The sequence below is a fragment of the Arachis ipaensis genome, chromosome B10 (genome assembly GCF_059453495.1).
Source record: "Arachis ipaensis isolate K30076 ecotype BB chromosome B10, ASM5945349v1, whole genome shotgun sequence".
NCBI classification, from domain to species: Eukaryota; Viridiplantae; Streptophyta; class Magnoliopsida; order Fabales; family Fabaceae; genus Arachis; species Arachis ipaensis.
The window spans coordinates 98419354-98563532 of NC_142435.1; the positions used below are offsets into that span (position 1 = coordinate 98419354).

The 144179-nt window shown below is 38.2% G+C and overlaps 4 protein-coding genes across 4 annotated transcripts; 2 read left to right on the forward strand and 2 right to left on the reverse strand.

The window, feature by feature from the left end:
- Positions 1–2083: 2083 nt before the first annotated feature.
- On the reverse strand, positions 2084–8279 carry LOC148581022 (uncharacterized). The gene is made up of 6 exons (XM_088492292.1): positions 8108–8279; positions 6254–6290; positions 5457–6148; positions 3607–4103; positions 2261–3081; positions 2084–2090 (listed from the first exon to the last, which is right to left on the reverse strand). Exons 1-6 carry the CDS (start codon positions 8277–8279, stop codon positions 2084–2086), a joined length of 2226 nt encoding a protein of 741 aa, XP_088348418.1.
- Positions 8280–11258: 2979 nt separating this feature from the next.
- Positions 11259–12312, forward strand: HSP21 (heat shock protein 21). Its single transcript, XM_016323760.3, has 2 exons — positions 11259–11589; positions 11780–12312. Exons 1-2 carry the CDS (start codon positions 11310–11312, stop codon positions 12214–12216), a joined length of 717 nt encoding a protein of 238 aa, XP_016179246.1. The 5' UTR covers positions 11259–11309; the 3' UTR covers positions 12217–12312.
- Positions 12313–12972: 660 nt separating this feature from the next.
- Positions 12973–13949, reverse strand: LOC107621634 (uncharacterized). The gene has a single exon (XM_016323666.3). The coding sequence runs from the start codon at positions 13656–13658 to the stop codon at positions 13203–13205; it is 456 nt and encodes a 151-aa protein (XP_016179152.1). The 5' UTR covers positions 13659–13949; the 3' UTR covers positions 12973–13202.
- A 32577-nt stretch (positions 13950–46526) lies between these two features.
- LOC148581023 (uncharacterized) lies at positions 46527–116758 on the forward strand. The gene is made up of 2 exons (XM_088492293.1): positions 46527–47477; positions 116753–116758. Exons 1-2 carry the CDS (start codon positions 46527–46529, stop codon positions 116756–116758), a joined length of 957 nt encoding a protein of 318 aa, XP_088348419.1.
- Positions 116759–144179: the final 27421 nt, after the last annotated feature.

Genomic DNA, 144179 nt, shown 5'->3' on the forward strand with positions numbered 1-144179 from the left:
GTGCTTAAAAGCAACTGAAATTTATTCATCAAAAGTTTTTCTAAATGATCTCACCAAAGGTGTTTAAATAGGTCCCTAACAAACTAACTAAAAGATAAGATAAGACTTTTTTAAAATTTAAATCTTGAATCAGATTTGATCTTAATGGATTAGATCAGATTTGATTTTAAATTTAAAATTCCTAAAAATACTACTAAACAAATCAAATTTAAAATAAATCTTCTAACAAACTTTAACCGCATAACAAACTAAAACAAAATTCTAAAATTTCAAAATTTAGTGATAAATTATGTCTCCCACTGAATTCGAAAAGCATTATTGGGCTTTTTGCTATCCTGACTTAGCCCAATGGGCCTTACCCATTCTTCCTTGGTTAGAACTTGATGTAACTCCATATGCATAAGTGCTGCCAAGTTTCCAAAGCTCTCCTTGAGCTTCTTTGCACGTGCTCTAGTGATGGGGCCCTTTGGAAGTGTGAAATTTCTATTCTGCCCTTTTGCCTTAGAATGCCCCAATTGTCTTTCCGAGCATGTATCATTCCCTCATTCCTAAAAAAGATTCGTCCTCGAATCTATGTCCATATCAAAAGGAGAGAGATCAGAAACATTGAAAGTAGCAGAGACAATATACTCACCTGATAGGTCAATCTTGTAGGCGTTGTCATTGATCTTCTCAAGAACTTGGAACGGGCCATCCCCTCTAGCAACAAGTTTAGACTTCCTCTGAGTATAAAATCTCTCCTTCCTCAAATGTACCCAAACCCAATCTCCTGGTTTGAAGACTATATGCTTTCGGCTCTTGTTAATCCTTTCAGCTGTGGCTTTGTTCTTCCTCTCAATTCGGTCACGAGCCTTTGCATGTATTGCTTTAACCTTCTCAGCCTTGCTTGCTCCATCTAAGCTAATAAGATCACTCAAAGGTAAAGGCATTAAATCCAAGACAGTTAGAGGATTAAAACCATTGACAAGTTTAAAGGGCGAAAAACCAGGGGAAGAATGGAGTGTCCTGTTATAAGCAAACTCAATAAAAGGTAAACAATCTTCCCAGGTTTTCAAATTCTTACCAAAAACAGCACGCAACAAGGTTCCCAATGTCTTATTTACCACTTCAGTTTGGCCATCAGTTTGAGGGTGAAAAGTAGTTGAGTATAACAATTTTGTTCCCAAAAGTGACTTAAGAATTTGACATCACGATTAGAAACAACTTCTCTAAAGAATAGGTCAGCAATATTTGTGGCATCATCAGTTTTATGGCAAGCAATGAAATGAGCCATTTTACTAAATTTATCTACCACAATAAAAATGCTATCTTGACCTCTCCTAGTTCTAGGCAAACCAAGAACAAAATCCATAGAAATATCAACCCATGGATGTACAGAAACAGGTAAAGGAGTATACAAACCATGTGGTAATGACTTAGATTTAGTTTGTTTATATGCAATGCATTTAGCACAAAATTTTTTAATATTTTTACGCATGTAAGGCCAGTAAAAATGCTCAGATAAAACATCCAAAGTCTTATGCACACCAAAATGACCTATCAAACCCCCACTATGTGATTCTAGAACAAGTAGCTCCCTAATAGAACAAGTAGGTACACAAATTCTATTACCCCGAAAAAGAAAACCATCATGCTTATAGAATTTGTTATGTGCACCATGTTCACATGCAGCATATATTGAGGCAAAATCAGAATCAGTTGCATACACTCAAAACCTAACAACTTAGAAGTAAGGGTTGTGATTAAGGAATACCTTCTAGATAATGCATCAGCAACCACATTCTCTTTACCTTGCTTATAGGCGATTACATATGGAAAGGATTCAAGGAATTCTATCCATTTTGCATGTCTCTTGTTTAGCTTCCCTTGGCCCTTCTAGTGTTTGAGGGATTCATGGTTAGTATGCACCACAAATTCCTTAGGTAGCAAATAATGCTACCACACTTCCAAAGCTCGCACCAAGGCATAAAGCTCCTTATCATAAGTTGAGTAGTTGAGACGGACTCCATTCAACTTCTCACTGAAATAGAAGATTGCGCACTTTTCCTGCATCAAAATAGCACCTATACCAATTCTGGAAGCATCACATTCTATTTCAAAAGTTTTAGAAAAATCCGGTAAAATAAAAATGGGGGAAGAACACAATAATTCTTTTAAGGTGTTAAAGGCAAGTTCTTGTTCTTGATTCCATTTAAAGTTGACATGTTTCTTGATGATTTCAGTTAAAGGTGCGGCAATAGTGAAAAAATCTTTAACAAACCTCCGATGAAAACCCGCAAGACCTTGAAAACTTCTAACATCAGAGACACTTTGAGGTGTGGGCCATTCTCTAATAGCCTTCACCTTCTCGTCATCTACCTCAATCCCTGCAGAACTTATCACAAAACCTAGGAATACGACTTTACTCAGACAGTACAAGCACTTTTGGAGATTAGCATATAATTGTTCCTTTCTAAGTACCTCTAAAACAGATTGAACATACAAAATATGATCATCAAGACATTTACTGTAGATAAGGATATCATCAAAATAAACAACCACAAATTTACCTAAAAACTCTCGCAAAACATGATTCATTAATCTCATGAACGTACTAGGTGCATTAGTCAAACCAAATGGCATAACTAACCACTCATACAAACCATATCTAATTTCGAAAGTTGTTTTCCATTCATCACGAAGTTTCATTCGTATTTGATGATAACCACTCTTTAAATCTATTTTAGTAAAAATAACAGAACCAAGCAATTCATCAAGCATATCGTCATGTCTAGGAATAGGATGGCGATACTTTACCGTAATCTTGTTTACAGCTCTGCAGTCAACACACATCCTCCATGAGCCATCCTTCTTGGGCACCAAAAGTACCAGAACAACACAAGGAATCAAGCTTTCTCTCACAAAACCTTTAGCCAAAATGTCCTCGACTTGCCATTGCAGTTCCTTCGTCTCTTCAGGATTAGTCCGGTAAGCTGGCCGGTTAGGAATGTTTGATTCCGGGACAAAGTCAATTTGATGCTCAATGCCTCGTAACAGAGGTAAACCTGGGGGTATCTCATCCGGAAAGACATCTCCAAATTCCTGCAAGAGTGAAATAAAAGCACCAGGCAGGTCATGGTTAGTTTCAATGGTAGAAATTAAAGACTCTCTAAATCGTACTAACACCAATGCTTTTTTTCCTAAACTAGCATGCTTCAGATCCCTCTCTTTTGCATAAAAACACATTTTGTGAGCACTCTCACTCTCCACAGATTTTTCTCTTTTAGAACTCTCTTTTTCATTCAGACCCTGACCCTTTTTTGCACACGTTTAGTCTCTCAGAGCCCTCTCGTTAACCTCTTATTTTTCAATTTTCTCACATCCTAAAGACTCTTTAGTGGATTTGCGCATACTCAATTTCTCCAGGTACACTTATTTAGGGGACAAAGGTGCAAGGGTAATCTTCTTTCCAAGGTAAGTGAAGGAGTATCGGTTTGTGAAACCATCATGGACCACCCTCCTATCATACTGCCATGGACGGCCTAGGAGTAGATGACAAGCCTGCATGGGAACCATGTCACAAAGTACCTCATCACTATATCTCCCAATAGAGAACTATACGCAGACTTGCTTCATAACCTTCAGCTCACCAACATCACTTAGCCACTCCAGTTTGTAAGGGTCAGGGTGTTTGGTGCATTTCAACTCCAATTTTGTTATCAAAGTAGAGCTAGCAAAGTTTGTATGACTTCCAGCATCAATGATTATGAGTCCAACCTTACCTCCCAATAAAACTTTTGTATGAAAGATGTTCTCTTGCTGTTCTAGATGATCGTCTTTGGCTTGTACATTTAAGATTTGCCTAGTAACAAGGGCCTCGCCACTAACAGCATACTCAACTATATCTTCATTATTTGTGGCATCATCCGCATGTGGCATGTCCTCATACCCATCTGAGTTATCAGATTCTGAGAAAATATCATTTGCTTTAATGACCATGGTCCTTTTATTTGGACACTCAGAAGCATAATGGCCTAATCCGCGGCACTTAAAGCAGGTAATATCATGATGTCGTGCAGGAGGTTTAGAAGTGGAATTAGGCATGTGCGTCTTCCTATGCTGCTCTGTAGGCTTCTCCTTCGATTCGGTAGGTTTAGATCCAGTTGACGGGTGAAAAAATGCCGGTTAAGAATTTCTATTAAAATCAGCATTGTAAGTACAGTTCTTAACCGACGAAAAGAGATGTTGTGTATTTGAAATAAAAGGCCTTGGCTAGGAGAAGATCAATTGGAGTTTCTATCCTTGTTGGTTTTCCCAAGTATAATAGTAAAAGTTTATTGCTTCCACTCAGTTATCCTCTTGCAGTTGCAAAGGAAGGTTAAGTGGGTAGCACTAACTCTGACTCACAAGTCCTAATCACTTCACAGGGAAGGATTAGAGTTAGTGAAAATTGAGATAGTCAGCAATTTCCAATCACAGATTAATACTTGAGTTTTCCAACTCAAGGGTTTTCAATTAATCAACTCCAAAGCCAAGTTGGGAGTTTTAAGTCATTAACATGAATGCCATTTTCAACAACATGGAGTAAGAAGAAATAGTGGACATGATAATTAAAATAAATTTATAAAAGCAAAATTGGGACTGATAATTAATTAAAAGAAATTAACAAGCAATGGAAGTAAATATAAAAATAGTTTATTGTATTAATAAATTCAACTTAACAAAATCCGAACATGAATTGAAGCAACTAAATGAAAAACACAAGAGTAAAGTGATAGAAAAGCAAACTATAACGATGAAGACTTCAATCGCAGGTAGTAGCAACTCTCTCAAGATCCAATCCAAGCAAAACTAAGAAAAATGCTAAGAACCCTAAGAGAACTAGTGTTTTTCTCTCTAGAATTCAAAACTAAAACTAAAACTAAATGGGAATGAATGTATCTCAGTCTCAGCTACACCCCTGCCTCTAGTCTGCATTTTTGGGCTTGAAACTGGGTCCAAATTGGACCAGAAATTGCCCCCCGCGACTTTTGATATCTGCAGCACGTGACGCTCTATCACGCGTACGCGTCGGTCACGCGTACGCGTTGCTGGACTTCTGCGCAAGTCACGCGTACGCATCGATGTGGAATGCACCATTTCACGCGCACGCATCAGCCATGTGTGCGCGTCGCTCCTCGCTTCTAATCTCTTTGGTTTCTTGTGTTCTTTCTACTTTGACATGCCTCCTCTTCATCCTTTCAGCCATTCATGCCCTGTAAACCTGAAAACAGTTCACAAACACATCACGGCATCGAATGGTAACAAGGGAGAATTAAGAATTAACAATTTAGGGGCTTAGGAAGCAAGTTTTCAATCATAACACAAAAATTGGGAAGGAAGTGAAAAACATGCAATTTGCATGAAAAAGTGTATGAATGATTCATAAAATCCACTCAATTAAGTACAAGATAAACCATAAAATAGTGGTTTATCACCAGTCTTCTCCCCGAAATTAGCACCTCTAGAATCCCATCTTGAAGTAGGATTGTAAGAATTACGCAACCCTCTCGCCTTTTGCTGTGTTTCCACCTTGATAGCTAGATTCACTAGGTCTTCCATAGTCACAAATGGGTGACACTCAATAATATTTGTAATGTCTCGGTTCAGCCCACTCAAAAAATGTGCCATAGTAGCCTCAGAATCCTCCTCAATATTTGTTTGGATTAGCAGCATCTCCATCTCCTTATGATACTCATCCACAGACTTAGAACCTTGGTATAACCGTTGGAGCCGTTGATGTAGCTCCCTGTAGTAGTAAGAAGGGACAAATCGTTGTCGCATGACCTTCTTCATCTTCTCCCAAGATTGAATTGGTGGTTTTTCATTCCGTCTTCTCTTTTTGTCCAGCTCGGCCCACCAGACAAGGGCATAATCTGAGAATTCCACAGCCACTAGTCTTACCTTTTTCACATCAGAGCAGTTGTGACACTGAAATAAGAGCTCCACCTTTCCTTCCCATTCCAGGTAAGCTTCAGGATCACTTTTGCCTTTAAATTCTGGGATGCGCATTTTGATAGCATTGAGTTTACTATCAACATCTTCCCGTTGTCCATGACATCGAGATCTGAGCGAAGTCTCCTCCTCAGACTCCACAAAATGATTACGAATAGATTCTCGGGACCGTGCTCTTCGACCATGGGAAAAAGAATTGATTCAGGAATCCATATCATCAAGACGATGTTCAATCCTCGTAAGCATGCTAGCGAGTGCATCGATGCAAAAAGTTAGTTGCTGGTCAGGGTTTCCTTCGTTGTTAGCCATCAATGAACCTGTGAAAGAAAACACCTCACAACACTCTTTTCACTGTATCACTCGGAGTAGGGCACTCGTGTTTTCACTCAATACGTGACTTTTACCCTTTGTTGAGCTCACCACTCTTGGATTGCTTTAACAACTTGCACTTCAGAAGATGAGGAATTGAGACACCAAACTAAGATAATCTGAATGATAGAGACGTTCAACTTGACAAGAAGACAATTAAAGTATGTGACAAAGGAAGAAAAAACAAGAAGTGATACTAAGATGACAGAAACTAGCAAAATTCAATCCTAATTAGAACCCAAAGAAAATTTGAAAGGATAAAATAGAGGGAAAAATTCAAATTTCTTTTTTTTTTACGGTTTTTTTTTGTTAACTTGAATAAACAGAAATTGCAGTAGTAGAATTTAAAGAAGAAAATTTCGTTTTTTTTTTTTGGAACTCTAAAGTAAATTTGCAAAAATTGAAGAGAAAAAATAAAGAGACTAAACAAAAATCCTGAAACGTGCAGATAAATAAGAATTTACCTACGACTTGTAATTGATACCAGACGATAAGAAATAGATTGGGAGTTAGGGGTTATATCACAATAGATAAGGATTATTCAGTAAAGGGCATACCCAAAGACACAGCGGAAACATAAAAGATAGATAAAGGTTTTCCTACTAGACCTCTAAGATACCTGTTCTTAGCAACCTAGGTCACCGAAAAGGATTTCCTACTAGACCTTCAAAGAACTTGTCCTTAACAACCTAGATCAGAGGGACAAAAGCTGAAAGAACCACCACGCAGATCACCTTAGTGTTGGATCCTTCAATCTTCCTCATGCAACAAGCGAAGCAAATCACTCACCTCACTTCTCACACAATAAAACGTGCTTAAAAGCAACTGAAATTTATTCATCAAAAGTTGTTCCAAGTGATCTCACCAAAGGTGTTTAAAGAGGCCCCTAACAAACTAACTAAAAGATAAGATAAGACTTTTTTAAAATTTAAATCAGATTTGATCTTAATGGATTAGATCAGATTTTATTTTAAATTTTAAATTCCTAAAAATACTACTAAACAAATCAAATTTAAAACAAATCTTCTAACAAACTTTAACCACATAATAAACTAAAACAAAATTCTAAAATTTTCGAATTTAATGATAAATTATGTCTCCAACTGAATTCGGAAAGCATTATTGGACTTTTTGCTGTCCTAACTTAGCCCAATGGGCCTTGCCCATTCTTTCTTAGTTAGAACTTGATGTAACTCTATATGCATAAGCGCTGCCAAGTTTCCAAAGCTCTCCTTGATCTTCTTTTCACGTGCTCTAGTGATGGGGCCCTTTGGAAGTGTGAAATTTTCATTCTGCCCTTTTGCCTTAGAATGCCCCAATTGTCTTTTCGAGCATGTATCACTTCATTTGAGATTTGTTTTCAAATTTAGACTTTTGTCCTGAATTTTCAGCCTCTAGCTCCATAAAGACAAAGTTATCCATTACAAAATTCATCTTCCAAATTTTTAGAACAAACATCACAGATTCAGGCTTTCACAAATTGTTAACAGAAACTTTCACAAATTTAATCATTCACACCAATATTTTAATTCAAATTCACTAACACAATTTAACACAAATTATTCAAACATTCACAAATTATTGATGGAACTATTCAAATATTCACAAATTCATAATACATATTTAACACAAATTGTTCAAACATTCAAAAATTACATAGCACAAATTTAACACAAATTATTCAAATATTCACAAATGTCACATATTCAAATTTCTAATGTGCAACAAATTACAAGATAATCAAATTATTTAAAAATTTACTTACTTGTAGAGGGAGTAAGAGCCGAGGAGAAGGAGCTCAGCGATGAGGCAAATCCGGAGATGGCTGATGAGATAGAAGCAGTGGCGATTGGCGAGTTGGAGGCAACGACAAGCTTGATAGAGACGCATTGGAGGCAATGACAAGATGGAGGTGGCGACAACCTGGACAGAGACATGCTGGATGTGACGACGACCTAGACAGAAACGAGTTAGAGGCGACGAGGCTGGATGCGAGCCCAATTTAGAGGCTAAAGGAGAGAGAGAGAGAGAGAGAGAGAGAGAGAGAGAGAGAGAGAGAGAGAGAGAGTCGTCGATACGACGTTGATGTGAGGAGGCGATGTCGTCGTTTCCAGTGCCGGCAATGGCAAGAGAGAAAGTGATAGTCACTGAATGAAAAGAGAGTGCCTGTGATGGTGGTTCAAAATCTCAGCTTGGCCCACCTTTTTTGGTGGTTTTGGCTGGTTTGCCTAACTAGTAATTGTTTAATCTCCTGGTGACGGAATTATTGATTTGCAAACGGCAATGATAATATAGATTGAAATAAATTGTTCTAAAATTGTTGATTGAAAGAAAAAGACTCTTTATTTATTTTTTTATTAGGCATTAAATTATTTTATAACAGTTTTTATGGTTTAATTACTCTATCGATCTCTTTAATATCACTAAATTTGTAATTAAGTCTCGATACTTTTTTTTTTCAATTAGATCCTTATACCATATTACATTTTGTAATTAAGTCCTTATTAACTGTAAATCTTAAAAAAAATGTTTATGCAATATAAATTTATTGATTTATCCATATTCTTCACCCATGAGAACCATCTTCCTAGGCAGGATTCACTTTCTTTGCCACCCCCTCCCCTACTTTCTTTACCAACAAGCTCTCCTTTTCTTGTTCACCTATAAAGCACCGACATTTCGCTGAGTTGTCGTGTCTGCGTGTTGGACACATTTCGGATACGATACTCACTGATACTCGTCCGACATGCGTGTCTCCTGTGTCTAATCGTGTCTTAATAAAAAATAAAAAATTCTTCTCCGGACACGTTTGGACACACCTAAATACCATCACGTGTCAGCGTGTCCAATCTTATTCTTAACATATATTCTTAAAAGAAATTTATAAATAGTATGTATTATTATTTATTAAAATAAAAAAATTTAAATATTTTATATAATTAAAATAAGACATTAAAAATAATTAAAGAATTAATTTATATTTTAATATTAATAAAATATCAAAATATTATTACGATTTATCTAAAAAATACTTTATATTTTATATGTATGCGTGTTCCCATATCTTATAAGATTTTAAAATTTGCATGTCGGCATGTCCCGTGTCGTGTTATGTACCGTATCTGTGCATCATAGTTGCTCACCATATACGAAATAATTTTTTTTCAAAACCAACATAAATCCAAAACTAAAATTTGTAGCATAACCAAATATTAGAATAATCAAAAATAAAATTTTTACCATAACATAATCAGTTAATTACAAACAGAGCACATAATCAGAACTCATAATAAGAATTTGTTAGCACAATTAATTTTTTTTTAGTATAACTAGTGAACAAAAACAGAATCAATTCAGAAGAAGAAGCAGAAGCATAACAGTAAAGAAGCAAAATAAAACAGATGCAAAAGTAGAATTAAAACAAAGTAAAAACAGAACACACTAGAAGCAAGAAGCCAAGAAAAATCAGTCCAAAATCCAAAGACAACGAGCAATAGATCGAGTCAGGAGAGGAGGCAGCGAGCTAGAGCGAGACGAGGATGGAGGCAACACGATTTGAACGCAGGCAAAGGGAACTAGACGCACAGCGAGCTAGAGCGAGACGAGGCTGGAGGTGAGGGGAACTAGACGCAAGGCTAGGGGAGATGAAAAAGAGCTAGATGCTGGAGGCGAGAAGGAAAAAGGTTGACACTAAGACAATATTGAGGGCATTTTTGAAATTTAAAAAATAAGGGTGTTGTCAATTTTTTTGGCTTTATATGTGGTATACTCGGTTTGTTTAACGGAATATTTCGTTAGTTTTAACATTTTTGTTATGGTGGAGACTTAATTACAAAATTTAATATAATATAAAGATTTAATTAAAATAAAAAAATATAAAGACCCAATTGAAAATTTGATAAAATTATAGATCAAAATAATTAAATTTTTTTTATTTATAATATTTAAATTGGCAGCAGAACAATTTATTTTTAATTGAACTTGTATATAAAATAAACTTAATTACATAAATTTTAAATCCAAACAAACTGAAATTTTTTATCTAGTCATGAATCCTTTGTTGGTTTGAGGTGAAGTGAGAAGAATATTAGTGGAATTGTAGAAAATCAAAGAAAAATTAAAAAAATAGTGAAATTCACTTAAATTTTTTTTTTAATAGAGAGAAATGAGAAAGAAATTTATTGAATACATTTCTTTTCATCCAAACAACTAAAGAGAAATTAAATTTTCACTACATTTTTTTTTATTTTTTTCATCTTTCCACGTACTTTTACTTCACTTATTTTTTTCTATTCAAATAAAGTGGAATTTTTTTATGTCTCTTGTTTGGGAAGAAAATTTTTAAATAATTTTTTTTAGATAGAGTAATATGATAAAATAATGAGAACATAGCATATAAATTCTTTTTTTTAAAACTTGTTTTTTCTCTTTTGTTAAACTGGAAATAAATGAATTGAAATATTTAAATTATAAAATAAATAAAATAATTTTAAAAATCCTTAATTATAATTAACTATTTATTTGATTTTAAAAATCTTAGTTGGTCAGTTGGTTTTGTTATTCTTAATTCAACCATTTTCATTTTGAAAAAAAGAAAATTGACTAACAACAAAAGAAAAAACATATCATATTCTCATCACTTAATCATAATTAATCATTCAAAAATAATTTTCATTCCATTGGTGCTAGTATCCATCAAGTGAAAATAGTGAAGATTGGAAGAGGGTTCCGGAAAGCATGAGATTAATCCGAGATGAAGACAAATTAAAAAGGAACGGCGAGGATTGAACGCACATTCCGGAACTTTCACACTTGCTCTCAAACTCTCACGAGCCTTCTCCATTTTTCACTTCCTTGTCACAAAACCCCCCTCACTCTATATATTCACCACCCATCTCTGCTTCTCAATCAGTGCATTTATTATTGGGTCTATTACTCTTCTTCTTGTTCTCCAATATCCACGCACAATGGCTATGGCTCAAGCAATGGCAGTGTCGTTGTCAACTACTACTTCTTCTTCTTCTCCCCTGCTGTCCCAAAAAGCAGGGCACTCTGCTTCAACTTCTTCCATGGCCTTCTTTCCGCAGAGGAAACCATTGTCAAGGTTGGGAAGGGTGAGAGCTCAGGCTAATGCCGACAACAAAGACAACTCTGTCGACGTTCATGTTACCAAAGGTAATAGTAACGACCAAGGCACGGCGGTGGAAAGGAAGCCTCGCAGGCCTGTTATGGACATTTCACCATTCGGTAACTAAACTCAACAATTCTTGCGTAGCGTGCGTGTCTCAAATTTATCTGCAAATTAAAACGATCATATTTATAAAAAGTTTTCGTACCAGAACGAATTGCGTTCCATAAAGCAACTATGGATTAACCATTATAACGATTTTTGTTAATGAAAATTCACTGATCAATAATAATGTATTTTTATTTGTAGGTCTGTTGGATCCATGGTCACCAATGAGGAGCATGCGGCAAATGCTGGACACAATGGACCGAATTTTCGAAGACACCATGTCAATGTCATTCCCCGGAAGAGCCGCGGGAGGAGCAGGCGAAATTCGAGCCCCGTGGGACATCAAAGATGAAGAGCATGCGATAAAGATGCGGTTCGACATGCCGGGACTATCGAAGGAAGATGTGAAGGTGTCTGTGGAGGATGACATGCTTGTTATCAAAGGTGGTCACAAGATGGAAGAAGGTGGCGATGATTCTTGGTCTGCAAAGAGCTATAGTTCCTACGATACCCGTTTGATGCTCCCTGATAACTGCGAGAAGGACAAAGTCAAAGGGGAGTTGAAGAATGGTGTGCTTTACATTACAATTCCTAAGACTAAGGTTGAACGCAAGGTCATTGATGTTGATATTCAGTGACATTAAGAATTTAAGATATCAAAAATTTCATAAAGCTTTTGTACGTTACTTTTTGTGGAAGCCTATGTGATATATATAAAGGTTACCGTTTGTTAATAATAATGTTATACGCGTTTAGGGTTTAGGTTAATCTCAAAATTACTATTATCATGTTAGATACGAAATTAGTGGTGCTTAATTCTAAATTTTAAAATTTTAAAATTTGATAATATCTAATCAATTAAAAATTTGAATTTAAAATTTAATTTTACATTTTTTTTTAATTTGTTGTTAGTGTTGTTTAATATATGTATTGTTCTCCTATATTTTTTTTTATTTAAAATATCAGATTTATTAAAAATTTTGAAGGGCATGCCGGAATTGAATAAAATAATACTCTAAATCTTAATTAATAAGCACAATTACGTAGCCTCTATTCTAATTTAAGAAACATACATATGAAATCACTCAAATCAGTGAGCCCAACAACGGAATTACCTAACCTCCTATACAAATAAGAAAATAAGAGTTCATTGGTAGATCGACCGTGCATTTGGAGCATCAAATTTATGATGAAGCACAAAGCAGATGCCAAAATTAAGGTTCTAGCCTAAACTCTCAAAGTCTAAATATGTCTATTTGAGTGAGCACAATACTGAATTACCTAACCTCCATTCCGAGTTAAAAACAAATACAAAACCTAACATAACTGATACGTGAAAATAAGATTAACATGAATCAAGAAAAGCTTCCAAAAGTGCAAAGAGAATGCTGAAATTTGAAAAACCATTACTAACTATTTATTCTATATAAGGTCCTATGTCTATATCCCTTACATTCTTCCTTTCTTTTGTCCTTACAAACTTTACGAACCGCCCAAAAGAGAAAATAAAAGCAACAAAGATGGGAGAAGGGAAAGGAAAGATTTAAAACAGCCAAAAAAGAAAAAAAACAAAAACAAAATAAGACAAATATAAATTTTTCCTTATTCTATATTTGTATGGTACTCAATTTTCTTCAGGTATACAGTCCAATTTTGGCTTCCTATTATTATGAGCACCAACTGTTTGAAGATGAACCTCTGAAAGTATATCCTCTATAGAGATCTGTTTGGTCACTAACTGTTGAAGCTGCTGCTTTGTTATGACAACTTTGATCCTCTTTAAGCCATTATTGTTGTTATTATTGTTATTACCTTGCTCTTTGACTCCTTGAGATGGAACCAAGTAGTATAATCTTCCTGGCTTCAACTCATAATCTGGGGAGAGTGATTCTGAGGATACCTTCGAGATACCAACACTTCCAAAAGCTTGAAAATTTGACAAGATTTCTTTGACATGGATTGGGGTCCTAAATTCTAGGACCTTCCCATCTGGTTTGGCTACCCTCACAACTTTATTACCATGATTTGATGATATGCAAGATCCTGAAATGGGTCTACAAAGAGCAAGATAATTTCCCATTTTTGATACAAAAGTGAATGTGGTTTAAGAGAATATAGATGATGAAATTCAAGCCAAGGTTTGTTTGATATAGCTATAGAGATAACTGAATAGAATGATGAACAAAAAAATGTGTGTGACAGATTGTGTGAGAGAGAAAGCAGGGGAAGGGAAAGAGAGTTTGAGAGGAAAATATATGTGTGAGTTTATGCGGGATTGAAGGAAAAGCAAAGTGAGATCATGAGATATATAGTGAAGTGGGGTTATGTTAAACATAAAAATAGAGGGGCTTGTTTCGTGTGGAGTGGAGTAGAAAGTTGCCTTTCTGTTGTGAGTACAAAACTTATGAAATAGGGCAAGAAAAGAGTGAGTATATAGAAAAGGATTAAGAGCAATGCTATTTAACCAAGCATACACTAAAATTAATCACTAATAAATAAAATACATATTAAAATATAAAATAAATATTAAAATTAATTAATATATATATATATATATATATATATAATAATAATAATAATAATTAATTTTGGTATATAAATAATATTTTTATATACTAATAAAATTTTATCATTTTTTATTGATGTTTAGTCAATATTTTAAGTATTATATTTTAAATTATAAATTTTTAATTTTACTTAATAGTTAATAGTATAAAAATAAAGTATTCATCTAAAATTCTGAATAGCTAATATCAATAAAAAATATTGACTTGTTAATATTTTACTAATTACTTTATTTTTATATTATTAAATTTTAAAATTTAAAATTTAAGATAACATTTAAAATTTAAAATTTTGATGACAAATAATAAATTTTAATAATCGTACAACATTATTTTAAATACAAATATATGATAGATTTTGTGTTGGGATGGAAAATGAAATGTTTGTCAACACGCATGGGACATAGGTCGGTTAGTGGAAAGTGGCGCAATTGCATTGCTCATTTTGGCTACTATATTTTAAGGCCCCCTCGACCCTTTAATAAATAATAATGGATGTAACTATATCCCTATACTTATGGCTGTCCCACAAATAGTGCATGCTATTGCTATGTATGAGAACTTCAAATATAAAATGGTACAAGTGGCATGATGTGTGGTAGGGTGGGCCTGCACCCATAGGCATTGCTTTTCGACTAAACTAACATGTCCCTACTATGGTGGAATAAAAATCTGCATCAACCACATAACAGTGGCCAGGATATTTTTGTTCCATAATATGCATCTGAATATATATATATCGCATATCTTACTTTTTTAATAAGCCATGCCATGCTTCTTTTATTCTTATTTTCATATTGCATATATATATAAGACATGGTTTTAAGTGATGTCAATGACATATTTATAATAATTAAAATATGGAAGGCTTAAAGGCACAACACAACAAGCAGATACAATAATGGAATATCTTCTTTCATTTTTGCTTTCGGTAGGAAGAAAACGAAGAATTGAAATGGATAATATTAATGTATTTGTCATGCTGAGGCAGTGACGTATCTGAAGCAGTTCATATAAAGAAAGTTCTGGTAATAGATGCCAAGAGTAATGTATAGGTTGTACTTGATTTTTGTAGTTCCATTTATATTCATATTAATGTGTTTATATAGAGTTAGAAATTGGAAATTATTTAACCATTCTTATCAAGAAAAAGAGATTAGTTAACCTATGCCAACGACTACTTAACTGCTACTTTGCTGTTACTCTATGCATGGCTACTTCTAAGTTGGTTATATATGTAACAGTATAATTGATGATATTACATTATTAATGATGCTGTTATAGTATACTTGATAATCATAACAAATTAACAATAGATGATTGTATTTGATATTAAAATCAGCTAGCAACGTGTATAATTAAAACCAACTATCAAATTAGTTATTTATATCAAATATATATTAAAATATAAAATATATATTAAAAATGAGTTAAATAATATAATAATTAATTTAATAATATTTTTTAATATACACATTATATTTTTATTTATTGTTTCGATTTAGTCCAATAAAAACTGGAAGTCCACCCTATAAACTACCGATTTGACAGACTATCGATCTGTATACGATAGTAACTCGCACTTCACTTTACTTTTCAATAAAGATCTAGATAATCGACAAAATTTTTTAGGTAGATAAATCTAAGTTAGAGAACTCACTTGAGTACATGGTATAAATGGAGAGGAATCTACCTTCTACAAAAGTATGTCACTTTTATCTTAATTAACTGTCACATCGTATGGATACTTATTTTAGTATCGGAGTGTCTTTACAGGTGGTTCCACTCGCCGACTCAACCCATTATTCACTACAATCAGGATAATATCTCTCCATAAAGCTCGCGTCCAGATTCAGATACCACCTTTATTCACGATCCGACATCTATCCGATCTACTATTCTATCAAGTAACCCAACATTTATATAATTATGTTATGATAGAATAGAATTATAAAGATTCTTTCAAAATGGAGAGTAATAGATAGTACGCCAAAAATAAGAGGGTAAGATCAAGTTAGGTGGCAAACTACAGCTGTAAAATGATACCAACGTTAGTAACACACCTTAAAAAGTGTCTGAAAAATAATCAAAACCATGTAATATGTCACATTCTTCAATTATAGTTACATGAGGTTCAACAGCTACATCTAACCGTTCATTGAAAACACCCCTTTACCTGTAACTATTCTTCGATTCCATCATACCTTCAATTTCTCAGATTAACGTCTAGGAAGCTCCACAATTGGGGGGTAGAATCAAGTAGATTTTAATCCAAGTCTAGTTTAATTTACGATGGAGTTAAATAGAAAAGAAAAACTTTAACATATTAATTAATTTAATGGGAGTTAATCCTAACTTTTTTTTAATCTCTATATTATTATTCATAGCAAATTTACTTTTATTATGTAAATTTTATTAAGATACAAAATTAACCATTTATTTATATATAACACATAAAAATTGATACTAAATTTTTCTATAATAAATTTAAGCCATTTTTTTGTCAATAATATCATCTCAGCAATTCTAATGACTTGATAAAAGATAAAAAATAACTAATTATTTTTTAGAAAAAATATTTAAAAGTTAAAAGAAAAAATTTTTATTTATTATTTTTCAATTAAAACGTAAAGTACTAATTAAATACAGTAAACGTACATTAAAAATGTCATAATAATAATAATTATAAAAATTTTTAATTATAAATATTAAAATTCTACAACTTATACATCTTAAAATTCTTACTGCTATACTAATATTTGATCTATTTATATATGTTACATAAGACTCTTATTACTCTTTATTCTTAATATCTCATACCAATTGATAAAAACTCTTTCAAGTAAGTTAAATTTGGCACATCTCTCCTTACTAGATACATTCAAATATATTATCATTATAAAGTTAATTCATAATTTTATATTACATTTTTGGTTTTTCCATTTTTTTCTAATTCAAGTTTAAATTTGACATATTTTTTTACTAGGTACATTTAAATATATCATGATTATAAAGTTAATTCATAATTTCATATTATATTTTAATATTTTTATGTTTCTTTATTTTTTCTAACCTTTTTTTTAATTATTTGCAAATCAAAGAACTATCATATAAAAAGACAAAATATGGCACCTAAAACAAATATGAAAATAAAAATAACCAATTAAATGAAGATATAGTTTTACAAAATTCAAATATAAAAGACTTATGTCATTTTTTAAAAAAATTAAATTTTTAAATTATAAATTACATTTTAATTTGTATTATATTTTAGATAAATAATTATATAAAATTATATATATATATATATATATATATATATATATTATCAAATAAGTATTTTATAAATTTAATATAAAATATTTTAATTTTAATATTAATTTATATAAATATATATTATCTAATTAATTTTTAAATAATATAATGCTGATTAAAATATATTATATAATATAATTAATTTATCTCTACGGATAATGAGACTCTCTTTCTTTTTTTTTTTTTTGGTAAAGTAATGGGGCCTAAGCCCAACAAAAGCAAACTAACTAATTTGACTAGTGGGTCTAGAGACCTTCCAATCTTGCTCCATGAGGATTTCTAAGTTTGGCTCAGGTTTATCAATGAAACTATATCCAAATGATTTATTCAAGCTATGCTTAGCCATCCAGTCGGCACAGGTGTTGCCTTTCCTGTGAATATGCAGAACTCTAACCTCCCAAGGTTTCGCCAGCTGGTCTTGGACTTTTCTAAGAAGAGAATTGTATTGATTATGAGATTCTCCTTTTGTAATCTGTTGGCAAACTTTTAGGGCATCTGTTTCAACAATAATTTTTCTTATTCCCAAGTCCCAAGCTGTTTGTAAACCATAAAAAATTCCCCACATTTCCGCTTGAAAAACTTGAGTATTGCCTATCTTTGCTTGGAAGCCTGCAACCCACTCCCCCTTCCACGTTCGGATTAAACCGCCACACCCAGCCATATTTTTTAATTTTGAAACTGCTCCATCAGTATTCAATTTTACCCACCCAATAGGAGGGGGCATCCATATACCTTCCTGGCTTTTGGTTTCATTTATTGTGCATTTCTGACTTCTTCTTTCATACGCTTTCCTGTAATTATTGAGGGAATTCCTAATCACTTCAACAGCGTTCTTGGGTCTTACATAAGGAGGAGAGAAGACCTCAAGGTTTCTCCACTTCCATATCATCCAACAAGCAACATAAAACTCATCTATCCACTCAGATGGTGACTTACCAATGGAATTTTGCAAATTTAATTCAATCCATCCTTGGAAGTTGAGGTTAAAGAACAGGGCTACAGCAGCGGGGTTGATGAGCTTCACCTAAATAGTCGCAGCTCTTGGACAATCTCTTATCACATGCAAGATAGTTTCAGGTTCATGCTTACAATGATGGCAATTAGGATTAGTTCCCATCATAGATGCTCTTCTGCTGGCTGTTAGAATTCTACCATGTAACAGTTGCCATATGAAAACCTTTATTCTCTCTGGCCCCTTCCATTTCCAAATTTTCGTCCATCTGTCTACATTATCATTCACATCCCACTCAGCAAGCATTTTATAAGCCGAAGCGATTGTGAATTGTCCACTCGAGGACTTAGTCCAGCACAATGAGTCTTTCAAATTACTTTTGGGGGGAGGAATAGCTCTGATTTTATCAATGATAGAAGGAGGGATGAGAGTATATAAGTTATCCAATTTCCAATCTCCTTGATTGTCCACATAATTTGCAACCAAATCTTCTTCTCTTCCCATTGGAATTGGATTGATGGCAGCTCTAGCAAGACAGTCTTCATTCGGTATCCATTTATCCTTCCAGAAAGATATGCTTGTTCCGTCTCCAACAACTCTTCTACAATTATTCTCCACTATATGCCACACTTTAACCAGTTCTTTCCAATTGGGAGAGTCAGAAGCTTTAAAACTGATACCTGAATCCTCTCTGCTGTGGATATATTTATGATAAAAAACCTGAGCCCACAAATTATTGGGTTCAGTCAACAATCTCCAAACCAATTTCATTAGGAAAGCATCATTAACAAGGTTGAGTCTCCTAAGCCCCATTCCTCCTTGATTTTTGGGTAAGCAGAGAGTTTGCCAATTAACATGGTGCATTCTTTTCTGATTTGGAGTGTCACCCCATATGAATCTCCTTTGCATTTTCTCCATTTCCTGGCAAATACCTTTTGGAATCCTCATATGCTGCATATCAAAATTAGCTATGGGATTTAAGATCGACTTAGAGAGGGTTATTCTCCCGGCTAACGACAAACAATGAGACTTCCACCCCTTTAACTTGCTTTGCATTCTTTCCAAAACATTCTTAAACTTGTCCTTCCCTTTTCTGTGATTGGTGATGTGTGCTCCCAAATACCTCCCCAAATATTTATTTTCTTTGTAATGGCATAAGTCAATAATAGCTTTTCTGTCTGTCCCTCTAACATTGTTGGAGAAAGTTATAGAGGTTTTAGTATCGCTTACTTTCAGCCCTGAAGCTACACAGAAAGCTTTTATAGATTCAAGAATCACTTTCATTTGTTTCTCGGTAACTTCTCCAAAAACTAGCAAATCGTCTGCAAAGAGGAGGTGGGATATGGGAGGGCCTTGTCTACCCACAGTGATTGGATTCCAAATGCCTTTCTCCACAAGATCTTCAATGAGATGAGATAATCTATCAATAGCTATGACAAAAAGGTAAGGAGATATTGGGTCTCCTTGTCTAATACCTCGAGAAGGTTTGAAAAAATCCGTCTTCCCCCCATTCCAAAGAACATTGTACGAGACAGTAGAAACACAATTCATTATAACCTTTAACAGTTGCTCTTCTAATCCGAAGTCTATCAGACACTCTTTAAGGAAATCCCAACGAAGCCGATCGTAAGCTTTCTCAAAATCAAATTTGATCGTCATAAATCCTTTGCGCCCTTTCATCTTCTTCATGGCATGGGTTAATTCTTTAGCTATCAAGATGTTGTCATGTATTATTCTGCCAGGCACAAAGCTAGATTGAAAGGGGGAGATTCGGTCCTTTAGCGCAGGCTTCAGCCTATTCACGATGATCTTTGATAGACACTTATAACTCACATTACATAATGAAATGGGCCTGAATTGGTTGATGGTCTCTGGTAATTTCACCTTAGGGATGAGTGTAATTAATGTTTGATTGACAGTTTCTACCATACTCGGCATGCTCCAGAGAAGGTGGATTAGTTGCCCAATGTTCCCTTTAATTATGCTCCAATTCTCCTTGAAAAAAAGGGCTGGAAAGCCATCCGGACCCGGTGCCTTGAAGGAGCCTATACCAAACAGTGCATCTTGAATTTTTTTTTCTGTTGGTTTTAAATTGAAGCTTCTTTTAATATCCTCTTCCAGCATGGGATAGGATCTTGTGGTAATTAGAACCGGAGAAAAGGAGTTATCATGCCTGTAAAGACATTTAAAAAATTCCACTACATGTTGGCGGAGCTCCTCTTGATCTTCAATCCAATCACCTTGTAAGTTCATAAGCTTTAAAATTCTATTTCTTCTTCTTCTAATGATTGTTTTTGTATGATAATATTTGGTGTTTCGATCTCCCTCTACTACCCAAGTATCTCTCGATTTTTGCATCCACATAATTTCTTCTCTATCCAGAATTTCTTCAAGTTCATTCGTCAGATTTCTCTCCAGCTCTTCCAAAAAAGGGTTTCTTCCATAAGATGATGCTTTTTGAATTCCTCCAATTCTCCTCATAAGTGATCTTTTTTGTCTGCCAATGTGGCCAAAAACCTCTTTGTTCCAAACCATCAAATTTTCAGCAAGTGCCAATAAGGATCTCCCCCAATGTTGAGCTCCACTCCAATGACTTTCTACAAACTGCTTGAAATCAGGATGCCTACTCCACATTGCTTCAAACCTAAAAGGTTTATTATTTGCAAGGTTATCTTTGGGCTTCATAGATATTAAGAGGGGGTGATGATCTGACTTAACCCGCGCTAGAACTTCAACTCTCGCCTCATGAAATTTTATTCTCCAGTCTGCATTAGCTAGAGCTCGATCTAGCCTCTTGAAAACTCTTTCAAGATTCTCCCATTGCGGTCCCCTCCAAGTGAACTTTGGCCCCACTGATCCTAGGTCAATCAACATACATTCTTCGATCCATCTTTTAAACCTCTTGCAAGCTCCAACATCTGTTCGACCTCCACCTTTCTTCTCCGAAGGATCTGCTATTTCATTAAAGTCGCCTACCACTAACCAAGGACCTCTGATCCCATTCTTGATTATCTTGATATCATTCCAAAGCTCTCTCCTATTCACCTCTCGAGGACTTGCATACACGGCAGTTAGGAACCAATCCTCATCATAATCCTTCTTAACATTCATGTGAACATATTGCGTTTTGGATTTCAAAATACTTATAACAATATTTGGATCCTTCCACATCACCCATATGCCCCCGCTAAAACCAACAGCTTCCTCAATATGATAAAAATCAAATCCAGACTTACTAATGATCTTCCTAGCTTTCTCACCGCTACATCTTGTTTCCAACAGAATGACTATATCAGGTTTATTAATCCTTACAATTTCCAAAAAGGTGCGACTAAAGGACTCACTAGCAGCACCCCTACAGTTCCAGCACTTAACTATCATTGGAAAATAAAAGGAAGGTAGGAATAACACAAACCTATTCTACCATAGGCATGTCTTCGTCTCCCTCTCGAGCAAACCCATGCTGGATCCCCAATGATACTCCATTCTCTGCATTAAGCATAATTGGCTCCGAACGCTGGGGCGATTTGGGCCTTGTTTCCTCATATTTTCTGATAGCCTCCAACATAACGTCTGTTCCTATCGAATTCAGATCAGGAGGTGCAGGAGGTGGTCCTTGATGGTCATCCATGTTCTCATCCTCTTGAATCGTCTCAGGGACAAACTCTTCAATCATACTTGTCTGTTGGGGTGAATCCTCAATGTTTTGCTTTGTGGGAGACTCTAGCAGATGAACATCATTAGTGATTGGGACAGGAGAGGTTGTCTGTGCAGGGGTCAAGTTGTTTCGTTGGTTAATCAGGCTGAGGGTAGGTTCAGTGGTTGTATTTTGCTGTAGAAGAGTCTTGTGTTGGGTCAAGGGGTTATGGGCTTAAATAGTCATGTATGAGGTCAAATCAAGCTTGGATGTAGAGGGCTCAAAGTTAGGGTTCTTTTTTGTGGGTGTTTGTGTGTTCATTTTTTGTGCTTGTTTTTGGGCTTTTTTGTGGGCTTGGTTATGGGGCACAAGATTTATAGGCTGGGAAGAGGGAAGAGGGACTTTATTTGGAATTTCTTCAATAAATGTAGGTTTCAAGCCAGTGGCTGCCTCAGCATGATTATTTACTTCCTCATTCTCTCTCAGAATGGCAAATCTCGTACCTTCGTTGCTTTGAGGATTCCTAGTACCATCCACATTCATACCTCCACCTTCTGCTCCACTATTCACTTTTGTTGCTCTCTTTCCACGATTTGTCCTTTTGACTACCATCCAAGGACCATAATCACCTCCATCATCTTGAATTACACTTTTACCCTTATTTTTGGAATTATCGTTACTGTCCTCCTTCATTCCACCATTCTGGGCCGATTGAGTTCTTCCTCCATCTTCCTTCTGCGCAGATTGATCACCTTCTTCATCTCCCTTCCTCTTATCATCTAAATCAATTCCATTGCTAGGCTTCTCCTGCATCTTTGATTTTGGGCAGTTGGATTTATCATGACCAACCATGCCACACCCAAAACAAATATTGTGCAAGCCCTCATACTCGACAGTGTATCTTACTCCATTAATGGAATATTGAGAAACTAGAGGTTCTGTCAAATCTAACTCGACACAGAGTCGAGCGAACTTACCGCGACATTTATCCGCAGTGTTTGCGTCCACCTTCAAAGTCCTTCCAAGAATATTTCCAATCTTCTTTAACATCTCCTCTTCGTAATACTCAATGGCTAGACCCGGGAGTCTCACCCATGCTGCAATATAGTCTATGGTGGCTTCAACCGGATTGAAATTTGGCTTCCATGGTCTTAGGGCTAGATAATGATCAAAAATTCTCCAGGGTCCTCCAGTTAAAGCAAAGTCCAAATCCTCCTGAGAGAAGAATTTGACTATAAAGTAATCGTTCCCCAAATCTATTACTTCAATGGATCCCTGTTTGCTCCACATGGATTCAAGCCTCCTGCTTAGGACCGGAAGGGAGATCCTCCTTCCCAAAAGCTTTACTATAAGAGTATCCCACCAGGGATGTCTAAGCTTTTTTAAACCAGCTTCATTGATGACAAAATTATACATCCCATTCACCTTCTCTACTCTGATATCTGGCTCTTGCTGTTTATCAATTTTTCGGTTTCCGAGTGCTTGTGATGGAGCGACTTCCATAACTTCATCCTCATCCTCTGAATTTTCCTCAGACTCTGAGAACTCATCATCTTCCATCTCTCCCACCGGGGTCTTCCCTCCTTTCACTGCCTCACTGAAAGTTTTGTGCCCAGTACCTGCCCGTTCATGTTCCTCCTCTGCTCCTATCATCCAGTCTTCTTCCCTAGGTACCAGTGTTACTTCTCCTGTGAAAACTTGACCTTCTCCTTCCTTGCGCACTTTCTTCATGAGTCGCTGCATCTGATCTTGCTCAGTTCGATGCGGTTGTCTAGGTTCATGTGCCCGGGAATGTCCCCCACGGACATAACCCCCTCTCATGGCGGTGGTGCAGAGCGAAAACGTAAGTGTGTGTACGGAGAGAAAATAGGTAAAGTAACGGTCTTTATGTGTTATTCTAATTAGGGGTGGTGTTGCGGTAATGAGACTCTCTTTCTAATATTATTAAAACCACCAGGCGTCTGATCCGTTATTATGGACTTTGCATTTTGTGTGTTTGTATCAAGGTTCTGAAAACCGGACCGGAGCGGCCGGTTCGACCGGTTTAACTGCGAACCGACGACGCAAGCGGTCCGGTCCTCCTCTAATAACCGTCAGACAAAAAACTGCTTGAAAATCGGTTGGTTGGACTGGACCGGTGACCGACCGATTCTTCTAAATGGTGCCGTTTTTGTAATTGTTTAAAAAAAAAATTGAAACCCGACCCGACCCAGGACCCACTCGCGAACCGAACCCCCCTTTCTTCCCACGAGCCCTATTCGTTCATCTCAGTCTCACACAAGGTTCGGAAAATCGGACCGGTCATCAAACCGCTCTAGCTACTAGTTCACTAGTTTATTGGTCCAACCGGTTCAACCAGTGGTTCAACCGGAAGAACCGTTTCAGAATAAAATAATAAATAAATTATATATAAACATCATAAAACATAATTATAGTCTAATATAAATCTTAAATATCTTCCAAATTTAAAACATTATATGAAATGTCAACCAAATCCATATGATCTTATCAAAATACAAAGTTAAATAGTGAAAAGAGCAATGGTGCAAACAGCAACAATACAACTAGAAATAATCATTAATCACTCATAAATTAATTCAAAACAGTAGCATAACAAATAATCACCCCTAAATTAATTCAAAACAGCAGCATAACAAAATCACTAATCACAAATCACAAATCACTTATCACAAATTCAAAATTCAAAACACTTAGTGCCATAATTCCATAACAAAATAGCAGTATAAGTGCATAACAAGTTAACAACAGCAACTTAACAAGTCACTAATCAGTAATCACAAATTCCAAACTCAAATTAGCAGCATTACAAAAGACCTAAGAAATCACAAATCACAAATTCAACCTCAAATCCCTGAAAGAGTAACACAGACTCAACTTTTCACTAACCTCAAATCAGTAAATCAGTAAACAGTAAATCAGCATTGATCAAACTAAATGTATACCAGCTACCTTCAATTTATTTTTGTATTTTGCAACCCCTGGTTCTGTTTTGCAGTTTTGCTTCCTTCCACTTGATCACATTAGATGTATTGAATCTAATTGCCAACCCTTCATCCAATGGCATAGCCCCCTTAACTGAAAGCCACAATTTGGTGCAGCCCCACTTGCCCATTAATGTCTCCTATAATTTGGTGCAGAAGGTTGCATACTCAGCTTGACAAAAATATCAGAGCTTCCATTTCCACCAACCTCAGAAATTCAACCTGAAATCCCTGAAAAAGAATAACACAAACACAATGAAAATTAACAGCATGTGCTTAACCATAACACAAGACCATATCAGCAATTCTGCCTACAGCATTCAGCCATTCAACAATATTGCAAAACAGAGTAAGTTTCCACTTTCCAGCATTAACAAAACACCAAAACAGAGTAACAAATTAAAAATTACAAAGCATATGGTATTTATTCTCGTAAATTTAATTCCACCAATGTTCAAAAAGAGTTGCACCAAGAAAAAGCAGCCATTAAGACAAAAATAGCTTCACAGTGAGAGAGCAGTAACCCCTTCCTTTAGCTTAATCAACCCGAAATTAATCGAAACGCGCTTCATCCAAACACATCCCTAAAAATATTTAGATTCCATTTCCCTTCACCTGAACCCGATCGCTTAGATCCTCACACCTTCGAATTTCAATTCCAAAGATCTATGGCTTCTTCGAATCTCTAGGGTTTTCCCCAATCCTCATCAAAGCTCTCAATTCCAAAATTTTCTTCTTCTTCTTCTTTTTCTCCATATGCCATATTGTAGCTCTAGGTTGAGGATCGTAAGAAGAAGATGTATAGCAATTTCAAGGAGCAAGCAATAGAGTACGTGAAACAAGCGGTGCAAGAAGACAATGCCGGAAACCAAGCCAAAGCGTTCCCTTTGTACATGAACGCCTTGGAGTACTTCAAGACCCACCTCAAGTACGAGAAGAACCCTAAGATCAGAGAAGAGTGAGACTGAGATGAATGAATGGGGGAAGAGACCAGGCAACGAGAATTAGGATTAGCAGCATCATTCGAAATAGGAGTATCGACAGGCATGTTATTATTCACAGAAGATGAGCAAAGGAAGTTCAGAGAAGATGAACATTGAAGACGACGACTCACTCACCTGGGTTCGATGGAGGGCTACTGGGCTGGGAGCCTGGGAATGCTTTAGTTCAGAGTTCAGAGGGCTAGGGTTCACTGGGCTGGGAACCAGGCGACGATGGAGGTCTATTGGTGCTGAGGACCAGGCAGTTATTAGAGGAGGACCGTACCGCTTGTGTCGTCGGTTCGCGATTAAACCGGTCGAACCGGTCGGTCGGTCTGATTTTCAGAACCTTGGTCTCACAGTGAACCCTAGCCCTCCTCCTATGAACTGAAGCATTCCCAGGCTCACAGTCCAGTAGCCCTCCATCGTCGCCGCGGTCTCAGGTCATCAGCGCCATCGTCGTCGCCTGGTTCCCAGCCCAGTGAACCCTAGCCCTCTGAACTCTGAACTAAAGCATTCCCAGGCTCCCAGCCCAGTAGCCCTCCATCGAGCCCAGGTGAGTGAGTTGTCGTCTTCAATGTTCATCTTCTCTGAACTTCCTCTGCTCATCTTCTGTGAATAATAACATGCATGTCGATACTCCTATTTCGAATGATGCTGCTAATCCTAATTCCCGTTGCCTGGTCTCTTCCCCCATTCATTCATCTCAGTCTCACTCTTCTCTGATCTTAGGGTTCTTCTCGTACTTGAGGTGGGTCTTGAAGTACTCCAAGGCGTCCATGTACAAAGGGAACGCTTTGGCGTGGTTTCCGGCATTGTCTTCTTGCACCACTTGTTTCACGTACTCTATTGCTTGCTCCTTGAAATTGCTATACATCTTCTTCTTACGGTCCTCAACCTAGAGCTATAATATGGCATATGGAGAAGAAGAAGAAGAAGAAGAAGAAGAAGAAGAAGAAGAAGAAGAAGAAGAAGAAGAAGAAGAAGAAGAAGAAGAAGAAGAAGAAGAAGAAGAAGAAGAAGAAGATTTTGGAATTGAGAGTTTTGATGAGGATTGGGGAAAACCCTAGAGATTCGAAGAAGCCATGGATCTTTGGAATTGAAATTCGAAGGTGTGAGGATCTAAGCGATCGGGTTCAGGTGAAGGGAAATGGAATCTGAATAATTTTAGGGATGTGTTTGGATGAAGTGTGTTTCGATTAATTTCGGGTTGATTAAGCTAAAGGAAGGGGTTACTGCTCTCTCACTGTGAAGCTATTTTTGTCTTAATGGCTGGTTTTTCTTAGTGCAACTCTTTTTGAACATTGGTGGAATTAAATTTATGAGAATAAATACCATATGCTTTGTAATTTTTAATTTGTTACTCTGTTTTGGTGTTTTGTTAATGCTGGAAAGTGAAAACTTACTCTGTTTTGCAATATTGTTGAATGGCTGAATGTTGTAGGCAGAATTGCTGTAGGCAGAATTGCTGATATGGTCTTGTGTTGTGGTTAAGAACATGCTGTTAATTTTCATTGTGTTTGTGTTACTCTTTTTTAGGAATTTCAGGTTGAATTTCTAAGGTTGGTGGAAATGGAAGCTCTGATATTTTTGCCAAGCTGAATATGCAACCTTCTGCACCAAATTGTGGGAGACATTAATGGGCAAGTGGGGTTGCACCAAATTGTGGCTTTCAGTTAAGGGGGCTATGCCATTGGATGAACGGTTGGCAATTAGATTCAATACATCTAATGTGATCAAGTGGAAGGAAGCAAAACTGCAAAACAGAACCAGGGGTTGCAAAATACAAAAATAAATTGAAGGTAGCTGGTATACATTTAGTTTGATCAATGCTAATTTACTGATTTACTGATTACTGATTTACTGATTTGAGGTTAGTGGAAAGTTGAGTCTGTGTTACTCTTTCAGGGATTTGAGGTTGAATTTGTGATTTGTGATTTCTTAGGTTTTTGTAATGCTGCTGATTTGAGTTTGGAATTTGTGATTACTGATTAGTGACTTGTTAAGCTGCTGTTGTTAACTTGTTATGAACTTATACTGCTGTTTTGTTATGGAATTATGGCACTGAGTGTTTTGAATTTTGAATTTGTGATAAGTGATTTGTGATTTGTGATTAGTGATTTTGTTATGCTGCTGTTTTGAATTAATTTAGGGGTGATTATTTGTTATGCTACTGTTTTGAATTAATTTAGGAGTGATTAATGATTATTTCTAGTTGTATTGTTGTTGTTTGCACCATTGCTCTTTTCACTATTAACTTTGTATTTTGATAAGATCATATGGATTTGGTTGACATTTAATATAATGTTTTAAATTTGGAAGATATTTAAGATTTATATTAGACTATAATTATGTTTTATGATATTTATATATAATTTATTTATTATGTTATTTTGAAACGGTTCTTCCGGTTGAACCACCAGTTGAACCGATTGGACCAATAAACCAATGAACTAGTAGCTAGAGCGGTTTGATGACCGGTCCGGTTTTTCGAACCTTGGTTTGTATTGTAGAAAAAATTTGAGAATCAAAATCATTCAGTTATAATTAGCCAAAAAAAATTTTAAATTTGACTTTATTTATATAATTTTTTTTTATATTTTGATTTTTTATTTTATTTTTTTATCACCCAACTTATCATTATTATATTCTTAATTATTAGGATGAAACATATCATATATTAATGAGACACTTTATAATTTGATTTTCATATATAATATTGCATTAAAGACTAATCATAATAATATACTTTGTAATGTCATTAATATTAATTAATGTTTTTTGTAATTACTAATTTATTATTTTCTTACTGTTTTACTATATCTAGTAGAGCATTGAGTAATCTAAATTTTAATTATCATTAATTTTAATTAATTTATTTTATAATCACTAATTTATTGTCTCACTTACGTAATATTTGTTTCATATTTCATAGTAAAATAATAATTTATTCTATTTTTTAACACAAATATTTTCAAATTTTATCATAATTAAATTTAAAAAATATTAAATACTTAAATTAATTTATTCAAATGACAAATTTACTCATAACATCCATGATGGTTCTGATTGAACTTGAGAAGAAGAGTTGATTCAAGTTTGCTTAAAATTAAGTTTTCAAGCACTGTTTTTGCGGAAGCAGAAAATGTAGGAGATTTTTTTGTTTTGTCTCATGTGCAGAACAGAAATAGAGAAGGAAAAAAGAGAAAGAGGCCAGCATATATTCTGGTTCGGATTCTAAGTGCAATGAATCCTATGTCCAGTCTCCACCACAAACCATGGTGAAATTTTCACTATAATCAGCTGATTACAATCACCAATACTATTGAATTACAACCTAATTCAACTAGTATCTACCACTAAGCTTTCTTCACCAAAGCTTAGCAACCCATACTGGTATCCCAACTTGGAAGGGGAATGTAAAAAGTAAACAGGTTCAAACTCACCAAGTGCTAACCCAACTTGGCAAGGAGAACTAGTCCTAGTTCAACAACTCAAAACACAGAATATCAGTGGCTCTTTCATGCATCTTTTTGCCTTTTCTCTCATGGCTTTTTCACTCTCACTTTCAGCCTTTTTCTCAATACAAAAGATAACTCAAGATAGCCATAACAAAATAAGAAATGAAGCTCGAGTAGAAGAAAAAGAATTCAGCTCAAAGTTGAGATGATGCTCTGAATCTGCTCTCTTTTTCTTGCTTTCAAATGTTGAGATGAGGCCTCTTATATAATCAGCTTGCTCTTCTAATTTGCTCTCTATTGCCTCTTCCAATCCCTCGTGCCATTAACCCATTGGAGCTGTCTCTAAGGGCATGCATTCCTTACTCCATTCTTCTCCACTATCACTGCTTGTCGAGGAAACACTCCACCAACCTCTATTGTCCTTGGAGTTGCTGTCTTCCTTGGCATGCAAAGTATTTCCATATTTGAGTCATTCCAACTGCTGTCCATAGCTCTGTGTTTTTGTTTTGCTCTTCCAAACTTTATTTGTGATCTTCTACATTTTGATTTGCTGATGTCCTTTGTGTAGTGAAATTGTCCTTATGTCTTGTTGCTTTGCTAGAGCCACAGCTGTCCTTGTTATGTTGTTAATCCCTTTTTGTTCCAGCTGTCCTCTGATGCACCACTATTTTGTGGTATATTTTATGCTGAATTGAGTGGATTTTATCCATTATTCTCACACTTATTCATATAAACTGTATGTTTTACATTTTATGCAATTTATGTTTCTTGCTCTTTTATTGTTAATTGACTAATTGGGATTAATTCCACACAATTACCATGTTTGTGGTCTACAACTAGTATAAGAATTCCTAATTCTCCAATTCCTACCAAGATCTCTTTTTAGCATTTAATTTCCATTTTTATTACTTTAATTGCTTGCATGCTTGTTTCAATTACTTGTCATTTTAATTTCTTGCCTCTTATTACCAAAACCCCAAAAATTTTCCATAGCCAATGATTGATAACATTTCATTGTAACTCCTAGGGAAGATGACCCGGGAGTTTAAATACTCTCGGTTTATAATTTGATTTGAATTGTGACATTTGTTTGAATTAAAATTTGATTGAGAGGATCCATTGCCAGTTTGGTCTATACTTACAACGGAAGTTATTTTGAGAAATTCAAATTGGCGTAAATCTTCTCATTATAAAATTTTTGGTGCCGTTGTTGGGGAGTTACAATGGTGTTATATTGTGGCTCTTGTGCATATTGTGAATAGCCTATTTTTGGTTGATTGTGAATATGTTGCTTGCTTGTTTTTGGCTATTGTAAATATGTTAATATGTGAATAGTTTGTTTTTGATTGATTGCTTGTTTTTGCTAGTTTTAGGAATTCATTTTACTTGTTCTTATTACCTTTGGTTCTTATTTTCTTTTTAGCCTATGAATTCTCACCCATTGCATTGTGAGTGTTCTTGCTATTGTGTATAGGAATTGGGAATTTCAATTGCTTGTTACCTAGATAGAATGAAAGGAACTCACAAGAAGATTTGGATGTACAAGCTTTGGAATCTCAAAAGCCTTGGAGAATACAAGCTTGGGTGAGAGCTTCTCAATAAATTCTAACTTAAGGACTCTAAATAGAAGTGCTAGGTGGAAGACACCTCACCATGGCTGGTAACATTGTTCTTACCCTTTCCTTGTTTATAGTTTTGGTTTATTGCATGCTTGCTTGTTTTGGTTAGCTTAGGATTAGTTTAATTTTGAGTTTAGATAGGTTAATTTGTGTATGGATCATGAATTGGTGAAGTTTTGAATGTTTTGGGGTTGAGCTTTTGTTGAGTTAGGGCTTAAAGCCTTAGATTTTGAAGAAAATTTCACTACAAGAAAAACACCCATTCAGGTACATTTGAAAATTGTTGCCAAAAGTAAAAAAATGATGCCTTAGGCTACGGCTACGCTTTCTAGGCTATGGCTACGCTTTTTAGGGTGATTCCTATTCGGCCGTTGCCTATTCTCAAAGGCTACGCTTTTCTGCACCAAGGGCTACGCTTTTGGCATTTGGGAATAGAGTACACTTTTCAAGTGATGCTGTCCAGGACCAAAGGCTACGCTTTTCAGCTTTCATTTTTGCTAGAATAGGCTACGCTTTTCAACGCTACTGCATCACCTTTAAAGCGTAGCTACATTGTATACCATAGCTACTCTATATAAGTGTAGCCTTAGGTCCCTCATTGTTTTTTTTTTAATTTTATATATATATATATATATATATATATATATATATATATATATATATATATATATAATATTCTAATAATTTTTTGTACAACATAATATTTAATAATATGATTACATATATAATTCTGCATTTTTAATTAAATGAATTAAATATTATAAAATAAAAATAAATACATAATAATACTAAATAATTTTTTTAAATAATAAAAATGATCTTTCAACAAAATATATTTATAATAAATCAAAAGTATTGGGATGATCATAATTTTGAATATCCATACATTTCACACTAAATTAAACATACTCATGAAAATATACTTAGGACCACTTAGAGTTTCCTTCTAATAAACTACAAAAAACTAAAATATGATATTCTATATAAGTATTTTCTAATAAAAGTCATTAATCGACCATACATCTTCTAATTTTCAACACTACTCTATCTTTGTCAATAAATCATCATAATAAACATCTTAATCTTCATTAACATCTCCAAAATTATCCTATATATATATATATATATATATATATATATATATATATATATATATATATATATATATATAGAAAATTAGGAAAGTGAACGAGGCATTGCTCCCCCCGTGCAAACACTCAAAAGTGAGAAAGAACTTTCAAATTTAGAAGATAAACCACACATTTATTCTTGCCGGTTACAAATAAAACTAAAAATTTGCATCCAAAACACCTTAAGTATTTTCAGGCCCTCACCTTTCTTAACAAGCTTTCGAAGAAACAACTTGACAAGAAATATGTTGAAAAGCAGGCTGTAATATACAACACTAATTGATTTTTCTTGTTAACACAAGTGATTTAATAAAAAAACAGTGATAATTTCAAAAGTTTTGAAAACATCAAGTCATTGTAAAATTCAAATATTATAAACATATAAATGTCTAAAAGGAATGGTACATGCTAAATGTCTAACGCATCCTAAATTCAAATATTATATCCATTAATTCCAAACATGGTATATGGCAACAGATCCACAAAAGAGGGATTAAAATATTTTCAAATTAGTGTATACTTAAAACTATTTTTTTACCTATCACTAATTCATATAAGCTAGCAGAAAAATTAGGAGGAAAATAATTGTCACTGTTTAAGGCTCTAAAGGCCTACACATCGAAAGCTTTTAACCCTAGTTCAAGGCTTGTAATGAAAGCTTAAGCTTGTTTGCTTGACCACTCGAAGATGTCCGGTCCCTTCTACATTTCATAGTGGAATGATAGATTTTACACAGCTAGAATGGTGCAAAAATATTAATCATGTAAAGGAGTTTTTGAAAGATAAATTTGTTTCATTGGTGTGAAAAAGGTTCAATTATATATAATATTACCATTATGTAGTAAGCAACAAGATTATGTAAAGTAGTCAAGCTACAAGAATTAAACTTGATTTTATGGAACTTACTTGTACTTAGTTACTTTGAACAACTGCTTCAAGATTTCACCACTAAGATCATTTGAATCTAACATGCTGCCAAACAGAAGTTTGAACAACCAGTTAGCTAATAAAATAACAATATATACTTAGCAGTAACCTCAAAATTGTATAAAGAATTATTTCACATACACATTGATTAAGCTTCAGAGATTGCCGAGTGACTCCGGTATAGTGCCATTGAGATTGTTTTGACTTATTGTTCAGGTTTCCGGGCGGGAAAAAAATGATTAAGCAGAGCACAGTAATATGCTAAGACTCATTATATCTATGCAAAGTAAAACCTAGTAATTAGAGATTGTCATACTTACAAGAATTGGAGCTTATTTATATTGCAAAGGGAAGATTGTTTTGGCCAGTTAATCTATTATTTTCCAAATCCAACTTGCCCAAGTTTGTTAGATTTTCTAATTCTTTTGGTATGTTTCTTGTGATGGCATTCCCTTGCAAAGAACTACATGATAAAGCATATATACATCAATGATTACACTAAAAAAATCCAGCTTGACTAACAAACCACTTTTATCACCTAACTACCCAATCCTATGAAAATATAGCTTGACCAAGATTGAATGAATGTGTCATACTATGAGTATTTACAGAGCGGTAAGATTTTTTAGAACTCCTATTCTTGGGGTCAAGGTTCTTGTGAGTCCCATTAATGCTAGCGAACTGCATGAATCAAATTATGCATGCACCAATTCAATATATAGTTATGGGATTGAAAAATATAATGCTAATATATATTTTTTTGTGGACAGTAAAAGTAATAGCTGCAGCTACCTTGGCAGCATTTTGATTCAAGGCAAGAGCTACTGAAATAGCTCCTCCTCCTCCATTTACAGCACTTTGATCTAGAACAAGGAGCAATTGATGGAGGAAAGACAATTAACATCAGGAAATTTTGTAGGAAATACTTCTTAGTATTTTGTTTTCTTTTAATGAACTAAATAGTGCTAATAAGGGAAAAAATGTTAACACTTCCTATCATTTTATATTAGCTTTGTCTATTAAAGTGGTTTTCTGTGCAGAAACATTAGACTTGCTTACCGGTCTTTGTATAATTAATGAGTTGTACAGTAACTTCAATTTAATTGTCAATCGCTTGTCTAATTTTTTTCACAGTTGTTGAATCTATTTCAAGTCCTTAAAGAAATCTGAATGACCAAGGAGTATCCAAGTTAAAGATAAACTTGACATAGATAATTTCCAGTTAAATCAACCTCTCGAATGAAATTTTATAATATTCTAAGATAAAATGCAAAGTTTTGTGGAAGTATGGAATATATATGAGGTGTGAACTAACAAAGTATCAATATAATCAGAAAAGGAAGTTCACCTGTGTTTCCATTTCTTTTGTTACAAAATATAGATCAAATTTGATATTTGTCATTATGATAAGAACAAATAACAAAAGTTCTTTAATTTTTGGACAGAAATTGCAATAAATTGAATAGCAAAAAATTGTTGTAACAAATAAGAGCATCAATAGAAATGGAAATTAAGAAGAGAAGAAAAAAAATGAATGAAAAATCAAAGAAAAAATTAATCAAGAAAAAAAGTATGACTTAATGATCTCTGTTGGGATGCAAAAGATGCCTAATAAACTGAGCCACCAACTGAAGATAAGAACAAACCTGAATTTCTGACGTGCTTCCTTGTGCACTTGAAACTGGATTTGGTCCCTCCATATATAAAAAATCTAAATTAAAGTTAATTAATTTGCTATGCTATGTCATTTGCCAAACATGTAATAATTAAGGCTATATATATAACTTCCTTCTTTTTCTCTATGCATATACAAGTAGAACCATATACTTTGCTCTCTTATGACCTCTAATTAAAGAACCATATACTACTTTTGTGTTTCTCTTCTCAATGATATTCTTTTGATCTTTTTTTCTTATTTTATATTTTTCTTACCTACCAGGTCTCTTCCAATAGTGTACATGACAAATCTCCTCGATTGTCCTATTTTTCAGAGCATTTCACTTCTTATTTAATTTACAATTTTCATCATCACTTGAGTGAGGTGACAGAATCATCTAATCATTTTAGTTTCTATACAGAAGAACTATTCAATGCTTTTTTCTATACAGAAGCAACTTTGATTCATAGAACTATTCATGACAGAAAAATATTAGAGAATCTCGATCTTCTTGTCTTACCGGAGGCAACTAAGGAAGCAATAAAGAATCATAACCAATTAGTTCTATGTGATGGCAGTGACTGCATTTCCATTTTTCTGTTACCCAAACAAATATGGTTTAAACAACAAGCGACCTCTACTCAATTCAGATTTCAGTAAACAACAACTGAATCACTTGAACTAAACCAAACTTCAGATTTCACTGATAACAGGCAATTAGTGTACCAAACTTTCAAATTAAAAACCCTAAATCGGAACCCTAAACCTCTCAAATTTCAGAACCAAATGAAAATCAATACATACCTTCTCGACGATGGTGAGCACATAGACAACGATGATGCTAAGCGCGCGGCGACGGTCGGCACAGAGACAACAAGGGTGAGATGCAACGGTGAGTGCAGAGACAACTAGGTTGAGCAACGACAGTGAGCGCAGATACGATAACGGTGACCGGTGATGGTGAGAGCAGAGACTACGAAGGTGTGGGGACAATGAGTATAGTATTAAATGAATGCAGGTGAAGCAGATGAGGAGCGGTGGCAGCGACGAGTGGTGGTGAAGGTGAAGTGGTGAGTGGTGAGTGGTGAGTAGAGAGACGAAAGTGAGTGGCGAAGTGGTGAGGGGGGAAACCATTCTTCGAAGGGGTGAGTGGCGCAGGATAGGTGATTTGGTAAAAAGAAAACAAAATTTTCACAAAGTGTCGTAGGTGTATTTAGCGTTCTTGCATTAGGAAACGCTTATAAAGCGCACCCAAAACCTAACCATTAGACCACTCTTGAAAAGCGTTTTTTTTAGTGAGAAAAGTGTACCCATAGATATTAAGAAAAGGCTACGTTTTATAAGTGATCTTTATAATATCTAAGGAGACACTTTTCAAGTGATGCCACAACTGTGTTTCCTATTCTCCTATAAAATGGTAACATTGAAAAAAGTGTATCCTATTCTATGAATAGGCTACGCTTTTTAAATGTAGCTTAAAAAAAGTGTGGCTGAATGGGTGTTCTTCTTGTAGTATTTTTTGGGAAAAACAGGGCATGTGCGCGCACACTCCCTTATGCGCACGCACACAACAACAAAATTTTGAGTCCTGTGCGTACGCACCTCTCTGTGCGTACGCACACCAGCCTGTATGCCTTCTGTTGGGAGCGCTGGCACAGCCTGTGCGCATGAACCATACCCCTTTTGCTTTTGTGCGCTTGCACAGACTTGTGTGCGCACGCACACATAATCCTTTTCTTAAAAAAAAATTGCCTTTCTGTGCGTGGGCACAGGCTTGTGCCCACACACACTACAAGGCAAGGCCTCTGTCTGTGGCGTTTGCACACATAGTACGAACGCACAACCCTTTTCAATTTTGCCTTTCACGTGTACGCGTCCATCACGCATACGTGTCACCTTGCATTTTCTCACTTTCACGCGTACGCGTCACTCACGCGTACACGTCGATACTCATTTTTGCAAGCGCCACACGCACGTGTCACCCACGCGTACGCGTGGGTCCCTCCCCTGTTTCACACTATTCTCTTCTACCCTTCTCTCTATCTCTTACTTTCTTCTCTCTTCTCCTCCTTTCACCCTATTTTCTGCTTGTTCTTGTTCATTTTATTTGCATCTCACTTCAATTTTAGTAATTATATTAGTTTTGGTTTAGTTGCTTGTCAATTAAATAAGTTGCAAGTGTTTGCTTGATGTTGATTGGGTTGCTTCTTATTTAATTTTTTTATGAATATGTGCACTAAGCATTAAGTCCTTGTTTGATTTCCTAATTGAATTGTGAGTTTGATTCATATGTTGTCGCGACCATATGTGTTGAACTTTATCCTTGTTTGGCATCTTGAATTGTGCACTTTTACTTTAGTGAATTGAGTTGAATTACTTGTTCAGCATGGTTTTAAAATCAATACAAGCACATTACAAGGCACTTGTTTGTTTTTAATACTTTGCATTTGTTTGAGTAACTTAACTTGATTTTTATCAAGCTTGTCACTTTTTGCAAGAAGTACCTTTACCATGTGACTATTGCATTATGTGTCATGATGAACAAGTAGTTTTCTTTTCATCATTGAATTAGTTATTGTTGATTGTGCCATTTTTTATTCACCTTGCGCTTTCACTTGCACAACTTCAATAACCAATGTCTTATACATTCAATTCACTTTAGTTGTGGCTATCTAGGTTTATTTGTGTCCTATCTCTTATTTTTTCTTCACTTGCAACCTAGGTTGCTTAATTGAGGAATACATGCTTTTTCTGTTGATTATGTGGTTGCCGTTTTACCTGACCAGTGTGTTGTGTTCTAAACCGTGCACATTTAGAATACGGACATTGTCTTCTACACACTCATATGACTCTTCCTCAATTCATGTTTGTTTATTTTCTGCAGTGACCCAAGCCCCGGTGGCCACCAGTTGAAGGTAGAGCCTCACATCTCTTCACCCCCGGATTGAGTGCGTGCACGGAGGACCGTGCAACGTTTAAGTGTGGGGGAGGATCCGCAAATTTGGGACGTAAATTCTCTCTTTCTTAATACTTTGCACTATTTCCTAGTTTTTAGTAGTTTTGTCTTTTGTGAATATTTGTTTATTATTTCATTACATTGCACTTTGTTTAGTTTGCTTGTATATATCTTAGTTTGTTTATAGTTATATTTGCATGTTACCTAGCATAGAAATTAATTTTGATTAAAACAACAAAGAATTTTCAAGAAATTCATTTTTAAGGCTTTCCATTGATTGGATTTGAAAAACTTATTTTTGAACTTGTTTGAAATATTCATTTTGTGAAATATAGAAAAGAGCTTGAACAAAAACACTAAGTGAGATTTGAGCTTTAATGGTGTGGTTGCAATTTTTAACCACAAATTTTGTTCTTGTGTGATAAACTCCTTTTATGATTGTGATCTTAAATTTGCTTGAATCTTTATGTCCTATATTTGGTATTTTGAATGCATTTAGTATGATTGAGGCCATTTTTTATGTTTAACTCACTTAACCCATATGGTCAACCCTTACATCTACCTTTGTAAACCACTTTTGAGCCATTTAATTCCCTTTTTGTTCTAATTTTAAGCACATCTTTTGTCCTAAGCGAAAAATAATTATTGTCCATGATTTGTATCTTTGATTAGCTTGTGTTTGAGTGTGTGTATTATTCAAGTATGGGGGGAATTTGTGGAAAACATGGGTAGGAAGTACATTGGGCATTCATTGAGAATATTTGAAAAAAATGGGTAAACACTCATGCATTCATTACTTAAAACATATGCATCTCTTTTTGATGAAAAAAAGAGAAATTTAGATATACATACTTTGTTTATAAAAAAAAGAAAAAAAAAAAAGAAAAAGAAAAGAAAAGAAAAGAAAAGACAATAAGAATATAAATAAAGGATGCATATGTGTGTGAATTGGAAAGAGGATGCATGAGTGAATGTGAGAAAAAGGATAAATAGGTAGTTAAGTTGTTTTGTTATGTATATAGGATGTTATAGGATTAAGTGGGATACTTGAGTTAATCAAAGATCCAATCTATTAGCCCACTTAACCATATTAATTTTACACTTTCCCTAGCCCCATTACAACCCACAAAAGACCTTATGATATTTGCATTCATACATCAAGTATTAGTTGATTATTAGATGACTTGCAAATCTTTGAGAAACATGATTTAAGGAAGATTGAGTGATTAAGCTCTAACCACTAAGTGACTAGAGTGTAAACACATTCAGTGAGGGGTTCTATCGCTCAATTCTATGTCTCCATCTCTCATATTGTATCTTCTTGCAAGTTGCTTGTTAGTTTTTGAAAATTTCAAATAAAATCTTTGGACATTGATTATATTGCTATATTTTCTTGTCTTGGCCCTAAGTTCCTACTTTAGATTGATTGAGATTCTTTTGTTTGTTTTTGCCAAACTCCATAGGAACCATAGTATAGATATAGATAGATAGTATTTAGTATAGTTGCATGCATATAAGTAGTGCATTTAATAAATTGCTTCCCCCTTTTATCCTTCTCCTTTGATTGTGATTAGCATGAGGACATGCTATTGTTTAAGTGTGGGAAAATTGAAAAAATCCATATTTTACGATATATTTTGGTTTGATTTGAGTGGATTTCATCACATAAACCCACATTTATTCATATAAATAGCATACTTTTGTGTTTTCTCCCTAAATTAAGCTTAATTATGAAAACATGCTATTTTGTGCTTAATTTAATCAATTTTATTCCACTTTCATTCCATTCAATGCCTTGATGTGTTTGATGAGTGATTTCAGGTTTATAAGGCTAATATGGATTGAAGAAGTGAGGGAAAAGCATGCAAAAGTGGAGAAATCATGAAGAAATGAAGTTTTGGAAGATTCAGCATCCGTGCGTGCGCACAATGATGTGTACGTACGCACAAGTGCAAGTTTGGCGACGCGTACGCGTGGGAGTGTATTTTGTCAGGTGACACGTACGCGTGACCCGCGTCACGTGAGCTCATTAATGCAAATCGCTCGGGGCAATTTCTGGGCCTCCAGAGCCCAGTTTTTGGACTTTCTGAAGCTGATTCTTGCTATATCAAAGGAGGCCTCATTCCATGTGAAGTGGGGGGGAGGGGATTAGGGTTAATTTAGCATTATGTAGGTTGTTTTCTAGAGAGAGAAGCTCCCCCTTCTCTCTAGAACCTAGGGTTTTTAGTTTAATTTCTATGTAATTTCTACTTTTAATTCTTGTTTTCATCTAGTTTCTTCTACTTTTTTTTATTCTATTATCTTAATTTTCTTAGTTATCTTGTTAATTTCTTATTTTTGTTGCTTTTTATGTTTATGAGCACTCTTGTTATTTTGATTTACATTTAATGCAATTTATGTTTCTTGCTCTTTTACTTTTAATTGAGTTGTTATTCTTACTTTCCTTGCCTAGCAGTTGTAGAAATTATTATTTCTTGTTATTTTATCATGCTTTCTTTTATGCCTTCCAAGTGTTTGACAAAATGCTTGGTTGGATTTTTGCCTAGTTTTTCATACTCTTGGTTGGGAACTTGGGTGATTGGGTGAACTTGAGTGGTGGATGTCCATTCCACATTGTGTGAGGATTGTTAATTGATTTGGTTTTCACTAACACTAAGCCTTCCATTAATAGAGTTGGTAAGGACTTATGGATTGAGATCAATTATGCCCTTTTGACTAATTCTCGATGTTAGGATTGACTAATTGGGATTAATTCCACACAATTACCATGTTTGTGGTCCACAACTAGGATAGGAATCCCTAATTCTCCAATTTCTACTAAGAGCTCTTTTTAGCATTTAATTTCCATTTTTATTACTTTAATTGCTTTCCATTTAATTCCTTGCATGCTTGTTTCAATTACTTGCCATTTTAATTTCTTGCCTCTTATTACCAAAACCCCAAAAATTTCCCATAGCCAATTATCGATAACATTTCATTGCAACTCCTAGGGAAGACGACTCGAGAGTTTAAATACTCTCAGTTAATAATTTGATTTGAATTGTGACATTTGTTTGAATTAAAATTTGATTGAGAGGATCCATTGCCGATTTGGTCTATACTTACAACGGAAGTTATTTTGAGAAATCCAAATTAGTGTAAATCTTCTCATTATCAATGTTCTTCAACTAACCTTAGGTATCTAAATCCATTTGGATCTTTTGATGTAAAATCTTCTTGGTTGCCCAAGAGCATTAAAATCATGAACAACTTTATATAATTTATTATCATTACCAAAAGACCGTAGAAAGATGAAGCATTGTTGAGGATCATGACCTGTTCTATTGCACTTGTAGCAATGGTTCTTGCTCACTGATTTTTTAGGTTTGCTAAAATTTTTTGGTTTGAAAATCTTGGAAGAGGAAGTTTCAAATTTTGTAATATTTTGTTTGTAAACAGCCTTAATTTCCTCTTTGAATTCAAGTCTAGATTTTTCACCACCAAATCTTTGACTAGCAAGTAATTTATCAAGATTTTGGAACCTTGAACAAATTTTGCTAATTCTTCATTCAGGTTTTTAACTTGTTCATTTAGCTTTTTATTTCAGCAATCAAATCAGTGAAGGCAGTGACCATATGCTTGAGTTTGAATTTGTTTAATTTAGCTCTTAAAACCTTGTTTTCTTCTTTTAAAGAATTTTCATCACAAGCTTCGATTGCCTTAATTTTTTCCAATAGAAAATCATTTTCAGCTCTCAATGCCTCATTATCTTTCTTGCACTTAGCATACTTATCTAAGAGTTTCTTAGAGTTCACAGTAATATCTTTGATAATGTAGTGCAATTCATCAATAGATAGGTCAGAGAGATCTACCTCATCTTCATCATCGTGATCAGCCATTAAGCATAGTTGAGCCTCTTGATCTGAGTCTTCAAAATAGCTCTTCCACATGGCATCCAGATTGTTGATGATTATTGAGAACGTTTCGAACATTTGATCGATGCTCTCATCCTCCTTCATGCTAAACATTTCATACTCCTTCATCAGCATATCAATTATGGTCTCCCTTATTTGTTTAGTGCCTTCATGGGTGAGTCTAAGCTTGTCCCATATTTCTTTGGCCGTCTTGCATCTTGACACTTTTCTGTATTCTTCAAAACTGATTGCACAGTGCATTAGGTTGATTGCTTTTGCATTGAGTTCAATCTTCTTCTTTTCTTCCTCTGTCCACGCATTGTCTTCCTTCGCCACAACTTCTCCATCAGCATTTTGCTTAGTTAGAACATCTGGTCCGTTGAGAATAATCTTCCAAATGTTGTAGTCGATTGACTATACAAAGATTCTCATTCTCTCTTTTCAGTAGGAATAGTTGCTGCCATTGAAGTAAGGAGGTCTATTATTTGACTGCCCTACAGTGAGTGTGAACGCCATGATATTAGGACCCATATTGTTGGCCATGGATCTTTACTCCAAGCTGTGAAGCTTGACTCCTTGAGACCTTGCTCCTGATACCAATTGATGGTTCTGATTGAACTTGAGAAGGGGGTTGAATCAAGTTTGCTTAAAATTAACTTTTTAAGCACTGTTTTCGCAGAAGCAGAAAATGCAGGAGATTTTTTCATTTTGTCTCATGTGCAGAACAGAAATAGAGAAGGGAAGAAGAGAAAGAGGCCAGCATGTATCCTGGTTCGGATTCTAAGTGCAATTAATCCTACATCCAGTCTCCACCACAAACCATGGTGGAATTTTCACTATAATCCACTGATTACAATCACCAATACTATTGAATTACAATCTAATTCAACTAGTATCTACCACTAAGCTTTCTTCACCAAAACTCAGCAACCCACAATGCTATCCCAACTTGGAATGGGAATCTAAACAGATTCAAACTCACCAAGTGCTAACCCAACTTGGCAAGGGGAACTAGTCCTAGTTCAACAACTCAAAACACAGAATATCAATGGCTCTTTCATGCATCTTTTTGCCTTTTCTCTCATGGCTTTTTTACTCTCACTTTCAGCCTTTTTCTCAATACAAAAGATGACTCAAGATAGCCATAACAAAATAAGAAATGAAGCTCGAGTAGAAGAAAAAGAATTTAGCTCAAAGTTGAGATGATGCTCTGAATTTTCTCTCTTTTTCTTGCTTTCAAATGTTGAGGTGAGACCTCTTATATAATCAGCTTGCTCTTTTAATTTGCTCTCTATTGCCTCTTCCAATCCCTCGTACCATCAACCCATTGGAGCTGTCTTTGAGGGCATGCAGTCCTTGTTCCATTCTGCTCCACTATCACTGCTTGTTGAGGAAATACTCCACCAACCTCTATTGTCCTTGGAGTTGCTGTCTTCCTTGGCATGCAAAGTATTTTCATATTTGAGTCATTCCAACTACTGTCCATAGCTCTGCATTTTCGTTTTGCTCTTTCAAACTTTATTTGTGATCTTCTGCATTTTGATTTGTTGATGTCCTTTATGTGTAGTGAAATTATCCTTATGTCTTGTTGCTTTGTTAGAGCCACAGCTGTCCTTGTTATGTTGTTAATCCCTTTTTGTTCCAGCTGTCCTCCTTTCTCTATGATGAAGACAAATGTCCATTTTTCATTTTGCAAATGCATAGCCTTCTATTTTTGCTGAACGGTGCTTGTTAAAGGCATTGGGCTTATGCATTGTTTTGAAGCATTGAAGAAATACTCAAGCAACATGTTGGGATGAGAATTGAATAATGGACTTGCACCACTGATACACATATTAGACAAGCTTGGGCTTTTAACCTAATAAACGTTTGTCATCATAATTTATTTATCAAAATCAATCTTAGTTCAACAATCCATAAGTTCATACACATAACATCCATAATTTCATATTAATAACATCCATAATTTCATACTCATAACATTCATAATTTCATACATATAATGTACATAATGAATAAATTTTTACAATTAATATTACCAAATTTTAAACTATGTGTCTTATTGTATTTTTCAAATTATTATCTCATATGTACACTAATGGGTCATAAATTTAATTATTTTAATATTTTTTTATTTAATATTCATATGTATGTTTATTTATTGATTTTAATATAATGTGTTAATAATTATTTTTAAAAATTTATTTCTTAATTTTTTTTTATATTTTATATTTTATTTTTTTTTATTTTTTAATAGTCTATATGTAAAATATGAGTTATATAGTAGAAGTTATTAAAATTTTTTAATTTAACACCTATAATTTTATATGTATAACACCTATAATTTTAAACACATAATATCCATAATTAATGAATTGGTGTTAATTTATTATTTATTATTTTATTTTGTAAGTTAAAAATTAATAATTTTGAATGTTTTTAATAAATAGAGGCTAATCAAATATAAGATATTTTTATTTTTTATAAAATGTATTGAGGTGATTTGAGATTTTTTTAGGATTAAAAATATCAAAATTTAAAATTTTTATTTGAAAAAAATTATAGAATTATGAATATAATAATAATGAAAGAGTATTTTTTTTTATATTTAATTTATATTAAATTTAGAATTGACTTTTAATATAATTAAATGAGAGAAAATAGTTATAGAAAGAAATTAATTATGTCAATTAAATTCGAAGAATGATTCATACTCTCTTATAAATATAAATATTGTTAATCATATATTTTTATTTATTGTCTATAATATTTTAACTACCTAATATTACTCTTATATTATATTATACATGTATAATCATAATTATTTTAGTTACATTGAATCAACTCAATTGTTTTTAAAACCAAGTGTACAATCTAAATTTAATTAAATTCGCACATCATCTAATACTAAAAAAAAACTACTATCAATATATTATATTTAAAAAAAATAATGTACAATTTAAAAAACGACAAGAACTGAGCAAAAAAAAAAAAATCTTCGGAAACCGATACTTCTTCTTATCTTTTTGTAAAGAAGGGTAAGAATTCAAAGAAAATCAACGAAACCGAAGATAAAAAGATATTGATATCGAAGAAATCTCTTGTAACGATTTTTTTTTTTATTTTAGACGATAGAAGCGGCCGTTACGATATATAAAAAACGCTCGATTTAAAAATATCGTACAAAATGATATGTCATAATTCTTTTTACAGTTATTTTTTCATAAAATTAAAAATAAAAAATTATTAAATAATTATTTAATCAAATTAATTAAATTATCTAATAATTCTTAAATATTAATTTCTCATCGAAACAATTGTACTAAAATTTCTACCCTACAAAAATCTCAAATTCAATTAATATTGTAGGATTCTCCATGGGTATATAAAATAGTAGTTATAGTGCTGCTTATTCGCTAAGTATGCACCGACTAATAAACAAACCACAAACCAATAAACAAAGTTTGTATTCTTTAAGTGCTCGTAGGTAGCTTTGGGTCCAACAAAACATAATGCATGTCATTATCATACTTAATAAAAAGATCAGACAAAGATCTTCTAAATCCACAAAGCCCCTTTTCTTCTAAGTCCAAGCTTGAAACACAGAAGTCTAATAAGCAAATTCAAACCATATCAAGCTTAGGTTAAAGGTAACCCATTTCCTTTTACATACAACACACTTTCTTCTCTTCATCTTCAACTCTCTGTCACTCCGTTTTGAGCTATATGGAAAAGAGGATTTCTGTTCCTCTCTGCTGTAAATCCACGGTCTCAAACATGTCTTGGGGACCAAGTTGATTTTCAAGGGCTCAGATCAAGTTGACCATTGGAAGACTCTTGTGGTTGCAGCTTTATGGCTTTCGGTCAAGATGGAGAAGTCAGAAGCAAAGTTTCTACTCTGAGGTTTAATGAGAGAAAGTTAGTCTGTGGGTTGGTGAAGCTCAAGGCTCAAGAAGTTGACCTAGGAAGGTAAACCTAGCTACATGCAAGGAGATAAAAGAAGCCTTGCTGTTCATTCAGAAGGAAGGAGAGAAAACCAGAGTTTGAGAGTTATGTTCTGCAAAGAAGTTCCTCTACTTGGATAATGCTTTCTTTCAAAGAAGCATTCGGCCAATACTGAAGAACTGTATCTGAGGTTTGCAAATCTGGTTTTGCACATAGCAAAGAGGCTGTTGATGAAGTCAATCTCGTTCATGTTTTACAGATTGTGATGTACTTTTCTATGTTTATCTTTCTGTAATTTCTTGTGAGAAAAGGCATTGTGAGAAAGCTCAAGTAAAAGCCATGAGAGGAAAAAGGCTGAGTGATACACTTGAGAGAAAAGCTTAGAGTTATTTTCTAATTTCTTTAGGTATGTCTATGTCTTGTATCTTGTACCTGTGAGGTATCCCTTTCTTAGTTGGGTTAGCACTAATAGTGAATAGTTAGGTATTAGCATAGCCAATGTCAAGTTAGGTTAGAACTTGAGTGTGAAAGGATTGGGTCAATCCTGTGAAATTGGTGTATGTAATACTGTTAACTATAGTGAAAATTCTTCCATAGTTGTGGAGGAGACTGGACGTAGGTTGCATAGCACAAGGCAACTGAACTAGGATACATGCTGGTGTTAGCTTTTCTCTTCTCTGCTGTGTTCTGTTTTCTGATATTCATGAGACAAAAATAAATTGTCTCATAAATTTCCGCCGCTGAGTACAAACAGAATTAGAATTGAAAGTTTGTTTTAAAAGGGTCATAACAGCAACTTAAAAGGAAGGCATAGATTCAACCCCCCTTCTCTAAGCCTACCATAACCTTCAATTGGTATCAAGAGCTAAGGTCTCAAGAATCAAGCTTAACCGCTTGGAGCAAAGATCCAATGGCGAACAACTTGGGCACAACCACAGTTGCCTACACCCTCACTGAAGGCCAGTCAAACAACCGGCCACCTTTCTTCAACGGGAAGAACTATGCCTACTGGAAAGAAAGGATAAGGATCTTCATCCAATCCATTGACTACAACATATGGAAAATTGTTGTGAACGGTCCCAAGATCTCAACAAAAATAAGTGCAGATGGAGTGATGACTCCAAAAGAAGAAGCTGAATGGAATGAAGATGATAAGAAGAAGATGGAGCTGAATGCTAAAGCAATCAACCTTCTTCACTGTGCTATCAGCTTTGAAGAGTACCGGAAGGTGTCTAGATGCAAGACAGCCAGAGAAATCTGGGAAAAACTCCAAGTTACACACGAAGGCACTAAACAAGTCAAAAAAACGAGAATTGATATGCTGCGAAAAGAGTACAAGATGTTTAACATGAAGGATGGAGAAAGCATTGATGAAGCGTTTGAGAGATTCTCAATCATAATCAACAACCTTGATGCTATGGGTACAAACTATGCAGAACAAACCTTGGTGAGAAAACTCCTTAGAAGCCTCACAAAAGAATGGGAAACCACTACCACTGTCCTAACTGAGAGCAACAACCTAAGTCCCATAACCTATGATGAGCTGAGAGGAAAACTCCTTGCCTATGAAACCACACACACAAACATAGACTCAAAGAAAAAGGGAATAGCCCTCAAGTCACAAATAGAACCAAAAGAGAGTGAGTCTAGTGATGGTATTTCAGATGATGAGCTTTTGTTTTTTGCTAGGAGATTTAGAAGGATGATAAAGAACAAGGAAAAATACAAGGGTTCAAGCTCAAAGGAGCACAAGATCAACTTGAGCAAGGTGACGTGCCATCATTGCAAGGAGGCTGGACATTTCAAGCTAAACTGTCCAAAGCTCAAAAAGGAGGACAAAGGAAAGAAGGAAAGGAAGAGAGTGCTCATGGCAGCTTGGGAGGATCTTGAGAATGACTCTAATGAAGAAGAAGAATCTGAAGGTGAAGATAAAGACTGCTTCATGGCTGGAAACAACAATCTTGATGAGATTTGCCTAGCATCCAAGAACAAAAAGGACATGTGGTACATGGATAGTGGATGCTCAAGGCACATGACTGGAAGGTCGACTTACTTCATCAAACTAAACAAGTATGATGGAGGTTTTGTGACCTTTGGAGATGATGGTAAAGGTAAAATTTTTGCTGTTGGAAAAGTAGGTAATGAACAATCAACTTTCATTGATGATGTACTTTTGGTATGTGGTTTGAAGCACAATCTTTTGAGTATAAGTCAGCTGTGTGATTTAGGATATTTAGTGACTTTCAAAAGACTTGAATGCTGTGTTGTTAATGAAAAGACAAATAAAGTGATGTTTGTTGCCAAGCGTTTTAATAATATGTATGGACTTACTCTTGATAAATTAAAGGATCAAAATGTAGCATGTCTTCACTCTAAAGATTCTGAAAAGTGGTTATGGTACAAGAGATTGGGTCATGCAATTATGTTTCAAATAAACAAACTTGTAAAGAAAGAATTAGTAAGAGGCCTTCCTTTGATAAAGTTTGACAAAGACATCACTTGTGATGCTTGCCAAATGGAAAAACAAACAAAAAGTTCTTTTAAACTAAAGGAAGACATCTCTACTAAAAGACCACTTGAATTGCTACACATTGATTTATTTGGTCCAACAAGAACTCAAAGCCTAGGTGGTAAACATTATGGTTTAGTAATTGTGGATGACTATACTAGGTTTGGTTGGGTTTTATTTCTTGCACACAAAAATGAAGCCTTTTCGGCCTTTGAACCTTTTTGCAAGAAAATTCAAAATGAAAAGGATTTAAAAATCTCTTCTATAAGAAGTGATCATGGAACTGAATTTGAAAATAATTTATTTGAATCCTTTTGTGAGGAATTTGGAATATCTCACAACTTCTCTTGTCCAAGAACACCACAACAAAATGGTGTTGTGGAAAGAAGAAATAGAAGCATACAAGAGATGAAAAGAGCTATGCTTTGTGAGAGTAATGTTCCAAAATTCCTTTGGGCTGAAGCAGTTAACACGGCTTGCCACATTTTGAATAGAACAATCATAAGGAAGTTTTTGAAGAAAACCCTTATGAACTTTGGAAAGGTTACCCACCAAACTTAGACTACTTGCACATCTTTGGATGCAAATGTTTTGTCTTAAATAACAAGGAAAATTTGGGTAAGTTTGATCCAAAGGTGTATGAGTGTTTGTTTGTAGGATATTCCACAACTAGTAAAGCCTATAGGGTTTATCATCAAGATGCTCGGATTATTGAGGAGTCCATACATGTTACATTTTGTGATACTAATTTGGTGCAAAGCATTTTAGAAGATTGTGATGCAGAAAATCAAGCTCAAAAGGAAGATGAAACTACTCAAAATCATGAAAAGGAAAATTCTGGGCAAACTGAACCAGAAACTACAACTACTGAAAATTCAAGAGACAATTCCATTTTGTCTCATGAATCTGAAGGAAATTCTGAAGCTAGTAGCACCCAGAATCCCTTGGTATCTGAATCTGCCTCTAAATCCACCAGACCTCGTGAATGGAGATTCTTGAAGAATTGTCCTGAGGAATTTGTCATTGGGGACGTTTCTCATGGAGTGCAAACACGGTCTTCCACTAGAAAGGCAAATGAAGGATCAAACATTGCCCTTCTTTCACAAATAGAGCCTCAAAACGTCAAGGAAGCCCTTAGTGACCCCTCTTGGGTTAAAGCTATGGAGGATGAGCTTTTTGAGTTTGAAAAGAACCAAGTGTGGACTTTGGTTCCAAGGCCAAGTGGAAAAAAAGTGACCGGTACCAAGTGGATATTTTGGAACAAGTTGGGAGAAGATGGTAGCATTGCAAGAAACAAGGCAAGGCTAGTGGTACAAGGATATGACTAAGAAGAAGGAATAGACTTTGATGAATCCTTTGCTCCTGTTGCCTGAATAGAAGCCATAAGACTTCTCTTAGCTTATGCTGCATTTTGTGGTTTTTAATTATATCAAATGGATGTAAAATGTGTATTTTTAAATGGTGTGATAGATAGAGAAGTGTATGTGGAGCAGCCTCCTGGTTTTGAAAATAAAGAGCATTCTAATCATGTTTTCAAACTATCTAAAGCTCTCTATGGTTTAAGACAAGCTCCTAGAACTTGGTATGAGAGACTTAGCTCTTTTTTTTTTTGAAAAATGGTTTTCAAAGAGGCGCCACTGACACAACTCTATTTATCAAGAATTCTAATTGTAATACCCGGTCTAACCGAAATTAATTAAATAATAAGTTAAATAGGAGCGAATATGGTTGGAAGATTTGGCAATTGGAATTTGATAATTTAAATATGATATTTGGATTCAGTGAATTTTTCCGAGTCGGAAAATATAGTTTTCTGCGTAAAAGCGCGCAGTGGAATTCTGACCGGCAGTACCGGCTGAGATCTGTCTGGTACTACAGCTGAGGAAATTGATTATGGGTAAATAAGATTAAGAAATGAGGAATTATAATTAGGGAAGGTAGAAATATTTAAAGTGCGATTTAGAGCGCTAATCTTAAAGGTTTTGGCCCAAAATTGGGCCAATGGGCAAAAATAAGTGAACCGGGCCTAAGTGGGCCCAAGACCCAACATATATAAACATTAGTTGTGAGCATTTCAGCTCATTTTACCCTAAAAAGAGGGGTTGCGGCGCTGATTTGAGAAGAGAGAAGAGAAGAGAGAAAACCTAACTCTCTTTGATCTTCAAACCACCATAACTTGAGCTACGGAGCTCCGATTGACGAGCCGTTTGTGGCCACACGTCGCTCTTCTCATCCTCTACAATTATATCTAAGTTTGGTGGTGAGTATTCCATTCATCTCTGCCCAGTTTTCGAAATTTCCCACTGTTACACGTTTTTGGGTAGTTAGTATTGAAATCTTGTGATTTTGGGTGTTTAGGGATACTCCAACATGGATTCTAAGTGAGTTTTATCCCTACTTCATATGGGCTGAGGTAAGAAGTGCTCAAACCCTTGTGATTTGTCATTTTTATGAGTCCGAGGTTGATGTATGTATGTGATATTGGTTATGTTAGTGTATTTGGTGATGTTGGTGCACAATTGGGAGATTGGTATTGCTTGAGGAGCTTTGGTAAGGCTTGGAGCTAAGGTTGGTGAAGACTTCCAAAGAAGAGGCTCAATTGGTTTGGCTACAAGAGGTACGGTTTAAGTTTCATTTAAGTACCGTGTGTTGTGATGAGAATTCCTAGGCTAGATGCCCCTAGGATTAAGTTTGGATTGCGTAAATGGTTGGTACTAATATGCATAGTTGGTATGTAATGTGAATTAATGATTGGGTTGAGGATTATGTAGCCTTGTATGCTTGGTGTATTGAGAATTTGATGTACTGGGTAATGAGTATTGAATTGTGGTTCATCCATTTAAATTGTGAAATTGGGCCGGAGGCCGTGAATTTTGGGCCAGAGGCCGGAGAAAGGTAAGAAAGGTAAGTTGATGTGTGCATTGTATGATGACACAAGTGATTGGATGAATTTTAGATAATGAATATATGAATGATTGGGTTGGTTATTGAACAATAAGGTTTGAGAAGTTGAAGTGTGGAATTTGGTAAATTTGGGTGAAATTATATAGACGAGGCATGTTTGGTTTTGGTTGAGATATATTATGTGGTCATATATGTGATTATGATTATTGATGCCTTGATGGTATTATGATGCATTAGAGATATGTATGTTGTGATATATACTTGAGGAGTGATTAAGGTTGATTTGTGGGTGAAACCACGTGATAGTGAGTATGATATTGATTATGTATAATGATAGTTGATTGGAAATAGTGTTGTTGAAATTTGGCATGAGGAAGAGTATATGATATGTAAATGTGCTTGAGTTTGAGAAAGTGTCAATGTGTGAGTTGAGGATGGCTTGATGTTGATTTTGGTACATTTTGATTGATTTCAAAAAGGGTTAAAATTGGCATGTTTTGATTGACTTTGGAAAGAGTTGAAAATGGCTTGTTTTGAAAATGGCACTTTGTGGTTTTGTATGAAAATATGTTTTTTTTGGGCATACTTTGACGGGACATAACCTGGACTACGGATCTCTATTTTCTGCCAAATCTGTTTAGAAATGAAATTGGATCCGGGATGTCCATGCCGTTCGAAGAACGGGTGAAAAATGATTTAAAATGAGAAAGTTATGACTGTCGGAAGATTGGGGGTTGAATCTGTAAATTCTGCAGCTTTTAACTTAGAAAAATTTTTAGCAGAACGACCCTACGCGCGTAGGCGCACTTGGCGCGTGCGCGCCGTTCTTTCAGAAAGCAGCATCCACGCGTGCGCGTGGTGTGCGCGGGAGCGTCGATGCGCTGCACCAATTGCCCAGCCATTTTCTAGAGAGTTGTGCCAGGGTTGTGCCTGGGCGCAAGAGCACCCACGCGTACGCGTGGCTGACGCTTGCGCGCCGTTTGGATATTTTTCAACCCGCGCGTTCGCGCATATGGCGCTTGCGCGTCGATGAGTTTTTGGCCATCCACGCGTGCGCGTACGCGTGGCCCTGTTTTTATGCCAAAGTTGATTTTTGAGTTTTAAAAACCAAATCTCATACTTCTAAGCCTCCGATCTCACCTCTTATGTATTAAATCATTATGATATGCCTAGCAATGAGAAAGGAGCTAGGGGATGTGGTAACTTGCGAGTGAAGCAAGGGGAAAAGTTATGATCAAAGATGATTATATGAGATATGGAGGATGACGGTGGAAGTACCGTGTATGCCATGAGCCGGAGGGCTATATTTATTGATAAATGGCCCATTCTTGATTGGACCATGAGCCGGATGGCTGAGTTATTGCCAGGTTATGGCAAAGCCATTATTGTTTATGGCTGAGTATAAATGCATATATGATTAATGAATGAATATGTTAAATGGATAATAATGAAAAGATATTGAAATGTGATGTGTGACCCCGGGTAGTAGGCAGTGGCGTTGTCCACTTGCTCCGGGTATGAGACGGGAAAGGAGGATTACGATGAACGAGTTTAATCATGGAGTTTTAAATAAATGTTTATTTGTGATACCTGGGTAGTAGCAAGGGTCGTGGTTCGTCCCGCTTGCTCCGGGTCATTGTCTGAGAATTGATAATAATGAAGGGTGATTATAAATAAATGTTTATTTGTGATACTTGGGTAGTAGCAAGGGTCGTGGTTCGTCCCACTTGCTCCAAGTTAATGTTTGAGATTTGGTAACAATGAATGTTGATAATATGAATTGAGATTGAATGAATATATGTTTAAGATACCTGGGCAGTAGCAAGGGTTGTGGTTCGTCCCACTTGCTCCGGGCCAATGCTTGAGATACCTGGGTAGTAGCAAGGGTTGTGGTTCGTCCCACTTGCTCCAGGTCAGAGATTGTGACGCCTGGGTAGTAGCGGCAGTAGTGGTGAATCCACTCGCTCCAGGTTGAGCTTTTAAACACCCGCCTGGGTAGTAGCCGCAATAGTGGTTATTCCACTGGCTCTGGGTTGAGCGGGTAGTAGCAAGGGGGTTGTAGCTCAAACCTACTTGCTCCGCAATGGGTTTTTCTGTCCAATGGTTAGCTACCAGGACATGTCGGGTTGGCTATATAACCGACAGATGATATCATCAGCCATAGGGCAGGCATTCATCATTTGCATATGTTTGAATTGTTTGGGTTTGTCATTTGTTTTGGATTTCTACATCATATATGCCATGTTACCTGACTATATGTTACTTGTTCTACTTGTACCATATTTGTGTATTACTTGCCTGTATTGCTTGTGTTTGTACAACTGAGAGGCCCCTCATGCTGGTGTCGGTGGGTGTTGAGGGTTGTTCTTGATGGGATGAATTGATGATGCGATTGCATGATGATGATGATTATTGAATGAGATAATTGTAGCTCCCTGGGTAGACGCAGTGATGTGGTTTCACTAGCTCCAGGTGAGTGTATGATGTATTGATATAGAATTGCTGAGGCAGAACAACTGGTGATGGTTTTGCTTATAATTCTGAGTCTGATTCATGGAAGAGTCCGCGAGTTGGGAAACATGTGAAACATGAATTAGATTTAGCACTCCCTTATGACAGTTGCTTATTCATGGATTAGCGAGAACCTAAGATGAATAATTGGTGAAGAAGCTTAGGATGCTTAGTGAGTTTTATTGCAGTGCATTGTATTTATTTGGCACTTTTACCGTACTGGGAACCCATGGGCCCGGGGTTCTCATTCCGTATATATCTTTTGTTTTTCAGATACAGGTCCAGGTGCTCAGAAGTGAGTTGTGGGTCGTCTGAGAGACGGCGAAGATCTTTATTTCCTCTACTTTGTGTTTTGATTAGAATCTCTCCACCTTTGTTTTGGAAAGTTTATATTATGTATTGAACTCTTTGAATTCGCCTATAGAGGCTCTCATGTTTCCTTCGGGAGAGATTAGGACATACTGTTGTCAACTACTTTCATACTGTACCCTAGCCGACCTAAACTTCGCGGGTCGCGACTAGTGGCTATTTACTTATGTTATATATATCTATCTGTTATCTATCTCTTAATCTCCTCTACGCCTTGTCCGCATATCGTTTTCGGCTTCACGGTTTATCTTTTGTTGTCGAAACGTGAGAGATACGTCTTCGCGATTTTATTTCTACTCTTTTCAGGCTTCTCGATTAATACTCCTTTCGAAATTACCTATATTTATTTATTAAAAATCCACCTGAGAGTTGTACCACCGTAATATCATTGACTTATGACTCAAGCATAAGGATTTGAATATTAGGGTGTTACACTAATGATTCTTTTATTCTAGTCCAAATATATGTTGATGACATTATTTTTGGATCAGCCAATGAATCCCTCTATTCTGAATTTGGAAAACTCATGACAAGTGAATTTGACATGAGTATGATGGGTGAACTTAATTTTTTCCTTGGGCTGTGATGTGTGGGCGGAAGTCAGCCAATTAAGAAACCAATATAGGAAATATGTTGCGAGTATATCCCTTAACCAGCTAAAATCCGCCTCATCAATTTAGAAAGGTTGTCACAAAATTTAGAATAAAAATACTGGGAGTATGAGTCCCAAGTCGTCTCCCAACGAGTTGCCAAAAAGGGTGCTATCTTAGTAATCAGGAGTTTTCTGGGGAATTTTGAATTTGGGCAATGGGCAAATAAATGATTGTAAATTAAAGTAATGAAAATTAAAAGAAATTTATATATTCCGAAATAAAAAGCCTTGACTGGGGGAATAATTAATTGGAAGTTCTATCCTTGTTGGAATTCTCTCAAATGCAGTATAAAGAGGTTGTTGTTTTCACTTAGTTAACCCTTACTAAATAAAGAAAAGTCAAGTGATTGAGCTAACTCTTATTCGCAAATTCTAGTCCTCTCCCTTGGGAAGGTCTAGCGTTAGTAAATACAGAATTAGCCAACAATTTCCAATTTAACTAATCACTTGAGCATTCCAACTCAAGTGTCTCCTCTTAATCAACCCCCATGTCAAGTAGGGACTCTACTCCATTGACATAAATATAACGCTCATAAAAATATAAGAAGAAGACATGATAAATTAAATAAAATAGGGATTAAAAATTAATTAAAGGAAAAAGTAATTCTCTGCATTAACAATCCATGAAAATAATCCAATTATAACTTTAAACAAGAATTAAGAATATGGAATAAATAAGGAATAAGAAAACAAACTAGAATAGTATCTTCAACGGAGGTGATGACTCTTCAATATCCAAAAGCGAAAGCATAAAACTAATAAACTGTGAATGTAAAGAAAACCTAGAGGAAGAGTAATTTTCTCTCTAGATTCAGATCTAAAACTAAAAACTATGCTAATGAGAATGTGTGTTGAGTCTCTGCATGTTTCCTGGCTTTAGTCTGTGTTTCTGGGCCAAAAACTGGGTCAAAACCTGGCCCAAAATCGCTCCTAGCGTCTTCTGTTAATTCTGCAGATCACGCATGTCACGCGTACGCGTCAGTTACGCGTACGCGTCAGTCACGCGTACGCGTCGCTGGTCGTTTTGGCGTGTCACACGTATGCGTTATGTATGCGCACACGTCTTTGTGCAAACTCCAATCCACGCGTACGTGTCAGTCACGCGCACGCGTCGCTGCAAATTTCTCCATGTCGCGTGCACGCGTGAGCCATGCGTGCGCGTGGATGCTCGCTGGTTATCTCCTTAGTTTCTTGTGTTCCTTCCATTTTTACAAGCTTCCTCTCCATTCTCTAAGCTATTCCTGCCCTATAAAGCCTGAAACACTTAACACACGGATCACGGCATCAAATGGTATAAAGGAGAATTAAAATACACAAATTAAAGACTTCTAGGAAGCAAGTTTTCAACCATATAGAACAAAACTAGGAAGGAATTGTAAAATCATGCAAATCATATGAATAAATGGGTAATGACTTGATAAAAACCACTCAATTGAGCATAAGATAAACCATAAAATAGTGGTTTATCAGGCTGCCAATTAAACAAACTGAAAATGGTATTTTCATTCATCAAGAGAAGTATGCCAAGGAATTAGTTAAGAAATTTGGTATGGAAAATGCCAAACTGACGAGAGGAACTTTTGCGTGGTCTAGAAATTTGCGGATAAATCCTTGTTGCAAGTATAGTTTCTAAACCTTCAAAAATTCCTTCGTACAAACGTTTTGGTTGTCACAAGTAACAAACCCCTTTAAAATTGATAACTGAGTATTTAAACCTCGGGTCGTCTTCTCAAGGAATTGCAGGGAGGTATGTTCTTATTATTGGTTATGAGTTTGTAAATTGGGGTTTTGGAAGTAAGGAGGAAATATGTTATATGACAAGTAAAATAAAATAATAATAATAAAATCTCTTGGCAAGGTATAAGAATTGGAATTCCCATCCTATTTATCCTTATCAGGTGTGAAGGGAATTGGGTTTTAATCCCACTTGGTCAGCCTTTATTGAACAAAGGAAGGTTAAGTGGACTGATTAGCTTGATTCTCAAGTCCTAGTCAACTCCTGTGGAGAGACTAGTGTAAGAGCAATCCTAGCTCAAGCAGAATCTGCCAATTTCAATCATTTGCTGAGTTTGATAACTCAAGTACTGCCAATCACTTGACCAAAGCCAAAAGGGAGAAAAATATCTAAATTAAATTAAAAGCATCAATATAAATAAAGCAAAGTAATCTTAAATCTGAAAATACCTCGAATTGCATTAACAAAAGAAATTAAATCTGACATAGATGTTCATAAATTAAATTGAGAAAATAAATAAAAAGAACATTGAACCTGGGATCGAGAGTCACTCCTAAAACTAAGAGAAATCCTAATCCTAATCATAAGAGAGAGGAGAGAACCTCTCTCTCTAAAAACTACATCTACTCCTAAAATTGTGAATATGAAAGCCTCTCATGAATGGATGCATTCTCCCACTTTATAGCCTCTAATCTGTGTTTTCTGGGCCGTAAACTGGGTCGGAAACAGCCCAGAAATCGCTGGAGGAGAAATCTGCCACGCTGGTTTTTTGTCACTGCGACGCGTCCGCGTGGATCACGCATTCGTGTCGCCTAGCATCAGGGCAACTATGGCATATTATATATCAAATAAAAGCCCCAGACGTTGGCTTTCCAACGCAACTGAAACCGCGTCGTTTGGACCTCTGTAGCTAAAGTTACAACCGTTTGAGTGCGAGAGGGTTAGGCTGATAGCTTTGCAGTTCCTTCAACTTCTTGTATTCCTTCCACTTTTGCATGCTTCCTTTCCATCCTCTGAGTCATTCCTGGCCTGTAATCTCTGAAAGCACTTAACACACATATCAAGGCATCTAATGGTAATAAAAGAGGATTAATATTAGCAAAGATAAGTCCAAAGAAACATGTTTTCAATTAAAGCACATAATTAGGAAGGCAAATGTAAAACCATGCAAATAGTATGAATAAGTGGGTAAAGAGTAGATAAAAACCACTCAATTGAGCACAAGATAAACCATAAAATAGTGGTTTATCAACCTCCCCACACTTAAACATTAGCATGTCCTCATGCTAAGCTCAAGAGAAGCTATAAAGATGAAGAGGAATGTAAGAAAGTATGAAATGCAACCTATCTATATGAATGCAACTACATGCAAAATGATTCTACCTACTTAGTTAAAAGTAAACAAATCCTTCAAGAAGAAATATGAATTGGATTTCACTAATTCAAATCATGAAAATGAAGTACAAATAGACTTGCAAGAAGAAAATAGCTCATGAAAGCAGGGAACAAGGAATTGAGCATCGAACCCTCACTGGTAGTGTATACACTCTAATCACTCAAGTGTTTTAGGTTCGATTCTCTCAATTCTCCACTAACCTTGCTTTCTAAGGCTTGCTCTTCATCTAATAATCAACATAAATTTAATGCACAGATACACATATCAAGAGGTCTTTTAAGGGTTGTAATGGGGTTAGGGTCAAGGTAGGATTGTATTTGGCCAAGTGGACTAAAATCTGAATCCTTAATTAACTTAAACTTTTTCCACCTAACTTAAGACAATCCATGTAATCAAAATACCACATCTAACTATCCATTAACCATGTTTTTCATATATTCATGCATCCTGATTTGAGTACAACTCATATGCATTGCTACCAACATTTACTTTAGGGCATTTTGTCCCCTTTTACTTATTTTCTCTTTTTTCTTTTCTTTTTCTCTTTTTCATCATTTTTTTATACATATTTTTTTTCTTTTATTTTTCTCAATGCATATGATTAAATTATTGGATGCATGAATCATGTCCTAAATATTTTTTTCACATTTTCAGAAAATTCTAACATACTCAATTCTCAAACCAAATATTTCCAAATTCACTTCCCCACACTTAATTTATGAGCACTCTCACTAGTCTAAGCTAACTAAGGATTCAAATTAAGGACATTATTGTTTTTCGCTTAGAGTTAATGATGTGCTAAAGTAAGGAACAAAGGGGTATAATAGGCTCAACATTGGTTTGCAAAGAATAATGAAAAGGTAAGGCCATATGGGTATGTAAGCTCAGTGAACAAAGGCCTCAATCATGTAAGTGTATGCATACATCAAACCATGGAAATATAGAATCAAGCAAGACAAAGATCACAATTTTAGAGAGAAAAACACACATCAAAAATAAATTATTGGTTGATAAAATACAACCAATCAATTAGGCACAAAAATCTCACGGGTTTCGTGTGTTCGAGCTCTAGACCATGTTCCAATATAATATTTCTTCAAACAAGTGTAACAAAAAATTTTATTAGTGAAATGCTCTTAAAAAGGTTTCTTGAAAAAGAAAATATTACCTCAACCAAGTGGTAAAATATGCAAAAAAAAAATCAAACAAACATGCAAATGCAACAACTAATCTACAAAGAAAATTTAAACATTGGTGTTGAGACAAGAAAGTACTAATCCATGGAGATCGGTATCGACCTCCCCACACTTAAAGATTGCACCGTCCTCGGTGCATGCTGAGATTCGCAGGTGGACGGGTTGTTTCAACTGTTGCTTTTCTCGAAGGATTGTGCAGATGGACTTGTCTGTCTCCCCATGTAAACGTCTTCCGCTTCCCTTCCGGGTGGCCATCCTGAAAGAAAAAGGGAAGAAAGGTAACCCAATAATAGAGATAAGAAAATAAATGAAGTATGGGTGGGTTAATGCCAAATGAAAAGGGTCTCATTTACATGGAAGCTTCAACATATACGTGAGAAAACAATAGAAGTCATGGCATACCAGTGGTATAAAATTTGCAACAATGGGGAAGAGAGTGGGTAATAAAAGACAATGTAAATTCATGTCAATGCAAAAGGAATATCAGTATTATAAAAAGTAGCATTGATTTAAACAATATTACCCAATCTGAATAAAAGAAGTCATGAAGCACCAGGATAATTCAAGAGAAGATGCAACAGTTGAATAGGAAAATTTTAACACCAATGGTAAGACAATAAATTTAGAAAATAAAAATAAACATATGCACAAAATTAAAATGCAATGAATGAAATATGCAAATAAAATAAGTAAAATAAAATAAAAGATAAGAAGAATGAGAAGGGAAAGAAGGGAAGAAGAAGTAAGTAAGAAAGGAGGGAGGAAAAATTAGGATTGGGGGAGAAAAGATAAGATATTTGGCAAATTAGGATAAGCTGTGCGGCGCAAGCGACGCGGTCGCGTGAGGCACGCGGTCACGCGGTCGTGTGACACAATTCATGCTACTGGCGCGAGGGCAGCCTCGCGCTCGCACAACTCTCTGTTCAAATTATTATTAGTGCCAAATTTTAAGTGACGCGATCGCATGGAGCATGCAATCGCGTGAGTGGGCTTTAGAAGAATGTGACGCGGTCGCGTGGGTCACGCGGCCGCGTGGGTAGAATTGTGCATTCAGCACCAATCCAGCACCACTCTAGCACAATAATTGGTTGTACACCCTTTTACGTCGAAATCCAGAGCACGCGGTCGCGTGGGAGGCCATTATTCCCATATGACGCGGTCGCGTGGGACGATTTGTGCCATTGGCACGCCTCCATTGCTGCTCCTGTGTAACTCTCTGTTCATATTAGTGTTGTCTCCCATCTCCTTGCGACGCGGACCCGTCAATGAGGCGGTCACGTCGCGTGACTTTTTGTTTTTTTTTTTTAATAATGCAGTATGCAGAATGCAATGCGAATATGAATGTTATGCAAAATTCCAGGTTCAATACAATACAATAAAATAAAACTCGAAAACAAATAAAACTAAATAAAAATGAAAAAGGAACGATCATACCATGGTGTGTTGTCTTCCACCTAGCACTTTTAGTTAAAGTCCTTAAGTTGGACATTTGGAGAGTCCTTTGTTATGGTGGCTTATGCTTGTACTCATCTAGGAATCTCCACCAATGTTTGTGATTCCAATATCCTCCGGGATCCCAAACTAGGCGTAGAAAGCCTTCAAGTAAGTTAAAGCAAGTTACAAGGCCCCAAGAGTGTTGATTGTTGGAATGAATTCCGGGGGTCCCAAATCTTACTTTTGCACCCGTCTTCAAGTTGATTATCATGATTCCATCCGGGTGGTTCAGCTTTAGAATTCTCACTGAAGCGACCAAACAACTTCCTAGACCCATTCAATTGAGCTTGACACCAACCTTTGCATTTAAACTTAAAGCTTCCAACCATAATGAACCTTGCAGGACAGTTCTTACCATTGACCATCTTCCTTTTACTCTTAATGCCACAAAGAGTTCTAAGTTGACCATCTGTCTCCAGTAGCCCATATTCAAGTGGAATTAGAAAGCTAAGGGATATGAATTTTACCCACTTGAATGTTGTGAAGGATGATGGCAACTTAGGGGGAGGTGTTTTTAATGAAGTTGCAAGCTCCACTCCCTTGTGCTCTTCTCTGATAATTACCACCTCTTTGCAAGCTTCTTCAATTTCAACCTCTTCCTCTTGGTAGCTTTCTTCCAATTCAATCACCTTTTCATTGCTTTCCAAGGGCATGAGAGGTTGTGCTTCTTCTTCTTGAATCTCCATCTCTTGATCAACCTCTTCCAAGTCTTCAACTGTGATATGCCTTGGAGGTTGTACACTGATGAGCGGATATTTTATACGCTTTTTGGGGTTAATTTCATGTAGTTTTTAGGATGTTTTAGTCAAGTTTTTAGTATATTTTCATTAGTTTCTAGGAAAAATTCATATTTCTGGACTTTACTATGAGTTTGTGTGCTTTTCTGTAATTTTAGGTATATTCTGGCTGAAATTGAGGGAGCTGAGCAAAAATCTGATTCGGGCTGAAAAAGGATTGCTGATGCTATTGGATTCTAACCTCTCTGCACTCGGAATGGATTTTCTGGAGCTACAGAAGTCCAATTGGCGCGCTTCTAATTGCGTTGGAAAGTAGACATCCAGGGCTTTCCATCAATATATAATAGTCCATACTTTGCTCAAGGATAAATGACGTAAACTGGAGTTCAACGCCAGTTCCATGTTGCAGTCTGGTGTCCAGCGCTAGAAATAGGTTACAAGTTGGAGTTCAACGCCAGAATTAGATTACAACCTGGCGTTGAACACCTAAAACAGCCGAGGCACGTGAGAAGCTTTAGTCTCAACCCCAGCACACACCAAGTGTGTAATACCCGGTCTAACTGAAATTAATTAAATAGTAAATTAAATAGGAGTGAATATGGTTGGAAGATTTGGCAATTGGAATTTGATCATTTAAATATGATATTTGGATTCAGTGAATTTTTCCGAGTCAGAAAATATAGTTTTCGGCGTAAAAACGCGCAGTGGAATTTTGACCGGCAGTACCGGCTGAGATCTGTCTGGTACTGCAGTTGAGAAAATTGATTATAACTAAATAAGGTTAAGAAAGGAGGAATTTTAATTAGGGAAAGTAGAAATATTTAAAATGCAATTTGGAGCGCTAATCTTAAAAGGTTTTGGCCCGAAATTGGGCCAACGGACAAAAATAAGTGAACCGGGCCTAAGTGGGCCCAAGACCCAACATATATAAACATTAGTTATGAGCATTTCAGCTCATTTTTGCCCTAAAGAAGGAGTGTTGGGCGCTGAATTGAGAAGAGAGAAGAGAAGAGAGAAAACCTAACTCTCTTTGATCTTAAAACCACCATAACTTGAGCTACAGAGCTCCGATTGACGAGCCGTTTGTGGCCACGCATCGCTCTTCTCATTCTCTACAATTATATCTAAGTTTTGTGGTAAGTATTCCATTCATCTCTGCTCAGTTTTCGAAATTCCCTACTGTTACACGTTTTTGGGTAGTTAGTGTTGAAATCTTGTGATTTTGGGTGTTTAGGGATACTCCAACATGGATTCTAAGCGGGTTATATCCCTACTTCATATGGGATGAGGTAAGAAGTGCTTAAAGCCTTGCGATTTGTCATTTTTATGAGCCCTAGGTTGATGTATGTATGTGATATTGGTTATGTTAGTGTATTTGGTGATGTTGGTGCACAATTGGGAGATTAGTATTGCTTGAGGAGCTTTGGTGAGGCTTGGGGCTAAGGTTGGTGGAGACTTTCAAAGAAGAGGCTCAATTGATTTGGCTACAAGAGGTATGGTTTAAGTTTCATTTAAATACCGTGTGGTGTGATGAGAATTCCTAGGCTAGATGCCCCTAGGATTAAGTTTGGATTGTGTAAATGGTTGGTGCTAATATGCATAGTTGGTATGTGATGTGAATTAATGATTGGGTTGAGAATTGTGTGGCCTTGTATGCTTGGTGTATTGAGGATTGAATGCATTGGGTAATGAGTATTGATTTGTGGTTTATGCTTTTAAATTGTGAAATTGGGCCGGAGGCCATGAATTTTGGGCCGGAGGCCGGAAAAAGGTAAGGAAGGTAAGTTGATGTGTGCATTGTATGATGATGCAAGTGATTGGATGAGTTTCAGATAATGAATATATGAATGATTGGGTTGGTTATTGAATAATAGGGTTTGAGGAGTTGAAGTGTTGAATTTGGTAATTTTGGGTGAAATTATGTAGATGAGGTATGTTTGGTTTTGGTTGAGATATATTATGTGGTCATATATGTGATTATGATTATTGATGCCTTGATGGTATGATGATGTATGAGAATTATGCATGTTGAGATATATGCTGGATGAGTATTTGAGGTTGATTTGTGGGTGACACCATGTTGGTGGTGAGTATGATGTTGAGTGTGTGTAATGATGATTAATTGGAAATGGTATTATTGGAAATTGGGATGAGAAAGTATGTATGACATGTCTATGTGTTGTCTCTTAGCCATTTGATTAAGAAGTGTTAAATTAGTGGGATGATGTTTTGTGAGTTGTGGTGAAGTGTTGATGTGTGAGTTGAGGAGGCTTGATGTTGATTTTGGTATATTTTGATTGATTTCAAAGAAAGGGATGAAATTGGCATGTTTTGGTTGATTTTGAAAAGAGATGGAAATAACTTGTTTTGAAAATGGCACTTTGTGGTTTTGTGTGAAAACATGGTTTTTGGGCATACTTTGATGGGACATAACCTGGACTGCGGATTTCCGTTTTGTGCCAAACTTGTTTAAAAGTGAAATTAGATCCGCGATGTCCATGCCGTTCGAAGAACGGGCGAAAAACGATTTAAAATGAGAAAGTTATGTCCGTCGGAAGATTGGGGGTTGAATCTGTGAATTCTGCAGCTTTTAACTTAGAAAATTTTTAGTAGAATGACCCTCCACGCGTAGGCGTACTCGGCGTGTACGCGTCATTCTTCAAGAAGGCACCATCCACGCGTGCGCGTGGTGTGCGCGGGCGCGTCGATGCGCTGCACCAAATGCCCAGCCATTTTTCCGAGAGTTGTGCCAGAATTGTGCCAGTTTTGTGCCTGGGGCGCAAGTGCACCCACGCGTACGCGTGGCTGACGCATACGCGCCATTTGGCTATTTTTAAATTCGCGTGTCCGCGCATATGACGCTTGTGCGCCGATGAGTTTTGTGGCCATCCACGCGTGCGCGTGGAGTGCGCGTATGCGTGGCCCTGTTTTCATGCTAAAGTTGATTTTTGAGTTTTAAAAGCCAAATCTCATGCTTCTAAGCCTCCGATCTCACCCCTTATGTATTAAATCATTATGATATGCCTAGCAATGAGAAAGGAGCTAGGGGATGTGGTAACTTGCGAGTGAAGCAAGGGGAAAAGTTATGATCAATGATGATCAAAGATGATTATATGAGATATGGAGGATGACGGTGGAAGTACCATGTATGCCATGAGCCGAAGGGCTATATTTATTGATAAATGGCTGGTTCTTGATTGAACCATGAGCCGGATGGCTGAGTTATTGCCGGGTTATGGCGAAGCCATTATTGGTTATGGCTGAGTATAAAAGCATATATGATTAATGAATGAATGTGTTAAATGGATAATAATGGAGAATGTTGAAATGTGATGTGTGACCCCGGGTAGTAGGCAGTGGCGTTGTCCACTTGCTCCGGGTATGAGACGGGAAAGGATGTTTATGATAAATGAGTATTTGGGATACCTGGGTAGTAGTAAGAGTGGTGGTTCATCACGCTTGCTCCAGGTTAATGTTTGAGATTTGATAACAATGATGATTGCTTTTAAACTGAACGAATATATGTTTTGAGATCCTGGGCAGTAGCAAGGGTTGTGGTTCGTCCCACTTGCTCCAGGTCAGAGATTGTGACGCCTGGGTAGTAGCGGCAGTAGTGGTAAATCCACTTGCTCCAGGTTGAGCCTTTAGACACCCGCCTGGGTAGTAGCCGCAGTAGTGATTATTTCACTGGCTCTGGGTTGAGCGGGCAGTAGCAAGGGGGTTGTAGCTCAAACCTACTTGCTCCGCAAGGGGTGTTTCTGTCCAATGGTTAGCTACCAGGACATGTCGGGTTGGCTATATAACCGACAGATGATATCATCAGCCATAGGGCAGGCATTCATCATTTGCATATGTTTGAATTGTTTGGGTTTGCCTGTTTGTTTTGGATTTCTACATCATATATGCCATGTTACCTGACTATGTGCTACTTGTTTTACTTGTACCATATTTGTGTATTACTTGCCTGTATTGCTTGTGTTTGTACAACTGAGAGGCCCCTCATGTTGGTGTCGGTGGATGTTGAGGGCTGTTCTTGATGAGATGAATTGATGATACGATTGCATGATGATGATGATTATTGAATGAGATAATTTGAGCTCCCTGGGTAGACGCAGTGATGTGGTTTCACTAGCTCCAGGTGAAGGTATGATGTATTGATATAGAATTGTTGAGATAGAACAACTGGTGATAGTTTTGCTTATGATTCTGAGTCTGATTCGTGGAAGAGTCAACGAGTTGGGAAACATGAATTAGATTTAGCACTCCCTTATGACAGTTGCCTCTTCATGGATTAGCGAGAACCTAGGATGGATAATTGGTGAAGAAGTTTAAGATGCTTAGTGAGTTTTTATTGCAGTGCATTGTATTTATTTGACACTTTTACCGTACTGGGAACCCATGGGCCCGGGGTTCTCATTCCGTATATATCTCTTGTTTTTCAGATACAGGTCTAGGTGCTCAGAAGTGAGTTGTGGGTCGTTTGAGAGACGGCGAAGATCTTTATTTTCTCTCCTTTGTGTTTTGCTTAGAATCTCTCCACCTTTGTTTTGAAAAGATTATATTATGTATTGAAATCTTTTGAATTTGCCTATAGAGGCTCTCATGTTTCCTTCGGGAGAGATTAGGATATACTGTTGTCAACTACTTTCATACTGTATCCTAGCCGGCCTAAACTTCGCGGGTCGCGACTAGTGGCTATTTACTTATGTTATATGTATCTATCTGTTATCTACCTCTTAATCTCCTCTACGCCTTATCCGTATATCGCTTTCGGCTTCACGGTTTATCTTTTGTTGTCGATACGTGAGTGACACGTCTTCGCGATTTTATTTCTACTCTTTTCAGGCTTCTCAATTAATACTCCTTTCGAAATTACCTACTTTTATATATTAAAATTCCACCTGAGAGTCGTACCACCGTAATATCATTGACTTATGACTCGAGCATAATGATTTGAATATTAGGGTGTTACATTATGGTATCAGAGCAGTTCGTCCTCGTGAGCCTGAGGGATGGAACTGCTTATGCTTCAATGCATACTCTGAGTCTGTGCCTGTTCTAGTTAGGGTATCTAACCGATACATCTAGCATGAAGTCCATGAGTGTACCTTTGGTACTTTGAAGCACTATACTTCCGATATTGAGACTGATCAACTTGATATCGATTGTTTGGTATGTATAGGAACCAGATGGCGCCTCTTGGACCCGGTCGGGGACGTGAGAGAGATCGTACTAATACGCAGGAATTGGAAATCAACCCGAATAACCCGGTAAACTTTATGGCGGCGTTGGAGAATATGGCTGCTGCTATGCAGGCCACCGCGGAGGCTCTTGGGCAACAGATAAACAATAATGGCAATGGCAGAAGGGAAGCTCAGGGCCCGATGACACTGGCAACCTTCTTAAAGGTTAATCCACCTAAGTTCAAGGGAACCACCAATCCGACTGAAGAGGATACTTGGTTTCAGACCATGGAGCGAGCACTGCAAGCGCAGTTGGTGCCTGAAGAGCAGTGTGTTGAATTTGCTACCTATCTGCTCACGGGGGAAGCATCGCATTGGTGGCAAGGGGCTCGACGTCTCCTGCAACAGGGGAATGATCCTATCACTTGGGATGCCTTCCAGGTGGAATTCTATAAGAAGTACTTTCCGAATTCTGCCAGGATAGCCAAGGAATTGGAGTTACTGCAGCTGAAGCAAGGTGCTATGTCCGTATCTGAGTATATAGACAAATTCGAGGAGCTATTCAGGTTTTCCCGCATGTGTCAGGGAGCTCCGGGAGACTTCGAGGAATGGAAATGCATTAAGTATGAAGGAAGACTCCGGAGCGACATCTTAAGTTCGGTGGGACCAATGGAGATCCGAACTTTTTCAGAGTTGGTGAATAAGAGCAAAATTGCTGAAGAGTGTGTGAAAGGAGGGTTGCAGAGAAAGGAAGTCATGGAAAGCACAACGAAGGATGCGCACCAAGGGGTCGAGAGTTTAAGGAGAGAGGATACGTACAACACTTTCCCCAAGGACAGAATAACTTTACGACGAGTGAGGAGTCCCAAAGGAACGGTAAGGAAAAACGGGCAGCGGCTGCTTCTGATGTTTCAAGCTGTCAGAGATGTGGAAGTCATCACCCAAATAGGCCGTTCCGATTGGGGTTAGGTGTATGTTACAGGTGCGGGTTACCAGGGCATGTATCAAGAAATTGCCAACAAGGAGAGAGTCAGGATGCGGGCCGATTGTGACAGTAAGATTGAGGTAATTGCCTTAATACAAATGGATAAATGCCTGTGATGTAAATGACTTTCTGTTGAGAATGATGTGTTGTGTTGGTTATGTAGTTGGTTGATTTCTGGATTTTTGGTGAAACAGATTGAACCCGTGACTTCTAGTTCCTTTGATTTAAATAGATGAGGGATGGTCCTAAATGATGTCTTTGGAAACGTTGATTTGAATTGTCGGTTAAGTTAAGTGGTGGTTTAGTACTTGAGGAAATAAGTGATGAGACTAATACTTGACGAGAAATCAAGGTGGCATAGCGGAAGCTTGCTAAAGCGTTAGCATAGTATGGTAATAATAAGGAAAAGTGGAGTATGATTAGAAATGCTTTATGCTTTGAGTACTTAAAAGTTTAGTGAGCTTATGCAGATAATGATTCTAGGTAATTGGAATTAATTGCGGCTGTGATCCTTGATGGTTCTGAAACGGATGAGGAAATTATCATTGATGCGTAATCAGATTTAGATGATGATTGAGTGCAAGTTGTCGTGTTCGAGAGATGAGTGCTATGATGTTTGGTCATGGTGACCTTGGATTTAAATCAAGATTTATAATGATCGGTTGTAGAGGAATAGTTTGGAAACCTTTAAATTGCAATGCTGATGCGGTACTGAGATTGGTTTGAGGGAACCCGTGACGGGTGGTAAACTCCAATTTTTGGGGAGGTGCTGTTAAAATTTTTTTTCTTTTTTCCAAGAATTTGAAGGAGTGTTGGTTATAGTTTCGAGAAGGACCTTTGATTTGACTAACTTTAACAAAAGAGATGTGTTTCAAATACTTTTATAGATTATTAAAGTAAGCCATATTTTTAAGATTTTGTCAGCTTGTTAGTCCAAACTCATTTGAGTTCTAAAAATGAAGAAGGCTTTGATTAATTATAGTGATATGGGATGATGGCTATGATTAACAATGATGGCAATATTATTAATGACATGATTTGAGATTTAATAGGGTGTGAGTTGATGAAACGATAAAAGTAAGGAACGAGGCTGTTGGTCGGCGTTGAACGAATGACCGAGACCCTCAGATATGGAGAAATCAGAGCGCGGCAATGGAAGTGCGCAGAGTAAAAGGACCTTGGAACTGTTATGCGTTGGATATAAAGGCAGACTACGCTCGCGTACTCGTAGTGATGGATGGAATTTTCGAGGGCGAAAATTTCTGTTAGTGGGGTAGAATGTAATACCCGGTCGAACCGAAATTAATTAAATAGAAAATTAAATAGGAGCAAATATGGTTGGAAGATTTGGCAATTGGAATTTGATCATTTAAATATGATATTTGGATTCAGTGAATTTTTTTGAGTCGGAAAACATAGTTTTTTGCGTAAAAACGCGTAGTGGAATTTTGACCGGTAGTACCGGCTGAGATCTGTCTGGTACTGTAGTTGAGAAAATTGATTATAACTAAATAAGGTTAAGAAAGGAGGAATTTTAATTAAGGAAAGTAGAAATATTTAAAATGCAATTTGGAGCGCTAATCTTAAAAGGTTTTGGCTCGAAATTGGGCCAACGGACAAAAATAAGTGAACCGGGCCTAAGTGGGCCCAAGACCCAACATATATAAACATTAGTTATGAGCATTTCAGCTCATTTTTGCCCTAAAGAAGGAGTGTTGGGCGCTGAATTGAGAAGAGAGAAGAGAAGAGAGAAAACCTAACTCTCTTTGATCTTCAAACCACCATAACTTGAGCTACGGAGCTCCGATTGACGAGCCGTTTGCGACCACGTGTCGCTCTTCTCATCCTCTACAATTTTATCTAAGTTTTGTGGTAAGTATTCCATTCATCTCTGCCCAGTTTTCGAAATTTCCTACTGTTACACGTTTTTGGGTAGTTAGTGTTGAAATCTTGTGATTTTGGGTGTTTAGGGATATTCCAACATGAATTCTAAGCAGGTTATATCCTTACTTCATATGGGATGAGGTAAGAAGTGCTCAAACCCTTGTGATTTGTCATTTTTATGAGCCCTAGGTTGATGTATGTATATGATATTGGTTATGTTAGTGTATTTGGTGATGTTGGTACATAATTGGGAGATTGGTATTGCTTGAGGAGCTTTGGTGAGGCTTGGGGCTAAGGTTGGTGGAGACTTTCAAAGAAGAGGCTCAATTGATTTAGCTACAAGAGGTATGGTTTAAGTTTCATTTAAATACCGTGTGGTGTGATGAGAATTTCTAGGCTAGATGCCCCTAGGATTAAGTTTGGATTGTGTAAATGGTTGGTGCTAATATGCATAGTTGGTATGTGATGTGAATTAATGATTGGGTTGAGAATTGTGTGGCCTTGTATGCTTGATGTATTGAGGATTAAATGCATTGGGTAATGAGTATTGATTTGTGGTTTATGCTTTTAAATTGTGAAATTGGGCCGGAGGCCGTGAATTTTGGGCCGGAGGCCGGAAAGAGGTAAGAAAGGTAAGTTGATGTGTGCATTGTATGATAATGCAAGTGATTGGATGAGTTTCAGATAATGAATATATGAATGATTGGTTTGGTTATTGAACAATAGGGTTTGAGGAGTTGAAGTGTTGAATTTGGTAATTTTGGGTGAAATTATGTAGATGAGGTATGTTTGGTTTTAGTTGAGATATATTATGTGGTCATATATGTGATTATGATTATTGATGCCTTGATGGTATGATGATGTATGAGAATTATGCATGTTGAGATATATGCTGGATGAGTATTTGAGGTTGATTTGTGGGTGACACCATGTTGGTGGTGAGTATGATGTTGAGTATGTGTAATGATGATTAATTAGAAATGGTATTATTGGAAATTGGGATGAGAAAGTATGTATGACATGTCTATGTGTTGTCTCTTAGCCATTTGATTAAGAAGTGTTAAATTAGTGGGATGATGTTTTGTGAGTTGTGGTGAAGTGTTGATGTGTGAGTTGAGGAGGCTTGATGTTGATTTTGGTATATTTTGATTGATTTCAAAGAAAGGGATGAAATTGGCATGTTTTGGTTGATTTTGAAAAGAGTTGGAAATGACTTGTTTTGAAAATGACACTTTGTGGTTTTGTGTGAAAACATGGTTTTGGGGCATACTTTGACGGGATATAACTTGGACTGCGGATTTCCGTTTTGTGCCAAACTTGTTTAAAAGTGAAATTGGATCCGCGATGTCCATGCCGTTCGAAGAACGGGCGAAAAACGATTTAAAATGGGAAAGTTATGTCCGTCGGAAGATTGGGGGTTGAATCTGTGAATTCTACAGATTTTAACTTAGAAAATTTTTAGCAGAATGACCCTCCACGCGTAGGCGTACTTGGTGCGTACGCGTCGTTCTTCAAGAAGGCACCATCCACGTGTGCGCGTGGTGTGCGTGGGCGCGTCGATGCGCTGCACCAAATGCCCAGCCATTTTTCCGAGAGTTGTGCCAGAATTGTGCCAGTTTTGTGCCTGGGGCGCAAGTGCACCCACGTGTACGCATGGCTGACGCATACGCGCCATTTGGCTATTTTGCAATCCGGGCGTCCGCGCGTATGATGCTTGCGCGCCGATGAGTTTTGTGGCCATCCATGCGTGCGCGTGGAGTGCGCGTATGCGTGGCCCTATTTTCATGCCAAAGTTGATTTTTGAGTTTTAAAAGCCAAATCTCATGCTTCTAAGCCTCTGATCTCACCCCTTATGTATTAAATCATTATGATATGCCTAGCAATGAGAAAGGAGCTAGGGGATGTGGTAACTTGCGAGTGAAGCAAGGGGAAAAGTTATGATCAATGATGATCAAAGATGATTATATGAGATATGAAGGATGACGGTGGAAGTACCGTGTATGCCATGAGCCGAAGGGCTATATTTATTGATAAATGGCTGGTTCTTGATTGAACCATGAGCCGGATGGCTGAGTTATTGCCGGGTTATGGCAAAGCCATTATTGGTTATGGCTGAGTATAAAAGCATATATGATTAATGAATGAATGTGTTAAATGGATAATAATGGAGAATGTTGAAATGTGATGTGTGACCCCGGGTAGTAGGCAGTGGCGTTGTCCACTTGCTCCGGGTATGAGACGGGAAAGGATGTTTATGATAAATGAGTATTTGTGATACTTGGGTAGTCGTAAGAGTGGTGGTTCATCACGCTTGCTCCAGGTTAATGTTTGAGATTTGATAACAATGATGATTGCTTTTAAACTGAACGAATATATGTTTTGAGATCCTGGGCAGTAGCAAGGGTTGTGGTTCGTCCCACTTGCTCCAGGTCAGAGATTGTGACGCCTGGGTAGTAGCGGTAGTAGTGGTGAATCCACTCGCTCCAGGTTGAGCTTTTAGACACCCGCCTGGGTAGTAGCCGCAGTAGTGATTATTTCACTGGCTTTGCTTTCTCTGTGCTTGTTTCGCAAGTGACTACTATCATCCTCCCTGCTCCATCCCTACGCTCTCGCATGCTTTCATGTACACATGTCACCTCTTCCCTACAACCCATGACACGCCCTGCCCTGCTTTCTATGCCATGCTTCCTCAAAAACTGGAACTGGGCCCTTACAATCTTAGGCTGACTAGTTTCCGTAGCTGTCCTTCTCCCAGCCCCCTATTTCGATCATGCCTCTCCAATGCTCTCTTCGCTGGTTGCTTCCCTGCTGACTAGGTAAGAGCTTTCTTGCTGTGAAATTAGTTGATTGGACGGCTATTATTAAATAGTAGATGCTAGCCTTTCGAGCGACGTCGAAAGGTTGCTTTAGTTAATCCTAAAAAGAAAGTTGTTAAGCTTTCGGTTTCCAGGAAACTAAGAAATGGCGGAGCATTCTTTAGTTCCGGAGGGAGCGAACCCTGGTTAGCTGTCGATGTGTGGCTAGTTCTGTTGAGCTTTGCTCCGCTTCTTATTCTTGCACTTGCGTATGCATATTCTTCTTTTTATTCACTTGCATCATCTAGCCTTTCTTTGAAAGTAATTACCATGTCTTAGATGGAAATTCATCGGATTCACTTTCAATTCCCTTTTGTGGACATCTGAGGAGAGGGGGGAAGCCCTTTCACAGAATCCGTAGATTCTCTCCCTAAGAGCAGAGCCACTTGACCAGAGAGATAGACGATGTTTGCACGGGTACCCTCAATGCATTAATTTGACGTTGGGGCTAAACCTCTTTTTGTTTGGCCCATGAGGATACTTTCACTATACTTGCTCTTCTTGCCTGCTCCCATTTCGAGTCAAGCTTCCGCTTGTCACGAAAGATTATTTAAGTAGAATGCCCTTGGTAGAGTATACCGATAGCTCTCAAAGAGGACCCCTCATCCAAGGTTTTCCTTGAGTTGGCCAGAAATACCTTACTAAGTGTAGAGTTGTCGTGACACACAATAGTTGAAACATTCTCATTCTTTACTTTCTCGTCTTGAGCTCGCCTTGCCGGATTATTCAACCGGACCTCTATAGAGAATATAGAATTCGAAATCACCGGTAGTCACATCTAGCTATCAAAGAAGATACAAGCCTTATCCTAATAAAAGTTAGGGAAGGAAGGCAATCTTTTTCCTAAAAGAACCTCAGCTTGCATACCTTTTCCTTCCTTATCTATCTTTACCTAAAGTAAAGGACGATAGGAAGATAGGATTGATGTGAGCATTAACGTCTGCCAAGTTTATAGAAAGTGGGTCAAACTACAGGTATGAGTTCCATCTTACTTACTTGGCCCTAGCTTACTACTCCTACTGGGATACTCGCAAAGGAAGGCAAAGATAGCTAATAGTAGCTCAGCTCATATTGGCCTGGCCTTATTCAACTACCAGCACTGGAATGGAAGGCTATGAAAAATAGAAGTACTAGGATAGAGGAACAACGTCCGATAAGAACCGTATCGGATGTTACATCTATCTATAGTCCTCTCGTCCGGTAGTATGGATAAAAGAAAGAGAACTAAAACTACTGGGAGAGGAACTCAAAAAAAAGCAACTATAGGAATTCTTAAACCTATAGACGTTGTTAACGAGCTAACCCCTCTAATAGAATCTCTGCCCTAGGGGGCTTGTAGTGGGCATTCCTATCTGACCGAGTTGCTAGTAGGAAGCTAGGCTATTGAACTAATAGAAGATAAGCGCAGCGGATGATATGGCGCGGACGATCTTCTTCTTTCTTTTATCTAACCTCTATCCATAACAAAGCCGGTAGTTCCCTTTAGTCTGTTTCTAAGAAGCTAAAACAGCTAAGAACGCATTAGCTCTTTCAAGCCCGTTTCTAGAAGAGAAAGCCAGAGGGTAATAGCTGATTGGCAATATGAGTGTCAGAAAGCTGCCTGCTCGAATCAACATCCCTCTACGAGTTTTCTCATTCCTGTGGTTGTTCTCTTTCCTCTAGGCTAGAGAATATCTTCTTTCTATATGTATTTATTACTTACTGTAAGGGGCTTTGTAATAAACAGGACAATCTCTAGCTGACGCGATCCAGCACCCCTAATAGCCGATGGAATGCAATATACCGTCATTTGATAGAGTCGTCGTAGCTTGCGAGTTTGAGGGTTCGGGCATCGATTCTCTTGGATCCGATAGGAATCTCGATAGCGAGCAGTACCTATCGTTCGCAGCTATCCCTGGTCGTACGTTTCGCGCTTCGTCTTGCGCTATATGTACTGAGATCTTTGGCATGCTCTTCACCAAGGTTGAGCGGGCAGTAGCAAGGGGGTTGTAGCTCAAACCTACTTGCTCCGCAAGGGGTGTTTCTGTCCAATGGTTAGCTACCAGGATATGTCGGGTTGGCTATATAACCGACAGATGATATCATCAGCCATAGGGCAGGCATTCATCATTTGCATATGTTTGAATTGTTTGGGTTTGCCTGTTTGTTTTGGATTTCTACATCATATATGCCATGTTACCTGACTATGTGCTACTTGTTCTACTTGTACCATATTTGTGTATTACTTGCCTGTATTGCTTGTGTTTGTACAACTGAGAGGCCCCTCATGCTGGTGTCGGTGGATGTTGAGGGCTGTTCTTGATGAGATGAATTGATGATACGATTGCATGATGATGATGATTATTGAATGAGATAATTTGAGCTCCCTGGGTAGACGCAGTGATGTGGTTTCACTAGCTCCAGGTGAAGGTATGATGTATTGATATAGAATTGTTGAGATAGAACAACTGGTGATAGTTTTGCTTATGATTCTAAGTCTGATTCGTGGAAGAGTCAGCGAGTTGGGAAACATGTGAAACATGAATTAGATTTAGCACTCCCTTATGACAGTTGCCTATTCATGGATTAGCGAGAACCTAGGATGGATAATTGGTGAAGAAGTTTAGGATGCTTAGTGAGTTTTTATTGCAGTGCATTGTATTTATTTGACACTTTTACCGTACTGGGAACCCATGGGCCCGGGGTTCTCATTCCATATATATCTCTTATTTTTCAGATACAGGTCTAGGTGCTCAGAAGTGAGTTGTGGGTCGTCTGAGAGACGGCGAAGATCTTTATTTTCTCTCCTTTGTGTTTTGCTTAGAATCTCTCCACCTTTGTTTTGAAAAGATTATATTATGTATTGAACTCTTTTGAATTTGCCTATAGAGGCTCTCATGTTTCCTTCGGGAGAGATTAGGATATACTATTGTCAACTACTTTCATACTGTATCCTAGCCGGCCTAAACTTTGCGGGTCGCGACTAGTGGCTATTTACTTATGTTATATGTATCTATCTGTTATCTACCTCTTAATCTCCTCTACGCCTTATTCGTATATCGCTTTCAGCTTCACGGTTTATCTTTTGTTGTCGATACGTGAGTGACACGTCTTCGCGATTTTATTTCTACTCTTTTCAGGCTTCTCAATTAATACTCCTTTCGAAATTACCTACTTTTATATATTAAAAATCCACCTGAGAGTCGTACCACCGTAATATCATTGACTTATGACTCGAGCATAAGGATTTGAATATTAAGGTGTTACAAAGTGGGCCCCAGAAGTGGATTTATGCACTATCTATCATAGTTTACTCATTTTCTGTAAACCTAGGTTACTAGTTTAGTATTTAAACAACTTTTAGAGATTTATTTTGTATCTCATGACATTTTAGATCTGAAATTTGTACCTTTTGGCAGCATGAGTCTCTAAACCCCATTGTTGGGGGTGAGGAGCTCTGCAGCGTCTCGATGAATTAATGCAAGTACTTCTATTTTCCATTCAAACATGCGTGTTCCTATCTAAGATATTCATTCGCGCTTAATTATGGAGAAGGTGATGATCCGTGACACTCATCACCTTTCTCAACCCATGAACGTGTGCATGACAACCACCTCCGTTCTATATTAGATTGAATGAGTATCTCTTAGATTCCATAATCAGAATCTTCGTGGTATAAGCTAGAATTGATGGCGTTATTCAGGAGAATCCGGAAAGTCTAAACCTTGTCTGTGGTATTCCGAGTAGGATTCTTGGATTGAATGACTGTGACGGGCTTCAAACTCGCGTGTGCTGGGCGTAGTGACAGACGCAAAAGGATAGTAAATCCTATTCCAGTATGATCGAGAACCTCTAGATGATTAGCCGTGCTGTGACAGAGTATTTGGACCATTTTCACTAAGGAGATGGGAAGTAGCCATTGACAACGGTGACACCTTACATAGAGCTTGCCATGGAAGGAACTTTGCACTTTTGCATGCATGAGGGAAGAGGAATACAAGAGAAAAGCTGAAATTCAGAAGACAAAGCATCTCCAAAACCCCAACATATTCTCCATTACTGCATAATAAGTATTTATTTCATACTCTCTTATTTTTCGTAATTCAATTTGATAAGTGAATTGTTTTCTTGACAAAGAGTTACAAGATAACCATAGATTGCTTCAAGCCAACAATCTCCGTGGGATTCGACCCTTACTCACGTAAGGTATTACTTGGACGACCCAGTGCACTTGCTGGTTAGTTGTGCGGAATTACATAGTGTGAAGTAATTTTCGTGCACCATGTTTTTGGCGCCGTTACCGGGGATTGTTCGAGTTTGGACAACTAACGGTTTATTTTGTTGCTTAGATTAGGAAAAATTTTTCTTTTTGGTTTAGAGTCTTCTATTATTGTTTTTGGTTAAAATTTTCTTTTTTTTTAGTTATAAAAAATACTTCTTCAAAACAAGTGTTACATTTACTGCCCAATTGGCTAGAGCGTTGGTTTATGTTCTTGGCAATTGGGTATCTGACAAATGAATTTTTTGCCGGTATAGAAATTATCAAATGATCAATCGTAGTATAGTCTAAACCGACGCAAAATCCTTCATCAAACAAATCTACAATCTATATCCGAGAGTACTAGTCTCCCGAGTCGTTCTCCCTTGGAATTGCCAAAGTGTGCATCTTATTGATTTAGTAAGCCTTGTTGGAATTCTTTGAAGGTTTTAGCAAAGTAATGAGAAACAAACAATCAATTATCAAAAGACTTGGCTTAGGGTTGGCATTAGAAATTCTATCCTTATAGTCCATTCAATGTTGACGACAATTAGGCCTTGCTTCATTTAGTTATCCCCTAGGTATAGAGGGAGGTCAAATGAAAGCAATCAACTTGAGTCACAAGTCCTAGCTTCACCTTATGGGAATCTAGCTTTAGTGCACTCTGACAAACCCCAATTTGAGGATTTATCTTGTGCTGATTTCAGGGGTTTTATCAATGATTCCACACACTTTCTATAGAGAAATACAAGATTTTGCATTCCTTTCCTAGTTACGCCTCATGAATGAAAACATGCTTATTTCGCACTAAAATAGATACATTTCTAATCTTCTCTTGATGCCATTCGATGCCGTGACTTGTGTGTTAAGTGGTTTCAGAATATAGAGTAGGAATGGACCGAAAACGAAGAAGGAAGACGGGTACAAAAGAAGGAAGCATGAGGATTAAGCTTTGGAGATTTCCACATGGGCGCGTGCGCGCACCTTACGCGCCCGCGCGGATAGGGCAACGTGGAGCCACAGCCAAGAGCCGGCTTGAGAAGCGGCTAAGCCAGGAGCTTCATGGGCGCGCACGCGTACATCACGCCTCCGCACACATTACAAGACGTCTCAACGGCGCGTGCGCGTGCCTTGCGTGTGCGCGCCGATTTGCGAATATGATTTTTTAAGAAGTCACGTGACTTAGGCGTGGAGGCAGTTAAGGATCCCACTCTTGGAGAAACACCTTGGCGGAAAAAGCTTAAGAAGACCAAAGGAACAAGGGTTAGGGCCACTTTTAGTTCATTTCTTCTAGATCTAGATATTTTCCTTTTTTTGGGGAGAAGAGAGAGTTAGTTACACTTTTTGGAAGAAGAAGAGGGAGATTCCGAGCTTCACTAGGGTTCATCCTCATCTAATTTCTGAATTTTCAATGACTTTTTGGTGAGATCCATTATAATTCTCACTCCACTTTGTTCATGTCATAGATTTTCTTCTCCAATTTCAAGTAGTAGATACAAATGATCAATTCTCATAGATCTAGAATTCAACTTTGTAATTTTGGATTTCATCTCCATTTTGGATTTTCATTGCTACTCTTTGAGACTTGTTGTTAGATCTTTGTGTTGCAACACTTTCAATTTGACTTTTCTTCTCATTTTACTATGACTTTCCTTCTTGCTCATCACATGTTTGATAAAATGACAACATTAGCTATGGAGTAGAATTTTCACACTTGGCATAGGGTTTGGTCTTTGGAAGAAGTTGAATAGTTGTATCAATAGTTGATTTGGAATTAGGGATTGCTAGTTGGCTTGGAGTGCACTAAAGCTAGATTCCCATAAGGTGAAGCTAGGACTTGTGACTCAAGTTGATTACTTTCATTTGACCTCCCTCTACACCTAGGGGATAACTAAATGAAGCAAGGCCTAATTGGTATCAACATTGTATGGACTATAAGGATAGAATTTCCAATGCCAACCCTAAGCCAAGTCTTTTGATAATTGATTGTTCGTTTCTCATTACCTTGCTAAAACCCTCAAAGAATTCCAACAAAGCTTACTAAATCAATAAGATGTACACTTTGGCAATTCCAAGGGAGAACGACTCGGGAGACTAGTACTCTCGGATATAGATTGTAGATTTATTTGATAAAGGATTTTGCGTCGGTTTAGACTATACTACGATTGATCATTTGATAATTTCTATACCGACAAAAATTCATTTGTCAAAATGGCGCCGTTGCCGGGGATTTTGCTTAGTGTGCCATGTTATTGTTTTGGATTAAGCATGTATATATGTACATAGTTGCACTTCATTGTGAATTGCTCAATTGACTAACTCCTCATCGTTACAATGAATTCCATTTCCCCTTCATTGCATGACGCGTTCACAACCGAATCCGAGCTTAATCCTTTTTGATCCGGAAATAGAACGAACTTTGTTTCATATTAGACAAGCTCGGAGGCGGTTAAGATTTGGAAAAGGTGAAGAGGTTTTCACCACCTCAACCACCTTACTACAAGTGAACATTGAACCATCACTCAAAGAAGGCATCAATCATACTCCCATCAATCTCACTAACAACTCTTCTTTTGTTTTAGGTACTAATACCATGGCCGCTCCAAGGAGAGTTACCATCAAGGAAGCGGGTGCACCGGATTATGTCCTTCAACCCCTTCATGTAACTCACCCCAATTTGAATGCGAATTTTGAATTGAAGACCGCTTTGATCAACCTCCTACCCAAGTTTCACGGGCTTCCCGCACAAGACCCTATTCGACATCTCAAGGACTTCCACCGCATATGCTCGACTACTAGACGAGAAGGATCCGATGAAGTTGCTATATGGTTGTTTGCTTTCCCTTTCTCTCTTGAGGACAAGGCCAAAGAATGGTTCTACACTCTCTCTAGTGAAGTTACCTCCGATTGGGACCTACTTAGAAGAGGGTTCTTGGATAAATTCTTGCCCCCGGAAAAGATGGATAGGCTAAGGAAGGAAATGTCTTGTATTGTACAAGGTGAGACGGAGCCACTCTATGAGTATTGGGAACGGTTTCGCAAACTACTAGATGCATGCCCTAATCACATGCTCGACACTCAAGTATTGCTTAGATACATATGTCAAGGGATGCGAGAGCAAGATAGAACCCTCTTGGACATTTCTAGCAATGGTTCTTTGTCCAAATATAAAACCGCGGAGGAGGCATGGCAACTTATTATTGACTTAGCCGAATCCAATCAACATATGAGGCGAAGAGTCAACCGTCCAAGGACCGTGAACGAAGTATCAACTAGTAGTGAAGCCACCGCTCTAACTCAATCCTTGAATGAAATGACATCCGTCTTGAGGCAACTCCAATTGAACTAACAACAACCACAACAACCTCAATCATATCAACAACACCCTCCACCACCTCAACAACACAACCAACAATTGGTCCCTCAAAGAGTATGTGGCATTTGCTCTTGCTACTCTCACTACACGGATGAGTGCCCAAACCTCCAAGAAGACACTTTGGCGGCCACCCATAATTTCTATGACCGCCCTAATCAAGGGTACTACCAAGGAGGTAATCCTAACTAAGGACACCCTTATCAAGGAGGAGGCTACAACCAAGGAAGTGGACACAATAATCAAAATTGGAAAGACAATCACCAACAAGGGAATAGGGACAACAACAACAATGGAGGAGGTCAAAGATGGAATAACAACTCGCAAAATTTCTCACAAAACCGACCATATAACTCACAAAATCAACCATACAATCAACAAAACCCACAAAGAAACTACCAAACATATCAACCACCACATCAAAGACCACCACCCAACCAATCACAAACTCCTCAACTCACATATGCAACCACCCCCTCCAACCAAGACGAAACACTCCGGACCATTATCCAAGGCCAAAAGGAATTACAAAACACACTTGCTTCCGGCCTCACCGGCCTCACCTCTACATTACAAGCTCTTCTTGCACGTATGGACACACCATCGACCCCCACTCCTCAACCCCCAATCCAAAGTGTCATTCCCTCTCAACCTCAACCAAATCCAAAAGGGGGCATCAATGCCATCACCCTTAGATCCGGTACACAACTAAAAGAAAAGGGAGCAAAGGACCCAAGTCCTATCACAACCGCCCAAGAGGAAGAGAGAATAGAGATAGAAGAGGTAGTGGAAGAGGAGACACCACAAGCCATAGTTGAGGATGAAGCCCAACCAACAAGGGAGACAACCAAGGCCAAAAGAACCTTGGAAGAAGAAATTGCTCAACCACTTCCCTTTCCAACACTTGCAAAGAAAGCTAAAAAGCGCATGGAACTCGACCCCAAAATGGTAGAAATGTTCAAGAAAGTTGAGGTAACCATCCCCCTCTTTGACGCCATCCATCAAGTTCCTAGATATGCCAAATTCCTCAAGGATTTATGCATAAACAAGGATAGAATTCTTGAATTGGAAACCATCCCATTGGGGAGTTCTATTTCCGCTTTGATGGGGACATTACCGGAGAAGTGTGATGACCCGGGCCCTTGTATGGTCACTTGCACCGTCAATGGAGTGCAATTTAGAGATTGTATGTGTGACCTCGGAGCATGTGTTAGCATCATGCCGCTCTCCGTTTATCGGGTATTGAACTTGCCCCCACTAAAAAGGTCGACGGCGAGATTTGTCCTAGCGGATAAAAGCATAATAACTGTAGCGGGTGTTGCGGAAGATGTATTGATGAATATAAAAGGGTTGGTGTTTTCGATTGACTTCTATGTCCTTGAAATGCCGTCAAGCGAAACCGAGAGAGCATCCTCTATCCTACTTGGAAGGCCCTTCTTGAGAACTTCTAGATTTAAGCTTGATGCTTACTCGGGGAACTATTCATTTGAAATTGATGGAAGAATTGTAAGCTTTAGCCTAGAGGAAGCGATGAAGCATCCACCGGAGAACCACTCTCTATTTCGGTGTGACCCAATCGATAACATAGTAGCCGAAGTGCATCTTGCAAGATTAGATGAGAAGTGCATGGTCAAAGAAGCAAATGAAGAGTCGAGCGAACTAAATACCGCACACCATACAAACCATCCGGAAACTCAAACTTCAAGGAATGACAAGAAGATGGAATTGAAGCCACTACCACCTCACTTAAGGTACTCATACCTTGATGAAGCCCAAAAGCTACCCGTGATAATTGCACAAGAGTTAACTCCTCAACAAGAAGAAAAATTGCTGAATGTATTGAGGAAAAACAAAAGGGCAATTGGGTGGAGTTTGGCGGATCTAGTGGGAATAAGCCCCCAAGTATGCGAGCACCGCATATTTCTTGAAGAAGGAGCAAGACCAGTCCGACAACCTCAAAGGAGACTTAACCCAACCATTCTTGAGGTGGTGAAGAAAGAAGTCACTAAGCTACTGGAAGCGGACATCATCTACCCTATCTCGGATAGCGAATGGGTAAGCCCGGTCCAAGTAGTGCCAAAGAAGTCCGGAGTGACAACAATCAAAAACGAAAGTGGTGAACTTATAGCAACAAGAGTGCAGAATTCTTGGAGAGTATGCATAGACTACCGAAGATTGAATGCGGCCACAAGAAAAGACCACTTTCCACTACCATTTATCGATCAAATGCTTGATCGGTTAGCCGGTAAATCATACTATTGTTTTCTTGATGGCTACTCCGGATACTTCCAAATTCATATTGCTCTAGAAGACCAAGAAAAAACCACATTTACTTGCCCCTTTGGAACGTATGCTTACAAGCGTATGCCCTTTGGCCTATGCAATGCACCGGCAACGTTTCAAAGATGCATGATGAGCCTATTTGCGGACTTTCTAGAGCAATCGATGGAAGTTTTCATGGATGATTTTAGTGTGTATGGTGAGTCATTTGAGCATTGCTTAGGTAACCTTGAAAAAGTCCTAGAAAGGTGCACCAAAACAAACCTTGTCTTAAATTTTGAAAAATGTCATTTCATGGTCAAACAAGGCATTGTTTTGGGACACATAGTATCAAAAGAAGGCATCTCCGTAGATCCGGCAAAGATAAATGTCATATCTAGTTTACCTTACCCCTCCTCCGAGAGGGAAGTCCGTTCTTTTCTTGGACATGCAGGATTCTACCGGAGATTCATCAAGGACTTTAGCAAGGTGGCCTTACCTCTCTCTCGATTACTACAAAAAGACACCGAATTTGAAATGAGCAAGGAGTGTATGGAAGCATATGACAAACTCAAGGTAGCATTGACACAAGCTCCTATTGTACGAGGACCCAATTGGACTCAACCCTTTGAAATCATGTGTGATGCTTCGAATTATGCGATAGGAGCCGCGTTAGCACAACGCGAGGGTAAGATTCCCTATGTCATAGCTTATGCTTCCAAAACATTAGACGGAGCCCAATCCAACTACACTACTACCGAAAAGGAACTCTTGGCTATTGTTTTTGCTTTGGACAAGTTCCGAGCCTATCTTCTTGGTTCCAAGGTAGTAGTGTATTCGGATCACGCGGCACTAAAGTACTTGTTGGCAAAAAAGGAATCAAAGCCGAGATTAATTCGTTGGGTGCTCTTATTACAAGAATTTGACTTGGAAATCAAAGATAGGAGCGGTGCCCAAAACCTAGTGGCGGACCATTTAAGTCGCCTCGAACACACAAAAGGCGACACCACTCCTATCAATGATTCCTTTCCTTTAGATGCTTTGCATGCAATCTCGGAAGTGGTTCCTTGGTATGCCCCAATAGCAAACTATTTGGTTTCACGCACTTTTCCTCCCAATCTCAACAAACACAAAAAGGATAAGCTGAAAAGCGAATCCAAATACTATATTTGGGATGATCCCTATTTGTGGAGGTGTGGAGCGGACCAAATAGTGCGACGGTGCATACCTCAAACCGAATTCCAAGCAATCTTGGACGCTTGCCATGCTTCCGAAGGAGGTGGTCACTACGGACCCCAAAGAACGGCAAGAAAAATCCTTGATTGCGGATTTTGGTGGCCAACTCTTCTCAAAGATGCCTCTCTCTATTGCAAATCTTGTCCCCAATGTATTAGGTTTGGAGACATTTCCAAGAAGGACGAAATTCCTCAAAAAAATATGCTTTTTTGCGAAATCTTTGACGTATGGGGAATCGACTTCATGGGACCATTTCCAAATTCCAATGGCTTTCTCTACATCTTGTTAGCCGTCGATTATTTGTCAAAATGGGTGGAGGCAATCCCCACCCGAACGGATGACGCTAATGTTGTGTATTCTTTTGTGAGGAACAATATCATTTGTCGCTTTGGCGCCCCAAGAGCAATCATAAGTGACCAAGGATCCCACTTTTGCAACAAAAGAATAGACGGCCTCATGAGAAAATATGGCATCCACAAAGTCGCCACGGCTTACCACCCTTAGACAAACGGCCAAGCCGAAGTCTCTAACCGGGAAATCAAGCATGTGTTAGAAAGGATTGTAAAGCCGAATAGGAAAGATTGGAGCATTAAACTCTCCGATGCACTGTGGGCCTATCGAACGGCTTACAAGACACCCATTGGCATGAGCCCCTTCCGGCTTGTATATGGTAAAGCATGTCACTTACCGGTAGAGATTGAACACAAAGCTTATTGGGCCGTAAAGGAGTGTAATATGAGCTTGGGTGGGGCCGGAGTAGAGAGAAAGCTTCAATTGGCAGAATTAGAATGTTTGAGATTGGAAGCTTACGACAACTCTAGACTTTATAAGGAAAAGTTGAAAGCCATCCATGACAAGAACATTAGGAGAAGAGAATTCGGACCCGGTGACCTAGTCCTTCTCTACAATTCAAGGTTGAGATTACTACCCGGAAAGCTTAGATCAAGGTGGGATGGGCCCTACCAAGTGGAGAAAGTAGAACCTTATGGAGTCTACCACTTGCGCCACCCATCAAGCCCGGACATCTCCAAGGTAAACGGACACCGTCTCAAATTGTATCATGGTGAGCAAAGAAAGAACGCCAAGGAATTTGAAGTGTTCCTCTTGAGGGATGCAACTCTTGAATAAACACTATAAGCTACTGAAAGTCCAACTTAAGGACGTTAAACAAAAGTGTTAGGTGGGAGACACCCCACCATGGTAAGATCTTCCTTTGAGACTTGTACATAGACACTTGACTTCATGATTGTTAGCTAGATTTTAATGATAACTCCCCTTCAATTGTTGACTTCATTTGCTATAGTGCTTAAGTGGCTGTATGGAAGGGGGGGTTTGAAATGTCAAAAAAAATGGTGTAACCACTTGTAAATTTAGAAAAAACCCACCCCTCTGCACGTGCGCGCACATGGCGCGTCCGCGCACATGGGCAAAATCTGCCAATCAGCGCGCAAGCGCACTGTGCGCGTCCGCGCCGATTGCCTTGCTGCCCCCTAGTACATTCTACAGAGAGTTAAGCCTCTCTCAAGCCTACACTAAGCCACCAGCCCAGCACCTTTGCCGCGTGCACGCACCTGGCGCGCACGCGTCCATACAACGCGAGCATGGAATGCGCGCGCGCGCCAGAGCCGCGCACGCGCCCTTTCACTCTGCACTCCTCTCTGGGCCATTTCACAGAGAGTTGAGCCCCCTCCAGGCCCCTCTCGTGCCTGGGGCACAACCACGTGGACGCGTACGCGCACTGTGCGCGCGCGCGCCAACACACGCTAAAGCAATCTCTGGTACTTCGTCCAGAGAGTTATGTCACCCCTGTGCCTCTCCTGTGCCCCCAGCTCAAGCGCATGGACGCGCACGCGACATGTGCGCGCGCGCGCGCCCCTAGTCACCTTGCTCCCTGCGCGAGCGCGCACCGCGCGCGCACGCGCCGGTGATCGACGCCACCTTTAAGAAGGCCACACTTACCCCTTCATTCTCATTCCACTTCTCTTCTTCTTCCATATCCTTCTCCATCTCACAAGGTATTATACTAGGCCCCCTCTTAGTCCATTAATCTCTCATTTACTTGCACCACCTTTTAGGTAGCTTCTTTCTTCTTTTTCTTCTTTCTTCCTTCTTTCTCTAGTTACTCCCTTGGGATGTCTTTACTCTCCCCTCTCTTTCAATCCCATTCTTCATGGGCATCTAGGCCCCAAACTCACTTACATGAGTAGATGAATAGTGTTACTTACTTTTCTTGCACTCAATATGCATTATAATCATTAATAATGGATTGTGGAAAGTTACATTGCTCTCATTTTCACATAATCACATATTACTTGAGGGATGCACACCAAGTGTTCGATGAAAGGCACACTTAAATTTTGGACTTATTGTGACTACCTTGCCTCTCAACCAATCACTTTTGAGTGCATCCCCACTTTCCACAAACCATTCATCCCCATTTATGGTCCCTAAGGGTGTGTGCTTCTCATGCCTCTTCCTTGCATGCTTAAACTACCCTTGCACCACATGAAAATTATTTGCCTTGCTCTTCACACATTATCCTAGTTACATGTTGCAGCTGTCATGTAACAAAGATACCCATATTTTATGGCATTGCTTTTCATCACATAGAGCTCATGTATCTCCACTTCTTTGGGTTTGATATTTTTCCTTTCTTGCTTCCACAGGATGGTCATCAAAAAGGACAACGGGAAAGGCCCCAAGAAGCCAGCTTCCAATAAAGCGCGCCAAGAACTAATGGCCAGGCCCCTCCTGAAGAAGACCAAGGGCCCCGTTGACGTTCTAGAGAAGGACAACCCTCCTAAGGATTCAAACAAGTTTCCCAACCGTTACTGCGAACTTGTTTACTCCAGAATGATTGAAAGGAATTACCATCCGGAACCTCTCCTAGTCTTACCGGCTAACCTCAGTCCGATTGTGATGCCACACATTGACCGGAGGCATTGGAGATTCCTCTTGAGGCAACCAACGGAGGCCAATCTCTCATGGGTGGTGGAATTCTACTCCAACTTCCACTCACCCCATCTCACATCAATATTTGTGCGCCGGAAACAAGTGTCGGTCACCGTGGAAACCATCCGAGAAGTCCTTGGGATTGAACCGTCAACGGATGCATATGACGCCTACCAAGAAGTCTTGGCTACATGCGTTGACCGCGCATTCGATTGGAGCGCGATCCTCCGCGTCATTGCTTTACCCGACGCATTTTGGATTCGGGGAACCATAAAGCGAAGACCCAAGGGTTTAGATGTTCGCCACCTCACTCAAGAAGCCACGGCTTGGGCCCAAATTCTAGCTCACTACGTGCTCCCGAGCACACATGGGTCATCCATCACCGCCGAGCTTGCCTTATTGATATGGTGCATCTTGACCGAGAAACCGGTCAACGTTCCGCATGCCATCCGCCAATCCATGGGGCACATTCATGCCAAGGGAAATCTACCATTCCCCGCTTTAGTGACGGCATTAGTTGCGAAAGCCGGCATCAACCGGGAGACTAAAGATAGGCGAACCTCAAAATCGGTCGATGGTGATATCATTCCGACCAAGAGATGCCTCAAGCCTCCGGAAGTCACCAAGGACATTGAACTACCCACACCAACTGGCCACGCTACCACTTCATCTACATCACAAAAATCGGCCGCCCAACGCCTTGAAGACCTTCACAACAAATTAGACCGTTATGAGAGGCGTAACCAACGCCGCTATGCTCATGTGAAGAGGCTTCTAAGCATGATCACCCCACCAATGGAGGAACCCGATATCTCCACCTCCACCGCAACTTCAAGCGGAGATAGCAATGGCATTGGAGATGTGGCACACTCGGAGCTCAATCATCCAGCGCGCCTAACCTCTAGCACGGAGGACCGTGCTAAGTTTTAAGTGTGGGGAGGTCGGCCGACCGATCTCCGTAGGTAACATCTGAATAAATCTGAAGAAATTAGGATAGGTTGCATGATTAGGTTTTAGTAGGATAGGTTGCATGATTAGGTCTTAGTTGGCACCATTCGCATGATAAGTCTGCTTGGTTGGAACAATGAAATTCTCTCTTAGGAAACCAACACTTTGGGGCAACCATGGCATTGCAAATTTTAAATGCTTTGATGCCAAAGTTGCATGAAGAATTATATTTTGGAACATGGTTTTGAGCTAAGAACACAAGCTTGTGAGATTTGAGCCTAATGGTGTGGTTACATCTTATAACCACTTATTTTTCCTTCTTGTGTGCATTATTCTCCTTCTATGATTGTGATCTTTGATTTGTTTGACTCTTTATGTCCATTATTTGGTGTATTCATGCATTTATATGATTGAGGCCATCATTTCATTAGCTCACTCACCCAAACGGCCTTACCTTCTATCTTCCTTTGTTAGCCAAACTTGAGCCTACGATCAACCCACTTTGTTCTTAATTTAGCACATTACAAGCCTTTAAGCGGAAAACAATAAAAGTCCTTATTTGGATCTTTGATTAGCTTAGGCTAGTGTGTGTGAGTATCATTCAAGTGTGGGAACCTTGGGACATTGGGTGAATAAGAGGGTATTTTGTATTATTATTGAAATTATTGGGAATTGGGTACATACTCATGTATTGTTCAAATGTAAAACTTCATGCATTGACGTTCTTGTATATAGAAAAAAAATTGAGAAAAAACAATATGAAAAAAAAATAATAAAATATAGAAAAAAAAAAGAAAGAAAAAAAAAGAAAGAGGAAAAATAATGAAAAGGGGACAAAATGCCCCAAAGTGAAGCTCAAGAGGAATCAATGCATAAGTATAGTGAAATGAAAAGAAAATGCATGAGTATGTGGAAAAATGAGGAATGGGTAGTTAGGTTAGCACTTAATTGTATAGGTCATTATATAGGTTAGGTGGGAAAAGTTCAAGTTAATCAAAGATTCAAATCCTAAGTCCACTAGCCATATACGACCCTACCTTGACCCTAACCCCATTACAACCTAGGAAAAGACCTCATGATAATTGTATGCACGCACTGAATAATTGTTGATTGTTAGATGAAAAAACAAATCTTGGAAAGCATGATTAGGGGAGAATTGAGAGAATAAACCCCAAACACCAAGTGATTAGAGTGCAAACACTTCCAAAGAGGGTTCGATGCTCAATCCTCTGATTCCCGGCTCTCGTGAGCATTCCTCATGCAAAGTTGCACATATTGCATTTGATGCTTAGAAAGTGGCAAGTCCTATGCTTTGACCATCATTGTACCCCATGTGCTTGCATATATCCTAAGAAGGTTAATTTGCTCCCAACCAAGTGGATAGTGGCACTAGTCATAGTTGCATGCATATAAGTAGGTTGCACTTCATGAGTCTTATACTTTTGCAATCCCTCGGTCTTCTGTGTTTCTTTGTATTTCTCTAAGCATGAGGACATGCTAGAATCCAAGTGTGGGGAGGTTGACAAACCCCAATTTGAGGATTTATCTTGTGCTGATTTCAGGGGTTTTATCAATGATTCCACACACTTTCTATAGGGAAATACAAGATTTTGCATTCCTTTCCTAGTTGCGCCTCATGAATGAAAACATGCTTATTTCGCACTAAAATAGATACATTTCTAATCTTCTCTTGATGCCATTCGATGCCGTGACTTGTGTGTTAAGTGGTTTCAGAATATAGAGTAGGAATGGACCGAAAAAGAAGAAGGAAGACGGGTACAAAGGAAGGAAGCATGAGGATTAAGCTTTGGAGATTTCCACATGGGTGCGTGCGCGCACCTTGCGCGCCCGCGCGGATAGGGCAACGTGGAGCCACAGCCAAGAGCCGGCTTGAGAAGCGGCTAAGCCAGGAGCTTCATGGGCGCGCACGCGTACATCACGCCTCCGCGCACATTACAAGACGTCTCAACGGCGCGTGCGCGCCGATTTGCGAATATGATTTTTTAAGAAGTCACGTGACTTAGGCGTGGAGGCAGTTAAGGATCCCACTCTTGGAGAAACACCTTGGCGGGAAAAGCTTAAGAAGACCAAAGGAACAAGGGTTAGGGCCACTTTTAGTTCATTTCTTCTAGATCTAGATATTTTCCTTTTTTTGGGGAGAAGAGAGAGTTAGTTACACTTTTTGGAAGAAGAAGAGGGAGATTCCAAGCTTCACTAGGGTTCATCCTCATCTAATTTCTGAATTTTCAATGACTTTTTGGTGAGATCCATTATAATTCTCACTCCACTTTGTTCATGTCATAGATTTTCTTCTCCAATTTCAAGTAGTAGATACAAATGATCAATTCTCATAGATCTAGAATTCAACTTTGTAATTTTGGATTTCATCTCCATTTTGGATTTTCATTGCTACTCTTTGAGACTTGTTGTTAGATCTTTGTGTTGCAACACTTTCAATTTGACTTTTCTTCTCATTTTACTATGACTTTCCTTCTTGCTCATCACATGTTTGATAAAATGACAACATTAGCTATGGAGTAGAATTTTCACACTTGGCATAGGGTTTGGTCTTTGGAAGAAGTTGAATAGTTGTATCAATAGTTGATTTGGAATTAGGGATTGCTAGTTGGCTTGGAGTGCAGTAAAGCTAGATTCCCATAAGGTGAAGCTAGGACTTGTGACTCAAGTTGATTACTTTCATTTGACCTCCCTCTACACCTAGGGGATAACTAAATGAAGCAAGGCCTAATTGGTATCAACATTGTATGGACTATAAGGATAGAATTTCCAATGCCAACCCTAAGCCAAGTCTTTTGATAATTGATTGTTCGTTTCTCATTACCTTGCTAAAACCCTCAAAGAATTCCAACAAAGCTTACTAAATCAATAAGATGTACACTTTGGCAATTCCAAGGGAGAACGACTCGGGAGACTAGTACTCTCGGATATAGATTGTAGATTTGTTTGATAAAGGATTTTGCGTCGGTTTAGACTATACTACGATTGATCATTTGATAATTTCTATACCGACAAAAATTCATTTGTCACACTCCAAGCCAAATAGCAATCCCTAATTCCAAATCAACTATTGATACAACTATTCAACTTCTTCCAAGGACCAAACCCTATGCCAAGTGTGAAAATTCTACTCCATAGCTAGTGTTGTCATTTTATCAAACATGTGATGAGCAAGAAGGAAAGTCATAGTAAAATGAGATGAAAAGTCGAATTGAAAGTATTGCAACACAAAGATCTAACAACAAGTCTCAAAGAGTAGCAATGAAAATCCAAAATAGAGACGAAATCCAAAATTACAAAGTTGAATTCTAGATCTATGAGAATTGATCAATTGCATCTACTACTTGAAATTGGAGAAGAAAATCTATGACATGAACAAAGTGGAGTGAGAATTGTAATGGATCTCACCAAAAAGTCATTGAAAATTCAGAAATTAGATGAGGATGAACCCTAGTGAAGCTTGGAATCTCCCTCTTCTTCTCCCAAAAAGTGTAACTAACTCTCCTCTCCCTAAAATATCTAGATCTAGAAATGAACTAACTAAGTGTCCTTAACCCTTGCTCCTTTGGTCTTTTTAAGCTTTTCCCGCCAAGGTGTTTCCCCAAAAGTGGGATCCTTAACTTCCTCCACGCCTAAGTCACGTGACTTCTTAAAAAAATCATATTCGCAAATCGGCGCGCACGCGCAAGGTACGCGCACGCGCCGTTGAGACGTCTTGTAATGTGCGCGGAGGCGTGATGTACGCGTGCGCACCCATGAAGATCCTGGCTTAGCCGCTTCTCAAGCCGGCTCTTGGCTTTGGCTCCACGTTGCCCTATCCGCGCGGGCGCGCAAAGTGCACGCACGCACCCATGCGGAAATTTCCAAAGCTTAATCCTCATGCTTCCTTCCTTTGTACCCGTCTTCCTTCTCTCTTTCGGTCCATTCCTACTCTATATCCTGAAACCACTTAACACACAAGTCACGGCATCGAATGGCATCAAGAGAAGATTAGAAATGTATCTATTTTAGTGCGAAATAAGCATGTTTTCATTCATGAGGCGAAACTAGGAAAGGAATGCAAAATCTTGTATTTTCATATAGAAAGTGTGTGGAATCATTGATAAAACCCCTGAAATCAGCACAAGATAAACCCTCAAATTGGGGTTTGTCAACCTCCCCACACTTAGATTCTAGCATGTCCTCATGCTTAGAGAAATGCAAAGAAACACAGAAGACCGAGGGATTGCAAAAGTATAAGACTCATGAAGTGCAACCTACTTATATGCATGCAACTATGACTAGTGCCACTATCCACTTGGTTGGGAGCAAATTAGCCTTCTTAGGACATATGCGAGCACATGGGATACGATGGTGGTCAAAGCATAGGACTTGCCACTTTCTAAGCATCAAATGCAATATGCGCAACCTTGCATGAGGAATGCTCGCGAGAGCCGGGAATCAAAGGATTGAGCATCGAACCCTCGTCGGAAGTGTTTGCACTCTAATCACTCGGTGTTTGGGGTTTATTCTCTCAATTCTCCCCTAATCATGCTTTCCAAGATTTGTTTTTCATCTAACAATCAACAATTATTCAATGCATGCATACAGTTATCATGAGGTCTTTTCCTAGGTCGTAATGGGGTTAGGGTCAAGGTAGGGTCATATATGGCTAGTGGACTTAGGATTTGAATCTTTGATTAACTTAAACTTTTCCCACCTAACCTATATAATGACCTATACAATTAAGTGCTAACCTAACTACCCGTTCCTCACTTTTCCACATACTTATGCATTTTCTTTTCGTTTCACTATACTTATGCATTGATTCCTCTTGAGCTTCACTTTGGGGCATTTTGTCCCCTTTTTATTATTTTTCCTCTTTCTCTCTTTTTTTTTCTTTTTTTTTCTATTTTTTTCTTTTCTTTTCCATATTATTTTTCTTTTTTCTTTTGTTCTTTTGTTTTTCTCATTTTTTTTCTATATACAAGAGCGTCAATGCATAAGGTTTTACATTTGATCAATACATGAGCATGTACCCAATTCCCAATATTTTCAATAATAATACAAAATACCCTCTTATTCACCCAATGTCCCAAGGTTCCCACACTTGAATGATACTCACACACACTAGCCTAAGCTAATCAAAGATCCAAATAAGGACTTTTATTGTTTTCCGCTTTAAGGCTTGTAATGTGCTAAATTAAGAACAAAGTGGGTTAATCGTAGGCTCAAATTTGGCTAACAAAGGAAGATAGAAGGTAAGGCCATTTGGGTGAGTGAGCTAATGAAATGATGGCCTCAATCATATAAATGCATGAATACACCAAATAATGGACATAAAGAATCAAACAAATCAAGGATCACAATCATAGAAAGAGAATAATGCACACAAGAAGGAAAAATAAGTGGTTATAAGATGTAACCACACCATTAGGCTCAAATCTCACAAGCTTGTGTCCTTAACTTCAAACCCATGTTCCAAAATATAATTCTTCATGCAACTTTGGCATCAAAGCATTTAAAATTTGCAATGCCATGGTCGCCCCAAAGTGTTGGTTTCCTAAGAGAGAATTTCATTGTTCCAACCAAGCAGACTTATCATGCGAATGGTGCCAACTAAAACCTAATCATGCAACCTATCCTAATTTATTCAGATGTTACCTACGGAGATCGGTCGGCCGACCTCCCCACACTTAAAACTTAGCACGGTCCTCCGTGCTAGAGGTTAGGCGCACTCGGCCGAGTGTGCCACATCTCCAATGCCATTGCTATCTCCGCTTGAAGTTGCGGTGGAGGTGGAGATATCGGGTTCTTCCATAGGTGGGGTGATTACGCTGAGAAGCCTCTTCACATGAGCATAGCGGCGTTGGTTACGCCTCTCATAACGGTCTAATTTGTTGTGAAGGTCCTCAAGGCGTTGGGCGGCCGATTTTTGTGATGTAGATGAAGTGGTAGCGTGGCCAGTTGTTGTGGGCAGTTCAATGTCCTTGGTGACTTCCGGAGGCTTGAGGCATCTCTTGGTCGGAATGATATCACCATCGACCGGTATTGAGGTTCGCCTATCTTTAGTCTCCCGGTTGACGCCGGCTTTCGCAACTAATGCCGTCACTAAAGCGGGGAATGGTAGATTTCCCTTGGCATGAATGCGCCCCATGGATTGGCGGATGGCACGCGGAACGTCGACCGGTTTCTCGGTCAAGATGCACCATATCAATAAGGCAAGCTCGGCGGTGATGGATGACCCATGTGTGCTTGGGAGCACGTAGTGAGCTAGAATTTGGGCCCATGCCGTGGCTTCTTGAGTGAGGTGGCGGACATCTAAACCCTTGGGTCTTCGCTTTATGGTCCCCCGAATCCAATATGCGTCGGGTAAAGCAATAACGCGGAGGATCGCGCTCCAATCGAATGCGTGGTCAACGCATGTAGCCAAGACTTCTTGGTAGGCGTCATATGCATCCGTTGACGGTTCAATCCCAAGGACTTCTCGGATGGTTTCCACGGTGACCGACACTTATTTTCGGCGCACAAATATTGATGTGAGATGAGGTGAGTGGAAGTTGGAGTAGAATTCCACCACCCATGAGAGATTGGCCTCCTTCGGTTGCCTCAAGAGGAACCTCCATTGCCTCCGGTCAATGTGTGGCATCACAATCGGACTGAGGTGAGCCGGTAAGACTAGGAGGGGTTCCGGATGGTAATTCCTTTCAATCATTCTGGAGTAAATAAGTTCGCAGTAACGGTTGGGAAACTTGTTTGAATCCTTAGGAGGGTTGTCCTTCTCTAGAACGTCAACGGGGCCCTTGGTCTTCTTCAGGAGGGGCCTGGCCGTTAGTTCTTGGCGCACTTTATTGGAAGCTGGCTTCTTGGGGCCTTTCCCGTTGTCCTTTTTGATGACCATCCTGTGGAAGCAAGAAAGGGAAAATATCAAACTCAAAGAAGTGGAGGTACATGAGCTCTATGTAATGAAAAGTTATGCCATAAAATATGGGTATCTTTGTTACATGACAGCTGCAACATGTAACTAGGATAATGTGTGAAGAGCAAGGCAAATTATTTTCATGTGGTGCAAGGGTAGTTTAAGCATGCAAGGAAGAGGCATGAGAAGCGCACACCCTTGGGGGCCATAATTGGAAGGCAAGCTAAGAAAATGGGAATGAATGGTTTGTGGAAAGTGGGGATGCACTCAAAAGTGATTGGTTGAGAGGCAAGGTAGTCACAATGAGTCCAAAATTCAAGTGTGCCTTTCATCGAACACTTGGCGTGCATCCTTGAAGTAGTATGTGATTATGTGAAAATGAGAGCAATGTAACATTCCACAATCCATTATTAATGATTATAATGCATATTGATTGCAAGAAAAGTAAGCAACACCATTCATCTATTCATGTAAGTGAGTTTGAGACCCAAATGCCCATGAAGAATTGGATTGAAAGAGAGGGGAGAGCAAAGACATCCCAAGGAAGTAACTAGAGAAAGAAGGAAGAGAGAAGAAAAAAGAAGAAAGAAGCTACCTAAAAGATGGTGCAACTAAATGAATAAGAACTACAAGAGATTAATGGACTAAGAGGGAGCCTAGTATAATACCTTGTGAGATGGAGAAGGATATGGGAGAAGAAGAGAAGTGAAGAGAAGTGGAATGAGAATGAAGGGATGAGTGTGCCCCTTTTTTTTTTAAAGGAGGCGTCGATCACCGGCGCGTGCGCGCGGGGTGCGCGCTCGCGTCCATGCGCTTGGGCTGGCGGCACAGGAGAGGCACAGGGGTGGCATAACTCTCTGGACGAAGTACCAGAGATGGCTTCAGCGCTTTTTGGCGCGCGCGCGCACAGTGCGCGCGCGCGTCCTCGTGGTTGTGCCCCAGGCATGAGAAGGGCCTGGAGGGGGCTCAACTCTCTGTGAAGTGGCCCAGAGAGGAGTGCAGAATAAAAGGGCACGTGCGCGGCTGCGGCGCGCGCGCGCATTTCGTGCTCGCCTTGTATGGACGCGTGCGCGCCAGGTGCGCGCACGCGGCAGAGGTGCTGGGCCGGTGGCTTAGTGTAAGCTTGAGAGTGGCTTAACTCTCTGTAGGATGTACTAGGAGGGCAGCAAGGTAATCGGCGCGGACGCGCACAGTGCGCTTGCGCGTCGATTGGCAGATTTCGCCCATGTGCGCGGACGCGCCATGTGCGCGCATGCGCAGAGGGGTGGGTTTTTCTAAATTTGCAAGTGTTTACACCACTTTTGACATTTCAAACCCCCCCCCCCATACAGCCATTTAAGCACTATAGCAGGGCATTTTACTTGGTAAACTATCAAGGAAGTCAACAAATGAAGTCAAGTGTCTATGTACAAACATGAAGTCAAGTGTCTATGTACAAATCTCAAAGGAAGATCTTACCATGGTGGGGTGTCTCCCACCTAGCACTTTTGTTTAACGTCCTTAAGTTGGACTTTCAGTAGCTTATAGTGTTTGTTCAAGAGTTGCATCCCTCAAGAGGAACACTTCAAATTCCTTGGCATTCTTTCTTTGCTCACCATGATACAATTTGAGACGGTGCCCATTTACCTTGAAGATGTCCGGGTTTGATGGGTGGCGCAAGTGGTAGACTCCATAAGGTTCTACTTTCTCCACGTGGTAGGGCCCATCCCACCTTGATCTAAGCTTTCCGGGTAGTAATCTCAACCTTGAATTGTAGAGAAGGACTAGGTCACCGGGTCGGAATTCTCTTCTCCTAATGTTCTTGTCATGGATGGCTTTCAACTTTTCCTTATAAAGTCTATAGTTGTCGTAAGCTTCCAATCTCAAACATTCTAATTCTGCCAATTGAAGCTTTCTCTCTACTCCGGCCCCACCCAAGCTCATATTACACTCCTTTACGGCCCAATAAGCTTTGTGTTCAATCTCCACCGGTAAGTGACATGCTTTACCATATACAAGCCGGAAGGGGCTCATGCCAATGGGTGTCTTGTAAGCCGTTCGATAGGCCCACAGTGCATCGGAGAGTTTAATGCTCCAATCTTTCCTATTCGGCTTTACAATCCTTTCTAACACATGCTTGATTTCCCGGTTAGAGACTTCGGCTTGGCCGTTTGTCTGAGGGTGGTAAGCCATGGCGACTTTGTGGATGATGCCATATTTTCTCATGAGGCCGTCTATTCTTTTGTTGCAAAAGTGGGATCCTTGGTCACTTATGATTGCTCTTGGGGCGCCAAAGCGACAAATGATATTGTTCCTCACAAAAGAATACACAACATTAGCGTCATCCGTTCGGGTGGGGATTGCCTCCACCCATTTTGACACATAATCGACGACTAACAAGATGTAGAGAAAGCCATTGGAATTTGGAAATGGTCCCATGAAGTCGATTCCCCATACGTCAAAGATTTCGCAAAAAAGCATATTTTGTTGGGGAATTTCGTCCTTCTTGGAAATATCTCCAAACCTAATACATTGGGGACAAGATTTGCAATAGAGAGAAGCATCTTTGAGAAGAGTTGGCCACCAAAATCCGCAATCAAGGATTTTTTTTTGCCGTTCTTTGGGACCCGTAGTGACCACCTTCTTCGGAAGCATGGCAAGCGTCCAAGATTGCTTGGAATTCGGTTTGAGGTATGCACCGTCGCATTATTTGGTCCGCTCCACACCTCCACAAATAGGGATCATCCCAAATATAGTATTTGGATTCGCTTTTCAGCTTATCCTTTTTGTTTTTGTCGAGATTGGGAGGGAAAGTGCGTGAAACCAAATAGTTTGCTATTGGGGCATACCAAGGAACCACTTCCGAGATTGCATGCAAAGCATCTAAAGGAAAGGAATCATTGATAGGAGTGGTGTCGCCTTTTGTGTGTTCGAGGCGGCTTAAATGGTCCGCCACTAGGTTTTGGGAACCGCTCCTATCTTTGATTTCCAAGTCAAATTCTTGTAATAAGAGCACCCAACGAATTAATCTCGGTTTTGATTCCTTTTTTGCCAACAAGTACTTTAGTGCCGCGTGATCCGAGTACACTACTACCTTGGAACCAAGAAGATAGGCTCGGAACTTGTCCAAAGCAAAAACAATAGCTAGGAGTTCCTTTTCGGTAGTAGTGTAGTTGGATTGGGCTCCGTCTAATGTTTTGGAAGCATAAGCTATGACATAGGGAATCTTACCCTCGCGTTGTGCTAACGCGGCTCCTATCGCATAATTCGAAGCATCACACATGATTTCAAAGGGTTGAATCCAATTGGGTCCTCGTACAATAGGGTCTTGTGTCAATGCTACCTTGAGTTTGTCATATGCTTCCATACATTCCTTGCTCATCTCAAATTCGGTGTCTTTTTGTAGTAATCGAGAGAGAGGTAAGGCTACCTTGCTAAAGTCCTTGATGAATCTCCGGTAGAATCCTGCATGTCCAAGGAAAGAACGGACTTCCCTCTCGGAGGAGGGGTAAGGTAAACTGGATATGACATTTATCTTTTCCGGATCTACGGAGATGCCTTCCTTTGATACTATGTGTCCCAAAACAATGCCTTGTTTGACCATGAAATGACATTTTTCGAAATTTAAGACAAGGTTTGTTTTGGTGCATCTTTCTAAGACTTTTTCAAGGTTACCTAAGCAATGCTCAAATGACTCACCATACACACTAAAATCATCCATGAAAACTTCCATCGATTGCTCTAGAAAGTCCGCAAATAGGCTCATCATGCATCTTTGAAACGTTGCCGGTGCATTGCATAGGCCAAATGGCATACGCTTGTAAGCATACGTTCCAAAGGGGCAAGTAAATGTGGTTTTTTCTTGGTCTTCTAGAGCAATATGAATTTGGAAGTATCCGGAGTAGCCATCAAGAAAACAATAGTATGATTTACCGGCTAACCGATCAAGCATTTGATCGATAAACGGTAGTGGAAAGTGATCTTTTCTTGTGGCCGCATTCAATCTTCGGTAGTCTATGCATACTCTCCAAGAATTCTGCACTCTTGTTGCTATAAGTTCACCACTTTCGTTTTTGATTGTTGTCACTCCGGACTTCTTTGGCACTACTTGGACCGGGCTTACCCATTCGCTATCCGAGATAGGATAGATGATGTCCGCTTCAAGTAGCTTAGTGACTTCTTTCTTTACCACCTCAAGAATGGTTGGGTTAAGTCTCCTTTGAGGTTGTCGGACCGGTCTTGCTCCTTCTTCAAGAAATATGCGGTGCTCGCATACTTGGGGGCTTATTCCCACTAGATCCGCCAAACTCCACCCAATTGCCCTTTTGTTTTTCCTCAATACATTCAGCAATTTTTCTTCTTGTTGAGGAGTTAATTCTTGTGCAATTATCACGGGTAGCTTTTGGGCTTCATCAAGGTATGAATACCTTAAGTGAGGTGGTAGTGGCTTCAATTCCATCCTCTTGTCATTCCTTGAAGTTTGAGTTTCCGGATGGTTTGTATGGTGTGCGGTATTTAGTTCGCTCGACTCTTCATTTTCTTCTTTGACCATGCACTTCGGCTACTATGTTATCGATTGGGTCACACCGAAATAGAGAGTGGTTCTCCGGTGGATGCTTCATCGCTTCCTCTAGGCTAAAGCTTACAATTCTTCCATCAATTTCAAATGAATAGTTCCCCGAGTAAGCATCAAGCTTAAATCTAGAAGTTCTCAAGAATGGCCTTCCAAGTAGGATAGATGATGCTCTCTCGGTTTCGCTTGACGGCATTTCAAGGACATAGAAGTCAATCGGAAACACCAACCCCTTTATATTCACCAATACATCTTCCGCAACACCTGCTACGGTTATTATGCTTTTATCCGCTAGGACAAATCTTGTCGTCGACCTTTTTAGTGGTGGTAACTTCAATACCCGGTAAACGGAGAGCAGCATGATGCTAACACATGCTCCGAGGTCACACATACAATCTCTAAATTGAACTCCATTGACGGTGCAAGTGACCATACAAGGGCCCGGGTCATCACACTTCTCCGGCAATGTTCCCATTAAAGCGGAAATAGAACTCCCCAATGGGATGGTTTCCAATTCAAGAATTCTATCCTTGTTTATGCATAAATCTTTGAGGAATTTGGCATATCTAGGAACTTGATGGATGGCATCAAAGAGGGGGATGGTTACCTCAACTTTCTTGAACATTTCTACCATTTTGGGGTCGAGTTCTATGCGCTTTTTAGCTTTCTTTGCAAGTGTTGGAAATGGAAGTGGTTGAGCAATTTCTTCTTCCAAGGTTCTTTTGGCCTTGGTTGTCTCCCTTGTTGGTTGGGCTTCATCCTCAACTATGGCTTGTGGTGTCTCCTCTTCCACTACCTCTTCTATATCTATTCTCTCTTCCTCTTGGGCGGTTGTGATAGGACTTGGGTCCTTTGCTTCCTTCTCTTTTAGTTGTGTACCGGATCTAAGGGTGATGGCATTGATGCCCCCTTTTGGATTTGGTTGAGGTTGAGAGGGAATGACACTTTGGATTGGGGGTTGAGGAGTGGGGGTCGATGGTGTGTCCATGCGTGCAAGAAGAGCTTGTAGTGTAGAGGTGAGGCCGGTGAGGCCGGAAGCAAGTGTGTTTTGTAATTCCTTTTGGCCTTGGATAATGGTCCGGAGTGTTTCGTCTTGGTTGGAGGGGGTGGTTGCATATGTGAGTTGAGGAGTTTGTGATTGGTTGGGTGGTGGTCTTTGATGTGGTGGTTGATATGTTTGGTAGTTTCTTTGTGGGTTTTGTTGATTGTATGGTTGATTTTGTAAGTTGTATGGTCGGTTTTGTGAGAAATTTTGCGGGTTGTTATTCCATCTTTGACCTCCTCCATTGTTGTTGTTGTCCCTATTCCCTTGTTGATGATTGTCTTTCCAATTTTGATTATTGTGTCCACTTCCTTGGTTGTAGCCTCCTCCTTGATAAGGGTGTCCTTGGTTAGGATTACCTCCTTGGTAGTACCCTTGATTAGGGCGGTCATAGAAATTATGGGTAGCCGCCAAAGTGTTATCTTCTTGAAGGCTTGGGCACTCATCCGTGTGGTGAGAGTAGCAAGAGCAAATGCCACATACTCTTTGAGGGACCAATTGTTGGTTGTGTTGTTGAGGTGGTGGAGGGTGTTGTTGATATGATTGAGGTTGTTGTGGTTGTTGTTGGTTCAATTGGAGTTACCTCAAAACGGATGTCATCTCATTCAAGGATTGAGTTAGAGCGGTGGCTTCACTACTAGTTGATACCTCATTCACGGTCCTTGGACGGTTGACTCTTCGCCTCATATGTTGATTGGATTCGGCTAAGTCAATAATAAGTTGCCATGCCTCCTCCGCGGTTTTATATTTGGACAAAGAACCATTGCTAGAAGTGTCCAAGAGGGTTCTATCTTGCTCTCGCATCCCTTGACATATGTATCCAAGCAATACTTGAGTGTCGATCATGTGATTAGGGCATGCATCTAGTAGTTTGCGAAACCGTTCCCAATACTCATAGAGTGGTTCCGTCTCACCTTGCACAATACAAGACATTTCCTTCCTTAGCCTATCCATCTTTTCCGGGGGCAAGAATTTATCCAAGAACCCCCTTCTAAGTAGGTCCCAATCGGAGGTAACTTCACTAGAGAGGGTGTAGAACCATTCTTTGGCCTTGTCCTCAAGAGAGAAAGGGAAAGCAAACAACCATATAGCAACTTCATCGGACCCTTCCCGTCTAGTAGTCGAGCATATGCGATGGAAGTCCTTGAGATGTCGAATAGGGTCTTGTGCGGGAAGCCCGTGAAACTTGGGTAGGAGGTTGATCAAAGCGGTCTTCAATTCAAAGTTCGCATTCAAATTGGGGTGAGTTACATGAAGGGGTTGAAGGACATAATCCGGTGCACCCGCTTCCTTGATGGTAACTCTCCTTGGAGCGTCCATGGTATTAGTACCTAAAACAAAAGAAGAATTGTTAGTGAGATTGATGGGAGTATGATTAATGCCTTCTTTGAGTGACGGTTCAATGTTCACTTCTAGTAAGGTGGTTGAGGTGGTGAAAACCTCTTCACCTTTTCCAAATCTTAGCCGCCTCCGAGCTTGTCTAATATGAAACAAAGTTCGTTCTATTTCCGGATCAAAAGGGGCTAAGCTCGGATTCGGTTGTGAACGCGTCATGCAATGAAGGGAAAATGGAATTCATTGTAACGATGAGGAGTTAGTCAATTGAGTAGTTTACAAATGAAGTGCAACTATGTACATAAATACACGCTTAATCCAAAACAATAACATGGCACACTAAGCAACTTCCCCGGCAACGGCGCCATTTTGACAAATGAATTTTTTGCTGGTATAGAAATTATCAAATGATCAATCGTAGTATAGTCTAAACCGACGCAAAATCCTTCATCAAACAAATCTACAATCTATATCCGAGAGTACTAGTCTCCCGAGTCGTTCTCCCTTGGAATTGCCAAAGTGTGCATCTTATTGATTTAGTAAGCCTTGTTGGAATTCTTTGAAGGTTTTAGCAAAGTAATGAGAAACAAACAATCAATTATCAAAAGACTTGGCTTAGGGTTGGCATTAGAAATTCTATCCTTATAGTCCATTCAATGTTGACGACAATTAGGCCTTGCTTCATTTAGTTATCCCCTAGGTATAGAGGGAGGTCAAATGAAAGCAATCAACTTGAGTCACAAGTCCTAGCTTCACCTTATGGGAATCTAGCTTTAGTGCACTCCAAGCCAACTAGCAATCCCTAATTCCAAATCAACTATTGATACAACTATTCAACTTCTTCCAAGGACCAAACCCTATGCCAAGTGTGAAAATTCTACTCCATAGCTAGTGTTGTCATTTTATCAAACATGTGATGAGCAAGAAGGAAAGTCATAGTAAAATGAGATGAAAAGTCAAATTGAAAGTATTGCAACACAAAGATCTAACAACAAGTCTCAAAGAGTAGCAATGAAAATCCAAAATAGAGATGAAATCCAAAATTACAAAGTTGAATTCTAGATCTATGAGAATTGATCAATTGCATCTACTACTTGAAATTGGAGAAGAAAATCTATGACATGAACAAAGTGGAGTGAGAATTGTAATGGATCTCACCAAAAAGTCATTGAAAATTCAGAAATTAGATGAGGATGAACCCTAGTGAAGCTTGGAATCTCCCTCTTCTTCTCCCAAAAAGTGTAACTAACTCTCTTCTCCCCAAAATATCTAGATCTAGAAATGAACTAACTAAGTGTCCTTAACCCTTGCTCCTTTGGTCTTTTTAAGCTTTTCCCGCCAAGGTGTTTCCCCAAAAGTGGGATCCTTAACTGCCTCCACGCCTAAGTCACGTGACTTCTTAAAAAAATCATATTCGCAAATCGGCGCGCACGCGCCGTTGAGACGTCTTGTAATGTGCGCGGAGGCGTGATGTACGCGTGCGCACCCATGAAGATCCTGGCTTAGCCGCTTCTCAAGCCGGCTCTTGGCTTTGGCTCCACGTTGCCCTATCCGCGCGGGCGCGCAAAGTGCGCGCACGCGCCCATGCGGAAATTTCCAAAGCTTAATCCTCATGCTTCCTTCCTTTGTACCCGTCTTCCTTCTCTCTTTCGGTCCATTCCTACTCTATATCCTGAAACCACTTAACACACAAGTCACGGCATCGAATGGCATCAAGAGAAGATTAGAAATGTATCTATTTTAGTGCGAAATAAGCATGTTTTCATTCATGAGGCGAAACTAGGAAAGGAATGCAAAATCTTGTATTTTCATATAGAAAGTGTGTGGAATCATTGATAAAACCCCTGAAATCAGCACAAGATAAACCCTCAAATTGGGGTTTGTCAGTATCTTCTTTTTAAAATCTTTCTTTTCAAAAATAATTTTTCTTTGATTAAATCTTGTGCCAAACTTTAAGTTTGGTGTTTTCTTGTTAATCTTTTTATAATTTTCGAAAATTTTAGTTTGGTTTTCTAAAAATTTTAAGTTTGGTGTTCCTCCTTCATGTTCTTGTTGTTCTTGTGATTCTTCAAAGTGTCTTTGAGTCTTTCTTGTATTTTGATCTTAAAATTTTTAAGTTTGGTGTTCCTTGGTGTTTTCCCTCCAAAATTTTCGAAAACAAGGAGCATTAGATCTAAAAATTTTAAGTTGTGTGTCTTTTGTGTGTTTTTCTCTTTCATCATAAAATTCAAAAATAAAAAAAATATAATATCTTTTCTTTATTCTACGCATAATTTTCGAAAAATTAGCATTAAATTAGTCATCAAATTTAAAAATCAAACCCTTTCAATCATATCTTTTTCAAAACTTCCTAACCATTTTTTTCTTTCTCTCTCTCCATTTTTTGAAAATCTTCACCCATTTTTATTTATTTTATTTTAATTTATTTTATTTTCGAAATAAATAAATAAATAAATAAATAAAAATATTTTTTTCTCTATTTTACATCATCTCCCTTTCTCCATCATGGATCTAAGTGGAAATGAACAGTCCAGAAGGACTCTGGGGTCATATGCTAACCCCACCACTGCTTCATATGGGAGTAGTATCAGTATACCCTCCATTGGAGTCAGTAGCTTTGAGTTGAATCCTCAGCTCATTATCATGGTGCAGCAAAGTTGCCAGTATTCTGGTCTTCCACAGGAAGAACCTACAGAGTTTCTGGCACAGTTTTTAAAAATTGCTGACACAGTACATGATAAGGAAGTAGATCAGGATGTCTACAGATTATTACTGTTCCCATTTGCTGTAAAAGACCAAGCTAAGAGGTGGTTAAATAACCAACCTAAGGCTAGCATAAAGACATGGAAACAACTGATGGAAAAATTCCTGAATCAATACTTTCCTCCAAAACGGATGACACAGCTAAGGCTGGACATCCAAGGCTTTAAACAAGGAGATAATGAATCTCTTTATGATGCCTGGGAGAGATACAGAGAGATGCTAAGAAAATGCCCCTCTGAGATGTTTTCAGAGTGGGTTCAGCTAGACATCTTCTATTATGGGCTTACAGAAAGAGTTCAGATGTCTCTAGACTACTCAGCTGGTGGATCTATCCACATGAGGAAGACAATTGAAGAAGCTCAAGAGCTCATTGATACAGTTGCCAGAAATCAGCATCTGTACTTAAGCAGCGAACCTTCCATGAAAGAAGAGGCTAAAACAGTGATTACTGAACTCAGTCCTGCTGAACAAGCTACTGAATTCAATCAGCAATTAGATTTTCTAACAAAACAGTTAGCCGAATTCAAGGAGAGACTACAAGAGACAAGGATGGCTAATATAAATATGGAAGAACAATTAAAGCAAACAAAGCAGCAGCTGTCAAAACAAATAACAGAAGAATGCCAAGCAGTTCAATTAAGAAGTGGGAAAACATTAAATACCCCACCTCAAGGCAGCAGGAAGCAAAGAAATGAGCAAACTACCCAAATTCCATCTGAGGACAGTAAGAGCCCAGGGAGAAATAATTCTGGCGCTAAAACGCCAGAAATTGGGTGGAAGGCTGGCGCTGAACGCCCAAACCATGCTCAGGACTGGCGTTCAACGCCAGAAACAAGCAAGGAATTGGCGTTGAACGCCCAAAAGAAGCACAGTTCTGGCGTTCAGACGCCAGGAACAGGTGAGGAGTTGGCGTCCAACGTCACTCCAGCTTCTAACCCTGGCATTCAAATGCCAGTGAGGGATCAGACATACACAAGTGCTGATAACAACCCCTCTAAAAAGGCTTCTCCAACCACCTCTGTAGGAAATAAACCTGCAGCAACTAAGGTTAAAGAATATAAAGCCAAGATACCTTATCCTCAAAAACTCCGCCAAGAGGAGCAGGATAAGCAATTTGCTCGCTTTGCAGATTATCTCAGAACTCTTGAAATAAAGATTTTGTTTGCAGAAGCACTTGAGCAAATACCTTCTTATGCCAAGTTCATGAAAGAGATCTTGAGTCATAAGAAGGATTGGAGAGAAACTGAAAGAGTTCTCCTCACTGAAGAATGCAGTGCAGTCATTCTGAAAAGCTTTCCTGAAAAGCTTAAAGATCCTGGGAGCTTTCTGATACCATGCATATTAGAGGGTAATTGCACCAAGACAAATTTATCTGATCTTAGGGCAAGCATCAACCTAATACCTGCATCCACTATCAGAAAGCTTGCTTTAACTGAAGAAGTTAAACCAACCCGGATATGTCTCCAACTTGCTGATGGCTCCATTAAATACCCATCAGGCGTGATTGAGGACATGATTGTCAGGGTTGGGCCATTCGCCTTTCCCACTGACTTTGTAGTGCTGGAAATGGAGGAACACAAGAGTGCTACTCTCATTCTAGGAAGACCTTTTCTAGCAACTGGACGAACTCTCATTGATGTCCAAAAGGGGGAAGTCACCCTGAGAGTCAATGAGGATGAGTTTAAGTTGAATGCTGTCAATGCCATGTAGCATCCAGACACACCAAAAGACTGCATGAAAGTTAATCTTATTGACTATTTGGTAGAGGAAATCAACATGGCTGAGAGTCTCGAATCAGAGTTGGAAGATATCTTTAAAGATGTTCAGCCTGATCTTGAGGATTCAGAGGAATTGAAAGAGCCTCTGAAATTTCCTCAGGAAGAGGAAAAACCTCCTAAACCCGAGCTCAAACCATTACCACCATCCCTGAAATATGCATTTCTGGGAGAAGGTGATACTTTTCCAGTGATCATAAGCTCTGCTTTAAATCCACAGGAAGAGGACGCACTAATTCAAGTGCTAAGGACACACAAGACAGCTCTTGGGTGGTCCATAGGTGACCTTAAGGGCATAAGCCCAGCTAGATGCATGCACAAGATCTTATTGGAGGAAAATGCTAAGCCAGTGGTTCAACCACAAAGGCAGCTAAATCCAACCATGAAGGAAGTGGTACAGAAAGAGGTCACCAAATTACTGGAGGCTGGAATTATTTATCCTATTTCTGATAGCCCCTGGGTAAGCCCTGTCCAAGTTGTCCCCAAAAAGGGAGGCATGACAGTGGTTCATAATGAAAAAAATGAACTGGTTCCTACAAGAACAGTTACAGGGTGGCACATGTGTATTGACTATAGAAGGCTCAATACAGCCACCAGAAAGGATCATTTTCCTTTACCATTCATAGACCAGATGCTAGAAAGACTAGCAGGTCATGATTATTACTGTTTTTTGGATGGCTATTCAGGCTACAACCAAATTGCAGTAGATCCCTAGGATCAAGATAAAACAGCATTCACATGTCCATCTGGAGTGTTTGCTTACAGAAGGATGCCATTTGGGCTGTGTAATGTGCCTGCAACCTTTCAGAGATGCATGCTCTCTATTTTCTCTGATATGGTGGAAAAATTTCTGGAAGTCTTCATGGATGACTTCTCAGTATATGGAGACTCATTCAGCTCCTGTCTTGATCACCTGACATTGGTTTTGAAAAGATGCCAAGAGACCAACCTGGTTTTAAACTGGAAAAAATGTCACTTTATGGTGACTGAAGGGATTGTCCTTGGGCATAAAATTTCAAACAAGGGAATAGAGGTGGATCAAGCTAAAATAGAGGCAATTGAAAAATTACCACCACCTGCCAATGTTAAGGCAATCAGAAGCTTTCTGGGGCATGCAGAATTCTATAGGAGATTTATAAAGGATTTTTCAAAAATTGCAAAACCTCTAAGCAACCTGCTAGCTGCTGACACGCCATTTGTGTTTGACACAGAATGTCTGCAGGCGTTTGAAACTCTGAAAGCTAAGCTGGTCACAGCACCAGTTATCTCTGCACCAGACTGGATATTACCATTCAAATTAATGTGTGATGCCAGTGATCACGCCATTGGTGCAGTACTGGGGCAGAGGCATGACAAGCTTCTGCATGTCATTTATTATGCTAGCCGTGTTTTAAATGATGCCCAGAAAAATTACACAACCACAAAAAAGGAATTACTTGCAGTGGTCTATGCCATTGACAAGTTTAGATCATACTTGGTAGGATCAAAAGTGATTGTGTACACTGACCATGCTGCTCTTAAATATCTGCTTACAAAGCAGGATTCAAAACCCAGGCTTATAAGATGGGTGTTGCTGCTGCAAGAGTTTGATAAGAAATAAGAGACAGAAAAGGGACAGAGAACCAAGTGGCTGATCATCTGTCCCGGATAGAGCCAATAGAAGGGGCGTCCCCCCTCTTTTGAGATCTCTGAAACCTTTCCGGATGAGCATTTATTCGCCATTCAGGAAACACCATGGTTTGCAGACATAGCAAACTATAAAGCTGCAAGGTTCATACCCAAGGAGTACAGCAGGCAACAAAAGAAAAAATTAATTACTTATGCAAAGTACTACTTGTGGGATGAACCCTATCTCTTTAAGAGATGTGTAGATGGAATAATCCGTAGGTGTGTGCCTAGAGAAGAAGCACTGAGGATCTTATGGCATTGCCATGGATCACAATATGGAGGCCATTTCGGAGGTGAGCGAATAGCCACCAAGGTCCTCCAATGTGGCTTCTACTGGCCTACCCTCTATAGAGATTCCCGAGAGTTTGTACATAACTGTGACAGTTGTCAGAGAGCTGGTAATCTGCCTCATGGTTACGCCATGCCTCAACAAGGGATCTTGGAGATTGAGTTGTTTGATGTATGGGGAATTGACTTCATGGGGCCTTTCCCACCATCATACTCAAACACTTATATTCTGGTGGCAGTCGATTATGTATCAAAGTGGGTAGAGGCCATTGCCACACCCACTAATGATACTAAAACAGTGCTGAAATTCCTCCAGAAACATATCTTCAGCAGGTTTGGTGTCTCTAGAGTACTAATCAGTGATGGGAGCACCCACTTCTGCAATAAACAGCTTTACTCTGCCATGGTCCGGTATGGGATTAGCCACAAGGTGGCCACCCCATATCATCCACAGACAAATGGGCAAGCTGAAGTCTCTAATAGAGAACTAAAAAGAATCCCGGAATGGACTGTCAGTACCCGTAGAAAGGATTGGGCAAGAGGGCTGGATGATGCTCTGTGGGCTTACAGAACAGCATTCAAGACTCCTATAGGGACCTCTCCGTACCAACTTGTGTATGGTAAGGCTTGTCACCTGCCCGTAGAACTGGAACATAAGGCCTACTGGGCAACCAAATTCCTAAACTTTGATGCCAAATTAGCTGGAGAAAAAAGATTGCTCCAGCTGAATGAGCTAGAGGAATTCAAATTCACTGCTTTCGAAAATGCCAAGCTTTATAAAGAGAAATCTAAGAGGTGGCATGACAGAAAGCTGTCATCTAGAATCTTTGAACCAGGACAAAAGGTTCTGTTGTTTAACTCTAGGCTCAGGCTATTCCCAGGAAAACTGAAATCCCGGTGGAAGGGACCATATATGATTACAAGTGTATCACCATATGGTTATGTGGAGCTTCAAGACATTGATTCTGATAAGAAGTTCATTGTTAATGGACAGAGAATCAAGCACTATCTTGAAGGCAATGTTGAGCAAGAGTGCTCAAGGCTGAAGCTAAATTAAAAGCTCAGCAAGGTCCAGCTAAAGACAATAAAGAAGCGCTTGCTGGGAGGCAACCCAGCCATTGGGAAGACTTTTCCTGTTATTTTGCCCGATTCTTGATTTTATTTGTTTATATAAAGTTCATTGCTACTAAGGTAAAGAGTCAATTGTATAAGTTCACAGGGTTACAGAAGGATTCAGCACACAAAACAGAGAAAGAGAGCTCACTGGCAAGAAAACGCCAATAAAAGTCTGTTTTGGGCGTTCAACACCCAAAAGAAGCATCTATTGGGCATTGAACGCCAGAAAGAAGCTCCTTCTAGGCATTTAACGCCAGATTTACAGCGTCCTGGGCGTTCAGAAAAACGCCCAGTGACAAAGGAGTTCCTGGCGTTCAACGCCAGAAAGAAGCAACAGCTGGGCGTTGAACGCCTAGGAGAAGCAGCAATTGGGCGTTAAACGCCCAAAACATGCAGCGTTTGGGCGTTTAACGCCAGGATCGTGGGGAGGAGGTAAATTCGTTTTTACTTCATATTTTTCATTTTAATTTTAATTTTCATGTTTCAATTCATGATTTCTTGCATAAACATGTTACAAACCCTGATTTCTAAAATCCCTAATTTCTAAAAACCCTACTTTAAAAATATCAAATGTATCTTAATCCATAAATACAAATTCTTTTTCAATCCAATCCAACTCTTTTTCAAAAAATTTCCAAAACAAATCTATCTCTTCCTTCTAAAATCTTTTCAACTCATCAATATCTTTTTCAAATCTCCACTTTATCTTTTTCAAAATCCAAATTTATCTTTTTCAAATATCTTTCATATCTTTTCAATTTTAAATCACATCTTTTCATATCATACTTATTTTTTTAAATCATATCTTCTATCTTGTCTTTTTTTTTCTAAAAAAAAATTTCGAAAACCCACCCCCCTCCTTTTTAAATCCACATTCGGCCTCGCTCCTCTCATCCACCATTCTACACTAGCTCTCCTTCTATCCCTCTCCTTTCTTTTCTTTTGCTTGAGGACAAGCAAACCTCTAAGTTTGGTGTGTTTATCCGTGATCACAAATTATACCCACTAAGATCATGGCTCCTAAAGAAAAACAAACCACTCCAAGAGGCAAGAAAGAGAGTATTCCAAAACCACTTTGGAATCAAGGGAAGTTCTTAACCAAAGAACATTCAGACCATTACTACAAAATAATGGGTCTAAGATCAGTGATCCCGGAAGTCAAGTTCGATCTGAAAGAAGATGAATATCTAGAGATCCAAGAGCAGATTCGAAACAGGAACTGGGAAGTCCTAGCTAATCCTGAAACGAAAGTGGGAAGGAATATGGTTCAGGAGTTCTACGCTAATCTATGGCAAACAGACAGGCAGAGAATATCTAGAACTGCCCTCTATGACTATCGGACTATGGTCAGAGGAAAGATTGTTCACATCCACCCTAACAAAATCAGGGAGATCTTTAAGCTACCTCAGCTGAAAAATGACCCAGACTCCTTCAATAGGAGAATGATAAGAACAAACAAGGGCCTGGATAAGATTCTAGAGGACATATGCATCCCTGGAGCTAGGTGGACCACCAGCAGCAAGGGTGTCCCAAATCAACTCAAGAGAGAAGATCCCAAACCAGTCGCCAGAGGATGGCTGGACTTCATTGGGCATTCTATATTGCCCACTAGCAACCGTTTTGAAGTCACCGTCAAAAGAACAGTGATGATCCATTGCATTATGTTGGGAAAAGAAGTGGAAGTTCATCAACTGATTCCATATGAATTCTACATACTTGCAAACAAGAATTCCAAAGATGTCAGGTTGGCTTATCCAAGCCTAATCTCTATGCTCTGCAAAGATGCTGGAGTAAGGATGGGAATAACGGAGTACATCTCAGTGGAGCAACCAATCACTAAAATCACAATGGAAAAACAACAAATGCAGGATGACCCCATCAAGAGGAGGGCGCAAGAATTCCTCCCGGAAGTCCCTCAATTTGAATATTGGGAACAGCTTGAAGCATCTGTTACCAAGATGCAAGAATCTATGGACCAAATAAAGGAAGAACAGCAAAATCAAAACAGTATGCTCTGCAAACTGCTCAGGAAACAAAAAGAGCAAGGGCGTGACTTAAAGGAACTGAAGCGTCATAAGTTATCTCTTGAAGGACCAAGCACTCCACAGACTAGAGGAACATCCACATCCCAAACTCAAGGTTGTTGAGCCCTAATCTTAGCCTTAACTCTGTGATAATTGTTCTTATTTGAGTTTTACCTTAATAGTTATAGTAGTAATTAGTAGTTATTTTATCTCCAAGTAAGCTATAATTTATTTTTCTCATCATCATTAAACATGAATAAAATAGAAGATTTTCTTTAGAATAAGGAGGCAATATTTTTCGAGTTTTTAATACAAGAAATTCTAATTAATTACATGTGGTGGCAATGCTTTTTGCCTTCTGAATGAATGCCTGAACAGAGCATATGTCTTTGGAATTTGATGTTCTTGAATGTTAAATATGTTGGCTCTTGAAAGAATGATGAACATGAGACATGTTATTGGTAATCTGAAAAATCATAAAAATGATTCTTGAAGCAAGAAAAAGCAGTGAATACAAAGCTTGCAAAAAAAAAGCAAGCAGAAAAAGTCAATAGCCCTTAAAACCAAAAGGCAAGGGTAATAAAAAGGATCCAAGGCTTTGAGCATCAGTGGATAGGAGGGCCTGAGGAAACCAAATCCTAGTCTAAGCGGCTAAACCAAGCTGTCCCTAACCATGTGCTTGTGGCGTGAAGGTGTCAAGTGAAAACTTGAGACTGAGCGGTTAAAGTCAAGGTCCAAAGCAAAAAGAAGAGTGTGCTTAAGAACCTTGGACACCTCTAATTGGGGACTTTAGCAAAGCTGAGTCACAATCTGAAAAGGTTCACCCAATTATGTGTCTATGGCATTTATGTATCCGGTGGTAATACTGGAAAACAAAGTGCTTAGGGCCACGGCCAAGACTCATAAAAGTAGCTGTGTTCAAGAATCAACATACTGAACTAGGAGAATCAATAACACTATCTGAATTCTAAGTTCTTATAGATGCCAATCATTCTGAGCTTCAATGGATAAAGTAAGATGCCAAAACTGTTCGGAAGCAAAAAGCTACTAGTCCCGCTCATTTAATTAGAATCTGAGCTTCACTCAAAAACTCTGAGATATTATTGCTTCGTGACTTATTTGTATTCTATTTTATTTGTCTAGTTGCTTGGGGACAAGCAACAGTTTAAGTTTGCTGTTGTGATGAGCGGATATTTTATACGCTTTTTGGGGTTAATTTCATGTAGTTTTTAGGATGTTTTAGTTAAGTTTTTAGTATATTTTCATTAGTTTCTAGGAAAAATTCATATTTCTAGACTTTACTATGAGTTTGTGTGTTTTTCTGTAATTTCAGGTATTTTCTGGCTGAAATTGAGGGAGCTGAGCAAAAATCTGATTCGGGCTGAAAAAGGATTGCTGATGTTGTTGGATTCTGACCTCTCTGCACTCGGAACGGATTTGCTGGAGCTACAGGAGTTCAATTGGCGCTCTTCCAATTGAGTTGGAAAGTAGACATCCAGGGCTTTTCAGCAATATATAATAGTCCATACTTTGCTCAAGGATAGATGATGTAAACTGGCGTTCAATGCCAGTTCCATGTTGCAGTCTGGCGTCCAGCGCCAAAAACAGGTTACAAGTTGGAGTTCAACGCCAGAAACAGGTTACAACCTGGCGTTGAATGCCCAAAACAGCCCAGGCACGTGAGAAGCTTTAGTCTCAGCCCCAACACACACCAAGTGGGCCCCAGAAGTGGATTTATGCACTATCTATCATAGTTTACTCATTTTCTGTAAACCTAGGTTACTAGTTTAGTATTTAAACAACTTTTAGAGATTTATTTTGTATCCCATGATATTTTAGATCTGAAATTTGTACCTTTTGGTAGCATGAGTCTCTAAACCCATTGTTGGGGGTGAGGAGCTCTGCAGCGTCTCGATGAATTAATGCAAATACTTCTATTTTCCATTCAAACATGCGTGTTCCTATCTAAGATATTCATTCGCGCTTAATTATGGAGAAGGTGATGATCCGTGACACTCATCACCTTCCTCAACCCATGAACATGTGCATGACAACCACCTCCATTCTATATTAGATTGAATGAGTATCTCTTAGATTCCATAATCAGAATCTTCGTGGTATAAGCTAGAATTGATGGCGTCATTCAGGAGAATCCGGAAAGTCTAAACCTTGTCTGTGGTATTCCGAGTAGGATTCTAGGATTGAATGACTGTGACGGGCTTCAAACTCGCGAGTGCTGGGCGTAGTGACAGACGCAAAAGGATAGTAAATCCTATTCCAGTATGATCGAGAACCTCTAGATGATTAGCCGTGCTGTGACAGAGCATTTGTACCATTTTCACTGAGGAGATGGGAAGTAGCCATTGACAACGGTGACACCTTACATAGAGCTTGCCATGGAAGGAACTTTGCACTTTTGCATGCATGAGGGAAGAGGAATACAAGAGAAAAGCTGAAATTCAGAAGACAAAGCATCTCCAAAACCCCAACATATTCTCCATTACTGCATAATAAGTATTTATTTCATACTCTCTTATTTTTTGTAATTCAATTTGATAAGTGAATTGTTTTCCTGACAAAGAGTTACAAGATAACCATAGATTGCTTCAAGCCAACAATCTCCGTGGGATTCAACCCTTACTCACGTAAGGTATTACTTGGACGACCCAGTGCACTTGCTGGTTAGTTGTGCAGAATTACATAGTGTGAAGTAATTTTCGTGCACCATACACCCTCCTTAACATCAAATGCAATCGTCTTGGAAGGAGGTTCTATGTCTTGACTTTCCCATGGAGGTTCAGCATCTCTTAAGTCTGCAACCACTTCTTCTTCTTCGATAATTACAGCTTCCTCCACTTGCTCCAGTACAAAGTCATGCTCCGTACTGTCCACTGGAGTTTCTAATATCTCCTTCATGCTACGTTCTTCATTAGATTGCCCACATGAAGCCATGGGAGCACTTTGAGTGTCCGAGCGTCGGGAACCTAATTGACTTATCACTTGATTTAGTTGATATAGAGTTGCATGAAATCGATCCGCTGCTTCCTTGAGATGATCCCTTGATTCTTCCTTCACTAATTCTTCAATCACTCCTTCGACTTCAAGGGTTTTTACTACCTTCACCTTTAGGGCCTCCTCTAGCTCCTTATGAAGTATAGATTCGCGAAGATGATCCCTTCTCTCTTGTTCCATGTCAATAGCATCATTGAGATCATGTTGCTCTTGGATTGATGGATGTGGGTGCTCTTCCATGGATGGTGGTGATGGAATGGAAAGATCATTCTGTGGTTGACAAGGAAGTGCACTAGAGCTTGAGGGTTGAATGTTGAAGGTGTTTGGTGGTCCGATTTGGGCGAAGAGAGCTTGTATAGTAGAGTTTAGATCGGCAAGTGCTTTCTCCCTGGAGGTTTGGGGTGGATAAGAGGGTTCATTTGGTTCATAGGGTGGTTGGTATGGTGGATACGGGTTAGGGTCATATGGTGGTGTTTGGTGGTGAGGGGCTTGTGAGTATGGTGGTCCAAAGTCATGTTGAAGAGAGAGTTTATAGGCATATGGTGGTAGTTGTTGATAGTCCATTGGAGGTGGTTGTTGCCATGAGGGTTGATCAAATCCTTGTGGCTCCTCCCATCTTTGATTGTTCCAACTTTGATGCATGTTCTCATTGTAATTTCTTCTTCCTGCAACATAATTGTAACCAGACTCATAGCCAAAGGGGTGAGAATTCATAGTAGCAAATAAAAATTAAAAAAGAATAAAAAAATTTAAATTAAAAGGTTATTTAAATTTTGAATTTTGAAAATTAAATTTTAAAATTTTGAATTTTAAATTTTTGAATTTTGAATTTTTGAAATTTGATTTTTGAAATAAGATAAGATAAAATAAAAAATTTAAAATAAAAACCAATAACCTCTTAACTTAAGAAAAAGCAAAAATAAAAACAAAAATAAAAACAAATAAACAAGCAAAAATAAAATATTTACAATAACCAATAATAAGGCACACATTTGCAAATCCCCGGCAACGGCGCCATTTTGACGAGAGGAACTTTTGCGTGGTCTAGAAATTTGCGGATAAATCCTCGTTGCAAGTATAGTTTCTAAACCTTCAAAAATTCCTTCGTACAAACGTTTTGGTTGTCACAAGTAACAAACCCCTTTAAAATTGATAACCGAGTATTTAAACCTCGGGTCGTCTTCTCAAGGAATTGCAGGGAGGTATGTTCTTATTATTGGTTATGAGTTTGTAAATTGGGGTTTTGGAAGTAAGGAGGGAATATGTTATATGACAAGTAAAATAAAATAATAATAATAAAATCTCTTGGCAAGGTATAAGAATTGAAATTCCTATCCTAGTTATCCTTATCAGGTGTGAAGAGAATTGGGTTTTAATCCCACTTGGTCAGCCTTTATTGAACAAAGGAAGGTTAAGTGGACTGATTAGCTTGATTCTCAAGTCCTAGTCAACTCCTGTGGAGAGACTAGTGTAAGAGCAATCCTAGCTCAAGCAGAATCTGCCAATTTCAATCACTTGCTGAGTTTGATAACTCAAGTACTGCCAATCACTTGACCAAAGCCAAAAGGGAGAAAAATATCTAAATTAAATTAAAAGCATCAATATAAATAAAGCAAAGCAATCTTAAATATGAAAATACCTCGAATTGCATTAACAAAAGAAATTAAATCTGACATAGATGTTCATAAATTAAATTGAGAAAATAAATAAAAAGAACATTGAACCTGGGATCGAGAGTCACTCCTAAAACTAAGAGAAATCCTAATCCTAATCCTAAGAGAGAGGAGAGAACCTCTCTCTCTAAAAACTACATCTACTCCTAAAATTGTGAATATGAAAGCCTCTCATGAATGGATGCATTCTCCCACTTTATAGCCTCTAATATGTGTTTTTTGGGCCGTAAACTGGGTCGGAAACAGCCCAGAAATCGCTGGAGGAGAAATCTGCCACGCTGATTTTTCGTCACTGCGACGCATCCGCGTGGATCACGCGTTCGCGTTGCCTAGCGTCAGAACAACTATGACATATTATATATCAAATCGAATCCCCGGACGTTAGCTTTACAACGCAATTGGAACCGCGTCGTTTGGATCCATGTAGCTAAAGTTACAGCCGTTTGAGTCCGAGAGGGTCAGGCTGACAGCTTTGCAGTTCCTTCAACTTCTTGTATTCCTTCCACTTTTGCATGCTTCCTTTCCATCCTCTGAGCCATTCCTGCCCTGTAATCTCTGAAAGCACTTAACACACATATCAAGGCATCTAATGGTAATAAGAGAGGATTAATATTAGCAAAGATAAGTCCAAAGAAACATGTTTTCAATTAAAGCACATAATTAGGAAGGCAAATGTAAAACCATGCAAATAGTATGAATAAGTGGGTAAAGAGTAGATAAAAACCACTCAATTGAGCACAAGATAAACCATAAAATAGTGGTTTATCACAAACTCATGGGAACTCCCATGCATCCTAATTCAAAATTAGATAAGGGAGAAACTGATAAAGATGTTGATGAGACTAGGTATAGAGGAATGATTGGTTCTCTTATGTTCTTAACTTCCTCTAGACCCGATATTGTGCAAAGTGTTGGATTGTGTTCTAGTTTCCAATCCAAACCAAAAGAGTCATATCTCTCTGTAGTTAAAAGGATCATTAGATATGTTCATGGCACATCCAATTTTGGTCTTTGGTATCCTAAGATTGATGATTTTTCTGCAGTTGGTTATTGTGATGCAGATTTTGCCGGTGATATAGTTGATAGAAGGAGTACTTCAGGCCTATGTTGCTTCCTTGGAAAGTCATTAAATGTTTGGTCAAGTAAGAAGCAACCAACAGTGGCGTTATCCATTGCAGAGGCTGAGTATATTGCTGCTTCTTCTTGTTGTTCTCAGCTTTTATGGTTAAAAACACAGCTTACTGATTACAAATTAAATGCTAAAAATATTTTCTTAATGTGTGATAATATGAGTGCCATTAATATTTCTAAAAATCCAGTTTTGCACTCTAGGACTAAACATATTGAAGTGAAATTTCACTCAATAAGAGAACATGTCTAAAGGGGGACATTAGCATTCAATTTGTTAAATCTGAGGAGCAATTAGCAGATATTTTTACAAAACCACTAGCTGAGGACATATTCTGCATGTTTAGGACTATTCTAGGAATTTTGAGTTATGATTCTTTGTTTGAAAATTGCTAATGTATTTGTTGGAGCTTTTTGTCTCATAAACAGGTATGAGACAATTCTGGGCAGAAGAAGAACGTTCCCCTTAATCAGCATGATCTGGGCTTATTTCAAGTGAAAAATAATTTGGGCCAACCTCAAAAATCATATGTAGAGTGGTCCAATGTGTTTCCTTAAATCCAACCATCTCTGGGCCCAAATATGAATGTTACAATTTTTGTTTGGTTGTTAAGTTTTTTTTGTTCGGCTGTGTGTTTAAATTTTTTTGAAAGGATTTTCATTTAATGTTTTTGATCCAAAAAGATTTTCAGTTTGATTTTTTGTTTTTTTTATTTTTTTTTGTTTCTCAAAATTTAAAATTAATTTCCTATTTTATTTTAAAATCAAATAAAATCTTTCTTTAATGAGGTCATGTCTTTTCAAGTTAAATCAGTGGTGATGCAGTTGCATGATTTGAGAAATTTTCTTTTGGGTACGGTTACCAACACTCCCTCTCTTTCCTCCATAACTTCTCCTCAAACCCTTCGGTTTCTTCCCACTCTCTTTACTACTTCTCTTCTCTCAAAAGCCTAAATATTACCAAATGAGGAAGAAAACCATTGCTAAAAGGCCTCCTCGTGAAAAAATCTTCAAGCCTCACACAAAGCCTTCAACTTGCTCTCACGACCGAACCTTCACACCCCTTCCTTCTCCTCCTACCTCTCCTCCAAGAACTGCTCCCATGGCGCGGACCAAGACCATACCTAGATTCCCTATTTCTGCCAAGCCGACGCCACCTCCAAAGGCTACTCCTTTAAAACCTGGCTCTTTAAAACCAAGCTCTTCCAAAGGCAAACGTCCGGCGACTGAAGAACTAGTTCCTGAACCAACACAACCCAAATCCAGGTCGGTTCCTGTGCGATCTCAACGAGGTAAAGCTCGAGTTCCTCTTAAATTAGTTAAAGAACCAGACATTGGACCTTTTGATCACAAAGCTCATTTTTTGACCTCTCATTCAAACTATAACCCTATAGATTCAAATCTGCCATGAATAATGACTTTTATGAGGGGGTAATCCAGTATTGTACCTTGTGTCCATCTTTTCTAGCCGATTTGCCTTCTTTGAAAAGAAAAGGTTTTCCGTTTGTTGATAACTTAATTTTTCTGGATTGGAATCATCTTTTTGACATCAAAAAGCCTATTTATCCCTTATTTGTCAAAGAATTTTATGCCAACATGACTTATCATGAAGGCACTGCTCATTCATGTGTAAAGGGCCGAGACATAGTTTTAAATAATGAAGCTATCAGTGTTGCTTTGAAGTATACTGATGTTGGGCCTTGTGCTTACACTTCAGTTAAGTGGGATGAAGGTGTTGGAATTTCTTACAATGATGCATTGGCTCACATTTGTGAGCATGTTTCTTTAATTGATGGCATTACACCCACTCACAAAGCCCTAGGATATGAGCATGCTCAGTTGCACCGAATGGTCAACCACATTATACTTCCTCAAAGTGGTTCATATCAAAGGGTTTTCTACACTGATACTCTTGTTTGATATGCCCTTCTCACCAAAACTAAAATTTCTTTTGCATATTTGATGGTTAGATACATGTTTGACTCTGTTAGGAGTGAAAAAGACAAAGCACTTCCTTATGGCATGTTTCTAACTTGCATATTTGAGTATTTTGGTGTTGACTTGACCAATGAGGATTATCAAAATAGACATTCATACCTAAAAGGGGTGGTTTAGTGAAACAACCCAAAGGACCTACTCGATCTGAAAGAGTGGTCTTAGATGATGAAGATGATGACTATGTTCCTAAGGAATCTCCTTCTCTTTCCACTGAGGGTACATCCATATCTGCTGGGAAGAAATTTGCTCTGCTGAATGTGGTCAAAGATGTTGTTCAGGAGTTTATTTCTCAATCCAATCATATGATTGCCATGAGCAAGGAACAAAGGAAGCTAGCTAGCAAGCATGAGAATTTCCTAAGGAAATCAAGGGATAGAGTGGCTGTGTTCATGACTTTCATTGATAACCTTCAAAAGAATGAAGACCATGCCACTGATGTTGAAGAGGAAGCTGATTTGGAGGGAAATGGTTCTGATGCCTAGAAATTGTCTCATGAAAACTGCTGCTGCTGCTCTCTTTTTGTCTCATAAATTTTGTTTCTTTTGCTACTGTTAAACTGTTTTTTACTTAGGATGACTGTAATAACTCTAAATACTGCTGTACTTTTGATAGTTTAGTTAATACTTTAAACTATGCTCTAACTCTTTACTGCATGACTCAAGATATTGTTTTTGTTGATCTTGCTTATTGTCCGCCCTTGATGACAAAATGGGGAGTAATAGCAACAGGAAAATAGGATGGTAAATGTGTCCTAGGAATTTTTTGGCATTGCTGCAGCTACTAGTATTTCTTTTGGGATTCTTTTGTCTGATTACTGCATTAAATATTGCTTTCACAGGCTGAATCTTTTTGCTGCTGATATTAGCTTGATGTTGGGCTGATTATGTGGTATTGTTTGTTTGATATCCCTTAGACAAGATAAATGTGTGTAGCTCTTTATTGTGTTCTCTTTAAGTACAATGTAAAACAAGAACAAAGAGGAAAGCATAAATCCAGGGGGAGCTATTCTAGAAAAAGAAAGGGGGAGCAACATAAAATCAAGTAACATAAATCAAAGGGAAGTTTTATAACTTTACTAAAATTCAAATCCTTTTGGTTATTGGTTGATTATGTTTGTCATCAAGGGGGAGATTGTTGAGTTAAGAAATTAACTAAATTAATTAGTGATGACAAACATTATTTTTGGGCAAAATAAATAATTAGTGTTAATTATAAATAAGTGTATGTTACTAATTATTTATTATATGTTGCAGGCCAAAACTTAGTTTAGCAGCCCAAATTGGTATGAAAATAATATAGCAAGGCTGGTGGGTCAATAAATAAACAAAGCCCATGAGGAAACAAGGCTGAGAAAAAAAATCAAAATGGGCAAAAAGAAGTGATCCGATCCAAGCCCGAGTTGATTTCACCAAATCCCTCCAACTTGCTCCCAAAGCAACGTTCTTCTCTCCTCTGTCTTAGTCAAATCACAAACTCAGAAAAGTGAGAAAGAGAAAGAGAAAGCTTCTTCCCTAAGGTGATCATCAAAGAAGCACGAAAGAAAAAAGTCCAACCTTGAAAGACAGAAGTCTAATCAGCAAATTCAAACCATATCAAGCTTAGGTTAATAGTAACCCATTTCCTTTTACATACAACACACTTTCTTCTTTTCATCTTCAACTCTCTGTCACTCTATTTTGAGCTATATGGAAAAGAGGATTTTTGTTCCTCTCTGCTGTAAATCCACGGTCTCAAACATGTCTTGGGGACCAAGTTGGTTTTCAAAGGCTCAGATCAAGTTGACCATTGGAAGACTCTTGTGGTTGCTGCTTTATGACTTTCGGTCAAGATGGAGAAGTCAGAAGCAAAGTTTCTACTTTGAGGTTTAATGAGAGAAAGTTAGTCTGTGGGTTGGTGAAGCTCAAGGCTCAAGAAGTTGACTTAGGAAGGTGAACCTATCTACATGCAAGGAGATAAAAGAAGCCTTGCTGTTCATTCAGAAGGAAGGAGAGAAAACCAGAGTTTGAGAGTTGTGTTCTGCAAAAAAGTTCCTCTACTTGGATAATGCTTTCTTTCAAAGAAGCATTCGGCCAATACTAAAGAACTGTATCTGAGGTTTGCAAATCTGGTTTTGCACATAGCAAAGAGGCTGTTGATGAAGTCAATCTCGTTCATGTTTTACAGATTGTGATGTACTTTTCTATGTTTATCTTTCTGTAATTTCTTGTGAGAAAGCTCAAGTAAAAGCCATGAGAGGAAAAAGGCTGAGTGATACACTTGAGAGAAAAGTTTAGAGTTATTTTCTAATTTCTTTAGGTATGTCTATGTCTTGTATCTTGTACCTGTGAGGTATCCCTTTCTTAGTTGGGTTAGCACTAAGAGTGAATAGTTAGGTATTAGCATAGCCAATGTCAAGTTAGGTTAGAACTTGAGTGTGAAAGGATTGGGTCAATCCTGTGAAATTGGTGTATGTAATACTGTTAACTATAGTGAAAATTCTTCCATAGTTGTGGAGGAGACTAGACGTAGGTTGCATAGCACAAGGCAACCGAACCAGGATACATGCTGGTGTTAGCTTTTCTCTTCTCTGCTGTGTTCCGTTTTTTGATATTCATGAGACAAAAAAAATTGTCTCATAAATTTTCGCTGCTGAGTACAAACAAAATCATAATTGAAAATTTGTTTTAAAAGGATCATAACAACAATTTAAAAGAAAGGCATAGATTCAACCCCCATTCTCTAAGCATACTGATGCACGGAAAACTTGTCTCGTAACAAATTTCCTTCGGCAAGTGTACCGAATTCGTCGTCAAGTAAAAACTCACAATAGAGTGAGGTCGAATCCCACAGAGATTGATTGATCAAGCAACTTTAATTAGAGGAATGTTCTAGTTGAGCGAATCAATATTTGAGTTGAGAATGGCAGAAAATAAAATGGCGGGAAGGTAAATAACAAAAGAAGTAAATGCTAGAAATAAAGAGCTGAAAGTAAATGACGAAAAGTAAATTGCAGAATTGTAAATGGGAATGGGGTAATTGCTCATAAAAGTAAATGACAGAAATTAAAGAGAATGGGTAAGATCAGAAATGGGGATTTCATTGGGTTCAGGAGATGTTGCATTCTCCGGATCAATTTCATTTTCATCTCTTCCTCAATCAATGCTTTCATTGATCTCCTTGGCAATCTTAAGTGATCAAATTACAATTCTTTGTAATTCAATCTCTCAAATCTTGATCAATAGTCAATTCCTTGGTCAATTGCTCATGAGAAGAGATGAAGTATGGTCACTGATTATACCACATGCATTTCCCAAATCAAGTATTGAGAGGATTATAGTCACATATCCATCCAAACCCAATTTGGTCCAGCATGAGAAAGCATTTCTAGCATGATCTCTTCATTCCTCTTTCAAGGTTCAGAAGAGATCCAAGTTTGAATAGCTTTTTTTCCAAGATAACTATTCAATTGGATGAAGATCGAAAGCTTTCAAGTAAAATCAAGAGAACAGATAGAAGAAGAATAATGAAAACTAGTATTGATCCATCAAATTACAACAAAGCTCCCTAACCCAATGAAAGGGGGTTTAGTTGTTCATAGCTCTGAAAAATGAAAGCAAAGATGGAGAATACATGATGAAAAAACAAAACTAGAAGTGTAGAGAATGGTAAAATACAGAGAGTAGTTTTCTCAATTTCCAATCCCCTTAATCAATTCAAAGCTACTCCTATATATATACTACTCTTCTGATCTTCTAGTTGGCTCTTCAAGTCTTAGGTATGGGCCTTTGGATCTTGAGTTTGAAGCAGTTATCTTCTTCATTGGGCTCAACTTTACTTGCAGAGAGAAAGTGTGAAGTGGGCAGGGACTTTAGCTCAGGACGTTAGTGGTGTTAACGTTAAGTGAAAATGTGGGTTCGAGAACGTTAGTGACAATCACCTTTTTCACTAACGTTCCTTACCCAAGTTAGAGCCACGTTAACCTCAACGTTAGTGGCACAAACATTGCCACTAACGTTGCCTCTTGGTCCTTCGCACACGTTATTGGGACTTACCTTTCCCAATAACGTTGAGAAGCCTCCCCCTTTCTTACGTTAGAGTCCACGTTAACTTAGTTAACGTGGCTCTTAACGTTAGCTTGCCAACCTTCGAGAACGTTAGTGACACTTACCTTTGTCACTAACGTTCCAATGTGCCCATATCTCCCACGTTAGAGTCTACGTTAACTAGGTTAACGTGGCCTCTAACGTAGCAATGCTAGCCATCTCCAACGTTAGTGACAAAAGTGAATGTCACTATCGTTGGCTCATCATCTCTTTTTTTCACGTTAGCTTCCACATTAACTAAGTTAACGTGGGAGTTAACGTGGCTCATTGTGGCTTGTGTGGTTCATTCCAACGTTAGTGACAAAGTTAGGTGTCATTAATGTTGGCGATCATATACTTTCTCCACGTTGGCTTCCATGTTAACTACGTTAACGTGGAAGTTAACGTGGCTTGTGGAGGCTTAGCCAACGTTAGTGACAAAGGTGAATGTCACTAACGTTGGCTTCTCTTTTGCTTCTTAACGTTAGATGTCACATTAACTAAGTTAACGTGGCAACTAACGTAGCCACTTATGAGCTTGGCCCAACATTAGTGACAAAGGTAAGTGTCACTAACGTTGGCTCCATTTTCTTTCCTTCACGTTAGAGTTCACGTTAACTTAGTTAACGTGACTCTTAACGTAGGCTATGATGGCTTCGAGGACATTATTGGCGATTACTTTTCTCATTAACTTTGCAAGCTAGCTCCCATTCCTACGTTAGAAGTCACGTTAGTGAGACTAGCGTGGCTGCTAACGTGGTTCTTCCTTGCATCCTTTGTCCTGAAATCAAGCAATAAAGTGCATCAAAGTTCTAGTCCAAGTCATGGGAAATGCAACATCCAATTTGTCATTAATTTCATGCAAAATCCTCATGAAATCATGTAAGGTGCACCATGTATGCTTGAATCAAGATGTAAGTGAATATCTACCCAAAACTAGCTTATTTTCTAAGAAAATGCATGAAACTACCTTAAAAATAGTAAAGAAAAGGTCAGTAAAACTGGCCAAAATGCCCTGGCATCACAACACCAAACTTAAAGCTTGCTTGTCCCTAAGCAAGTACTGGAACAAGAAAATGATGAATGGAATGCCAAGAGAAATGAGTCATACTTGTGGAAGTCATGTCCCTGGTTTTATGGTGGTTTTATGCAAAGCAACTTAGGTTCATTCCTGGCTTTCAGACCTTTATTATGTCCTAGAATACTCACTGTGATTGCATCCCATGAGACTTTTATTCATTGATCCTTTTGTTGTCACTTCAGGGCTTATTTGTGTTCTTAAGCTAAGTGCTCTGTAAGTGGGCAACTCTTTAAAATAAGCTTTCAGCCAACACTCCCGAACCAGTTGGTTCAAGGTGCTAGGTGTTGAAGCACCCCTAAGGACTTACTTCCTCAAGTCTCTCCCCCGTACATACACACCACAGGCACATGGTTTGTTTATTTTCTTTCTTGAGACCTTGGTGTCCAGCACCTCTTTGGGTTACTAAATACTCTGTAGTGGGGGTTACTCTTGATAGTGGACTTTCAGCTGATAATCCCGAGTTAGTTAACCCAAGTTACCAAGTGATAAGGCATCCCTAAGAGCTTATTCATCCAAGTAAATCCCTCACACAGGAACACCGCAGACACATGCTTCAAGATTAAAACCATTGGTGCCTAGCCTTATTGCTTACTCTTTTTCTTTTATTTTTTCACTTTCATTTTTCTTTTCCTGTTTTTCTTATTAGGATCTTGTTATTTAGCTAGTCTCATGTGTATGTTCAAAGCATAGTATTCATGACAGATAGTTGTCTTCCCACCTTGTGGTTGAACCAACTTAGCTAACTTATTATCACACCATAAACTCATGAACTTACTCCATAGTATGAACTCCACTCTGGTCTTTTGTAAACACTCATTCTCTTTTCATTTGATTTAAAGGAACAAGCATACAAGTAAGCCAAGTGATGATGCAGTGACATAAAGACTAGCAAGCATAGACCTCTTCAACACAAAACTTAAAAGACAGAATTTAAAAAGGTTCAAACTAACATGGAAGCAAGTTCTATTTCATACAAGATCTTCCTTATTTAAAGCATAGAGAAAGATGGAACAAAGAAGGAACTCCACCACCTTTTACTCACGTGCTTGCCCATGCTCTCCTCCTTTCTTGTCCTCCTTGTGTCCCTCTTGAGTGCTCGTACTCCCACTCCCTTTGCTTTTTCCAATCAACTTCTTCCAGAAACCACTATCTTCCATCTTCTTCTTTAGTGTTTTCTTCTGCTGTTTCACCTTCCTCTCTTCTTGTTCTACAAGATCTTTTTGGACCTCATCATATGTAGGGATGGCATAGTGTAGATGATGCATATGACTAGACATGTAGTTCAACTTGGCTTGAGTGTTTACGTTGAACTCCTCCCTATGAGTTGCCATCCTTCATTAAGTACAGTGAACTCATTGAATGCTTTCATCTGAGCTATTTGCCGCTGATTGAGTTCCTGCAAATGCTTATCTTGACGTTCTTGCCTCTCAGTAACTTGGTGGATGGCTTGAGTGAGCTGGGAGTATTGTTCCTGTTGCTGCTCCATTTGTTGTTTCTGCCACTCTTCTTGTTGGCTCATCCAGTTGGACTGAAGGTTTAGTATTTGCTCTTGTCCTTCCATATGTCTCATCCCCAAATCTTCAATGGCCCTTAAAAGGTGATTCATATTCAAGTCGGCTGGGTTATGATGCTCTGCTTGTTGATGTTCTTCCTGATGAGGCTCCTCTTGGTGAGCTCCTTCTTTCGCTTTTAGCTTCCCTATTTGTGGCCTTCTTTGTTGCTGAGCAGGTGTAGTATAGACCAAACACTGGATTGTAACTAGCCTCCCAGGGTTCACCCAGTCTGGATTGCTATCCTCGAAGACCACCTTAGCCTTTGTGCATAGTCTAAGAATAGTGCTGGGGTACCAAAGCCTGGCACCCAAATCAGCCTTCTCAGCTGACTCTTGAATCCCCTCAGCTATGAGTTCATGCACACTTATTTCTCCACCCTGTACTAGGCAATGTACCATAGTCGCTCGATTAATATTGACCTCTGAAATATTTGCAGCTGGGAGGATGTACCTCCTTACGAGTTCAAACCACCCTTTGGCTTCCGGGCTAAGGTCTCCCCTCTTGATGAACCGGGGTCTTCCATCTGCATACCTCTCCCAATCAGCTGCTATAACACAGATGTCAGTCACGATTTCTGTGAGCTCATCATTGTCAGGGCTCTTACTTATCCTTGCATGATAACTGGGCTCATCAAAATGTGGTGATTTCAAGTGAAGAGTTCTTGTTATAACATTTGGGCTGAAGTCCACCTCCTTTCCTCTTACATAACTTTTGAAGGTTGGGGCACTGGTTTTGTCTTCTCTAACCACATTTGCGTAGAACTCTTTGATGAGGTTTGCATTGATCTTCCCCTCTGGATTAGTGAGCCTTTGCCACCCTCTTTGTTCAATTTTCACCCGAATCTGTGGGCACTCGTCTTCATTGATTTGGAAGGTTAACTTAGGCAGTATCTTCTTGATCTTGATCCTTTCAAATTCTTGTTCATGGAAGGCAGTTTTGAATCTCTTCTCATCGAAAGGAATGTTCTCCATTGGTTCCTTCCTCTTTTGCCTCTTGGAGCTTGATGATGCCATGAATTTGAGTTGCTGTGTAAGGGATTGGAAGGTACGGATAGATGAGAAATTTGGTTGGTTAAGACGAGGTGTGATGAAGGGGTTTTGGATACCAAAAGTGTGAAGTGGGAAAGTGGGAATTTGAGTGTGAGGGGTAAGTATGCACTAGGACTCACTTATATAGGGAGATTATGAGTGAGTGAAAGGTGTGGATTGATGGAAGGGTTTCTTGATGGACGGTTGGGGTTGTGCATGGAGAAAGGACAAGGATCATCACTTTATGATGGTTATTGGTTCGGTCTCCAAGGGTCTCCATTTTTCAATGTTGCCTGGCAACAATTTCCAATGCATTCCTTCTTGAGACAAGGGTGTAGTTTCTCTTCATGAAGTGGCCGAACCTTTCTCATTTAATTGTCCAATCAATCCCCTTCAATGCTCCTCTCCTTTTCCCTATAAAAATAAAATAAGAAATTTCAATATCATAAAAATTAAACTTTACGGCTAGTATAGTAAAGAAAAAAGGATTAGATTGTTTATTCATGAACACCAACTAACTAACTAACTGTGCATCCTTATATGCATATTCGTGGCACCCTGGGGTGATACCAAACTTAGTTTGGAGCACTGTGATGAAAAATTTTTGTTCAAAGCTCCAAGACTAGCATGCTCTGAGTTGCATCCATACTTTCTTGGCATGCTTTGAACACCAAACTTGGTCTTCACTATGTACTGCATAATAAGGATTTCACCAAGTGTTTGTCAAGTTTGGGTTGGAATTCATGAATATTGACTTATTCACTATTAAAAGCATATAAAACAAGGGTTGCCTCCCATGAAGCGCTTCTTTAGCGTCACTAGCTTGACGTTTCTCCTTCATCAGGGAGGTTGATAATGCTTCAAGTCCTCCCCTCTTGTCTTGGACTTATATCCATTGGTTGTATCAATGATCTCTACATATTTCAAGGAGAGAACTCTGTTGATAGTGAAGACCTTAGGTAACTGAGATGGTACAGTGGGGAGATCAGGGGGAATATCTGGGAAGTAGGTTGAGATCACTTTATCCCCTGGAGAGAAGTCCTCGGTAGGGATCTTCTTGTTCCGCCACCTCCTTGGTACCTTCTTCTTTGTTCCTTTTGATGTTGCCTTGCTCTTTGTGACTTCTTCTTCTAAGAGAATTTTGTTGTTGTCTTCACATGTCTCTGGTGGTTTAGGTTTCTCCAGCTTTTCCTTGAGCTGTGACAACTGCTTATTTCCTTGTTCATCAAGCAAGGGCTTTCCTAGATGGGCTAGTTGTGCTTCAGTGCTTGTTTCCTCTTTCAGTATCCTATTATGATCTTTGCTTGGTTCTTTGTTCTCTTGGTTTGCTTCTTGTGAGAGTTTGAAGACATTAAAACTGAGTCGTTCATCATGGATCCTCAATATTAGCTCCCCTCGCTCCACATCTATGAGTGCTCTGGCTGTAGCTAGGAATGGTCTTCCCAATATGATTGGGTGGGTGTGACTCTCTTCCATGTCCAGGATGACAAAGTCTGTGGGAAGAAAGTATTTCCCAACCTTTACCAACACATTTTCTACCACTCTTATTGCTTGTTTTTGAGTTTTGTCTGCTAGCCTGATGACTATATCTGTGGGCATTATCTCATTGATCTACAGCCTCTTCACCAGGGATAATGGCATTAAGTTGATGCTTGCTCCCAAATCGCAGAGTGCTCTATCAAACATTGTTTCTCCTATGGCACAGGGGATGTGAAAACTCCCTGTGTCCTTTCTTTTTGTAGGCAACTCTGGTTGAATGAGGGCGTTGCACTCCTTGTTCATCACTATAGTTTGTCCTCCCTTGAGTGAGCTTTTCCTAGGAAGCAGTTCCTTCATATACTTGATGTATGCAGGCATTTGTTGGATGGTCTTGATGAATGGTATGTTGACATGCAGAGATGCAAACAAGTCAAGAAATCTTGAGTATATTCTCTTCTCAACAGCACCTTTTAGTAGTTGGGGAAAGGGTGCATAAAGTCTCAGCAGCTCCTATTGTGAGATTTCTGGTTCTTGGTGATATTTTTCCTCCTTCTCTGTTGAGGTGTCTCCAGGTTGTTCTGCCGACTTGTTTGGCTTGTCCTCAGTCTCCTTATCACTTATAGTGACCATCTTGCAATCTTCCCATCTTACTTTCTTTGTTTCACCTCTCGGATTCTTCTCTGTGTCACTTGGGAATCCATCTGTAGGTTTGGGAATCTGCTCGGAGAGATACCCCACTTGGGATTCCAACCTCTTGATTGTGTCTCCCTGGTTCTTGAAATTGGCTCGCACTTCCTCATTGAATGCCTTGTTGTCTTGAATCTCTTTGCCTATGCCTTCAAGTAGATTCTCAATCCTTGAGAGTCTGTCATCAAATGATGGTTGATTGGGATTAGAGGTGAAAGGATGAGGAGGGTTATTTTGGCCTTGGTAAAGGTTTTGAGACGGTTGGTTATGTGGGTGCTGATATGGTCTAGATGTGAAATGTTGGTGGGCTGCATTGTTGTTGGGATTTGAACGTCTTTGATCTAGGCCTTGGTCTTGTTGATTTCCCCACCCAAAGTTTGGGTGATTCCTCCATCCAGGGTTATAGGTCTTAGAGTATGGATCATGGTTTTGCCTAGGTGAATTCCCAATGTAGTTGGCTTGCTCCTGACTACCCTCTGCTTCTTCATTCACTCCTTCTTGGGTTGTTGATGAAGTAGTGATTGCTGCTACTTGGTTCCTCTCCATCTTCTTGGTGAGGTCAGCCAACTGCTGGGTAATGAGCTTGTTTTGGGCCAGCAGAGCATCTATATTGTTTAGCTCCATTACTCCTCTAGTGTTGCCTCTTTCAGAAGCATAGAAATAGTCATTCTCTGCTACTGTTTCAATGACATCTATGGCTTCCTCAATGGTCTTCTTCTTGTTCAAAGATCCTCCGGATGAATGGTCTACTGCCTTCTTTGATTCATATGACAGGCCTTCATAGAAAATGTGCAGCTGCACCCATTCGTTGAACATGTCAGATGGACACCTCTTTGTCAGGTCCTTAAATCTCTCCCATGCTTCGTAAAGTGTCTCACCATCTTGTTGCCTGAAAGTTTGGACCTCAGCTCTCAGCCTATTGATTCGTTGAGGGGGGTAGAATCTTGTTAAGAATTTATTCACTACATCTTCCCAAGTTGTCAAGCTCTCCTTCGGGAAAGACTCCAGCCATTTGGCTGCCTTATACTTGAGTGAGAATGGAAATAAGAGCAGTCTATCGGCGTCAGGATGAACACCATTAGACTTCACTGTGTCACAAATTCTCAGGAAGGTGGTTAGATGTTGATTGGGGTCTTCTTGGACACTTCCTCTGAACGAACAGTTGTTCTGAACAAGGGTGATGAGCTGTGGTTTTAGTTCAAAATTGTTGGCATGGATAGTTGGCTTTTGAATGCTACTTCCACAGTTTCCTGGGTTTGGATTGATGTAAGAGCCTAAAACTCTTCTATCCTCCCCAGCATGATTTGCTCGACCTCCTCCGCCATGGTTGTGAGCCTCTTCCTCACGATGATCTTCCATGTTTTCTTCCATGTTTGGTTCAAAGTATTCCTCCTCTTCCTCAGCACCAACCATTCTTTTTCCTCTTGCTTCCCTCCTTAATCTAAATAAGGTTCTCTCAGGTTCAGAATCAAAGGAAGTTGAAGCCCCGCTTCTTCTCCCTGTCATACAACCAACAAAGCATAAGCAAGGAAAATAAATGCAGAAAGTATTCTGTTAGAATTACTGTTAGTGTGAGTGATGCAATATATCAAATAGTTAGTGGGTTAGTGAACTGAATTGTAAATAACAAAAAGAAACGAAAAAGTAGGGGGAAGGGAAGAAATTAACTAAAACTGAAAGTAAATTACTCAAACAAAAAATTAAATCAAACAAAACAAAAATGCTCAATCTAGTTATCCTCCAATTTAATCATTGTTGATGCACAATCAATCCCGGCAACGGCGCCATAAACTTGATGCATGAAAAACTTGTCTCGTAACAAATTTCGTTCGGCAAGTGTACCGAATTCGTCGTCAAGTAAAAACTCACAATAGAGTGAGGTCGAATCCCACAGAGATTGATTGATCAAGCAACTTTAATTAGAGGAATGTTCTAGTTGAGCGAATCAATATTTGAGTTGAGAATGGCAGAAAATAAAATGGCGGGAAGGTAAATAACAGAAGAAGTAAATGCTAGAAATAAAGAGCTGAAAGTAAATGACGGAAAGTAAATTGCAGAATTGTAAATGGGAATGGGGTAATTGCTCATAAAAGTAAATGACAGAAATTAAAGAGAATGGGTAAGATCAGAAATGGGGATTTCATTGGGTTCAGGAGATGTTGCATTCTCCGGATCAATTTCATTTTCATCTCTTCCTCAATCAATGCTTTCATTGATCTCCTTGGCAATCTTAAGTGATCGAATTACAATTCCTTGTAATTCAATCTCTCAAATCTTGATCAATAGTCAATTCCTTGGTCAATTGCTCATGAGAAGAGATGAAGTATGGTCACTGATTATACCACATGCATTTCCCAAATCAAGTATTGAGAGGATTATAGTCACATATCCATCCAAACTCAATTTGGTCCAGCATGAGAAAGCATTTCTAGCATGATCTCTTCATTCCTCTTTCAAGGTTCAGAAGAGATCCAAGTTTGAATAGCTTCTTTTCCAAGATAACTATTCAATTGAATGAATATCGAAAGCTTTCAAGTAAAATCAAGAGAACAGATAGAAGAAGAATAATGAAAACTAGTATTGATCCATCAAATTACAACAGAGCTCCCTAACCCAATGAAAGGGGGTTTAGTTGTTCATAGCTCTGGAAAATGAAAGCAAAGATGGAGAATACATGATGAAAAAACAAAACTAGAAGTGTAGAGAATGGTAAAATACAGAGAGTAGTTTTCCCAATTTCCAATCCCCTTAATCAATTCAAAGCTACTCCTATATATATACTACTCTTCTGATCTTCTAGTTGGCTCTTCAAGTCTTGGGTATGGCCTTTGGATCTTGAGTTTGAAGCAGTTATCTTCTTCATTGGGCTCAGCTTTACTTGCAGAGAGAAAGTATGAAGTGGGCAGGGACTTTAGCTCAGGACGTTAGTGGTGTTAACGTTAAGTGAAAATGTGGGTTCGAGAACGTTAGTGACAATCACCTTTTTCACTAACGTTCCTTACCCAAGTTAGAGCCACGTTAACCTCAACGTTAGTGGTACAAACGTTGCCACTAACGTTGCCTCTTGGTCCTTCGCACACGTTATTAGGACTTACCTTTCCCAATAACGTTGAGAAGCCTCCCCATTTCTTACGTTAGAGTCCACGTTAACTTAGTTAACGTGGCTCTTAATGTTAGCTTGCCAACCTTCGAGAACGTTAGTGACACTTACCTTTGTCACTAACGTTCCAATGTGCCCCTATCTCCCACGTTAGAGTCTACGTTAACTAGGTTAACGTGGCCTCTAACGTAGCAATGCTAGCCATCTCCAACGTTAGTGACAAAAGTGAATGTCACTAACGTTGGCTCATCATCTCTTTTCTTCACGTTAGCTTCCACGTTAACTAAGTTAACGTGGGAGTTAACGTGGCTCATTGTGGCTTGTGTGGTTCATTCCAACGTTAGTGACAAAGTTAGGTATCACTAACGTTGGCGATCATATACTTTCTCCACGTTGGCTTCCACGTTAACTACGTTAACGTGGAAGTTAACGTGGCTTGTGGAGGCTTGGCCAACGTTAGTGACAAAGGTGAATGTCACTAACGTTGGCTTCTCTTTTGCTTCTTAACGTTAGATGCCACGTTAACTAAGTTAACGTGGCAACTAACGTAGCCACTTATGAGCTTGGCCCAACGTTAGTGACAAAGGTAAGTGTCACTAACGTTGGCTCCATTTTCTTTCCTTCACGTTAGAGTTCACGTTAACTTAGTTAACGTGGGCTATGATGGCTTCGAGGACGTTATTGGCGATTACTTTTCTCATTAACTTTGCAAGCTAGCTCCCATTCCTACGTTAGAAGTCACGTTAGTGAGACTAGCGTGGCTGCTAACGTGGTTCTTCCTTGCTTCCTTTGTCCTGAAATCAAGCAATAAAGTGCATCAAAGTTCTAGTCCAAGTCATGGGAAATGCAACATCCAATTTGTCATTAATTTCATGCAAAATCCTCATGAAATCATGTAAGGTGCACCATGTATACTTGAATCAAGATGTAAGTGAATATCTACCCAAAACTATCTTATTTTCTAAGGAAATGCATGAAACTACCTTAAAAACAGTAAAGAAAAAGTCAGTGAAACTGGCCAAAATGTCCTGGCAACACCTACCACAACCTTCAAATAATTTAATGTTTATACTGACCAATTATTGGCCAAAATTGATAAAATGTGTTGGCCCTCCGACTTTTTTATTCCCAAAAATATGTTTCCTCACCATCACCTTTGCAACTTTGTCTTGTAAATCCCATTCATGTTTTAGCAATTACCATGAAGCAGATGGTCACACTAGTCCAAGGGTTAGTTTTAAGTTAACTCCAAAGGATATTTTGGTATAGTATAATTCTCGAATATGATTATATTCCGTAGTTTCCATATATTCTAAATAATTAACCACAAAGTACATAACAGCCACCCGCATCTGTTTTTCTAACCCATGGAATCCTACTCTATCTTTCAATTCAATTCATTAAAGATAATCCAAGCAAAGGTAATTCATGCATGTAAGTTGGAGGCATCTTTAAACATTTCTAACCATATATAGGACCCAAGACTTTTGACACGTGAAAAAAAACATGAGTGGTTGCTTCTACCTCACTTTGTCAAAAGGGACAAATTAACTCAACAATAAATTACTATTTGTCTCCATAAAAGATACAAATGCTGACAAATGTATTTATATAAGAATAAAACGACAATTATAACTATAGAAGATGGTTTTCGTATGCCAAAAATACCCGAATGTTGGTTACACAATTAATCTGTTACAATATTCTTAGCACACAAAAACTATCTTCTGTAGATATAATTGTCGTTTTATTCTTATATAGATACATTTGTGTCGGGCTTAAGATGTAAAGTCTACACACCCTAACCGTAATGTTAGCCTTTGAATATGGACGAACCAGGCCACATAATCTCAGCTATTAGGGGTGTCACACATTTTCATAGTTTTGACACATCTTTAAATATAGGGTCTTCGTCATCCTCACTTGCATTCTTCTATACCTACAAGGACAAGGAGCTTGCTAATTAAATACTCCTTATTAGGTTTGAAAACCCAATAAAAGGCATCTCCCTTACACGTTAGCTGTAACCTCCATTAATTTTAGAAATTTTAATTCTAATTTAATTTAGAATTCATCCTTTTTTAATTAGAGATAATTAGGGATAATTATATTTTATTTTTAAAAATTACTGGAGGTTACAATAATACCACAACTAATAATATTTATAAAATCACTTATTATCACAAACTCACTTCTATTTAAAATTAATTCTATAAAATCAAATTTATTCAAACTCTAATTTAGCAAAGGCCAATTCAAACACACACTAACTTTGACTGCCTTTCTCCTAATTCAAGAGAAACCTATTCCATCGGAGGAACAAAGTGATATTTGAAAAGGAAAAGTCTAGGGCCAGCAATTTTTGTGTTTTCTGACTAGCACTTAACCATTAAAACAAAAGTGAGTGATCTCTCACCATTAGATGTAATCTCACACCATTAAAAACACTATTGATGGCCAATTGATGGTTACAAAACACCAAAATTGCTGACCCCTAACATTCCTCATTTGAAAATATTACTTTAGAACCCGATGAAAACATCTTCTATTGAACTGTTGCTCTTACCAAAGACAACTCAATGTCCTAAGTATTTTGGAGAAAGACAAAAGAGTGTTGTGGAGTTATCTATCATTTCTGTTGCTTGGAAGTCACCTCCATTTAGTTGGTTTAAGATCAATATGGATGGATAAATCTGGGATTTCTAGTTCTACTGTGTCTTCCGCTTATGGAGGCATTATATGTGATTCTTTGGGAAAGTTTTTCATAGCTTTTAGCGTCAATCTAGGTTCATGCTTTATCAATACTATTGTTAAGTTATGGGATATATATATTCAAGTTGCTTACCTGATAGGATTAAAAAAGATCATTTTAGAGATTGATACTAAAGTTGCCATCAATTTGAGCCAAAAAAAACATATGAATCTTAGCAGGCTGTCCACCCTTTACTCACTTGTGTGCTGATGGATCGGAGTGGCTGATCATGATCACCACCAGGCTACTAGTTTTATACTTTTTTCATCTATTTCCAGTTTTATTTCACTAGTTTTTGATGATCAGAATGTCGCCCCATTGCACGTGGGCAAGGGAAGGTAATTTGGCTGTAGAATATATCCAAATAAGAATTCAAATTAAAGGATATGAATTCCATATTAGCAATCCATTTTTCTCGGTTATTTATGTAGCCCTTTGCTTTATAGGAGCTACAATCCCACACGCTTCCTTTTCATTGTCCTCTTTGTATTTTCGCTTTTCGTCTTAATTATGATTATGATTACATTCAACACCAGTAATGGGTTGTTACTTGTTAGAGACCAAAAGACCAGTGGAAGGGGCGGCTAAAAGCTTTCTGAGTTTCTGCCTTTGTTAGCTAAGTTAGCTTTTATGAAGACGCACAAAACCTTCTTTTTGTAAAGACAAATTATGTGTCGTATTATTATTAAACGTATTAATGAATCGATTATTTTTGAATTTCTTAATAAACTAGAATAAAACTGATTTTTTTTTTTTTATAATAAGAACAATAAAGTCAATTGTTATCAAATCCGGTCGAACTGACCAATTTACATAATTTACTGAATTATGGGTTTTTTTTTTTTTTTTTTAAAACAAAAATAAGGGATATATTTGTCTTTTTATCAAAAAATGTAAACATAATTCGATTTAGATTGTGTAAATTGGTCAAATCAAATTGGATCTAATAATTATAGTGCGGATATATAATTGGGTTTATTATTGTTACTATAATAAACTGATTTTGTTCTGATTTATTAAAAAATAAATTATTAACCGATTTAATAAAAATATCCAAAAATATCATGATACATATAAACGTCTTTAGAAAAAAGATTTTTTTAGTGTCTTTATTAAAGTTTTCTCCTTATAATTACTTGTATTTCAAGTCTTATCCCAAACCATTCTTGTTTATTTACTTATTAAAATAAAATTTATTGATTTTAGTTAACAGTCAATAATATTTAAAAATATGAGTTAAAAAATATATTATTGAATTAATAACAAAAAAATATTAGTCTAATAACTAAAAATATTGACAAAAATAATAAATTTTTTATATTCTTGAGTTTTTTTATATGTATTTATTTATTTTTATAGAGTGCGTGGTATATTGTTTTGTTTATTGTTGGAATTTTTTCATCCCAAAGATTATCTATGTTAAATCATTAAGAAAGGAAATCCTGGATGCGGGAGTGTACCTGAATTCATAAACATGAATCATACGATTGAAAGAGTTTGGATCTTGTGGTTCTTTCGATCTTTTTCAACCAAACCAAAGCCTTCTGTATCCTAGGCGGCTGAATTGTGACTCTTTTGACGGGAAAAGAGCAACAAAGGCGGCTTTGGTATATTGGGGACCGAAAATCTGAAGGCCTATTTATATTTGAGTATGACACCCAAAAGTCCAAATAAAATAGTATCTAAAGTCCAAAAGATAATATATCTAAAATCCAAAAGATAATTATCTAAGAAACAAAAGATAATATCTGGTTTTATTCTCATTTAATTCCAAATCAAAAGTAATAATGACTTATTCAATTTAACATTTATAACAATAAATGAGATCACCATTATATAAGTCATTTAATTTGAAATAGCATAATTTATTATTACAATTAATATATGTATTGTCCACAAATAAATTAGGAAATTAAAATAATTGTTAAACCTTAATTTTATTTTTATTATAAATATTTTATTTTATTTTTTTATTTAGTCAATTTTTTTTAAAAAATATTATTTATACCTTTATTACTATTTTTTTCACCTACTCTTGTGTCACTTTCCTATCAAATAAGTACAACTACTGCTATAGCCACCGCAATTATGTAAAATAAAAAAAAGATGATAATGAAAGAAAATGTACTCTTGATAAAAAATAAGAAGTTCGGAATGAAATTAGATATATATTTTAGTTTTGATACCGTAAACAAGAAAAAATGGGAAAGAGAAAATGGTCGTGCACATAGAAATATAAGCTATTTTAGAATATTAAAAAATTTCCGAACAATAAAAGAGAGTTATGGAAATTTAAGCGTAGTAAAATTAATTATTTTAAAAGGGTAATGCTAGGTAGATAAAAAAACAGCCAAAATTTACTTTATTTAGTATTAAATAAGATAAATTATGGCTATTTTTGACTGATTTTCTTTGGTTACTAAACATTTTCGATTTTAAAATAACTAATTTATTTTCTTAACAAACTAGAAGTTAAGAGGGAACTAGAAAGGAAATTTGACAATAATGAATGCTCATTATATTTTTTAAGTTTGTAGTCGCTAAGTTTGTAGTCGCTGAATATTCAATAAATTTGTTTTTGGCCATATATACTTATTTTTCATCGTTTTGTCCGCTTTGGCACACAAGGCCTCACGGTTTTGTCTTTGATGATATGGATACTAGCCGAAACACCCCACACTCACTCGTCAAAACGCGTCATGCTAGGAAGAGGTATCCACACCCTTATAAGGCATGCTTTGTTCCCCTCTCCAACCGATGTGGGCCTTACATGATAGATTAATGACGGAATCGTCATAAATCAAAATTTCATTTAAAAATTTGTTTTTGATTAATCAATTTTTTTGAGTATCTAAATAAACAATAAAACAAACAAAAAGAAAAAAACAACGAAACAAGTCCAAGCAAGTTTCAGCTTCACCACAAATAGCTTCAAGAAAAGAACTCCAAAGTTGTAGCATTCTAAGTATTTAGCATTATTGCTAGACTCTAGTCTAACCAAACAGTCCGCAATGGAATTGGCTTCCCTTACAATTAAATTAAAATGAACTACGCACTCTTTGTTCAGCAAATCATGAATCTTCATCACTAAATTCGTCCTATCCCCATGAGCTACACCTGGAGGTTGTTGAATCGCCAGAAAAGTATTTATAGAGTCACTTTCACAAACTATTGATTTCAAGCCACACTCCTAAGTAAACACTGAGCCTCTCTAGATGACAAAGATCTCGGACCGACACACATACCACATAGGAATAGACCCAGCACAACCTTTAATCTAATTCTCAGAATGATCCCTCAAGCCACACCCAAACCCAACAGAATTAACAGCATGAAAAATGCTTGCGTCACAATTGAGCTTTGTTTGCCCAAAGGGTAGAGCTACCCAGGAGGTTCTAATAGTTGGAGGAAGATGTTGGAACTTGCCTATCATGGCTTCCAACCCTTGCATCATGAGGTGAGCATTGAAGATGATTCTCGCAGTTGGCCAAACCTCTTGAGGATTAAAAATTTTCTGATTCCGGTGTCTCCAAATTCACCAAAGACCAGCGTTAATCACAGCTTCTGAGTTTTTCAGCACCTGTTTGATCTAGTTTTTGAAATCGCCGACATCAAACCGCAAAGAGGGGAGCCAAAATGCCCTCCTTTGCCTTTCTACACTGAATAAGGCAATGGGTTACCGTTTCAGGCTCATTACCACACCTACCGCAAATGTTTGTCGCAAACAATCCATGACTACAACGAAAGACAACAGTAGGCAGAGCATCAAGTATACATAGCCATATCAAGAGCTTGGTTTTCTCTGGACATATACTTTGCCACAACCAATTTCAATTTTCATGATCATTCCATTGGGTATTTTGTTTTAAAAAAATAACTATCCTTTGTTGTGTAAATCATTGAAGAAGAAGCATTTCACACCTATCTTGACTAAGAACTAGAAAGCAAGGAAGGGTGATGATGTGCCAATATATCAAATACCTCACTAGAAAGAGGAGTTGCTAGTCTAGTAAGATCCAATCTCCATTCTCCCAAACATCCCTAATCACCAAATCAACATCAGAAATATGAATATATGGAAGGAGCTCACACAGTCTGCCACAAGGGAGCCACGAATCATTCCAGAAGGATTGCTCCAAGTCACCAATATTTCAAGAAAAGCCCTCTTTTAAGCAATTAAAAGTTGAAGTAATACTCCTCTAACAGCTTGAAGAATTTCAAGAAATGTTGAACTCCAAGGATTGGGATAATTTGAAATATTTATCAGAAATAACCTGTACCCATAGCTTTTCCTTGCAAGTTAAAATTTGCCAAACAAAATTTCCAATCATTACAACATTAACCAGTTTAGCATCCTTAATCCCAAGATCACCTACTCTTTTTGGAATAATAGCAGTAGTGTCACATTTAACTAGAGGAAGATACTTGTCGTCATCCATAGATTGGCCTTTCCCCAAGAATTTTTGTATAATAAAATTTATCTTATCACATGCATAAGAAGGAAAGAGGTGGACATGCATCTAATATATAGAACTAGAGGATATAATTGATTTAATAAGACATAACATTCCTGCTCTATTTAAAAGCCGACCCTTCTAACTAACAAGTCTTTTTTGAATTTTATTAATGGTATCCAATGCACACTTACGAGTGACCCTAGAGTGGCCCAAATTAACTCTAAGATATTTATCCAAATTCTGAGTAAAACGAATTGATGAGATGCCAATAAAAAGCTCCTTCCTTGCATTAGAGACATACTTTGAATATATGGCTTTAGATTTTCCAAAGTTCACCTTCATGCCTGAAGCTTTGCAAAATGTATTAAGGACATTCATGATAAGTTCCACTTGGCTTTTTCTAGCTTTGCAAAAAAAGAGCAAGTCATCAGCAAACATCAAATGAAAGACCCTAGGTCCACCCCTAAATACTAGCAAGCAAGTCTTTTCATACATAATACAAATAAATACGGAGACATAGGATCACCTTGCCTAAGACCCCTGTAATCATAGTTGTAAGAATTGGAACGGACCAACCGGTTCGATAAAAAAACCGGTGAACCAGACTCCTAATCAGTCCGGTCCAGTCTCCAAACCGTTTAAGGATTAGAACTGGTCAAAGCCAGTAAAAACTGGTTAAAGCCGGTGAAAATTGTCCAAAACCGGTGAAAACTGGTTCAACCGAATCGTTCGAAAGAAAATTTCAAAATTGATGAAAATGTAGTTCAAACCTGGGTCTTCTTTGTGCCTGCATGCTCTCCTTGCCACTGAGCTATGTTGTTCCTTATTATTTTAAATGCTAATTATTAATTATATAGTAAAAACGTACAATAATTTTTTTAGATATTATTTTAATTTTATACTCACTTATATTTAAATTAATTATATTTTTTATTAACTATAATATAATTATTTTTTATGATTATATGATATTTATTAATATTATTTTTCAATAAATTTATATAGTATATAACAATATAATAAATATAAACCAATTAGTTAGTTATTAAAATAAAAAATATTTACTTTAATATAAAAGTAAAATTAAAAAATCTTTATTACGAAAAAATACTAAAATTTTATATAGTTATTTAATAATAATCAAATTATAACTTGTTGATTATAATTTGTTGAAACTTGATTGTTTTTAAAATATTAGTATATATATTAAATTTTAATTTTAGGTTTTGGACTATTTTTTATTTTTTATTTACGTGGGACTGGTTCTGTCGGTTCAACCAATAACTCATCAGTTGAACCAATAAACCAGTAAATCAGTAATCTGACTGGTTCAATTACCGGTTTACTTTTGACAACTATGCATGTAACATCCTTATTACTAGAATGTCACGCTTCTAGCAGCGCCATTCTGATAGCGTGGATATTACGACAACTTCCATAAATAATAATAATAATAATAATAATAATAATAATAATAATAATAATAATAAAATAGGAGCCTTTAATTTGAAATCATATCGCTATTTTCTTTGAAAAATCGGAAATACTTTTTCTTTCATTTTACAAGTATGCATATATATAATACCAATCACAAGACTTCACACACACACACTTGAAAAATCGGAAATACTTTTTCTTTCATTTTACAAGCATGCATATATATAATACCAATCACAAGACTTCACACACACACACACACACACACACACACACACACACACACAAAAGGATCCTTTAAACAAGTAACTTACAAATATTAATCATCATTACAATCATGACTCCTATATCTCTTTACAAAAATATAAATATCAATAACAAGGCAAGAAAAAAGACATCTATGATAATACAACCATAAAGTGTAGAAATTACGTCGTAAGCTTCTTTGTTCGCTTCCTGAAAAGAGAGGTCTGTAGGGGTGAGAACCTAACTACACGGTCTCACCAGAAAGTTTAGAATTGTCATAAGAGAATATGTATAAGGAAAAGAATGAATTTTAACCGCAGTAATTATCGCTTGCCTTATGTATATTTTCAAAAAAGAAAAAAAAACCAACAGTTACTTATTCGAAACCCAAATTCATATTTTTATTATAAAAGTCTTAAAAGTTACTTAAACTGTATGAATGACCAACCTATTCCAAGCATAGGTTCATTAAGTCTATGTTGAACCAGTTTGATTTTTCATACTTTACTAAACCTTAAACATAAATCAATCACGGCCTCCGGCCCATCACATAATCAACCAACCACAACCCACCACAAGTCAATGTGCATATCAACCTTTACCAACTTACCAAATCACGGCCTCCGGCCTAACTAGTCACGACCTACTACCCTAAATAATCAAATCTCGGTCTTCGACCCAAAACAATATCAAATCTCGACCTCCGGCCTACATGAATATCAATTCTCGGCCTCTGGCCCAAAACAATATCAATTATCGGCCTTCAGAATAAAATAATATCAAATTTCAGCCTCCAAACCCACATATAATCGCTTACACGCTACCACACTCCAAACTAACAAGTTACAAACTCAAGCAATCAAACAGACAAGAAGAGAATCACACATAGAGAGCAAGTATGACAAGAATTACAATTAGAAATTAACAGGATGTCGATTAGGCAAGCTAAGTAATTATGCAGATACAAACAAATGCGGTATGATGCATACCTGTCCTACTGGCCGTGAGCTTACTTTTCGGTTATAGTGCCAGAACTCGACACATCCGGTAGCTAAACCGGACATTGTCTCTCAGTTGTGCATCCCCAGGAGGAACATAAACGAAGGAAAGTTCCTTTCCACCTTCTCCTAGAGGTATTTCGAAGGAGTGTGCGTTTTCACATCGAATGAGTGTGTCTTTCCACCTTGCAACTAGAGAGAGATGTGGGGAAACAATATGAAGGAAAGTATCTTTCTACCTTCCGTTAACTTAGGGGTATAATACGAAAGAGAGTATCTTTCCACCTTTCACACATCCACACTGCAACAAGAAAGGGAATCCTGCATCCTCAACTTGTCTATCACAGCAAGAGAGGGAATCCTTCATCCTTAACTTGCCTATCCATGAGCGGGAGAAAACCACCGACCTCACCGTGGATGGGACAAAATCACCATTCCCACAATATCAATCATAATAATAACCAAGCATAACCAAGACCACAATCAAATCCTTATTAATCATAAATACACAAGTGGGATAGACCTCTGTCCTTGCCAAAAATAGATATCCAATCAGCACGAAAGTGGGATACCACCAAGACCTTACCAATCCATCCATTTAGGCCACAATTATCCAATATCAATGTCTTTTAGTAATTTCATAAGTGATTTAACTAATTAACCTCAATTCGTTATCCATCTTATCAATTTGAATTCATTAACCCCCAATCATTTATCGATTTATAAGGGATCTCTCAGTTGTGCAAACACATACAAGACAATATAAGAATACACAAATAGAGAATACAAATAGAGCAATTAGATCAAATAGCAGACAGGTACAATTATTTAGATAGGTAAACCAAATACAAGATGCACTCACAAACAAATACACACAAATGTAAATGATGTATACCTGTCTTGCTGACCATAAGCTCACATGTCGGTTAAATTGTCAAAACCCGACACATCCGGTATCTAACCTGAATATCATCTCTCTTGTGTGATCTGAGATATAGTGCCTGACACACTCTTGAGATATAGTGTCTAACACACTTCAGGGATATAGTACTCGACACACTCTTGGGATATAGTGCTCGACACACTTCACACATCGAGAGAATACAGATCTTGGATATAATACCCGTCACACTCTTGGGATATAGTGTCCGCCACACTCTTGGGATATAGTGTCCGCCACACTCTTGGGATATAGTGTCCGCCACACTCTTGGGATATAGTGTCCGACACACTATATCAACAGAGAGAGAACCACGAACAAGCAGAATTTCCCCACCATCCTTGCTCGGGTTACAACCATAAGTCAACAATTGTCTCAATTCCATCCTGGAATAAGCGGGACAAAACCACAATCCTTGCGTCTACCCAGGAAGCTCATATACCATCCGGGAGCAAGCGGGACAGAGCTACAATCCTTGCATCTACCCCAGAAGCTCAATTATTGTAAGGCCCATGACTTTTGCAAAACCTTATTATGAGTCAATTTCAATTTATTTATTCATTAAAAACTTTAATTTCAGAAATTATTTTATTAAAGCTAATTAAATCAAGCTTTGATATTTAAATCAGAATTTTTATCTAATTTTATAATTATTGGATAATTTTTATATTTAAATTTTAGAGTTTAGTAATTGTAAAATAATAAGAATTTTATATCTTTTAATTTAAATAATTGAGATTTTAGAATTTACTATACTTTAATTTTTATAAATAAAGAAAATTAATTATATCATCTCTAGTTAATTATTGAATTAGAGTATCTATATGAAAATAATTTATAAATTGATAATTAAATAATATTTTTAATTATAATTATTGTTGGGTTAAAATTGATTTTTAATTACTCTATTACCCCTAATTTTAGTAAAATTACTAAACTAACCCTAACCCTAATACAACACACACACACACTCACCTCACCCCTCACTACTACCACACCTACCGTCACTCTCCTCACTCAACACAACTCACACAATGCACACACCCATGGCTACTCACACACGTCGGAAAAAGAAAAGAGAAGGAGAGGGAAGAGAAGGGAGAAAGGAAGAGGAGGAGGACGAGGGAGCCGCCGCCAGCTTGTCGCCGCCGAACCCGTCACCTGCGTCACCGCCATCTGTCCTCATCAGTACTAGCTGCGCCGTCGCGGAAGAGAGGCGTCAGATAGAGAGAGCTCGTGCCTCGTCGTCGCCGTCCTTGGAGCCTCGAGCCGCGTCACTATCACCGAAAGGAGGGAGAAAACGTGAGCTGGAGGAGCTGTGTCTAGTCGCAATCACTGCCGGAGCTTCATCCGCTGATGCTGCTTGCCATTTTGAACTACTGCACCGCCAATGCCACCGTTGGGGTTACCGAGAAGAGGAACTCGAATGAGAGAGAGAGAGAACAGAAAGGATTATTGTCGTTCTGGTCACCGGGTATAGCACAGGTGTTGCTGGAACCACTATCGGGGCTGTCGCTACTTGATTCAGTCGTTCTTTCTTAGTTTCGATAAGCGTTTTCATTTTAAAAAGCCCTTAGTCACTGTTCTGTTATCTTACACTGAGGTTTTGCGGTGTTAATTGATATAAGATTGAGTTTCGGTTATTATATGTTGTGACTAGAGTTGCTGTTGTTGCTGCGAAAGTGGTTTGGAGCTGAGGTTGCGGTTGCCGTTAATTTCTGGCTGAGAGAAAAGAGTTCTGTTGATGCTTTTGGTTTATGGTTTCGACTTATCGAGGTAGGAACTTTTTCTAAAAACTCAATTTTATAATTTAGAATTTTTATAAATAGATATCGATGTGAGAAATACACTTTTTAGTAATTGTAAAAGTCTTATGTATTGTCCGACTATTTTGGATGAATACGATTATTCGTTCGATTGGATTATTGTTTGGTTTTGATAAATGAACTATTGTTGAATTGATGCTTTAAATTTTTGAAAATGAGTTTGATCAGTTGATAATGATTTGATTTTGAATCGGTTTCTTTGAGATATGAAAA

Coding starts and splice junctions, on each gene's coding strand:
- LOC148581022 (XM_088492292.1), bottom strand. CDS start 8,279: ATGTCTCTGTCCAGGTTGTCGCCACCTCCATCTTGTCATTGCCTCCAA. Junction 6,291..8,107: donor GGCTCTTACTCCCTCTACAA/GTAAGTAAATTT, acceptor TTTCTTTCACAG/GTTCATTGATGGCTAACAAC. Junction 6,149..6,253: donor AACGAAGGAAACCCTGACCA/GCAACTAACTTT, acceptor CCATGGTCGAAG/AGCACGGTCCCGAGAATCTA.
- LOC107621634 (XM_016323666.3), bottom strand. CDS start 13,658: ATGGGAAATTATCTTGCTCTTTGTAGACCCATTTCAGGATCTTGCATA.
- LOC148581023 (XM_088492293.1), top strand. CDS start 46,527: ATGGCGAACAACTTGGGCACAACCACAGTTGCCTACACCCTCACTGAA.
- HSP21 (XM_016323760.3), top strand. CDS start 11,310: ATGGCTATGGCTCAAGCAATGGCAGTGTCGTTGTCAACTACTACTTCT. Junction 11,590..11,779: donor TATGGACATTTCACCATTCG/GTAACTAAACTC, acceptor TTTTATTTGTAG/GTCTGTTGGATCCATGGTCA.